The sequence below is a fragment of the Felis catus genome, chromosome C2 (genome assembly GCF_018350175.1).
Source record: "Felis catus isolate Fca126 chromosome C2, F.catus_Fca126_mat1.0, whole genome shotgun sequence".
NCBI classification, from domain to species: domain Eukaryota; kingdom Metazoa; phylum Chordata; class Mammalia; order Carnivora; family Felidae; genus Felis; species Felis catus.
The window spans coordinates 97552768-97696946 of NC_058376.1; the positions used below are offsets into that span (position 1 = coordinate 97552768).

Sequence of the window (144179 nt, forward strand, 5' to 3'; positions counted from 1 at the left end):
GTCTGGGAATGTTGAGACTCTAAATTCTGATTAGTCTTCTTTCCCAGTTGAAATAGCCTCCTCATTCCCAACGGTATTGGCCTCTCTAATTCCCCCTTACTCCTAATTGGAGAACATTAACTCTGCATTGCCTGAGGAAACTATAATGCTGCACAATACAAAGCTGATTCTCTTTGTAACCCACCTCTCCTACGCCTCTTTGATTCTAGACCTATCACTAGACCCAAATTCCAGAAGACCTCTAAGGGTGAGATACAAAATGTGATCTATGAGGAGGTGTGCCACATTCCAAAAGAACGATACGAGTTTTCAAATTTATGCAGACTAAAATCTGGAAAATATGTATGGGAATGGATACTGAGGCTATGAGATAATGATGGAAGAAGGAAAGTTGGATCAGGTCAATATTATTAATATGGGCTTACTGAGCAGAGATTCTCGATTTAACATTGTAGCTTGGGGAGTTGGAAAAGGTTCTCACGGTTTGTTAAGTTGATTGAATGAAACATGGACCAAAATGTGGCCCACTGTGAGCAAACTAGGAACACTAGATTTGCTTTGCTTTAATGTAGAGGAAGAGATTCAAAGGCTTAGGAAGTTTGGAATGTAGATTTATCAAATTAGTGGATTTGTCAGTTAAGACTTACTCACCCACACTGAGAGCACAGGTGATGCACTGGGAGACGTACCAGAGTCCACAAAACACCTTTCTCCACTACTCTGAGGGAAAAAGAAAAAAAAAAAAAAGTGAGTAGAGCCCTAGCATCCTCAAAGAGTCTGTAATCACTCCTTTCTGTAGGCCAGTCCCTATAGTGGGGACTACAGTCACTGAATCAGGAAACCTAAATGCAATGAGAGTAATTGGATCCTACGGTAGCAATGGCCACGTGGTAGCACTCAACCACCAATGGCAAGGTGGGCATGGCTGCCATGATGGATAGCAGTTAAGCTGCAGTCAGAATAGTCTGACTTGCACAAAACTGTGGCATTGGTTGGTTGATCATGGTGTTCCAAAAAGTGAGATAGATAGGAAGCCTGATAAATTTTTACTTAATCTGTCACAACAGAAGAGCTTTAGATCAAGTGGACAAAAGTTTGACCTGAGTCGTAAAAATAGAGTCATGGCTTCTCAACCAATTCCTAGACTTGAATCCATTTTTAGACCCAGAACAACTAGAATTGAGAAGACACTGAGTCCCCTTGAGACAGGGCCCCCATACACTGCCAAAAATGTATACTGTTTATCTTTCTCCAAGCCTTCACCAAAAGGATCTATAACCTTTTACCAGGGTAACTGCTCATTGAGGAAAGAATCCCTTTAGTGGCTACTAGGCACTGGCTCTGAACTGACACTAATTCTAGAAGACCTGAAATATCACTGTGATCTACCAGTCAGAGGAGGGGCTTACGGAGGTCAGGTAGTTTGGGGATCTTAGCTCAGGTCCTTCTTACAGTGGCTGGTGGGTCCTTGACCCATTCTGTGGCTATTTTCCCAGTTCTGGAATGCGTAATTGGAAGAGATATAATCAGCAGCAGGAGGAAACCCCAAATTGGCTCCTTGACCTATGGAGTGTGGGCTATTGTGGTGGGAAAGGCCTTGTGGGGGCTTCTAGAACTGCCTCTAACTAGGAAAACTATGTAACCAATGCAATATCGCATTCATGAATGTGCTGCCGAGATTTATGCCAATATCAAGGACTTAAGGATGCAGGGGTGGCCATTCCTATGCCATCCCTATTCAACTCACCTATTTGGCCTGTGCTGAAGATAGATAGATCTTGAAGCGTAACAGTTGATTTTGTAAGCCTTAACCAGGCGGTGACTAGCTACAGCTGCTCCACCCACTATGGTTTCATCGCTTGAACAAATCAACACGTTCCCTGACATCAGATGTGGCACTATTGATTTGGCAAATGCTTTTTCTCAATGCCTGTTAGTAAAGACCACCGGAAACTACCCATCAGGAACAGGATGTTATGTGACCCACCGAGCCAGGAAGGTAACATGCACAGCAGCACTCCACCAACAGATAGACGCGGTATATATGGCTTAAATTTACTGAGCCTCATTTATGTCTCAAAATGTGGTCCCTCTTGGTAAATGGTCCACAGGTACTTAAAAAAATGTGATTCTGTTGTTGAGTGGAATGTTCGATACATGTCAATTAGGTCTTGTTGGTTGATAATGCTGTTCAGGTCTTTTATATCCTTATAGATTTTCTGGCTGCTTCTTTTACTGAGTACTGGGAGAAAAGAGTAGAAGCCTCCAAATGTAGTTGTGGATTTGTCTATTTCTCCTTGTCCTATTAGTTTTTGTTTCATATATTTAGAAGGTCCACTATAGGCACATAATCATTAAGGATTACTAGGTCCTGTGGATAACATGACCCCTTTATGAAGTGATTGTCAGTACTCCTGATAATATAATTTTTTTCTCTAAAATCTTCCTCTAAAATTTTTTTGAAAATAAAACAAAATCTACATTCTCTATTATTGATATAGCCACTCCCTCTTTATTTTGATGAGTGTTCTCATGTTCTATTTTTTCCCCTTTTTGGAGTTTTAATACTTTTTATTTTGAAGTAATTTTAGACTAACAAAACAATTGCAAAAATAGTTCTTGTATACCCTTTACTAACTTCCCCTAACACAAAATGTCTCTTCAGTGTCCCGGGTCATCTTCTGTTAGGAAGATGGCCGCACTCCACCTGGGCTCCTCCTTCCATGTGTGCGACAGCATTCTTGCCAAACAGTAGTTAGAGCGGTCGTTAGGTTTACATCTTTGTTTCCTCGCTCTCTAGGATTACTCTTGCTTGATGTCTTATGTCTGAACCATTGTGTTCTGACAGGTTCTTATGTCTGAACCACATATTTTGTTCAAGTTTTTAGTTATTTCAGGCTATGGTGTAAATCTGGACCCCTGATATACTATTTTGAACCTTACCTTTTTTTGTGTATTTTTTTCCCTCACTTAGTGTTCATCATATCGTGGGGTATTCTTTACAAATACCAGTTTAGCAGATATGTCAGTGCCCCACTCATATTTGCTAGGATATCTTTGCCATTTTCTGGCACCCAGGCTTCTAGTGTGCTGTCACTCCTGTAACCAGCACCTGGGACTCAGGATGCTGTCGCCATTTTGCTGTTTGTACACAGAGGACAGGGAAATTCCTGGTACTTTATGCCCCTCCACCAAACCCTTAATGATTCCATGGAGCAGGAATATAAATAATGCCAGCTCCCTCGCTCCTTATGGGAACAATTCTGAGGTATGATCTATGCTTTTTCCAGAGCTCTTCTGAATGAGCAAAAGTTACTTTGGGACTGCTCATTTGGCATTCTCCCTGCTATATTGATTTTTCACGGGAATTCTGCCTAATAACCTTCTTCCACACAAAAACCTTTTTCAGTGTCCCTTTCTGAGGATCCCAAGCTAAACAACTAGTTTTACTGTCTGGTTAATATTTCTTTCAGGGATTCTGGATCCAATTCCAACATGGGGGTGTGTTCCTCCCCACTCACAACACCAAGCAATTCTTGAACACCAGCAGTGTGTCTGAGAATTCAACTCAATTCTGATCCTACCTACATGGAGATAACATCAGATTTCATAGGTTGAGGGCTGAGTCCTACAAGACTGCACCCCCCACCCCAACATCTTCAGACAACTAATCTCAAGCCTCAGGTTGTTACCTGTGCTTCTGAACAATGGGTTACAGATTGGAGGTTCCTCCCCCAATTCAATTAATTTGCTAGAGTGGCTCACAGAACTCAGGGAAACACTTACATTTACCAGTTTATTAAAGGATATGATAAAGGATACAAATCAGCAACTAGATGAAAAGGGCAAGGTACGAGGAAAGGGTGGGGAGCTTCTATGCCCTCTCCAGGCATGCCATTGTCCCCAAAGTTCTACCGGTTCACCAACCAGGAAGTTCTGTGATATAAAGGACTAAAAAATTGTCTTCTTAGGTTTTTCTGGAGGCTTCATTACATAGTCATAATTGCCTAAATCATTGCCCATTGGCTGATTCAGCATCCAGCCTCTCCCCCTGAGGTTGGGAGAAGGGACTGAGAGTGTGCATATATATATATATATATATATATATATATATATATATGTATATATATATATATATATATATATATATATACTTTTTTTTTTTTTTTTTACGAGAGAGAGTGTGAATGGGGCAGGGGCAGAGAAAAGGGGACAGAGGATCTGAAGTAGGATTTGTTCTGACAGCAGAGAGCCCAACATGGGGCTCAAACTCACAACTGTGAGATTATGACCCAATCCAAAGGCAGACACTTAACCGACTGAGCCACCCAGACACCATGGGAGGGAGAGTTTCAATCTTTTTTTTTTTTTTTTAATTTTTTTTTTCAACGTTTATTTATTTTTGGGACAGAGAGAGACAGAGCATGAACGGGGGAGGGGCAGAGAGAGAGGGAGACACAGAATCGGAAACAGGCTCCAGGCTCTGAGCCATCAGCCCAGAGCCCGACGCGGGGCTCGAACTCCCGGACTGCGAGATCGTGACCTGGCTGAAGTCGGACGCTTAACCGACTGCGCCACCCAGGCGCCCCATCAATCTTTTAATCACATGTTTGGTCCTCCTGGCAACCAGCCCCTAGCCCAGGGTGGGGTCCAAAAGTTACCTTCATTCATAACAGGACACCCATTTCACCTTTAGTGCTCTGAAGCATTTTCAGAAACTGTGGATGGAGACTAAATATGCCTGAGAAATATATTTTGGTCCTCTGAATGACTAAATGTATATTTCTTATAAATCATTATATTGTAATATTCTATTCTTTATATGCCATTTATATTGTAATTTATTTAACTATTTTCAATAGTCCAGCATTTAGGTAGGTTGTTTCTACTTTTTTTTTTCACAATTATTAATTTTATGATAATGATCTTTGCATGCAAAAATGTTTTCTTGAGTTCTAGACTACTTCCTATGAATAGATTCCTAGAAGAGAAATTACTGAATCAAAAGACATGAATATTTTATGGTGCCTGATCCAAATTGCCAATTTGCCTTCCAGAAAATGTATATCAATTCATAGTTCCCTTTGCAGCATATCTTTGCTTAAAATATTTTTGAGCAAATGAAGCCAATCTTAATGTTAACCTTAAAAAAACTTGCTATTTTTAGTAGTTATGAGATTATTAGTATTGTTTTCATTTCTCTGATTACTGAGATTGACTAATCTCTCACATACTTACTGGTTGCCTACCTGTTTATGAACTGTTTATGAACCACTTATGAACTATTATATGTTTATGAACTTTGCAATTTTTTCTTAGTGTTTTTAACTACATGCATACAATCATATAAAGTTGTTATATCTGTGTAATTCATGCAATCTATTTAATCTATGCAAATATTCTCTGTATGTGTTTGCTTTCAAATTGTTGTTTGAGATGTGACAATTTTGAGTTTTAAGTAATCTAATGTATTTATTTCTTTTCATTTCTGATTTATTCTAAGACTTCCCTACTTAGAAAGTTGCATTTCAAATTTTGAAAAAAAATTTTTAATGTTTCTTTATTTTTCAGAGAGAGAGAAAGAGAGAGAGGGAGTGGAAGAGGGGCAGAGAGCGAGGGAGACACAAAATCTGAAATGGGATCTAGGCTCTGAGCTGTCAGCACAGAGCCTGATGCAGGGTTCAAACTCATGAGCCCTGAGATCATGACCAGAGCCAAAGTCAGACACCCAACGAACTGAGCAATCCAGGTGCCCTGAAAGTTGCATTACATTTAAAATCAGATACATTTTATTTACATTTCCCCCCAGAGTTTTTTCTTCCTTTTCTTTCTCTTTAACTTGTAAATTCCCATTATTTATTTTGATCTTCAGCAGAGAACAAAAGTAGATTCCATTGTGTGCTAAGTTTATTCACTCACTCACAAATGTATTCAGTGTTTACCAAGGTACTAAGTGCGGTGCTAGACATCGTTGGTAAAGGCAAATGTTGAGAGGGACACTGAAGTCACATCTGAAGTTGATGTAGGCTGGCTGGGCCCAAGGACCCAGAGGGGTCCCAGAACCCACAGGGGGTCCCACAGAACCAGCCAAGAGGGTCCTTGGTTTCGCACAGTATAGAAATCCAATGTGAGCGGAGAGGAAGTGAGAGCAGAGTTTATTAAAGATACAGAGAATGTGTAGATACTGATAGAGCATCTGGGAGCTTCAGAAAGGAAAGAAGAGCGAGTCTTGTTTTTGCTTGGGATTTGGGGGTTTTATTGAGGATGTGGTCCAGTGCACAGTGTCTTCCTAAGCATCCAGGAACAAAGGCCAGTGTTAGGTGCTCCCTATAATTCACTTATGCCCTGGAACCAAGAATCTTGATGACTTAGTGGTCTTGGAAAACATTCTTGGCAACCCCACCTAATCACTCCTTAGACGTTATCTATTATGTTGGAAGACTCTTAAAAAAATCATTAAATCCTTGACCTTTACATAGAGGACAGACACTGTTTTATAAGGCACATGTAAGGTAGAAGTGTAGGTCCTTGCAAGAATAGAAGCAGGATAAGGAGCAAAAAAAAAGTAGTTTTCCATGGGGTCTCTTTAGGTTCCCTGTCTCAAAGTCACTCGGTAAGACAGTTCACTTAATTCATTACTGAGAGAGAGGGAGGACATGTGTGAAGTGGCCACCCAGGGCTGGGTATTTTGCCCTCCTTTTTCATTCCATATAGAAAAACAGATCTTATGATCAGAGATATGTTCAACAATGTTAAAACCAACAAATGGGTGGAAAGCGTCATTATCCTGAAGAGAATTGATTTTCATCAGTTATTGAAAATATCCACTTTTTTCCCCTCTTCATCTAATGACTTAAAAAGTAGCAATATAAAACATATTATTTTTTTCTATAAGTATTTTGACATGATTGCAATAATATTATCTATACAATTTGAGATTCTCTCTTTTGCATTTAATTGATATGAAACGTTTGGATATGCCATAAACTACTTAGTAAACATATCTACCAGTTATACATAAAAGGTTTTAAATGGGCCAATTACTCTTTTCAAAGCAGAGTTCAGTTTTCTTCTTAAATAAATAGATATTATTTTATAGATTCTCTATTTGGGATATTATCGTACAAACATGCCCATTTTAGGGGGTGTGCACATTTAATCAAAGTGAATTAATATAAGCACATACCACCTTGGGCCTTCAAACAAATTTCTTTTTCAATTAGTCAGGCAATCTTTCCGGTTTTCCTCCTCTTAGTAACTCCTAAGACCATTCATTCCATAATTTATTGAGCCTCTAAAATGGAAAATGAACTGTAATAGGGCACTGCTTTAAGAAATAACGTTCCATACATTCCAGTGTATTTAATGTAGCCCTTCAAATCCTTAACCTATCCCTCTCTACTAGCTCCTTTCCAGAAATTCCTGTGTATGCTAATCCAACAACAAAAGCCCTCACAGCAAACTTTCTTTCAATCTCATGATTTCCTCAAGCTCCATCCAATCTCTCTTCCTTTGCAGCCAAACTATCAAAAGTAAAGTTCACCCTACCACTCCTCTTCTTATCTTTCACCCATTTATTACCCATCCTACTATAATCTTCCGTTCCACCCCGAATCAGTTCCATCTATGGCCTTGTTGTAGGTTTTATCTCAACTTCCTCTCCATAGCTCTATCAACAACACTTAAAGTTCTCAATAACTTTGGCTTCCATGGTACTTCTGTCATATACGTTTTTTTTTCTTTTCTTTTCTTTTCTTTTCTTTTCTTTTCTTTTCTTTTCTTTTCTTTTTCTTTTCTTTTCTTCTCTTCTCTTCTCTCTTCTCTTTTTTCTTTTCTTTTCTATTCTTTTGTTTTGTTTTGTTTTGTTTTCTTTTAATGTTTATTTATTTTTCAGAGAGACAGAGGACAAGCAGGGGAGGGCAAAGAGAGAAGGAGACACAGAATCTGAATCAGGCTTCAGGCTCTGAGCTGTCAGCACACATCTCACATATGTTTTCTTGATTACCAATTTCTCCTTTTACCTCACTAGTCATTTTAATGTATAGTAGAAACCCTTAATTCTACTTAACCAGCTCCCTGGATGAGGGGAGGCTTTCCCCTCTGTCAGTCAGTCTCTCCCTGCACACCTCAGGGCTGAAGACTCCTGACACTTAAACCAGTCTCTACTTGATCTGTGTCTGCCTACTGAACTGAATGCCTCGTAGAGACTAACAGTTTGTTCTAGAAGCTGTTTATGCCATTGCACTTGTTATTTTAATTATGTAATGTAATCAACTATTATGTAAACTAATAAAATATAGAGTGGGGAAAAAAAAGGGGTTGTTTTTATAAAAATTAAGATGAGTGATTTGGAAAAGCTCCGTAATGGCTGGTACCTTGAAGAAAACTTGCAGTCAAGTTAGGTGAAAAACAAAACCAAGAAAAAACTCCTTCCAGTCTAGGCATATTTACATGGAATGACCCTACCATGAAAGTATCTTTAAGGTCTTACACCACACATCAAAGCTGAAACTGGAATCTGAATGATTGTCTACAGCTTAAGAGACTAAGCTGAGCTCCAACCAAAAACAGACATTGTTTTTGCAAAGCAAAGCAGAATGCCTCGCATCAAAAGAGAATGAAAGCAAAGTAACATTTATATGTTTTAAGGTCTCTATGCAACACTTCACTTTTTCCCATCTTGAACTAACTCTACTGATTAACCTATCCCATTGCCTGGTGTTACAGGCCTCCTTCTCTAGAAATGTCATGATTACATCATGAGGTCTCTTGTTCTCTTTCTCTGCTCTCTCCTTGAGTAATTTAGTTTCCAACCAGAGCTTTAATTTAGCCCTTATTGTTTTAAAAAATTTAAATGTTTATTTATTTATTTGGAGAGAAAGCTTGAGTATGAGCAGGGGAGGGGCAGAGAGAGAGAGAGAGAGAGAGAGAGAGAGAGAGACAATCCCAAGCATGGTCTGTGCTGTCAGCACAGAGCCCCATGCATCTCAGGAACCATGAGATCATGATCTGAGCTGAAATCAAGAGTTAGACACTTGGGACACCTGAGTGGCTCAGTTGGTTAAGTGTCTGACTCTTAATTTTAGCTCAGGTCATGATCTCACGGTGTGTAAATTCGAGCCCCTGCCTTGGGCTCTGTGCTGACAGCAAGGAGCCTGCTTGGGATTCTCTCTCCCTCTCTTTCTGCCCCTACCCTGCTGGCTCTTTCTCTCTCTCTCAAAATAAATAAATAAACATTAAAAAAAAAAAAAAGAGTCAAACGCTTAACTGACTGAGCTGTCCAAGTGCCCCTAATTTAGCCTTTAAATAAACAAGTACCATCTGGTGAACATGGGCCCTGCTTTGGGTAAACATGAGCCGCTTCTCCCTCTCTCTCTCTCTCTCTTTCTCTCTCCCTCCCTCCTTCCCTCCCTGTGCCCTTCCTGGGAAAACAAACAAAAAAACAAGTACCAAATCTGCAAGCCCTTCACAGAAAGAGTCCACATTCTCCACCTTCCACTTCCCTCCCTGTACTGTGCCATGTATGCTATAACTACCTAAGGAAATTGTTGAGATATAAATAAAGCATAATGAAAACATTAGTCCATAAATAATAACCCAAGAATGAGAATCTGGCTTGAATAAGTGTGCGAGGAAATTCCTTTGTTTTAAGGTCATAATTTTCCTCTTAACTATTAAAGGAAAGAAGTTCAATTAATAATTATGATTGAAAATTATCATTTTATTTATTTAAAAAAAATTAAATGTTTATTTATTTTTGAGACAGAGCACAAGCAGGGGAGGGGCAGAGAGAGAGGGAGACACAGAATCCGAAGCAGTCTCCAGGCTCTGAGCTGTCAGCACAGAGCCTGACTTGGGGCTCAAATTCCCGAACTGTGAGATCCTGACCTGAGCCGAAGTCGCCTGCTTAACCAGCTGAGCCACCCAGGTGCCCTGGAAAATTATCATTTTAAAGTGGGTAGCTGATGCTTTTTTTTTTTTTTTTTAATCAACTGTAGTTTTCCAGAAATGTACAAACAAACTTCGGTCAACAATGACAAGTATCACTACAACATTCAGTTTTATCTAAATGAAAGCCACAGTTTTTCTTCTGTCTTGAATCCTGTGGGCTCATTCTCTCTGAAGCTAGGCAGGGCAGATATGACTGTCCCTTGCATTTTACAGATGAGAGAATTAAGGTCCCAACAGTTACTGACTTACTGTTGATCTCACAGGTAGTTTGTAACCTAAATGGGATTTGTATCCTGGCAGTAGGCATCTTGAGTCACCTTTTGAATGTTCCCAAGTCCCTTTACAATTGGACAGGAGAATCAGGAAATAAGTGGGGAAAAATGAAACTCTTCTATCCATAATTATGACTCATCTGCTCACCAGCCTAAGATTATGTCATTGGAGTTCAGTCCTTTGTTTAACATATTTTCTCACAAAATTCTTGAGAGGAATAAGAAGTTAATAATTCATCCTTTAACATCTTCCTATTAATCGATATACCCAATTTGCTTCCCTTTAATTAAGTGGTTACTTGAAGGACTGTGATGGGCATTTTGAGAAAGATTGTTTTGGATTATTGTCCTTTGTCTTCAAGAAGGGAAGGACCATGTATATGTATGTGGGTGGGAGTGAAGGGCATAGTCATAGACAACATCTGGGAAATGAAAAGGGATGATAGGATGTTGGATGCCAGGATTTGAAGAGTTGCACCAGAGAACAGAATGAGAAGGAGCAGAGTGAGGAAAGACATGTGTTTTTATTTCACAGTTTTAATTTGAGAACTTAATGCTGAGGTAACTCAACTCTTAGAATTTTTTTTTTGAAAGTTTGTTCTACTTTATTTCTAAGTAAAACCATTGATAGTCCCTTTGTTTTGACTCAAAGCATTCCCAAAACTAGAGCATAAAAAATATTTATGGACTAGATTATGATTTCCTTTAGGAACGGTTCTGAAATTGTCAAATTTCTGACCCAGGACTTAGCATCGGATACATCATAAATATGATCAGCCATGTCCCATGATAATTAAAAAATACATACCCATCATATAACATTAAAATTTAAATACTGATTCTGTAAGATGGTCATGGATAAACCAAGTATGTCTTTAATATAAAGGAATCCAATAAACTATCCATTTTGGGGGAACATTAAAAATGTCATGTTTCATTGGCCACTGACCTTCCCACGGTCTGTTTGTCTGAAGTCTCTGGGTTACTAAAGACAGCTAGTGAAAAGCTTCTTGAAGAAGCCAATGAAGATTTGGGAAATTTGCTTCACTTGATTCTCACGTATGGTCCTTTTCCGTTTCTTCTAACATTCTATGAAATGAAACCTTTTTTTAAAGTAATATGCTAGCTATAATACACGTTAAGCAACAAATACAAAATAATTTCTTGTGCCACCTTAAAATTTGGAAGAGTTTATAGTATGCTAGATTGTCCTGTTTTAGAGGGATGTTAAAGGCATTTGAAATGATTTTTCTTGTTTCTTTAGTCTAAGCTACACACCTTTTGGCAAGGAGGGCCTCCTAAAGAACTTTCTCCATTATCAAAGTAGTCCATGTTCGAAAGGCATTTATTATTGGTGCTACAAGTAAGGTTTCTCGTATTGAAAATCATTTTATGGACGAGGGCTGACTTCCCCTTCACTCTCCTCTAACTCCTTAAATAGTTCAAAGCTACTAAGGTGGCAGCTTAGAGACAGAGCAAAGCAAGGCGCCAAGACCATTGATTCGGGTTCATTTGTTTTATCATGCTTTTAGCTACAGGCTTACTTCATACTTTCTTAATCTGCTAACAATTACCAACAGGTCATTAGCAAAATTTTATGGAAAGGAGTTTCAAAACATCTCTTACAGAATCCTCAAAACAAAACAAAACAAAACAAAACGAAACGAAACAAAACAAAACAGAATAGCTTGAATGTGGCTTCCTTTACCCCTTAAAAAAAAAAAGTATAGGAAAAACTGTCTTAATTAGGTGCTAGCAAAAAGTGAAGTGGCAAAAAGGAAGAGTGCAGTTTCCTATAGATGATAAAGGATAGCTGATTTCAGAAATATTTACATGAAAAGGTTACAACTGTGATTTATTAACACTGAAACGCCATTTAAATTTTTAGTTTTTTATGGATATAATTGACATATAACACATTAGTTTCAGGTGTATGAAATAGTGATCCAATATAAATATTTATTGCAAAATGATCACCAGAATAATTCTGGTTAATATCCATCACCACACACAGTCACAAAATTGTTTAAAAATTTATTTAACAGGGGCGCCTGGGTGGTGCAGTCGGTTAAGCGTCCGACTTCAGCCAGGTCACGATCTCACGGTCCGTGAGTTCGAGCCCCGCGTCAGCCTCTGGGCTGATGGCTCGGAGCCTGGAACCTGTTTCCGATTCTGTGTCTCCCTCTCTCTCTGCCCCTCCCCCGTTCATGCTATGTTTCTCTCTGTCCCAAAAATAAATAAAAAACGTTGAAAAAAAATTTTTTTAAATTTATTTAACATTCATCACCTTTTCTTAGGCATTGATGCCTCTTGCCAATTAAAAAAAAAAACTATTGAATTCAATTTGTAGTAAAGAGATTTAATCAAAAAATTTCACAGACAATGGAGGCTATTTACTCTGGGACTGATCATATAAATTTACAAATTATACACTGGCTGTATCCCTCAACTGTATTTTTCTTGCCTTCCCCTATTTTGAAAATAAACAAATTTTATTAATTTAGTAACACTGGAAAGAATGCTAAGGCTCCCAGATGTTACCTTAGCCTTTCTCAAATGCAAGACTTTGACTCTCTTAAGTTAATTACTTCCTGTCTTAGAAATAAAATATTAAGTTGACGAAATACCTCAGGATATATAATTTTTAAATTACAAATGTTAAATATATGGCATATAGAAATATCATATAATACTATTTTAAACATGATAAATAAAAATAAAACAGAACTAACAACAGACCTCACAAGACCAGCAAAAATAGCTCATCTATTACAAGTTCTACCCAAAGGCAATGTTATGTAAATTCAATTTATAGGCCCTGGATAGCTCCCCCAATGTTGGCCTCTCAAAAGCTTTATACTGATATTTTTAAGAAACTAGCAGCATACTTCACCTTGGAAAAGTAATTTTATAAAGACACTGCCATTAGTGATTTTATGTACTTCCATATACCCTTTCTGAATTTGAAATAATGGAGAAGTTCAGGTAATAATTTTTGTTCTCTTTCAAATTTTATGACTAAAATATTGAGCTGTGTTTTATGGCCTACATTTATTATATTCTGTAGAGTCTGTCAGCAGCTTTAGGCAAAGAATACCTTTCGAGTCTGGAATCAGATGCAAAAGAATCAGAGGTTGAAAATGAGAAATCATGTATTCCAGAAGCGTAAGAATTTTCCAGAGAGTCTGAAATTCAGCTAAATACTGCATATTGTGTAATATATGAATAATAATTTTCCAATCCTCTGTCCAATCTTTCTTTCTTTCTTTCTTTCTTTCTTTCTTTCTTTCTTTCTTTCTTTCTTTCTTTCTTTCTTTCGATAATTTTCTCTTCAAGAATGGGCCAGGATTATTGCTATAAAATGTCATTTCCTCCAGAGCAGTTTTGGGAGGTTTTTTGGAGGAAGAGTTTATTTAGCAAACTGTACACTGACAATGTTAAGGACTTTTTAGTTATAAGGAATTTTAACAAGGTTGCAGGAATTATCCAGTCTCATTTTCTAAGAGTAAAGCTGGGAGAAATTTAAACAGTGGTAGATTAAATAACAAGTCTATATTTTACACAACAGCACAAAATTTTGAAACTTCCTTAAATCGTTTTCTTTTTAAACTAGGTTCTCATTTTATTTTTTTTTTACTTTTTTTTAACGTTTATTTATTCTTGAGACAGAGACAGAGCATGAATGGTGGAGGGTCAGAGAGAGAGGGAGACACAGAATCCGAAACAGGCCCCAGGCTCTGAGCTGTCAGCACAGAGCCCGACGCGGGGCTCGAACTCACGACCAAAAAATATCATGACCTGAGTCGAAGTCTGACGCTTAACCGACTGAGCCACACAGGCCCCCCAAGGTTCTCATTTTAATGGACCAAATACAATTTGTTAATATCACTTGTTTAAAGAGAATGAGAACTGGGGAAACTGGGTGGCTCAGTCTGTTAAGCGTGGGACTCTTGATTTCTGGTCAGTGTCGCGTCATGATCTCATGGTTCCTGGGATTGAGCCTCTCCAGGCTCTGTGCTGACAGTGCGGAGCCTGCTTGGGATTCTCTCTCTCCTTCTGCCCCTCTCCCCATCTTGTGCTCTCTTTCTCTCTCTCAAAATTAATAAATAAACATTAAAAAAAAAAAGAATGAGAACTTGACTTCTACAAAAGAAAGTGATAAAAAGAGCAGGATTCTAACCTGGATCTAATTCTGCTGAACTCCTAACTCTCTGCATGTCCTAGGTCCTACAGCCATCTGTCACCTTGGTTTTTAATTTTAAAATTTTATTTAAATATAAATTAGTTAACAGCGTAGTATCGGTTTCAAGAGTAGAACTCAGTGATTCATCACTTACAACACCCAGTGCTCATTCCGACCAATGTCCTTTTTAATGCCCTTCTTAATCCCCCCACCCAACACACCTTCTCCAGGAACCCTGTTTGTTCTCTATATTTAAGAGTCTCTTAATGGCTTGCTTCCCTCTGTTTTTATCGTATTTTTCCTTCCCTTCCCCTTTGTTCATCTCTTTTGTTTCTTAAATTCCACATATGAGTGTAATCATATGATATTTCACTTTCTCTGACAGCTCTCAGTCACTTTAATAAACTTTGGTTTCTTTACCAAAATGTGAGGCTAACCCTTAATCTGGGTGTGGTAAGTGAGATAACAAATGAAAGTATTTTTGAAAAACATATTGTTCTATTGTAAGTTATTATTGATTAGGGAAAAACACATGCCAGGCAAACTTAGTTTTCATGGTAGTATAAGTGTCATAGGCTAACTAGGTAGTAATTGAGGCTTATTTTATGGTTTTAGCATTCTCTAGTCTCAGAGTCTACCCCAAAATGTTCAGCACCAGGGACTGTCTTTACGTTTAATTTGGCTAAGCACATCTACCTTCATTTTGAGCACTCACTGGCTACTATTGATAGTGATAACTAAAATCTGGTTAGAATATCATAAAAATCATGCAGTATAAAGTAAGTTCCATGACACTACTGAGGCATTTGAGAAATAATTTACTTTCTTAGAAGTCAGGTCAAGAGCAAAAACAAAATTATCAACCTCAATTTTTTCCCTCTCTAGTACATAGAAAGAACAAAAGCAGTGTTCTCTTTGAATTAGATTTCTTTTTTGAAGAGGTTTGTGGTTAAGTTTGTTTTACTCTGTTTTACATAGGGAACCTTTGTTGGCCTTTAAAGTGTAATTTACCGATGTCACTGATGTATTTCTGCCACCGATCAAACAAATACATGTGACGAAACTTATGCATACTTATTTCAGCCTCTGAGATTTATCTTTAAGTTATTCTGTTTGGAAGCTGGGGGGAAATATGAGGTCACTTCTTTCGCCTCTGCCAAAGGCAAGCTCATTGCCCCGATCCACACGGACAGTTGAGCAGTAAGTAGCGCGTTAGCGTACGTGAGTCCCCCAGACCGTGTCTTGCCATCAGCGGGCACACACGCATTCACCCTAGCCCCCGGGTTGGGGCCAGAGTCCATCCGCAAGGCTTCTCCAGTTCGGCTACGCAGATTATGCTGACGGTGTAGCTATCCCGGGTGTCTGCCGCATCTGCCCACTGGCTAGAGAAAGAAAGAACGGGTCGGTCGAGCGTAAGCAGCTGCTTTCACCCACTGCCCCCCTAACACGCACTGTACTCCTCTCCCCACGTGCGTTCACACACACACACACACACACACACACACACACACACACACACACTCTCTCTCACCTGCACACACACACGTGCGCACCGTACCTCGCCCAGCCGCAAGCCGGGACACGTCGCCCGCGCACCCCACCTCCCGGGCCCTGGCTCTGCGGCCTCTCCCCATCCACCCGCACTCCACGTGGGCGCACCCCGGCGCCAGGCGGCCGCTCTGCCCACGGAGCCCCTCGCCGGCCCCCGGGGTGGGAGGGAAGGCGCGGCCCCGGGGTCGGACGGACAAAGCGGGCGTCCAATCGAGCCCCGCACTGCCTCCCCGAAGGGAGGGAGCGGAGGCTCGGACGGGCCCAATGAGCGGGGAGCCCGAGTGGGACTTCCTCCCGGAATCCCGTTGGCCAGAATAGCGGGGCCGTGGGTGACACGTAAGTTGGGTGGGAGGCGGCGGCGGCCGAGGTTGGGCAGCCCGGTCAGTGACACCGGCCCGCCGTCCCCCCAAACCCAGAGGGGCCAGCCGGCCCCCGCCCATCCACCGACTCCGGCGGGCTGCGCGCGGAGGCGCCGCCTGGAGCCGCGTCCTTTTGTTGGGAGCGTACCCCCTCCTTTTGGTGGCAACAAAGTCGCGCAGCGGGAGCCGCCGCGAGGGGGCGGGGAGCGGCCGGGGCGGGACTCCGAGCGCCGCCGGGGGCAGCCGAGCCAAAAAGTGGGGAGGAGGAAAAAAGGCAGGCGGCGTCTGGGGACCGGCGCGGGCACGGTCCGCTTGGAAGTATGCGGAGGGCCCCTCGCCGGGCCCGGGCACTCGCGGAGAGCCAGCCTCGCAAAAGTTTGGCGGCCGCTGCCCAGGCGGCGTCGATGGCTGCGCGCCCCACGGCGCGCGGGGGCTGAGCGGGCGCCACTTCCCCTCGGGCCCCGCTTTTGTGTCTCGCGTCTCCTCCTCATGCTGCGTCCGGCCACCTCCTGCGGCGGCCGCTGCTGAGACGCTCGCTCCCGCAGAGGGGAGGAAGGGACGGCGGCGGCGGGGGCGGCCGCGGCGCGGGGTCCAGGCGGGACTATGGGAAACGGGATGTGCTCCCGAAAGCAAAAGCGGATTTTCCAGACGCTGCTGCTGCTGACCGTGGTGTTCGGCTTTCTCTACGGCGCGATGCTCTACTACGAGCTGCAGACGCAGCTGCGGAAAGCCGAGGCGGTGGCGCTCAAGTACCAGCAGCACCAGGAGTCCCTTTCTGCCCAGTTGCAAGGTACGGTTAACGGGACGCGCGCGGCCGGTGGCTAACTTCGCCCCGCGCCTCCCGCCCCGGCTGGAAAAGTGGCTTTGGGGAAACGTTGGCCCTGCGGGTGCCACCGCTGACCATCACGGACCTCAGAGTTGAGCCCTGCAGGGCCGCCCGGGTCCTCAAAGTGTCAAGGGAGATGACATTCCCATCGTCCCGCTTCCTCCGGCGGTTACGTTTGAAATTGGTCGCTCAGAGGCTGGTCCCGTTGGGCGTTGGATGGGCCGGCGCACACTGAGCGCTTTACCCCAGTCCTTGTCAGTGGCCCAGCTGGAGTCCGGGCAGACCGACCAATAGCCCTTCCTCCGTGTCTGCCAGCCCATCCCGGAGAGGCACGGTCCTGGTTTGTGGGTATTTGCTTTGCAGTTGCCCTTGTCAGTAGTCTAAGAGATGGAGTTTGGCGGTGATTTCCCAAACCATGTTGTTTTTTCAAGGGAAATTTAGCCATGACCTAGCAGCCCAACTAAAGGCCCAGTAGAATGGAACCTGGTGGTTTCTATTAATTTAATAGGGTGACTTTAGAGATGTTGGAGGTATTGGAAAAGTCCACACTGCCGCTGTTCACCATCCCCCAGATATGTTTTGGAGGGAAAAAGTTTGTCTTCCTGCGAAACTTTTAGTTTAATACAGAGATAGGTAGGCGTGTGTGTTGGGGGTGGGGGGGTGGGAGGTGGTACTTTACAGTTAGCCTTGAGAAGTCCAAGGAGAGAAATAGAATTTTTCAGTTTATCAGATACAGTAAACACAACTTGAGCAAGACCTGCAGAAAGATTTAAAGTTTCTACCCTTCTATTTTAGAATCTCCTTTAATGTAAATTTCAGAAACATAAATGATGCATGACTGCAAAGTAAGCGCGATGTGGCCTTAGAGCATAGTCATCCTGTATATACTTTTTGAAAGCTTTTGCTTGTACTTGTGTGTAGTTTTCAATACTTATGTGGTCCTCTCCCCAAGCAGAAAATAATAGTAGAAAGCTGTGAGCAGTGAAATGTTGACAGTCTTTGCTGATGATGCAAATATAGCTAATTTCGTATTACTGGGAAAATATAAGCTGGATGGATGTTTCTGTCAGTGTATGTGTATATAAATATGAAACAGATGCCTTTTCGTGGCTTCAGCTATTTTGAGTGTTTTCTAGTAAAAAAAAAATTGAAACGAGAGAAAAGGACATGCAGCTGATTGCTTGGTCTTATTTTCTCTTCCCAACTTAGAAGAAAAGGAATTATTTTTAGCTTACTGAAGCTGCATAGCCACAGGCAGTGAAAATATGTGAGCTGGGTTTGGCTCAAAAGGAAAACCTGTTTTGGTGCAGACTTGGGCTAAGAAAATTTTTCTTTAAACTTGTTGGTATTTACCCATGACTTATTGTTGGTGTATGAATTCTGGATATTTATGTATTTACTTAGAAGACATCAGTGGCTTCCTGTGAAGTTCAGCGCAGTTAGACAAAGGGAGAAATTTATGATCTAATACTACAAGGGCAGGACTGGATTTTCACACATGTGGCTGGAAGGGGCATGTGTGGTGGATTTTATGAGGTTGTTACCTTGGTCTCTTAGCTTAGGAGACCGATGTGAACATACACTGTCAAGTTAACCAGTACCTCCTCAGCACTGCACGGTGCCTGACGCTCATGAGGGGATCAATATATATTTATTCAGTCAACAAAGGAAATTATTCTGAACAGTAGTGAGAAAGTTAATCCCATGCATTTTTGTCTGCCCTCTCGGCCTTCACTTCCCTGTCTCTGCTTTTTGAAACAAAACAAAACAAAACAAAGTAACCAAACATTTCCCCCAAGCCCAAGGAGAGCATTTACCTTCGCAGCCAAAGCTGGAACTGATTGACTGAGGCCCTGATTTCTGAGTGGTGGCCTGTATTTGCAGTATTTAGTTTTGAAAATCAATCTCAATTTCTTTTCTCCTTTTATTGGCTGCCTTTTGGTGAAAGTTGTGGAGGAGAGTGGTGGTAAGTGGTGATACAAGGCCATTGAAATATACAACATTTGTTTTGCAGTAGGAGATGAAAAAATGTAGCTAGTTTGAGTAGCTTTAAAGTCTATTTCTTAATGTACCCTTTTGACATTTCCTCTTGAATTGTGGTGCTGGAACAATTACAATATGATCATCCCTGAAGCATTATTTCCCAGGCAGGCCACATGATTGACTCCTATAGCGTTTATTTTGGATTTCACATCTGCAGGTCATTTAATGAAGGTTTTCTGACGTTAGCATCTTTTGCTTCCCCAATGACAAATGACATTTCACTCAGCAGCGCTCTGTTGTACCACCTGCATAGATTTGTTTTGAGGGCGTTAGGCTCTCCATTCTCAGAACTTGTTTAGTTAAGTGAGATCTCTTGACCTGGAGTGGATTAAGATCAGAGTTAATTATGAGTGGCCTCTTTAAAAAAAAAAAATGACTCTTGAAATGTTTAAGTAGTTTGGCCCTATAATCTGAAGGTACACATTTGTTAAGTGAGAATATTTAGGTCATCTTCAGTTTAAGAATGGGTTGTACTCCAGAGATTATTTTGAAAGTAGGTTATGTCTAACTCTAAGTACATTTTGTAGTAGACCAGTTCCTTAAATAGGAGATGGTGAGGGGCGACCTGGGGAAAGTTCCAAGACTAGGCTACCTCCTCTCCGGTAAAAACAAATGTCCAAGTCTGCCGGCCTATGTATCTATTTGCTTATCTATCTCCCACTTACACCACACATCAATTACCTTGAGCAGTGGGGCAGAGGTTACATATTGGTGGCAGAGGCAGCAGTTAACAACCTTTGACCAGCACAATGTTTACTTAACCTCTTACATTTTTTTTTAAAAAAAAAACTGCTTTCAGGTGGGCCATGCTCCATTCTCCGTGTCCATACACAGTGGTTCTTAGCTCTGACTGCCCATTAGAATCACGTGGGCAGCTCTCAGACCAACTAAACCACAGTCTGTGGGAGTGAAACCCCTATGTCGTTCTCCCCAGGTGATTACAATATGCAGCCAGGGTTGGGAACCACAGCCCTATTATCTTTTTTTTTTTTTTTTAAGTTTATTTATCTTTGAGAGAGAGAAAGCGTGAGTGCCTGTGAGGCTGAATGGGGGAGAGGCAGAGAGGGAGGGAGAGAGAGAATCCCAAGCAGGCTCTACACTTAACAGTGCAGAGCCTAGTGCAGATACACCGTGAGATCATGACTTGAGCCGAAGTTGGACGCTCAACCAACTGAGCCACCCAGGTGCCCCCACATCCCTATAATCTTTAAAACTGAGCTGTATCACACATTACTTATCAAAACTTATAGGGATGAGCCAGCCACATCCCTATAATCTTAAAACTGAGCTGTATCACACATTACTTTACTTTTCTGGCCATAAAGTTTTGTTGTTGTTGCTTTTACCCAGAGCATGTGATTCAGATACTAACCCTGCAACTTTCTGTGTGAACATGGCCCTCATTTTTCTTATGCAGTGGAGATTAGAATGACCTACTTTATCGGGATAATGTGAGGATAAAGTAATGAATCCTGTTAAGCTCCTAGGACATACTTGGCACATAGTAGGTACTGCTCATTAAAGATGATCTGTTATCATCATCATGGTCCCTGTTTGAGGTAGGATATTTCATTTCTCCTCTCCAGGTTTGTCATGGGTAAAAGTGTTCAAATTGGCAAAATCTGTTTTTATAATTAACTACCTCCTTTTATTGTACCTGACTGGACATCAAAGGAAACCGGTAAACGAACACAAATCCAAGTACTTTCCTCTGGAGAAGGGACCTTCACTGACAATTTAAACTTAGGAAATTAAAGTAGGGTTACTGATTAACTCCCTTCTGTGTCATATCAGATAAGAAGAAGGTGTAACTCCTAGTGGTAGGCAATAACCTTGTGCAATAGGATCTGGGATAGAGATAGAACTATTTAACTTTTTTAAAAATAGGGGCAAATAGCCCTCATTCCCGAAACACTGTGTTACATTATTGCAGTGATGGCAGGAAATCATCAAGAAAAGGTTCATATAATGTTTCCTGTTCTCCTGTTCCAGATGAGTATATCACAACTATTTAAAGTAAAAATGTGGTGCTTCCAAGGCTCATATTTTTATTCAAGTTAGTTGTTTCTTGCATTGTGTTCTCTTAACACAGGATGGCTTGCTAGCCTGAGCGTCAACAGATCACATTGGAACTGGTAACTTCTTTGTTTTCAGCCTACCCTGAATCTGCTTAAAAAAGGATAAAAGTCTTCTTCAGCTCAGGCCCAGTCTTTATTTATTATTTCATCTCCAGTGCCTGGTGCCTGGCACTCAGAAGATAGTAGGTCTACACCTTTGTGGTGTTTCCTGTCTGCTTATGAGTGTGCTTATTATGTGGTGGGCAGTGAAGTCTGGTAGATACAGGTTGAGGAGTCACAGCACTTGGGTTTCAAGTCTTGCTATCTTTTTTTTTTTTTAACCAACAATTATTGAATGGTTCCCAGAACTCAATAATTTAGACCCACAAGTGTGGGTTGTGTGTAGTTAGGTATACTCATTTTTAAGTGCTAAGTCGGGTCTCATAAACATCAACGAGATACTGTTTATTAAATGAACATTTTCATTTAAAAAAATAGAGCAGAATGAAATACTCTTTAAGGTCAGTAGTTTTTATGTGTATGTAAAATCCTGCCTTAAAATGCATTCCCTGATGGGGCGCCTAGGTGACTCAGTCGGTTAAACATCCACCTCTTGATTTTGGCTCAGGTCCTGATCTCACAGTTCATGAGTTCGAGCTCAGTGTTGGGCTCTGTGCTGACATTGAGGCGCCTGCTTGGAATTTTCTCTCTCCCTCTCTTTCAGCCCTTCCCCTGCTCACTCTCAAAATAAAAATAAACATTAAAAAAAATGCATTTCCTGAATAAAAGATGAAAGCTTTTAGCTACTTTTTGAAATCTGTTTCAATTAAGCATGCTGTTATATATGTATATGATTTGCATAAGTTTGTATTGTATGAGTCTACACTTTATGTCTGCCTTAGTCATCCCTGCAAATTGGAACACGTCCATATTGGTTGACTATATAAGCAATTTCTCATTATTTGTGAGCCTTTAGTTTAAGTCCCATATAGATTGGAAGTTTTCCTTGACTTCTTTATTCTCTCCTGTCATACCAAGGATGGTTACTTCTAGGGCTGGAACACAAGACAGGTTTCAGAGACCTAAGGAATCAGTGACTTGGAGTTGGGGAATCGAAGTGCAGTGGGTTTGAGAGAAACTAGAAGAAGGCAGAGAGAAGAAAGGGGAGTGCTATCAGTTTATGACTTTTCAAAGCGTTGAGGAATATTCTTGCTCACATGTTTATGTCCTAAAAAGAAAGAAAGAGGGACTAGTGAAGGGCGATTGGTTTTGGCATCAGGTGCTGTTTGAATACAACTCTGGTGTTCACAGGTAGAGACCTTGAACAAGCAAGTGACGCCTCTGGACTTCAGTTTCGTCATGTTTAATTGGGAATAACAATGTCTAACTTGCACACTTGTGTAGATTATAAATAATACATCTGAAATGACTAGCAGGGATCCTGGAGCACATTACTATTGCATTTATTAGGTGGCTGGGACTACTGTTGCTGGATTAGCATTGAGCTGCTTTTTATTTTGCTCACTGTTTACATCTAGCAGGTAATAGCGTTATTAGTTATGGCCTAAATGTGGCTTTTGTCAGAGCTATTTGCCCAACTTGGCTGAAACTTTTACTTGACTTAAGACAGTCTCACTCTGTATTTTCTACTGTACTTTTTTTTTTTTTTTTTTTTTGGCGGGGGGTGGGGAAGAAAAGACCTGAGTATGCTTTACATGGTAACAACTAAGAATTGTTGTTTTTCGTTTTGACAAGTAAGTGTTTTTATTTTATTATTGAGGACAGAATGTTTTTTGCTACTTTTGCCAGTCAGTGCTTTGTGACTTTTGTAGCTTCGGAAGTCAAAGTTATATGTAATACAACTTTACTGGAAGAGAAAAGTGGCAAACTGTATCTTCCTTTTGAGCACTGTTATTTAAAGTGAATTTATTTTGGGGCGCCTGGATAGCTCAGTCAGTTAAGTGTCATCTGACTCTTGGTTTTAGCTCAGGTTGTGATCTCACAATTTGTGAGTTTGAGCCCTGCATCGAGCTCTGTGCTGACAGCGTGGAGCCTGTCTGGGATTCTCCCTCTCTCCCTCTCTGTGCCCCTCTCCCGCTTGCTTGCTCTCTCTCTCTCTCTCTCTCTCTCTCGCTCTCTCAATAAATAAATAAATAAATAAACTTTAAAAAAAAACCTTTAAAAATAAAGTGAATTTATTTTGATAGAATTTTGAAAATTTATTTGAAGAAATTAAAATTTTTAAAACTACATAACATTTGTGGAATGTCTACCTGTTCAGGTGCTGTGCTAAGCACGTTACATGCATTTTCTTATTTAACACTGACATGAGCACTTTAATGTAAGTGAGCAATCTGAGGCTCAAGGGGTTAGTTAACTTGCTAGTGTCAAGGTCAAATCTAATGAAACTGAGCTTTGAACCCTAACGCAACTTCCCAGCCGTGTTCTTTCCACAGTACTCCATTGCCCTCAAAATTATTTTAGTGTTTCTCATGACAATATTAATGGTTTTGAGAAAGTAGGTTAGGTGGGTTGTCACATGAAGAGTCAAGATAAAATTTAGAATCAGAAATACCAGTGTGATTATTTGATGTAGCATTTCCAGAGTGTAGGACATTTGCTGCTGTTACAGAAAGGAATTTTGGTTGATTTGGAGTTGATTTTAGGTAGTATCCAGATGCTGCATTAAATAATGTTGAATCATATAATAAAGACCTCAGATTCTTTTGAATTTGCTTTCAGTGTTTTCTTGACAAGTCAAGTAGAAACTCTCAGTTTCATGCTAGAATCTCTCTCATAGATATAGTTACCCATTTGTTTTTCTCAAAGAGAGCAGACTAGGACAACCAACAGTTTGATAGCTAGAATCTAATAATTGTTTTTTCATATTATTATGTTTAAATTTTACAGTCACTGTCCATTAATGCCATGTAAATCATATTTTTCATTTACAAGGTAGTAGTGTTGTTTTTTTTTTTTAGTAAGTTTGTTTTAGGGGAAAATGTGAAATTTGTCAACCCAAAGTGCCTATACAGGTTTTGCATACATAAAGTAAGAAGTCATGTTTGAGTACCTGAGTGTCTGTAGTTCAGGACTGCATTAACCGATTGACTCAGATACAGACATTGAATTTTACAGTTAAGAAAACAGTCTTGAAGCAGGTGAATCATTTATCATGTATCTCAAGCTAAGCCCACGTGTCCTGTGTTCTGACTTCCAGTACAACATAGCATTCCCCTACCGTGCTCTCCTGTCACTGGAGACCAGCACATTCTTCTCAGTTCCAGCAGAAATGGGCGTTGCTATTTTTAAACAATGCTATGTATTTCTGAATGGCATATTTGTGTTCTTTGTTTTTCTTGGCCAGTGGGTGCCTATCCAGAGGACATGCCAGTTATATTGGCTTTTGCTAATAAACCTCACTAATAGCCTGGAGGGATGTGGGCATGAAATAAATTGCTCTTTAAAATAGCATGACATTTTTTAAAATAATGCCTTAACTGTTTTTCATATATAAAATGTCACAATATGATAGACTGTGAATAGAAAAGTAAAAAACGGGCTGTCATTCTGAAGGATAAGGCATTATGGAACATTTGAATGACACTGTTTCTGTTGAGAGTGAGTTTAAGAAAAATATATAATCATTTTAGGAGAGCTGAACATTTCATTTCCCATTGCACATGCCATTTAAATCCCTTCTTTAAGTGGAACTTTGTTATAAACAACAACAAAAATGTGTAAATCAAGATATTTAAGAGAGCTTTGACATTGTATGGTCTCAACACCAGCTATGATGCTATGAAATAAATATTCTAAACAGATTAAAATTGGATAGCTGTTGCTTCTGTATTTGGTTAGCATTTATTTAGTTTTACATCAGTGAGATAAATCTATAACCTATTAATCTCTCAATCTATTAACACACATGAATTCTTAAAAGGCTTTTATATCCTTTTTAAAGGTTTGATGCTATAAAACATGTTAATTTGCACTGATGTCAGGCATCATTTTCATTAAAAGATGAAAAATAAATGGTCTTCACTGTATAGGTGAGCATCAGCTCTAAATCCAGAAGTCATCTACGTTTGACCTGGGTGTGAGTGGGGCTCCTCAGGTATAGTTCCTCAAATATAGTTCCTCGTCATCTGTAGATCTGTGAAACTATGGAGTCAGGATATCTGACCTCAACACAACCAACATACAGCAATGATGCAGGCATAAGATACCTGCATGTTCTTGGTCAAAAAAGAATAAGATTTGTGGTAGGTAAGAGTCACTGGTCCATAGCAGTTCTGAAATCCTGCTAAGCAGAAGTTTCTTGACGAAGTTTCCAGAGTTGGGGATAATTCTCCATGGCTCTTCATTCTACTCCTTGGGCTATTGGCTCCCCTCTCTGAGTCGTCTTTCCCTTCTTATGAAAGGTGGCACGTGTTTTGCAGCTGAAGTTTTTGTTTTTGTTTTTAATGTTTATTTTTGAGAGAGACCACAAGTGGGGGAGTGGCTGAGAGAAAGGGGAACAGAGGATCCGAAGTGGGCTCTGAGCTGACAGCAGTGAGCCCGATGTGGGTGTTGAATTCACTAACAAGTGAGATCATGACCTGAGCCGAAATTGGACAGTCAACCAGCTGAGCCACCCAGAAGCCTTGCAGTTGTTTTCTCAGCCTGCTTCCTGCCGGTAGGATTTGGGGGATTTATGGCGGTTTTTCATTTAGCACGGTCTGTTCCTTTCATTCTAAAATGGCAGAGTTTCTGCTGATAAAATCCTCTTAAAGCTTTTGTCAGTCCCCTTTGAAACTTGTTAGGGTTTACTCAGTTAGACAAAGATCATACCCCCGTATTTCTTAGAGATAAATCTTTCTCTACTTTGGGCTTCTGCTGAGACAAGGGATGGGCAGTGCCCTTTAACTTTCCAAAGGCCTGCTGAAAGGATCGCTGAGTCACGGTCTTAAGCTTTTAAGAGACCCTGTGGTACAACTGAAAAGCTCATTAGGAGGCTACATTTCCAAGGTCTTAACAGGAATTTCTGAAGCCACACTCTCTGTCTCATCTTTATTTTATTTTTATTTTTTAAATGTTTATTTTTGAGAGAGAGTGTGAGTAGGGGAGGGGCAGAGAGAGAGGATCTGTCAGAGGCAGAGGATCCGAAGTAGGCTCTGCACTATCAGCACAAAGCTTGATGTGGGGTTTGAACTCACGAACCTTGAGATCATGACCTGAGCTGAAGTCAGATGCTTAACCAACTGAGCCACTCAGGTGCCTCTCTGTCTCATCTTTAGACCATTTTTTTTTTCCTGGCAGTTCCTTGGAATTAATCTTTGTGTGGGAGCTGTTTCTTAGTGTTAGTATTGTTTGCTGTCCAGAGATGCTGAGAATTTTCAAAACCATCAAGTGGTTTGAAAACCATCAATTTTCAAAGCCTTCTTTTGGTTTAGTGGTCCTTCCCTCAATTTATCATCTCCCAGTTTAAGAAGAAACCAGGTAGCATCTCCAGCACTTTGCTGGGAAATCTCCACAGCTAAATTACCCAGTTCGTGCGGCACATTTTTTATTTCTCATACAACTGCAAGTGACCACATACAGATCATGTAACTATATATAAGTGTGGGTATTGTTACACCTTCCACCACTACATAATTTACAATTTCCAAGAAAATTTTCTCATTTTTATTTACACCCTTCCTAGCAATCTCTTCAAAGTCCATAATTCTGTGAATAGTATTTTTAAAGCACTTTACATGTTGACTCATGCTCTTAAGTCCCATCACACAGTTCTGAAGCTGTTCCCACCTTTCAGATTTTTGTTATTGCAGCACCCTACCTCCAAAATCTGTATCGGTTATCCTGTTGCATAGCAAATTATCCGCAAACTGAATTGGCTTAGAACAAAAAATGTTATCTCACAGTTACTATAGGAAAGGAATCTGGGCTTAGCTGGATGATTTTTTTTTAAGATATCTCATGATGTTGCAGTAAAGCTGCTGACCAGGGTTGTAGTCATCTCAGAAATTAACTGGGGTTGAAGGATCTGCTTCAGAATTCACTAATGTGATCATTGGCAGGCCTCAGAAGATCCACTTTTAATCTTGCTCATCTGGGCCTTTCCATAGGACTTTCTGCAGTTCCACTGTGGAACTTAAAAAAAAAAAAAAATGAAAGCTGGCTTCCCCCAGGACAAGAGATCCAAGGGAGAACTAAAGAGTGTGCAAGAACCTAAGATGAAAGTGAAAATATTTTAATAACCTCAACCTTGAAAGTGATAACCCATCACTTCTGCCATGTTCTGTTCATTAAACTTGAATCACTAAGTTCAGTCCATGTGCAAGGGAAGGGCTTATGAAGGCATGAATAACAGAAAGTGGGGGTCATTAGGGTCCCCTTAAGCAGCTGCCTACCAGGTGAGAATGTCATTGTTGTCATTGTTGGCAGTATCATTACCAATTCATCATAAACGAAAACTCACTGAGCACTTGCTATGTAGCAGGCACTGCTCTGAATTACTTTCTTGGATTATCCAACATAATACTTTTGTAAAAATGCATTACTACGTATTTAAATGTGATTTATTATTTAATTTGAAGTATATTAGCAGGAAGTGGCATTTGAAATCATGGCACTGTGGAGAGAAACTCTCGTGTTTAAACCATTTGACCTGTAATGATTGAAATTAAAAGAGTTGCAGGTGACTCTCTGAAATGTAAACCCAGCTAGTAAGCTGCTGAGGGAAATCGCAGAGTGGAAGGCTCATGTCCTTGAGGAGTTTCAAAATCCATTGACAATATGTGTAACGTTTCACTCCTACAATTGACTGTATTTCTTTGGCAGGTATGTAGGAAGGCAGTGCAGTGTGTTTGTTCATATATTTTTACTTCTGATTGTTCCTTCTGCTTTTATAGACTGCAGTCTTTGACGAAAACCTTGTTATTTGGTAATCAGAAGATAAATTTTTGAGGAGTGAGTTTTATGGTCTTAGAAAGATAAATACGTTTGATTTAAAGAAAGAACATTAACTGCATGATTAGTGATTTCAACTCGTTCGTTGGTCTCTACTTTGGAAGTCAAGTGTAAAGATTGAAATACAAGATTATTCTTCCGTAATATTAAAAAAATAACAATAGACTGTAGCATTTTATGAAAAAGTCATTAAATAATGTTTCCTGAGAGGCGCCTGGGTGGCGCAGTCGGTTGAGCGTCCGACTTCAGCCAGGTCACAATCTCGTGGTCCGTGGGTTCGAGCCCCGCGTTGGGCTCTGGGCTGATGGCTCAGAGCCTGGAGCCTGTTTCCGATTCTGTGTCTCCCTCTCTCTCTCTGCCCCTCCCTGTTCATGCTCTGTCTCTCTCTGTCCCAAAAATAAATAAACATTGAAAAAAAAATTTTTTTAATAAAAAAAAATAATGTTTCCTGAACAATCATTCCAAAATTCATAGTATGACCTCACCCTTCTTAACATATTTTAGCTATTAGACATACAAGATAAATATTTCTAGTTTCCATTTGCCTTCCGTTATATTCTCTAAGAGATTGGATTAGGAAGTGAGTAGAGAATGTCTTGTCAAAATATGAAGCCATGTTCCATTCAAGAATCAAGGACAGTTCTTTCTTGCCAGTGAAAAGTTGCTGTTGACTTTCTGTGGAATCCATGACTCTTCCTGCCCCATTGCTATCAATGTGGGCACTAGATTGCTGCCATGATACCCACTGTCAATTCTGGGTTGCCATGGACTTCTTTTCCTTTGTGATATTCACATGCATACTGTTAAGTCCTCATGATATGTGGTCTTTGTTCTATGTTCCAAAAACCAAAGTGTGAAAAATTCACTACGTATTCTACGATGTAGTACTAACATGTGCAGTGTGGTTCTTAGGGTTGCATATTGTTTTGTTTTGTTTTTCTCATATATCTTTTTCTCTGTTGGTTGATTAATATCCATTTAGATTAAGCTAGAGGGTGCACTCTGCTGTGAGACTGTCCAAGGAAGCAGTAGTTACTAACCTAGTTAGCTAGAATGATGCTTTTGTGTGTGCATGTCAGACTCCTTATTTAAACCCCAAGAAGTCTTCATCGAAGGATCCCATAGTAGCAATACTTGGAGTACAGGCTGAGCCTTTAAAGAAAGACTGTTTTGTTTTATTGTAGGCCTCCAGCTGTTTTCACAACTGCCTCCTACCCAGCAACAACTCATTCCTAAGGCCATATTTTGTGTCTCATCTGTGACCCTCTCTTTAAGGGTAGCATTTGCAATATGGGATCCATGGGGGTCCAGGAACTTTCTGAAAATATATGTCCATTCTGTATATGTGCCTTTTTCTAAGACAGAAGCCATAGCTTTTATCAGATCCTCAAAGCATCAGTGACCTAAAAAAGGTTAAGAACCACTGCTTTAGGGCAAATTCCTTCTTCTGAGGTCCTTTCAAGTCCATCTTGGAATTTGAGCTCCCTTGGTCCTACCCGATGAATCCTCTAGAAAATGGCTGAATTTGTAATGGGGTGGTCAGTGCTCACTGCTATTTCCCTAAAGCCCTAACCTACTCCACCCCTCTCAAATTTGAGATTCCTTATTAGGGATTTAAATGGTATTTAATAAATTGCATTCCTAGAATTCACTAGTAATTACTTAGTAAATAATAAAAAATGCCTTGCAATTACATGAGAAATTTATACCTTCCAAATTACTTTATATTCATGATACCATTTGGTCCTGGAGGAACCCAATGATATAGAGAAAAGCAATATTCCATGTTATTACCATTTTAAATGTGAGGAAACAGAAGTCACACAGCATGGCGATGACACGCTTGGGGTTAATGCTCAAATTGTTTGAATCCTAATTCAGGGCTTTTAGTTATCCTCGGTTTCCAAGGTTCCCTCACCCTGGAATTGAAATGAGATTCTAACAATATTCACAAAACAGTTTCTGACTTTACCTCCTTAGAGGGAACTCTGTCCTTTTTAGATGCTGCCAAAAAGTTCAGAATATTCCCAGATGATGACTCACCTGGACATGAGAACTAGTCTCCTTGGAGTCGACCTACCACCGTAACGGAAACAATGAAAGTTTGTCCAACTGATGCATGGCAAGCCAGTACAAACTGACACTGGGCTTTTGCAGTGAAGGAAGATAGGCTCTTTACTGGTGTGGCATCACTCAGGAGAATGGGGAGCTAATGCCCAGACAGAAGTTTGGAACTCACAGATTGCTTGGAAGTGAGGGTTTCTAAGGACAAAACTGGGGACAGAGATCTGAGGAGGTAGACACTGTTGATTGGAGGCCCGTGAGGTCATGTTAGCAGATGTTACTAAATAACTTATGACGCCACTTCATCTGGTCCCCTAGAGGTCTGTTCCATCTCCAGAGACTTGGAATCTGAGAAGTATTTTTGTTCTGTATGCAAGAGCTTTCATTAGTGCTGATTAACTACTTGTCCTACAGGTTCCTCTGAATGATAAGCAACCATTCCTATCCCTTGAGCCTAGGCTTTTGTGTTCCTAGATCATCTGGTGCTGCCTGGGGGTGACATAACCTCTAGTGTTCATTGTTAATCTGAACTGACAGGATAAATTCCAGCTTCACCACTCCCCACCTCTCCCCATCTTCTTGTCCACAGAAGGTACTGATAGCTGCTCAAGCCGCTGCTTCCTGCTTCACCCCTGCAGCTTTCTCCGTTGTCTTTGGCACATTACCTTTTTTGTTTTTGGACCTTACATACCCTGGAGGATCCAAGCAGGCTTCGTAGAGACTGGGTCCCACCCAGGGCAATAAGAGTGATAGTTATTGTGATATACTTGTCTTCGTTACCCTTTCTATCTCTGGCACATTGTCATTGATCCAAAATTAGGGTCTTAGGCTGACCCTTACCTTAGGATAATTCTTTTTTAGACTGTTCTGCATCCTGGGGTGTAGACTGAGCTTAAGCTCACACTGGGATTCTGCTTTCACCGGAGGCTGTCACCTCCTGATAGCATCTGTAGCTTCACCTTGACCTCACGGTGGGGGGAGGAGGGGGGTGCGGGGGCAGGGGTTTGAATCTCACCACTCAAATGACTCTCCAGCTGTGCTTTTTAGTTTCCAGATGTAGAAGTCAAATCACTCCTAAATAAATCATAGATCGGTAGAGCAAGAAAGAATGTTTATAGAACCCAGGTTGCAAAGAGTAGCATGTGGCCGTGTTTTGGTTTGGCCCACACAGTGCTCTGAAAAATTTCACAGTAGTTGTCTACCATGGAAAAAGAAAGATGTTGTTTTGCAAATATCCAGGTTTCTGACTTTGTTTAAGAAGTCCAAAGATCCCTTCACACAGGTCTGCATTCCTGCACAGTGAATGGCCCACATTTTGATTGGGGCATGTGGGCTTCAGTTGGCAAAAATTCCACTGGGAATTCTGTATCTCAAATAATAACTTGTTTAGTTTATCAGCAAAGAAAGTGAGCCTCCGAGACATGGAATGACCTGACAATGGCTCTGTCCAATATGGTAGCCACCAGTTGGTCGTGTGTGGCAGAAGCATTAAAATGCAGCTGCTGTGACTGAGGAACTGAATTTTAAACTTTAATTTAAATTTTAGAAGTTAAGACTAAAGCACGGTGAAATATTTTTCTGTAGAACGTGACTTCATTGTTTTGGTGGCACTACATTTCAATGAAGTGCTGTGTACATTAGGTATTATTGGTGTATTTCAGTGCATATATACTTCTTTTTAAAATGTGGCTACTAGAGGGGCGCCTGGGTGGCACAGTCGGTTAAGCGTCCAACTTCAGCCAGGTCACGATCTTGCGGTCCGTGAGTTCGAGCCCCGTGTCAGGCTCTGGGCTGATGGCTCAGAGCCTGGAGCCTGTTTCCGATTCTGTGTCTCCCTCTCTCTCTCTGCCCCTCCCCCGTTCGTGCTCTGTCTCTCTCTGTCCCAAAAATAAATAAACGTTGAAAAAAAAAATTAAATAAAAAAAAAAATAAAATGTGGCTACTAGAAATTCAAAAATTACAGATGTGATTCACAGTGTGTTTCTGTTGGACAGTGCTGATCTGACAGAGCTCACACAGCTTACTGGTGGGCAGGTCTGGAATTTGTCAGCAGATATCAATGGTCCTAACCATATTTTTTCTCCATTACTAAAGTAGTGTCCAATTTTTCTTCTAATTCTCAAAACTTTTTCTATAATAACATACAGTCTCACAAACTCCTATGGGAATTTTCCTAATTTGTACATGGTACATGATACAGAAGTGATTTTATGTAAAAGAAACTTAGCTCTGTATATTATCAACAATTTTATAATAAAGGTAACTTTAAAGATAACAAAATTAGGGGCGCCTGGGTGGCGCAGTCGGTTAAGCGTCCGACTTCAGCCAGGTCACGATCTTGCGGTCCGGAAGTTCGAGCCCTGCGTCGGGCTCTGGGCTGATGGCTCAGAGCCTGGAGCCTGTTTCCGATTCTGTGTCTCCCTCTCTCTCTGCTCCTCCCCCGTTCATGCTCTGTCTCTCTCTGTCCCAAAAATAAATAAACGTTGAAAAAAAAAATTAAAAAAAATAAAAAGATAACAAAATTAATATTCATGATATATAAAGACTTAAATTTTTTTTTTCTCAGTGACACTGACCACTTAATATTCTCTGAATTATTTGTGTAAGAAAATAATTTTTAATACATTGAAAACAACATTGTATTTCATTTAGGCACAGATGTATATTAAAATGTAGTCTAAAATCAGTTATGTATTGTAACTCTAAAGTTAGAATTACTTTTAGACTTACTGTATTGAGTTCTTATATTTGACATAGAAAGAAAGACTTTGTAGATAAAATATTAGCAAATAGCTCAGTGGAATCTAACGCCTCTTTATTTGACATTTTAGTTGTTGAACTGTGAATTGTAGCTTACATACATACATAAAAGTTCACAAATTGTAGGTCTCCAGCTTCATGAACTTTCACAAACATGTTTGTGTAGCCAGCAACTGAATCAAAACACATAACAATACCAGCAGCCCAAAGTTACCTGGAGCCCCTTCAAGTCACTGACTGCCCCTGATCCCCTATGGATAAAAACTGGATTAACTTGCTCTTTATTATTGTATATATAAGGGAAATCAAACAACATATACTCATATATACTCGTGTCCGGCTTCTTTTGTTTAATATTGTTTTGAGATTCCTCCACGCTGTTACATGTAGTTACAGATTATTCATTTCTGTTAGTATGCCATTCAAATTTATTCTTCTGTTGATGGACATTTGGGTAATATCAATTGCTGCTGCTATGAATGTTCTGGTTCTTTTACCGTTTTTAGGGCTAGCAGCTCCTTGATGTGCTCAATGACTGTTGTGAGTAAGATAATCCCAATTAAGGACTATTTTGAATGCATTTGCAGCATCATTATTATTGCCCCTCTACTAATGCTAATTTAATATTCCTATGCATTCTGTCTACAAGCACTGGTTTATTATCAGTAAAAATTAAAATTTTTTTTTTCTCAACGTTTATTTTTATTTTTGGGACAGAGAGAGACAGAGCACGAACGGGGAAGGGGCAGAGAGAGAGGGAGACACAGAATCGGAAACAGGCTCCAGGCTCTGAGCCATCAGCCCAGAGCCTGACGCGCGGGGCTCGAACACCCGGACCGCGAGATCGTGACCTGGCTGAAGTCGGATGCTTAACCGACTGCGCCACCCAGGCGCCCCTAAATTTTAAAATAGAACCCAAAGTAAAAACAACTATACCTTAAAGTTCAGGACACAAGCATTGGTATCATTGTTCAGCCAAGTATAAGCTGCCCATGGGACTGCCTGGATAGGAACTGGCTTGTTTGTTCCCATGTTAACCACCATTCATGCTCATTTGATCCATTCTTTTTCCATTTTTTAAGTAATTTATTTTAAAGCAGAAACTACAACAGGCTCAATTACTGCCTTTCACTAAATTAATTTCCTGAAACATATTGGCAATCCCGCTAGTTTGGAAACACCGCCTTGCTCTGGAAAGGTATAAAGTACAACAGCACTTTGGGGAAGTGTTACGGAGTTAACTCAGATAAGTGGTGGGTAGTTGAACTAGTCTTAAGATTCCTTCTGAGCTAAAATTTTGTGATTTTTAAATTCTGAGATGCTAGCTTAAGTGAACAGTAATGAAAATAAGAATCATCTGTAGCAATTCCTACTTATCAACTTAATACAGTTTTCACAGTACAGCTTTGCTTTAATATATATAAGCGGCAGAAAAAAGACAATGACATTCGTGAAATTGATCCATGAAAATCTCATCAGTATTACTTTTATGACTTGTGATAACTGAACTTGTGTTAGGTTGTACTTTATCTTCATTGAGATTATGACAGAAAAAATTAACTAATAAAATATCTGTAAACATGGGGTACCTGGGTGGCTTGGGTGGTTAAGGTCGGACTCTTGACTTCGGCTCAGGTCATGAACTCTCAAATGGTGAGTTCAAGCCTTGCATTGGACTCTGCGCTGACAGCTTGGGATTCTGTCTCCTTCTCTCTCTCTGTCCCTCCCCCGCTTGCTCTCTGTCTCTCTCAGATAAAAAGAAAATCCATAAACAAAATCTACCCCACTTTTTAAAACAACAGATTTTTGAATCAGGAACATGAAAAAATATCCTCCTAACCCAAGACATTAACAGGTGATTCCCATCTACTTTCAGACCGACCCTGAAAATACTAGTACTCAAAAGTAATAAAATTGCATGTGTTAAAACGTTTTTCGGCGCAGAGCCCAACATGGCGCTCGAACTCACAAACTGCAAGTTCATGACCTGAGCTGAAGTTGGATGCCTAACCAACTGCGCCACCCAGGCGCCCTTAAAACCTCTTTCAAGATTGTTGCTAATTCATACTGGCTTCTCCTCTAAACACTGGTTAGTTCACATCTGCGAGTTTTGGATGGGAAGCTATTCAGAAACTTCTCAACAAAGCAAAACAAAACAGAGAAAAAGATTCTAGAGTATATCAGACATTCAGGTGCTTTATGTTTGGTTCACTTGGAGGACTGGTAAATTATAGAAGCATCTGAGGTTACAAAATTATAACTTGGATTTCTTAAAATATAGTTTATTCAGTATATTATAGTTTATTGTAGAAATTACGCTTCAGTTACAGAGCAAATGTCTGTTTATGACAACCTTTTTTCTTAAAAAAAAAAAAACCTGTATTAAAATGATCTGATTTTTTTTTTTTTTCCCAAAATGGAAGATAGCCATAGCAAATGACGAGTAGTTTAGGGTAAGTAAATCAAGAAGGTGTGGTTTGATGCAGCTAATGTTACATGAGTAGCCATCTAAAGATACAGAGAGTCAATATACTACTTTTTGTTTTGTATCAATTTCAAAATCTCAGTGGCTTACAACAAACATAGTCATGTTCAAGTTCTGCAGTTTGGCTGTGGTTCTGTCATTGCAGACTGGGCTTGGCTGGGCCTGACTTGCCTGAGCCTAGATCTGGGCAACAGGTTTTTGGTGAGTTTCAAGGAGACTCTGAATGCCTCCTTTCCACAACCTGCTGCTAAAAGGATTGCATCTACCTGGAGGTTTCCCTCTCAGTGGATTTACAAGAGCACAAGAAGGTAGGTGTTAACATATAGTGCTTCTTAGAGCCTGGGCTTGGAGCTGCCAAGCTGTCATTTTTGTCCACTTCTCATTGGCCAAACAAGTCACATGACCAGTCCCAACTTTAGTAGGTTAGAGTGCAGAAGAATACTCTGCCCTCAGCAGTCAGCAGTACATGCATAGCAAAGTGTGGATATACTGGGGGAGTAAGGGGTGAGGGATTTAGAATAATGACTCCATCTACCCCATCCGTCAATTTCAAAATTGGTACAATGTGAGATAAAGGAAGAAAGCTGCTTTTGTTTGAAGAATCATTTTGCAGTGATTTGATGTAGACGTTTTAAAAGATTAACATGAAATCACATAATTTTAGTGATATTTTTGTATTTCCTGGAAAAGTGTTTAAGTTTATAACAAATGAGCACTTAGCATAAATCCTAAACAAAATGCAGTAGGTAAATATGTTCTCTTATGCAACAAACTTTTCCTGAAGCACCTACTGTCCACAGGCTTTCTTGAGGGATATAAATTTGATTATACAGGTGCCGCCTGCCATCAAGAGACAGAATGTAAATCAACTATCCAGTAAAGTTAAAGCCTTTTCTATTGGATTTTTATGATTCTGCTATTTCACTGACATAGAGTAAGTAGAACTTCTCTATGAAAGCATTTCAACATTTAATACAAGGATGTTAGCAGCAAAAAGCAGATATGATAAAACAGAGAATTACTTTTAGATACTAATTTATGTGGGTTAAAAAAAGCAATTTAGAACATGGACTCATTAATAGGATTGGGCATTTTAATTTTTTTGTATACATCTCATGAACATATGTAATACTTATTAGAAGCTTTTATTGCATATTCACTGAGATTCTTTGGTGAAAAAATTAAGTGAAAAAGTTATGCAATTAGTATTTATTTAAAGAGAGAGAGAGAGAGAGAGAGTATGAGCGAGGGGAGGGACAGAGAGAAAGAGAGGATTCTAAGCAGGCTCCACACTGTCAGTGCAGAGCCTGACATGGGGCTGGAACCCATGACCCATGAGATCATGACCTGAGCTGAAATTAAGAGGTAGACACTTAACCAGCTGAGCCACCCAGGTACCCCCAATTTGTTTAGATTTTTACTTTCTACAGCTTGATTCTTCATGTCTCAGCTTAAGAATATCAGAATTCTGTACTAAAAAAAGAGGAAGCTGAAGGCTGGTCCCTAGGTACACAAATATGGCTTTGATTTTGAAATGGATATTTCCTATGAGTCGTCCTGACATGCTTCTTGTGCACATAATGGAAGAAGCGGTAAGAAGAGGCAGGGTTTTTGTTTTTTTTTTTTCCTGACAAGTTCATTTATGTACTTTTTGTGAACAGTGCCTGCTCAGAAAATTTCAGAGTAGGAACATGTAGATTCTTGTTAAGCCCTAGGTAGTGAACTGCTAAAGCTCTATGAAACCAGAGAATACTCTGCAGGTTATTAGTGTAAGTATTCTCTAACTTAAAAAAATGCTTCTCGTTGTTAACTTTGTACCTTTGCAAATACGTTGATGTGGAAGGAAAATCTGGCTTTATTTTCCGTCTTCCTCATCTCTGTTTTGTTACTTAGGTTTTTTTTTTCTTTTTCTTTTTAAACTCACTAGTTGATTGCTTAAACAACTTTTTTTTTTTTTAACAGTCTGGTTGGCACCTATCAGAATAGACACTGAAAAGAACATTTCTATTGACTGCTTAGTTATTTTTACAAAGGGAAAAGTCTTTCTTTCCATTCCTCATTGAATTTTAACCAAAAGAGGTTATGGTTTTTAACTACCACATCTAAAATCATTTCTTGAATTTTGAGTTCTGTTTCAGTAGGTCGTATCTACTTTCCCCTCTTTCTAGGGCTGTTATGGTTTTATCTGGGTCACTCAAAAATCAGATCCTGTTGGCATGGTGTAATCTACATGGATGTTTTTCATATAGTTGTGTTGACTCTAAATATGTATCCTGAATTTTACCAGTCTAGAATATTTCTGACATCCTAGTCTGACCATCATCTCTTGACTTGACTTATTGCAGTAGGCTTCTACCTGGTTTTCTTACCTCCCACATAGGAGTCCATTTAGTTTATAAAGGTTATTATTTGTAAAATATAAATTAGGTAATATTATTTTCTATTTCTCTTTGAAGAAGAATCCACCTTGTCTCTTAACCACTTTATTGCACTTCACCAACAAGATTTCAGCCACACAGGCCTTTTAGCTATTTCAAGTGACCCTGCAAGCTCACACTCTTCTTAAGAGTCTTTCTACTTGCCATTTTCTCTGTCTGGAATATTCTTCCCTGAGATCTGTTCTTCACCAGTTCCTCTTCAGACTTCAACTCCTAGAGAGGTAGCTGTGTTAGTTATCTGTTGCTACATGACTAATTACCCACACGCTTAGCAGCTTCAAGCAACAAACATGTCATCATTAACTATGTGACACAGTTCCCTGAGGTCATGAATCTGGGAGCAGCTTAGCTGGATGGCTCTGGCTCAGGGTCTCTTTGGCGCCTGTAAGCAAGCTGTGGACTGGGCTGCAGTCACCTAAGACTCTGCCAGGGGAGGATCTACTTCCCAGCTCATTTGCATGGTGGTTCTTCACTGTGGAACACCCCTCCCTCCATCAGTTGCCTGAGTGACCTCATGACCTGGCAGCTGGCGTCTCTCAGAGTGAGGGATCTGGGAGAGGAAGCACCCAGCATGGAAGTCGACAGCCTCTCATAACCTAATCTTGGAAGTGAGATAACGTAGCTCGTGCTGGATGCTGTTAGTCACACAGACCAACTGACTCCAGTGGCAGAGGGAAGTGCACAAGGGTTTGAGTACCAGGAGGTGGGGATCACAGGGAACCGTCTGGGAGGCTGGCAACCTCTGCAGCCCTGCCACCCATTGACATTTCACTGGTTGCTTTCGCGAAGTCCATACCTTTCTTTTTTTTTTTAACCTCTAAACAATTGAACATAGAAACTTCTAAACATAGAAGTTCAACTATATCTCTTCCTTGATAGGAAGTAATATCCCATATAGTCAGAAAAATAGTAATGGTTCTTCTACCCAAGTACTCTGTCTCATTATCCTCCTATATTTTCTTCCTTGTACAGATGACCGTCTGAAATGTCGTATCTCCATGTTGTCTGTCTTCCTCTAGAAGATTATTGGATCTTGAGTTCAGAAAACTGGTTTCACATCCACTGTTGTAATCCTTGAGCTTAGAACAATGTCTACAATGTACTAGTTATTTGATAAATGAAAAATAGGTTTGCCTTTTCAAGCCCTAGAACTTTTATTCTAACTATTGTGTATGGGAATGTTTCTACATGCATCCCTGTATTCTAACGTTGAGTATATTGAGCATAAATTTCATTAGTTTAATATTTGCTGAGTTTACCTTATGTAGAAGGCACTGTACTAAATACTGTGAGGTTACAAACACAAATACGACCTGGTCCATGCCCCCACAAGAGTTTCTCTGGTAAGGAAGGGCAGAGTGTGGTGTGGGTCATTTGAGAACAAGTAAACTAGAGGAGAGGGGAAAACTCCAGAGCCAGGGGAACAATGGAAATTGGAGAAAACTACACAGTGGAATGTCCACCAGATGTCTCAGGGTCACTGCAGCTATTTTGTGCTGTAATACTGTGTTCTTTTTAGCATGCTCAGAATGTACGAAGGGAAGAGGGGTGCCTGGGTGGCTCAGTCGGTTGAGTGTCTCTTGATTTTGGCTCAGGTCTTGAGCCCGGGGTCCTGGGATCGAGCCCCGAGTCAGGCTCTACACTGAGCATGGCCCTGCTTAAGATTCTCTCTCTCCCTCTCCCTCCCTCTCTCCCTCTGTCTCCCTCCTTCTGCCCCTCTCCCCCACTCATGCTCCATCTGTCTCTTAAAAAAAAATCACCTTGCTGAAATGACTAAAAATATATGGAATTGTGTTTCATTACGTGTGACCATATGTAGATGTGGAACAGTTTGCCGGTACATTAAATAGCTGTAGGTCAGTGTATCTTTGGAATTCGTTTTCTGAGTAGTGATTATGTTTTATAGTGTCTTTCTCTGCTGTTAGCTCATTCCTGTAGTCCTTCTCTGTCCCACTTTTTATTAAAGTTGTTTCATGTAATTGCTGTGGACTTGAAAAGCCAGCAACCAAACTTGATAGAATTATGTGTAGTAAGAATAAATAAGCCTCCTACAGTTTTCTTTTCCGGTAATTGAGTTTTCAGGGAGGTTTTACTTATGGTCCAGCCGTTTGTGGCTCATTTTTACATCTTTCTGGTACTCAGCTATTTGAGTACAACTTCTCTTGATAGACAGGATGTTATTTTACCTGTTTGTGTTTATTCAATAGGTTTTCTATTGGACTTTGTGTCTAATGCAGTGTATCAGAGTTGTCAGACTGACTCATATGTTTGCCAAATTTTAGCTTTATATCCTTAAATAAGTGTTGGATCTGAGTCTCATAAACGGAAAAGAAAAGAAAAAAAGAAGTCAGGTGTTCCTCACAACGTGAGCGTGAAGAGTAAATGGCTATGACAGGGGCCGAGGATGTTACCTGGCAGTCTGTTTCCTGCTCTCCTCCTTTGCCAGTTATTCCCCACCAGGTAGAATAGGCTTCACAGCCACCGTGCATGTCACTCTGACAGGGATGTCCTGGCTTATCTCTGGCAGTGTGGGACTGGCCCAGAAAGACCAGTCCTGCGGGCAGCTTTATTTCCTAAGATGGGCAGCATAACTCGGGGAGTGATCCAAGGTCACGTTTCCCTCCAGAGTGGTTCCAGTGACTTGGCCCCATAGAAAATCCAGTTCGAGGCTGGCCATACGAGTAAACGTGCTTTTTAAGTCTCCATCAGAGGTTTGATACCCACACACAGGTTTAACTGCTGTGTGGTATTCTCACTCCCTACCTGGGATTTCACAACAGCGGAATTCAGAGGCATGTCAGCGTTTGAGAAGTCTAAGACAGTGGTGGGTTTTATGGGAGGATGAATCACTCACTGTGATACTTAAAGTTAACAAAACTTTCAGAGCAAGGAATTTTTTAATTAAAGAAAGTTCTACAACATCCGTGTAATTACTCACATTTTTCTACTCCCTCACATGTTTTCTCAGCTTACCCACCCTTGTGACTCATTCAGTGGCAAAATCAGTGAAATCAGCATTCTCTTCTAGTCATCAAGCAAAAGTGGGTCATCTCCCTGGCCTGCTGGATTGTCTGGTATGCCCTAGAGAATCTCATTTCAGTAGGGCTTCTTCTTGCCTCCACGTTGCCTTGCTTTCCCCCTTGGACTGGCTTCCACTGACCACCCGGAACTTCTCACCACATCCAGCCCCCTCACTCCAGGTTGTTCTTGCCTGAATGCTGCATTTTCTTGTATTCATTTACCTCTGTGCCCCGAGAAAACTACTAAGATTCAGCCTTTTTCTTGTTTTAAATTCAGCTGCAATTCATTGTGTGCCTATTATGTGCCACCCACTGAGTTAGACCCCGATACTCACATTATGGATCAGAAGAATGAGGTTCAGAAAGGTTACATGTCCAGAATGACAAAGGTAGTAAATGGTAGAAGGAATTTGAATGCAAATCTGCCAACTCCAAATTCAGTTTTCCTTCTAATTTGGCACTCCCCTTTCCTCAAGGCCAAGATGTGGGGAAACACTGATGATGTGAGCTGGAAGGCTTCATTAGGTCATGCTTGAGTTCGTGCCACTGACCGTCACCTCTTTTCCAGCTTGGGTGGCTGCTGTAAGCAGGTATGTGGCAGATGTGCAGGGGCTGCGTGTGTGGAATGGAGAGAAGGATCACTTCACCATTGATTTAAAAGAAGAAAAATTGGTCTTAAAAGTAGATTTAGCAATTCAGAATAGAAAACCTCCATTCATTAAGAAGAGTAAACTGGGGTGCCTGGGTGGCTCAGTGGGTTAAGTGTCTGACTTCTGCTCAGGTTATGATCTCACCGTTCCTGAGTTCAAGCCCTGCATTGGGCTCTGTGCTGACAGTTCGGAGCCTGGAGCCTACTTCAAATTCTGTGTCTCCCTCTCTCTCTGCCCCTCCCCTGCTCACGCTCGGTCTCAGTCTTTCAAGAATAAATAAACATTAAAAAAAAAAAGAGTAAACTTACTAAATGTGAAGAAGTTGGAGGAACTTCTTTGACTTCACTTTATTCAGAATGTGGATTTAATCTTTAATTGGAAGAGTGTTACCTGTTACATTGAGTAAGCGTTTCAAGCCTTATGTATCTGTTTAGACTGGTCACAGAAATTTTTTCTTTTTCCTTTTTGGCTTCTTGAAAAAACATTAATGAAAATGAAGGTGGTTTCTGTGAGTTGAAGAATAGGTAGTTATTGAGTAATTGCATTATTGGAGGGCAGTATTAAACATATTTCATTCTGGGTTTTGTAATGTCATTTTAGAGTTTACCTTAGAATCTATATTTGATGGTATAGATTATGTTGGAGACTTTAATGAAGCCGCATTGTGAACACCCAACTCAGGAAGATAAGGAAAGTATGCATTTTCCCCAAATTTGGAATGGATGTAGACCTGGGTTCAAATTTGGACTCTGTAATTAAATACTTGGATGACCTTCGGCAAGTTACCTAACCACTTAGCCTGTTTCATTGGGTATTCAGATAAGGACTACACTTGTTTTCTTTCTGGAGTTCGGAGTCTGATGAAAGCATCTATCTTGTGCCTGGTAAACGGTAGACATATTGCAAAGTCGACCATTTTAATTATTTGATTACAATTACAGTTTCTAGAAAAACAAAGTATTTCCCTCACTTGTGGTGGTTAGTAACTTCATCTTTCTGTGCAAAGTCTTTAGAGCTCAAAATTAGCTACATTATATCAAAGGTTTTATGTAACACTAACTTAGAAAGTGAAAATAGAGATGGCCTAAAGCTCTAATGACACCCTTTTAAGATTCCCATTAAGGAAAGTAAGTTTAACATATTATAAGACATGATGTTTTTAACAGGCATTTCTATTTTTCTCAGGAAGTATATTTTGGAATGATCTTTGAAAGGCTGCCGTTTCAATCGCTAATTCATTTTACTCAGAGACTTTGAACATCAAAGCGGCAAAACTCAATTAAATGAAGCAGTCAGGAAATAGAATATTCTGGTGAATTTAGTTGTCCGTGTTAAACAGAAAACTTACTACTTTCTCCGCCCATATGGCTTCTGATCTCTGTATTTAAATCATTCTATTGAATTTGAGTTTATATTGAAAGTTCTGTGCCAAGTTTTTGTTGCTGTTGTATTTTGCTTTATCTGGAAAAAGGAAGGGAAATCAATTAAAATCCTTTTGGTTTCAAGTTACATAACTGAAAAGCATTCCAAACTATACCGATTGCTTTACTTCATTGGTAAATACCAATTTTCTTCAAGTGCTGGAAATGTCGATTAGATAGGATGAAAAGTCAACTTAAATGGGCATAGCAGTGAGCTGACTTATCAATGGTTTTGATCTTTCCCTTCTAGGACTTGAATGAAAAAAATTCTATTCTCAGTTATGTTTAAATGAGCATCAGCATAATCAGCTGATAGGATAGAGGCTTGAAAGAGTAGTTTACATTTGTGTAGAAATTTGGAAAGTGTAGAAAATTTTTAAGAAGCAAAGGGAAAAGTCTTTCATAACATCAACAATGAGAGCAATCTTGTAAAACTTTAGTGTTTAGTCTTTATTTCCAGAATCAAAGGCAAATGGATGTGCAATTCTTTTTTTTTAACCTGTTTATGTTTTTTTTTTAACCTGCTTAAGTGGTTTTTCCTTTTTTTGTATTTTTATTTCCATTTTAAGTTTTATAGAAATTATAAGAAAATTGACTGAAAAGAGTAGAAATAATAAAGCTTTTCTTTATGCTTAAAAAAACTGTCCTTAGTTACCATTTTTATATTTTAATGGGTATACAGAAAAAGATTATTATTAAAAGGTTTTGCTCTACAAGAAGTCCATATGTAATTAGTAAATCACATGCCCTTTTCAAAATTTAGGAGAGGAAAAAGCTCTAAAAAATAAGACCATTCAGAAGCCAAATTTTAAGAGATTTTATTTTCTGCCTTATTTTTTTATGTAGAGTGTTGAATGAACAGTTTCATCACAATAATTTTTGTTGATTTACTTTCAAGTTTTTTTTTAAGTTTTTTTCATTAAAAAAATTTTTTTTAATGTTTTTATTTATTTTTGAAGGAGAGAAAGAGAGACAGAGCATGAGCGGAGGAGGAACAGAGAGAGAGGGAGACACAGAATCCAAAGCAGGCTCCAGGCTCTGAGCTGTCAGCACAGAGCCCGATGCGGGGCTCGAACTCACAAACTGTGAGATCATGACCTGAGTCGAAGTTGGACGCTTAACTGACTGAGCCACCCAGGAGCCCCAACAAGTTTTTTTTTAATGACAGTAGGAAATGTAAGCCTAACAGAAAAATGCATGCAGGAATTATCAGTATTTATCTTAAGATAGATTCATTCTTTTTTTTTTTTTAACATTTATTTTTGAGAGAGAGAGACAGAGCATGAGCAGGAGAGGGGCAGAGAGAAAGGGAGACAGAAGCCAAAGCAGGCTCTAGGCCCTGAGCTGTTAGCACAGAGCCTGATGCGGAGCTTGAACTCACAAACTATAAGATCATGACCCGAGCTGAAGTTGGACGCTTAACCAACTGAACTACCTAGGCGCCCCAAGATAGATTCATTCTTGATCACTGACTTTGTAAGGCAAATTTTGTGAAAGTTGTTTTAATTCCATAATGCAGTTTTATCAGGTATATATTTTCATCATATTGTATAAACTCATTTAAATTTAGAAGGCACCCCATAAAATTATTTTTATATATTCCTGGTGAGACAGCAGGCCAGAAGATATTAATATGCTCTGTTAGATTTCATTTGTGTTCTTTTCAGATTCATGAAACTCCTGAAGACAAGATGATGGAAATATTTTCTGTACCTCAGATAAATATCATGTATATTTCCATATTAATAATGTAGAATTGTCCTTTCTGCGTTAAAGGGATTTTTTTTTAATGAGTCCTGGCCTTTTTGTTATTTCTCAAATGGCTATGTTGTGCTCTTTGAGGCATTTAGTATAGGGATGATATACTGAATTCTGTCAGTATGTTGGCAACATGTTAAAGATCAGAGGTTGTTTTGATTTGGTTTTGGTTTTGCTATGTCACTTGTGTGTGTGTGTGTGTGTGTGTGTGTGTGTGTGTGTGTGTGTGTGTGTGTATGTGTGTGTGTGTGTGTGTGGTAGCCTTGGAAGAAAAGCTAATAAGCATTTAGTTCAATTTTTTTTGTTTGCCTACATATACTGCTAATTCTATATTTATTTAGGTAAGAACTCAATGTGTGTTCCTAGGTTTATTGTTTTGGATCAAGAGCTAGAATTCTTAATAAATTTGCAGTGCTAAAGGGATAGGCTACTTGTAAGTACTGTGTTTTTATTCTGCCGCTGAGTAAGAAATAAGGTAGGCACACAATTACCTTCATTAAAAGTAGCTCTCAAAAGTGGGTTATTTAAGATGTTAAACAAAAAATTTACCTAGTGTGTTCTCAAGATTCTAACGCAAAGATGAAAGAATGAAGCATGAATATTAACTAAAAATTGTCCTAATTTTTCTGACAATTTGTACTCAGCAGTAATTACAGAATTTTTTTTCTTTTATTTGCATACATCTATTCATGCAGGTTTACGGGGGGGGGGCTATGTTGTATAAATGATTTTAAGGTAAATTTAAAGATAAGTTTCTTGTCCTTGTCACAGTCTCTTGAGTGACACTCACAAAATTACCATAGTAAGTGGATTCCTTTTCTAATGAAGTAACTCTTAAAAAATTCAGAATAATGGAACAAAACCATACTAAATCACCAATAAGTTTAATGCTTTTTAAGTAAACGCATTTTTGAATACTATAAATGTAAGATACTAATGGCTAAAGAAAGGTCACTATATCTTCTAATGAATAGATGGGAGTAATTTCTAATTAGCACCTGTTCCCTCACAAATTACATGTGAATTGGATGTAAAAGCTTTTTGTATATAAACTGTAAAGGACTATACAAACATAATTTACCATGATTGCTATGAAAGTAGGTTTTAATGGACCTTTTCCCCCTGGATATATGAGCACTCGTTTACGAATATTTTAACCTCTCTGTGACAGGTTTATCTGCAAGATGATAAAGAATAGAACTGACATCTTTTAGTGAAATAGCTGTTTGCTCTTCCTGAGAAATTCTGATTTGCACTTTGTCAATGGAGAAATAACATGAAATCAGAGGTGCAGTGTCTAGTATGTGAATGAATCCTGTTTTAAGAGCTATGGTTATAATTAGTTTTGTTCTCTGTTACTCGAAGAAACTATGCAGTGTAATAGTAAATGCCAGTTTCTCAAGTCCAAATTACTATAAATATTGAATTGGTTGAATCTGGAACTAGTGAGGTTATTCTGTGCCTGAACTTCCTGTTTCCACCTACCTCCCAATTACTTGCAGCTGTCAAAATAATTTTAATCATTTTCAGATACTTTGCAAAAGAGAAGGGCCTTAAGCCCTTCAGCCAAAAAGGTGTTGCCCCTTCTCTTCTCATCTGCCTTTGTAGCCCTGCTGGGTCCTTCTTTTCCAGTCAGGCCGGCATTCTTTCTGAACATCACCGTTATGCCCTAAGATCTTGAACATTTATCCAGGTCATTCCACAGTTCTGATTCCACACCCTTGCCTGCTAAGCCACATCAGAGAATCAGAATTTTAGAGCTCGAGGGGGCCTTAGCAATCAGTTGGTAAGCCCTCCTGTTTTGCCAATGATGAAACATATGACATTAAATAAATAGTTTCACATTAAAAATTAGATCCAAATGTCTGGACTTCCAGCCTTCAGCCCCTTCCATTGTGACGTGTTGCCTCCAGATACATGCAAGTAGGTGTGGGCAGAGATCCGCTTCCTCCAAAGGAACTGCTAACTCTTGCATTCTCCCACCTCTGTGTCCAGGCTGTTCACCAAATATGCCTGCTGATGTCCTAGTATGAGTAAGAGTTATTACGGGGGTTAAGAAAAAGTTATTATGGGGAGAGCAAATTGAAAACTATATAAGGCAGGGGAAGAATGAGCGAGCACACTCCTTAGATCCATGTACAATTAGAATAGCAGTTGTATTTTCCGTACTTTGCTGCTTTTGTTAGTCAGTGTCAGAAAAGGATAACGTGCTTGTATTTTTCATGGCCATACCTATAGAATAGGAGAGTCCCACTTTAGGACACCTTAAGTGTGGCACAGGGTCTTAGCTTGTGTGTAAGCTCATGTATAATAGTTTTCAACTTTTTGACAATCATGGGAGACAGATAAACCTGAAATAGTATTCTTCTGTCAGAAGCCTTTTCCTAAAATCAGAGCCTTTCTCAGCATTCTGCTAAACAGTGTCCTTTGTCTCTTATTTAAATTTAAGATACTGAAACTACACAAAGCCAAGGTGAAATGATTTATGTATTGTTAGTGTCCCTACTCCTCTCCTTTACTGGAAATATGCATAGTTAGTTAGAATTTTAGCATTGGAAGGACCTTGGCCCCTCAACTGTCCAACTGCATTTTATTGCTGAGGAAACAGACTTAGAAAGAATGGTGAGGTTTCTTCATTGTGAGCACAGCACTGGTTAGTGTCAGGCCACGTGGAACTCGGGAATCTTGGCTCAGGCCAGGGCTCTTTTCCCTAAATTATTTGAAAAATCCTCTTTAAGTTATCTCTTGTCTCCATCTGATTCTATTTGTCAGCTTGTCTCTTTTTTCTTTCAGGAGAATTCACCTTAGTCCTATTTAAGTTATTTTCAGTGGGTTTAATCTGAATTCTAACTATGGTATGAGGTTGAAAAGGAAAATCGGAAGCCTAACTCTAATTAGGAGGCTGATACCATCAAAGGTTTTTTTTTTTTTCTTTTTTTCTTTTAGCATCTAGTCATGCTCCTTTCTACAGATCAGGACTGCTTATTGATTTTTCTGTGCTTTCAAAAGTCCCCATGTACTTTGTTAATTTCAACAATATAGATATATTGTCTCTACCTTTGATAGAGAAACTCTAGAGGTTGCGGGTGAATCCCCATGCTTCTTTTGGTGCAAGTCGGCTGTATCAAATTTAAAGTTTCTTAAAAGGGGACTCTTGGAAATCTGCCTTGATAGGTAACCACCAAAGCTTTACATACACACATTTTATAAAACAATTGATGTGACGAGTACGTTGGTAACATCACCTGCTGCCTTGGATTGGAACATTCGTCTGTCTGCATCAGTTCAGTCACTTAATAATAAACATTGAGCAGGTACCCACTTTGTACCAGACCAAGGCTAGTATGCAGACAGTAAAGAGACCAACGATCTCATAAGTAATCTAGAGTGCAGTCTGAGTAGCAAAGTGATATGTAAAGTGATAATAAGACTGTGTAGAGCTCTGCCTAGGCCCTCTGGGAAGCTAGAGGCGGGGTGGGGGTGGGGTTGGGGGGTGGGCATCCACACCTCCTGGGGGGGGCCTCCAGGGATCATGGTGAAGACAGATGCTGGAGTATTGGGTGTCATGTTGCCTGTGACCTTATTTACATGACTCAGGCCAGTATAACAGAAGTATCGCAAGGACTAGTCACCAGAATATGCTTTCACGAAACTGTCTGTATCCTTCTTGCATCATATCATCATTAAAAGTCTCTCACTGTCACCCTCAAGCCCACCTGCTAAGTAGCGTGGCCTTTCTTAAAGGATGAAGAAAGGGTAGTATTTTTATTTGACCTTGGAGGGTCTCACCCAGCCCTCTAGTTTAAGGAATTTTACATCATTTGCAGTGACTAGTGGTTAAAACATGACCCCCTGCCCCAAGTCAGGCCGTGCCCAATGTCTCCATGCAGAAGGTATTCCTGTTCAGAGCCGTATGTGTTCTGCTTAAGCCATTAGGAAAAGACTCATTTTCTGTAGCAAATTGGAGGAAAGAAAAGAATTATACTTAATTACATTTTTAACCCAAAGGAAAGCTTAAAAATGAATGTCCAAACGTGAAAAGAGAACTCAGGCTATCATCAAGAATTCCGGTGAACCTGAAGAAGTAGCTTGGAGACATCTAGCACTGACTTGGTTCCCACAGTCTCTTATTTGTTTAAGTTCCCTCATTCATAACCATAAGTAGGTAAGCAGTTTTTGGTGGTGAGACTGAAACGTGTCAGGAGGAGTAGGAGTGGCCTTGGGGGATATAGGCTGAGGTTTGCCTCAGTGGGGTTCCTTGTGTTGGTTTTAGACCTGTAAGCGATGGTGAAATAGCTCTTCACAGCAAGAACTTTGTAGCTGCCAGCAGCATGTGTTTCTTAGATTACTATTTACATTTCTCTGTGCTGTCCGGATATCCCTAGCAAAAATTAACCAGGCCCAGGGGTGTCAGTTAAGCATCTGACCCTTGATTTCAGCTGGAGTCATGATCTCACAGTTCGTGAGATTGCGCCCTGCATCGGGCTCCACACTGAGCAGGGAGCCTGCTTGGGATTCTGTCTCTCTCCCTGTCTCTCTCTCTCACTCTCTCTCTGTCTGCCCCTCTCTCCCCCAAAATAAACAGTTTTAACAGTTTAAAAATTAAGTCCAACATGGGATGCATGATTTGCCCCGCCCCCGGGCTCCTTGGGTCCTGATCCACCTTTCACATGGTAGCCTAAGTCGGAAATATTTGCATCATCCTTGGATCTGCTCTTGTGGTGCGCTTTGAATCAGTCACTCAGGCATTTTGATTTGATTTCCTTAAATATATTTTGCTTCTGTGCATTCCTTTCCCTCTGTCAATGATTATTGCATATGCTTGAATATTATAAGGCAAGATTCCCTTCATCCTGCAAAATTACCCCTCAGAAAAGAGGGAGTCTTGTTGTATTGGAGTCAGCACAAAGCCTCTGCTATTACTGGGTGCTTTCCCAACTGCTTTATTTTAAACAGCAGAGCACTGTGTGAGGAAGACACATTAGCCCAAAATGACCTCGTTTGATATGGTTAGACATTTATGGAAGGCACCTGACCAAATCTTTTTTTTTTTTTAATGAAATAGCACTTAAAATAGTGTGAGTATTTATTCCCAGGAATGTGTCCTCCAATTGTAAATGTAAAATGTTTTTATGAACAACTTTTTTACCACCAGCCCCCCCAAAAGCTCCCTCGTACATTTGAGTTAGCAATATAGAAAGCATGAATACGCATGCACCTACGGGGCAGATGAAACCATCAGCTCCTAATTTTATTAAGTATCTGCAGTTTAGGACATTTCTCGCGATAGCATCAGACAGCTTCCACAAATGCTGTATCTCCAGTGAAAATGGGCATGCTTCAGAAAACTCAGAGGACTAAAATTCGGACTTGTGGTGATGTTGACACGGAGGTCAGACACACGTGTGAAGAGTGTGAATCAAAGTGTTTGTAGAGATGCGGATAAAAAAAAAAGTAATTTACCTAAACAGGTTTTGTATTTCACCGTGTCACCAAAATTGGCAAATACCCCCCCCCCTTATCTAATGTAAACAAGTAGACATTCAGAAAAGTGTATGAATCGTAAGCATAGAGCTCAGTGGTTTTTCACCAAGCAGTGTAGGCAGCACACAGACTGAGGACCAGAACATCACCAGCACCAGAAATGCTCCCTCTTGCTCTCTCCCAGTCACTGCCGGCCCGCCTCCCACTGCCATCTGCACACTGCGAACAGCACCGCATCTCCTATCACCACGGATTAGCTTTGCTTGTTTTTCAACTGTTTTCATAAGTAGAATTATTCAGCAAGTACCACTTTGCTGCCTGGCTTCTTTCCTCAACGTTATGTTTTGTGAAATTCGTCTATGTTCTTACACGTTGTTTGTTCACATTGCTGAGTGATAACTTAATTTTTTTTTTTTTTTTGAACAACTGCAACATAGTCATTCTACTATAATAGATGTTTGTGTTGTTTCCAGTTTGGGACTATTATGAACAGTGCTGCTCTTCAGACTCTTTTATGTGACTTCTGGTTACTAAATTCAAATATTTGGTTGGGTACGTGCCTCAGCATGGGATTTACGGCCCACGAGGTCTGCCTTTGTCGGCTCTGGCAGACACTGTCGAACTGTTTTCTAAAATGGTTATACTGACTCATCCATCCGTCAGCCAAGCAGGGGAGCTGGTTCTCCCACAGTCTTGCCAACCCTTGGTATTTTCTGTTTTTTAAAAGCTTAGCCATTTTGATGGGAGAATAGTGGTGTTGCGTTATGATTTTAATTTGATTTCTCTGATGGTTAATTTAGTTTACTACATTTTCCCACATTTAATCACTGTTAGAATTTCTTCAAGTGTCTGTTGATATTCTTTTTCACTTCCTACTCCTTTTCACTGCTTTAAAATTTTGTAGGTTCCAGTTGGGAAAAAAAAATCAACTTTTTTTTTTTTTAAGTTTACTTAGAAAGAGAGAGGGAGCAGGGGAGGAGCAGAGAGAGAGGGCAAGAGAGTATCTCAAGCAGCCTCCATGCTGTCAGCACGGAGCCCCACATGGGGCTCGATCTCATGACTGTGGGATCATGACCTGAGCTGAAATCAAGAGTCAGACACTTAACTGACTGAGCCACCCAGGCGCCCCAAAATTCGACTTTCTTTTTTATTGGATTGTCTTATTGGCATAACTGGAGATCATCTTATATTTGGGCAATATGGTCAATTGTGATGACTCCTAACTAATCCATCAACCTTTATGCTCTCTTGGATTCTCTCTCTTGTGCACCATCCAGAAACGTATTTTTTGTAGCCATGCAGATCTGATCAAGTCAACTGCAACCCTCTCACTCATTCTCTCCCCACCCTGATTACCCACCTTCCTATCATCCCTATATGTTTACAGAACTACCCCTTTAAGAGCACTTGAGGGAGGAGGTAGAGTGCACTTGCTAAATGTTCAGATTATCAGGCGTCTTCCCTGGAAATTTTGAATCAGTAGATTAAAGATGGGCCCCAGGAACCTGTGATACTAACAGGGTTATTCTTATTTTCAGGAAAGTGTGAGGAATACCATAAGCAGATTTTTTTTTTTTTTTTTTTGGCCTCAGTGCTCTTGCACTGAGTTCTTTTCCACTGTCTGTATTTTTCTGTCTTTTCCTCCATCGTTATCTTTCAACATCCACACAGATGTTACCTGTGGGTGTCTATCTCGACTCCTGAAGGCTGAGTTAATCACTCTGTAGTCAATAAATGCTTATTCCAGATCTTCCACACAAACCTATTCCACTTGTGGCCTTCCCCATCTCAGACGATCACATGCATTGGTATTATCTTCAGTGTAAATGCAGAATCTGCCACAGCCTGCACATTGGTCCTCTTCTACTGTTACCTCATGCCTGGATTACTGAAGAACTGGTTTCCCTGCTTGCATCTTGACCCCATGTGGTCAGAGTGATCATTATTTTAAGATCTAAGCCATCGCTCTATGTTCCTGCCCAAACCCTCCAAAGGGTCCCCGCTTCTTTTGGAGTAATAGCCTGAGTTTTCACTAGGTCCTAGGAGGCCCATCCCAATCTGTCCCCTTCCCCACCTTCACACTTTGGTCTTCCAGCTCACACTCCTCACCTACAGTGACCTCCCTACTTTTCTTAGAACGGCCTGGGTATGCTTGCCCTGTAGGGCTTTCGCATTGCCCATCCCTTATGTCTGGAACATTTCCCCTGGATGTCTGTGGTAGTCATTCTTGCACTTTTTTCAAGTCTTGGCTCAGATATCTTCTCAGTGAGTCCTCAGATTCAGAAGTGTGACCCATCCTCCCCATGCCTCCAGTCTCTTTTACCATGGTCTTCCCTCTCCCCCCATGACACTTAGTAGCTCCTAACCACTTACTTATCTGCCAGAACATGAGCTCCCCAAAGGCAAATATTTTTTACTGTTGTGCTCATAACGTATTCCCTAATATCAGAACAAATGCCTGGCACATAGTAAGTATTCACTGAATACTTGTTTGATGTGTTGAATGAAGTATCCAGGATGCTATAGATATGCCAGCCTTAAATAGTATCTCTTGATAAGCAAGATTTTTATTGAACCCTCTTCCAAGATACATTGCATATTCTCACATCTTGAAGTGAAAACGTGACATTGGGAGTTTGGATAAAGAGGGTGTTGCTTATATACTGCTGTGCTGATTGGAAGGAGAAGCCAGTTGTAGGCTGGTGCATCCTGCCCTCCTTGTGGTTATTCTCTGGGATAAAGGCTAATACAAGATAAGAACCTCTTGGGGTTGATTCTTGAGTGCTGGATTTTAGGTTTGTTCCCTCTTTGCTGGAATTAGTGGAAGTGTCCATGGAGGCTGGTTCCGTGAAGAAATCAGATAACTTAGGAAAATGAAATGTCTTTTATGGTTGGTTCAAGCACATGAGTTTTGAAAAGTGTATGTGGGGCGCCTGCGTGGCTCAGTCGGTTGAGCGTCCGACTTCGGCTCAGGTCATGATCTCGCAATTCGTGAGTTTGAGCCCCACGTCGGGCTCTGTGCTGACAGCTCAGAGCCTGGAGCTTGCTTCGGATTCTGTCTGCTTCTCTCTCTGCCCCTTCCCCCCTCATGCTCTGTCTCTCTCTGTCTCTCAAAAATGAATAAATGTTAAAAAAAATTTTAGAAAAAAGTTTATGTATAACTGCATAGTCCTATTATAAAACCAGTGTGCTTTTGCATATTTTAGCCCATCTAAAGGGCATTCTTCTACATTGTTACATCAGTTTTGGGTGGCCAGAAGCCTCTGTCTCTCTTTTACTCATTCATTATTTCCTGAAACACTGTGATGCTGTCCTGCTAAAATCTGACTGCTTAGATGAGAAGAATATTACTGTATAGGGTGTATTTTTGTACATCCAAGTTTAGAATAGCTTTTGCTTCTATTACTGTGAGTCCTTAAGTTTCTAATATATATGCATATGTACTTCCACATGTAATTTTTGCTTTGTAGAGTGCAGCATTTTCATGGGACGGGAGGATATTTTTCCTCTCAGCTTACAAAGAGATTCTGTTTAAAAATCTGCTGGCTCAGCAGGTCACTATGCCAGCTCGCCTAACCTTTGGTGAGCTCTAATTGTCTCCTTGCTGTTTTACCTGTCCTTGCCTCTCTTCACAGCCCAAATTTATTGATTATAAGCTTTTTATAAGAGTCAGTTCTACACTTTTGTGTTTCCCAAGGTGCCTGGCATACTGCTGGGCTATAATATAGTAGCTCAGAGTAGCTAAGAGAAGTATCCTTTCATGAGGAGTGAAAAGATCTCATCTAATAATAAGAATGATTATTAGAAGCTCACTACTTGAAAGAAGACCTGTATGAAGAAATATATCTTAAGTCAGCTACTTGTTTGAAAAAGCCAAATCTCAGATAGTGTCATAAGGGAAAGCCTGGGTATAGTTTTATCCAAAATAGAAAAGGCAGTTAAGCACCATTCAAATCATGGTGAAAATTTTCATTTAAACGACTTCATAAACTGTATGCATTAGCAAACTTAAAAATAGACAGTTGTGTGAGCTATTATAGGAACTGTATTGTGCAGTAAAAAAAGATACTTCAATTGCCATGCAGCAGAAAAATACCTAATCAGACTGTCCTTTTTTCTCTCAGCGCTCTGAAAGTGTCTCTATTCCAGCCTCTATTAGGGCTGTGATTTAACTAATGCTAATCTTGTGAGCCTGCACATCAACAGATAAATTTATATTTAATCTCTGTTCTGTTACCTTTCTCTTCTGTGCGATATGCAAGTACTAATGAGCCAACAAATGTGGAAATTTAGTTTAAAAGTGCCAGGACATAAAGGATGGCAGGCAAATGAGCAAAAGTATGAAATATCTTCTAAAGGCACGCATTCATTGAACAACCACTGAATACCACTAGCTATTAGGAACCGGGGTATTGGGACTGAAGTGGTAATGAGAGTTTCAGATATAGAACAGGAGGACTGAGGAGATAGCCAATCCCAGCCTTCAAAGCACATAGAGTTCTTTTTTTGTCGTTCATTTATTCATTCACTCATGCGTGCATTCATTGTCCACTGAATGTTGACAATTCAGCGCACCCGGGGTACAATAGTGGAACAGAGCAAACCAGAAATTCTTGTCCCGACTAAACTTGTATTCTAGTGGGATAGAAAGGCAATCACTAAGGTAAATAAGTAAAGAAATACTGTAGGGTGTTATGTGCTAAGGAGAAAAATAAAACAGGAATGAAGGCTGGAAGCGTCGAGGGTGGGAAGCAGGTTGCAGTTTTATTTTTTTTTTTAATTTTTTTTCAATGTTTTTTATTTATTTTTGGGACAGAGAGAGACAGAGCATGAACGGGGGAGGGGCAGAGAGAGAGGGAGACACAGAATTGGAAACAGGCTCCAGGCTCTGAGCCATCAGCCCAGAGCCTGATGCGGGGCTCGAACTCCCAGACCGCGAGATCGTGACCTGGCTGAAGTCGGACGCTTAACCGACTGTGCCACCCAGGCGCCCCAGGTTGCAGTTTTAGATGGGTTGTCCAGGAAAGGACTTGGCGAGAGGTGTCTTGTTAGTAAAGATCTGCTGGAAATGCAGGAGTCAGTGGTGCAGAGAAGGAGGAGTGGAGGCAACGAGGAAGAGGCCGTACAAGGTGCTGAGGTGAAAGGGTGTCTGGCCTGTTGGAGGAATGAATGACGGAGTGGAGCAGGAGGAACAATCTGGGCCTTGAGGGGGGCGGGGTCGAGTTCCACTCCTAGTGTGATGGGAAGCCACTGAAGGTTTTGCCCCCAGGCCTGGAGTGTGAACGTGTAATTTAGTAAAGGGAGCTAGCCATAGGAAAAGGTTAATTAACAGCTGAATTCAGCTATAAATTGTCAGGCCGACTGGAAAGGTTAAATTGTACTGGAAGATGTAAAACTGGGGTGAGTGAGAAGCGAAAGGTGGACTTAACTGTTCAGGAGTTACGTGTGAGAGATCATAATGGAGTTTCGGAAATGGTGCAGAAGTCGGGAGACTTTGCCGAAAGAGCCAGGCTGAGACACTGAACGCAGCCACAGGCCTTAGGGGCGGCCTTACCTACTCCAGGGAGCTGGAGGGAGGATCCAGTGAGATCTTCAAAATGCCACCTTCTTTGTTCTTTTACTTAGTTGTTTTATGTGGGTTGTTTTCTAAGGGGAGCTCCTCTGTTCTTTCTCAGACTCCTTATGAGGTAAAATTCTGAGAGAAGGAAGGACAGATCATTGGAAAACTGTATCTGAAATGTTGTCTTCACGTTAATTACCAAGTCATTGTTCTCCAGAAGAGAGGGTGGCAAGTGGCTGGCCTCCGCCCCACATCTGGTGAGTTAGAACCACAACCGAAAACTGTTCTTAAAGGCTGTGATAAACATCTGCTATTTTAGGCCTAAAAACAAAGACAAAACAAATCTCCGAAAGGACTATGTTCTGGGAACTATGGTGATTTCAGTTCATCTTCCTTTTTGTCTCCTCTTGCTATCCTACTTAAAAATCTTCAGCCACAATTCTCAAAGGCCCAGGTTTGTTCATTTTCATTTTTATAGTCTGCAAAATGAAAAAGGTACTTGCAATTCTTTTTTTAAATTTTTTTTTTCAACGTTTATTTATTTTTGGGACAGAGAGAGACAGAGCATGAACGGCGGAGGGGCAGAGAGAGAGGGAGGGAGACACAGAATCGGAAACAGGCTCCAGGCTCCGAGCCATCAGCCCAGAGCCTGACGCGGGGCTCGAACTCACAGACCGCGAGATCGTGACCTGGCTGAAGTCGGACGCTTAACCGACTGCGCCACCCAGGCGCCCCGGTACTTGCAATTCTTAATGGTTTCACAGGTTGAGTTCTATGACTTTCTTACAGAGCCTCAAGTGTTTTTTTGTTGTTTTTTTTTAATAAAGACAAAACCTTATGTTACGGGCAAGACTGAAAGCAAAATTCTATGAGCTGTTGCTTCTGCCAAAGAAACATTGCCCTCTCTTGGCTTAAGGTGCTAAAAGACTCAGCGATGCTTTCTAATTTTGGAGTGTTGCCTTTTAATTCTGAATTGGCGCTGGTTGCCCTGAAATGTCATAGATAGGTATTTTGCCCACAAGTGGATGTGCAACAGCTAATTTCTCTTGTGACTTTCAGAGGAAGTCAGAGTAAAAATGGAAAATTGCTGCAGGAAGCTGGCATGATTATAAACTCTTGAGTGCTTGAAAGAGGAATAAAACCTCTTTCCATTCTCCACTGCATGGAAAATATTAAACTCCTTTTCAGGAAGCAGGGGAGATGATGAGTATTATGCGTTTTCATCCTTTCCTCATGGGTTCTTGTGATTCAAATCCTATCCCGGTTGTAGTGCTGTTCTGCCTTAAAAATCTTGAATGCCAAGATTGAATCATTATTTGTATCCTTATTTTTCCTTAAATTTGTCTGGTGCTTTGAGAATACTCATTATGCACCTTTTTTGTCGTGGAGGTTCTGGCAGTATTAGTTCATCTTGACTGATGCCCTTGACTTCAGAGTATAAATAGGAAAATAGAGATAGGTGACAAGGATTGATTAGTGATCCTCCTTCTAAGTGAAACAGTAAACCCATCTAGATAAATCACTAGCTCCAAAGCCTGGAGAATGCATGTTAAAAGAATTAAGGGTAGTGTGGGGTGTATGTGTGTGTCTGTTTAGTTGATAGGGAAATTTTCTAGAGAGCTGCAAGGACGCAAAGATTCTGTTTTACTTTTGGGTTTTTATTTAAAAAAAAAAGTCTTCTGAGTTTTGGAGCTGTTGGACTGATTACTTACTTTCTGTTTTTTTTTAAGGGAAAAATTTTTTTTAAGTAAAAGGGAACTGAGATTAATATTTTATTGCCTTTTCGAGTCCCCCGCCCCCCCACTGCTGTCTCCGTGTGTGTGTGTGTGTAAGTACTTCACATTACTAGACTTTAATTGTAGGGTTGAAAGGGCTCAGGGAATCATCTGATTCTTTGGCAATTTTAAGCCGTCACAGATAGGTGAAAAAATATTTTGAAATTTTCTAGCTTTTACTCTGTGCCGGGCAGTGTTCTAAGCACTTGACACAATTTAACTAAGCACTTGACACAATTTAACTTCTTTAACCCTGACATTCACCCAAAAGAGATAGGTGATACCATTATTCCCATACACCGTGTGAGGGTAACTGAAGTACAAAGTTCAGCCACTTGCCCCATAAGGAATAGATCTGGGATTTGAATCTAGACACCGGAGTCTGTGCTCTCAACCATTACATTACCATCTGCTTCTTTCCCTCTCCCTTTCTTTCTAGAATTTGCAGTTTCAAGGGTTAATTTTCACTCTCATTTTCCCTTACATAATGTGGTTTCCTCAGCATACAGTTTAAGATGCCTTTTGGCTTTGTTTTCCTTTTTCTTTGAACTTGATTAAGAAACAGCACTTCTCCAGCCCCTATCAGTCACTGCCGCTCCCTTCTCTCACCTCCTCCTTGTTGATATTCTCCAACGCTTAAACCATTTCTGCATTCTTAAGTTGTTTTACGTCAGGACCAGAAACTGGTGCTATAATAATGGCTTGACCAGTTCTGAGTAAGATAATATTAATAGTACAGTTACCTCATGGTTTGTACATATATTCTCTTTCCTTATTTACCACATCTTTTTTTTTTTACTGCATTTGCAAAACCACATTCTTTATGCGTTAGATCTTGCTAATAGTGATGCCATTTTATTCAATCATGTACATCTCAGATTTCTGAAGACCTTTGACCTTTGATTGGAATCCACAAACACGTTGGGCTCTTTGCAGACATTTCGTAGCATCTGTTGAGGTTATTTATGAAAGTTTATAACTGTGTATCCTCAGATTTTCTGGTTCTTGAGACAACATTGCTATTAATATGTTGAACGTGTAAATTCCCATTGAGCGTAAAACTGTCAAAGACAGTTGTGTGATTCAGTATGATAAATGGGTACTTCGGACTGGCTGTTGGCACGTTATCTTCCTGATTGCATTGCAGAGAAGAGACTAAAGAATGGAGCATTGTCTCCCACCCTCTCATCCCATCCCCTACACTCCCTGTCTACTTGGTATAATGTAGTGGACCCTCCACTCTTACTGAAGATGAAATAATGCTGATGAGTTTTCTGCTTCCCAGTGCAAAGACAATCATTACCCAGTTACCCAGTTCCATATAAGACTGAGTTTGCAAGAGTAAGTTTATGGTGATTGCTGCTATATATGAAGTAAAGAATTTCACAGGATTGTAAGTTGTAAATGCAGCTTCCTCCTCTATCATTACCCTTCCATAATAATGTTTAGTATATGGAGTCTGAGAGCCGGAGATAGGTGGTGAGCAGCCCTCTCCTGTATGTCTTGTTTACTGTGCTGCTCTGTCTCTTAAGATCATGGGTGTTTCTAGGCTGGAATTGTTCGCCTCTACTAGTCCCGACCTCCTCAGGAGCCCCCTATACCCAGGACCTCCCACTCACCCCTGCTGCCACTTAAGTTTCACTGGAACAAGATCTTGACTGCTTTTCCTGTTCCTTTCTTTGAAAGTGACACACATACTTGCTGAAATCATCTATAATATGTCCAATTAGTACACCAAAATTCCGTTTTAACTGGCATGTGTATGTTCCTGTGACTCTCTCTACCCAGGACCTGGGAACTTTGGCCGGTGGGTTAGAGGAAAGGAGTGCACTTCCTTCCAGCCGGGGAGCTTAGGTGTTCCTGTGGCATCCTGTTTTTGCCTCTGTGATATCGTGATAGCATTGTAATGTACCTGCGTCCCTGTAAGTTTTTCCCACCTGACTGAGCATGCAGTTTATTTAGGGCCTGGCTTAGTGAGGCCCTATAGTGCTAACCTTTTTTTACCCTGCCTTGTTCTAAACATCATTCCACATGATACTGTTGGTACCAATCCAAGACACTTCTTGGTTTTAATAGGCTTTTTAGAAGCTGGCAGAGGGACTTATATACCATACAGATTTGTTTGAAAAAAAAAAGTAATTTCTCAACAGTGGACTTGTAGCCAAGCTTTTTTTTTTCTTAAGATTATTTATTTTGAGAGAGAGAGAGAGAGAGAGAGAGAGAACAGGGGAGGGGCAGAGAGAGAGAGGGAGGAGAGAATCTCAAGCAGTCTCCACACTATCAGCACAGAGCCCAGTGCGGGGCTCGAACTCACGAACCATGTGTGAGATTGTGACCTGAGCTGAAATCAGTAATCAGATGGTTAACTGACTGAGCCACCCAGGTGTCCCAAGATTTTTTTTAAGTTATTTTTATTTATCTTTGAGAAAGAGAGAGAGAGAGAGAGAGAGAGAGAGAGAGAGAGAGAGAGGATGTGTGCATGCAAATGGGGGAGGGGCAGAGAGGGGTAGAGAAGGACTCTCAAGTAGGTTCCATGCTGTCAGTGCAGAGCCTGATGTGGGGCTCAGTCTCACAAACCCTGAGATTGTGACCTGGTCCAAGGTCAAGAGTGAGACATTTAACTGACCGAGCTACCCACGTGTCCTGCAACCAAGCTTTTTGGAGTACAGCTTCCTTTACCCCAAGTTCATGCCCCTGTGCTTTTGTCCCTGTGATGTCTTCCAGAAGTGCCTTTCTCCCTCGGGGTCCTTTTCTGTCAAACTGCTCTTCATTCTCAAAGCCAGCCAAGAGGTCACCTCTTCTCACCTCTGAGAAGTCTTCTCTTACCTTTCTCGCATCCAGAGCTCATCCTTGTCTTTCCTTGGGCTTCCATATATTTTTATTGCGCTAAATGTATTTAGCTCCGTTTTTAAATTTTTATTTATTTATTTATTTTTGAGCGAGCGAAAAAGAGTGTGAGCAGGGGAAGGGGCAGAGAGAGAGGGAGACACAGAATCCGAAGCAGGCTCCAGGCTCCGAGCTGTCAGCACAGAGCCTGAGGCAGGGCTCGAACTCACGAACCACGAGATCATGACCTATAGCTCTAATTATTTAAAAATTACTGTCTACTAACCTGTCTACTGTGTTAGACTTGAGCTGCTTGTAGCCAGGCCTATGTCTGTCTATTCATCTTTCATTTCTACTCATGATGTGGTTCCAGTTACATGGTAGGGGCTCAATGGATGCAGAGCTGTATTGGATTCCTTTATAAGAATAGCACTGGGGTGGGCGAGGAAGGGTCATCTGGCAAGGAATAGAACTCCAGGCAGAGGAAAAGACTGGAGCAGGGATAGTTGCTATGACTTGTGTGAGGCTGAGGCTGAGGGGCAAGTTGAGATTGGGGCATACACGCTGCCAGGGCATGACGTGATGCCAGTTTGGATGGTGGCAGGAATTCTAGGAGCAGTGCACAGAGATGGCAGCAGACGTGTGAGTAGAGGTCGGGGCTGTGGTGGTTGCAGAGGGAGAGAAACTTCCTTGGAAGTGGAAGGTTTATATGGGATGACAAGATGAGAGATGCAGTGTGGGGAGGCGGTGGAGGACCTAGGAGGCGATGGGCAAGTTGGAGGGAGGACAGCAGGAGCTGCCAACTGGCAGCCGTGACACCGGGGAAAGGGCGGGAGGGACAGGGCATTCACTTCAAGCGCAAGGGGTTATTATGTCAGGTGTGGGGGAGGGGAGTTGCTGTGACCGCAGCCCTTTTGGATGTGTCCAGTAGTGTCGGGCAGTTGTATGCACTGTACATGGTGAGTCCGTGATTGATGGTGAAATTGTATCTTAGGCAGCCAAGGGAAGCTAGGGACTGGCACGGGAACCAAATAACAGGTTTGGCTTTCCTTGGCAAGGAATGAGATCACATGGGACCATAATGCTGCACGAATAGGATGCAAAGTGTATGTCAGAAATTCAGGTTTTGCCCTTTCCCCCCTTCTTTGCCTGTACAAACCACTCTGCGAGGCTGGGCTTTCTGTCCCAGAAGGAAATCTTAACACAAACTTGGATACTTCTCAACTTCTCTCAGATTAAAAGAAAAAAAAATTTTTTTTTAGTAACTTTTATCTGGAAACACAGTCTTGGTCTACTAAGTATTATGTCTGGCCTAGTCCATCTGCATACATTTTATTGTATAAATAAAATATCGACGTTATCATCTTATTCATTCAAAGGTAAAGCTCCTCCCATTCTTCCCGTTTGATGTAGAAGTGAAGCCTGAGGTGGGAAAGAGAGAGTCCTGATGGGCCTCTCCTCCCTCTTTTCCCCTACCACATCTGTTCTTCCTCTCTACTCACCAGGGGGAATACGCCTTCTCTTTTAGGCCAGTGGGGTGCTGAGGTTTCCTTACTGGTCTGGACAGCCTTAGCTCACATTCAGCTCACGTGGACTTGCCAGTATTTATGGGATATGTAGGTGGAGAAACCTGAAGTCTTTGGAAGATGCTGTGCTAATACCTAAGAGAGAGGCAGGAGCTAGAAATATATATACATGTGGGGCTAACAGCTGTGCAAATGGTGGTGAAAGTCAGGAGAGTGGACACCTCTGGCCTGCAAGAGACATGGAACCTCAGAGATTCTCGTATTTGAGAAGCAGGAGAAGGAGCTGGCAAAGAAGGTGGATAGAAGCCTCTCTCAGAGTATTGTTTCTATAAAGGGGCAGGCTGTGCAGAAGTCAGCTCAGAATTATGTGTATTATTGTGTCTGTTTTTTACCCAGAATGTGGAACTTATAAATGCAGTCATTTTATGTTAATTGTGAAGACCTTAAATTGTTTCCTGCCCCCCCATTTTGAAAATTGATGTTAATTTTATTTTAGAAGTTCTAATTCTTTGCAGATAAATTTTAACTTTTTTTTTCAGTTGTGTATGAACACAGATCAAGATTAGAGAAATCCTTGCAAAAGGAAAGACTTGAACATAAGAAAGCAAAGGAAGGTAAATATAAAATGCAATTTCTGTTCTGTATTTTTATCAAACTCCTCGTTGTCATATCATGTACTTGCTTTACTATCTTTTTGCTAAGAAATTTCTCAGCTAAACCCTAAGTCAGTTTTATGGGTAGACTGAGAAAGTCCAGCAATATGTAATGCATTGTGCAGTTCAATAATTTCTGCTTAAGATTAGGTTCAGAATCTTTCATTCAGTTTATGCCACTTTGAGGTAGTTCATATTATTAGTTATACATCAGAAATAAACAGCTTTTCATGTGAATATTACACATATGTTACTTATACCAGAAACTTCTGTCCATAGATGTACAAGGAGTAACAGCTTGTGTTGTCCAGAATATGACAAATTTTATACATTCGTATACACATACATACATACATTTAGACATATACATACATTTATAACATAATAAATTGATCTCATTGCATGATGTCTCTTTGTGTGTGGTGTCTTCTATGTTATGCACATATTTTATTTTAGGCTTTTATTGGCACAGCTGATGGGTTCAATTTGAGAAATTAGCATTTAGGAGGCATTAGGCAATGCTATTGATTTTTATCAGATTTTTTTCTAGAAAACATAGGCTTTATACAGCTTGTGGTTTGAATTTATCCCCATTCTTCTTTTTATTTGTTTCCTTATGTTTTGTGAAATCTTATGAGGAAATATAAGTTAGGTATTCTGTCTGATTATGTTGGTATGGAGTAGAGGGAGGGAGAATGGGAGGGCAGTATGGGGTAGGATGTTTTACTGACCCTTGGATTAAGCCTGTTGGAAGAATACAAGTTTAACATCATTAAACTGCTTTGATAGGATTTGGATTCTCCTTGTCTTTAAATGCAGAGTGATTTTATAGAGCCATCTAGTGGATAATAAAGCTTTAAGAGCATAAAAGGTGGTTTCCAAGGCTTGATTTCTCTTTTCAAGTCCTGAATGGTTTTAGCATGCCATCTAGTGGATAGCAATAAATCATCTCTTGTCTTTAGGTGTGCCTCATTTTTTTCTTTCTTCTTAATTTCAAGGAGAGTTCATCGCAGAATGCACAATCTAAGATCACTTCTAATTAATTGGTTATCATGTATATTTTGTTTATTCAAGATATATAGCATTAAAATAAAGATGAAAATTATATGATAGTTATTTTCAATTCTCTCTAAAGCATTAAGAGGCAAAATAAACTGCGTTACTAAGCATGATTGTTTTTAAACCTAAAATATTTTTCACAAGTCTGAGTAAAGTTTGCCTTTGTTTAAAAATTCCATAATGAATTAACTTACACCCTATTTTCTCCATTTTTTATTTTCTAGATTTTCTCGTTTATAAATTAGAAGCACAAGAAACACTAAATAAAGGAAGGGTATGTTTTGGGTTTTTTTCTTAATTATTTTATGAAACTTAAGGAGAGGGAAATATAGCAACAAAATCTTTTACAGTGTTGATCATTAGGACAGTAAGGCTGAAATATATATCTACGTATATATATACATAATATATGCAAATATATATATACACGTAGATATATACGTGTATATATATGTAGATATATATGAAGTATATATCTACATATATCTACATATAGTATGTATATAAATATATAAATATATTTAAATATAAATGTATAAATATAATTATATAAACATATAAATATATTTTTGATAAAGTGGGAGTAGCCTTAATGTTCAACAATAAATAAAAGATTATTCATTCATTTGTTCATTTGTAGTCCTTTTCTAAGAGAATACATATGTGATGTATATTTTGCTTTGCCTTTGTACAGTGTTACTGTAACTTGCACAGATGTTATGTGTAACATCTGGCCTAGGGTCAGCATTCAAATACATCTGTGGAAGGAAGGAAGGAAGGAAGGAAGGAATGATAGTGGCGTTTAAAATTTTTTTTTTAGTACAAATTCACTGGAGAAAAGTAAGCTTTTCTCTTACTCTAAGAAAAACATATAACATTAGTTGAATGAAACATCAGCATTCTGGGGTACTAAAACTGAGAAGAGTCAGGAGGCTGTCAGCTTTCAACAGGCCTTTTAAAAGGCCCAGCTAAGATTGCGTACTTTCTGTTGTGCATTTCAAAAGAGTTACTCTTACTTTACAAAGAAAGTTCGTTATGAAATAAAGCAATAGAGTAAACTTTAACTTTACAAAGAAAGTACGTTATGAAATGAAGCAATAAAATAAAGCAATAAAGTTTACTCTTTGACTTTACAAAGAAACTGCGTTATGAAATAAAGCAATAAAGTGAAGTGATAGAGGAAAAATGCAGTTCATTTTGGAAATTGTAAAAAAAAAAAAGAAAGAAAACCAGAAATGGCTGGGAGTGTACTTGTGCCGGAGATGGGGTGCAGCACGTCAGATAGAACAGCACCGGGAGGGAGAATTGTCAGGTATCTTGTGCCCTGACTGCTTGTGGCTGTCCAGGACTGTGGAAATGTGTGAGGCCCGTGTGTAAAGATGTTCCCCTGGGACACAAATTGTACACTGCTGCAACATGGCTTGGGCTCAGGTTTCAGTCCTGGCTCTGCTACTAAACAAGTGTTTGCCCTCAGCTTGGAGTCCTTATCCTTTCTCGGTTTCTCACTTGTGAAGTGGGTAAAGTGACACATGGAGAATTCCTTACCCGCAGAAGCCCAGGGAAGGAAAGCACCTTTTCTCTTCCCTTTCTTAAGCCTTGCAGAGACTGTGAGGCCTGGTGCAAGTTGGTTCATCCCCCCATCCCCTCAGAGCACCTGGCGTAGTGTATCAGCCACGCGCCATGCATAGTGACTGTGTCTCAGGGCAAGGACCTTGTGCGTCTGAGCCTCGGTTCGTCTCAACTGGAGAGGGGAAGGGAAGTAAATCATTTCCAGGGGCCCTGCCAGGGTGCTGTTTTATGACTTCATGTCTTACTGTTTCTTTACTAAAACGTAGCAAACTTTGAGGAACATTGAAACTTCTTCCTGCCGTTAAATAAAGAGATGGCCTGAAACTTCTTCCTGCCGTTAAATAAAGAGATGGCCCCAGAGAAATCCTGGTTAGAGCATAGAATTCATTGTGGCTTATATAAGTGAAATAGATGGAATTGTTCTGTTAAGTGCTTTAAGCCATGTTTAGCAAGAGAGCCAGATTCGTTATCTCTGTGTTAACCATTTTCTTTTCAATTTACAGCAAGATTCCAATAGTAGATACAGTGCGTTGAATGTGCAACATCAGATGTTGAAAGTGAGTAATTTAAAGTTGTTCTTCATGCGTGGATGAAAGAACTAAGTAACTTACAAGATCAAGGAAAGCTTATGGAAGGTTGATTTGTGTGGTAATACAGCACATTGTCATTTTTCACTAAAAATGATGTAGAATTGTAATGTCCCCTCATCTTATCACCCAGTTATAAACACACACACACACACACACACACACAAAACCATTCAGCTTATTACACATTTTTTTTTGGTGAAACAGTGTCTGGTCACCTGATTTTTAATTCTGTTCTTCTCTTTATCCTTTAAGGCTTTTTGTTTGTTTAATTTCTCACAGTGGTCTACCTTAGATATTTGCTTTCATCTTAGGCACGTTGGAGGCAGTAGAATTAAATGCCTCATTCATGTTACTAATGTTTAATGTGTCCTTTTACTTGCTACAGGAACACAATTTATATTTAAAGCTTTTCCTTCCTTGATTCTTGGGTAAAACTATTGTGGGTCAAGACGACTTAAGAAAGAGAGAGAGAGGGAGAGAGGGAGGGGGTGGGGCGGGGGGAAGATTCATTATTTCTGTGAAGCTAGAAGAGAAGACTGGATCTCATGAAGCCTTCTGCACAGCAGGAAAACCCTGTCAGGGTCTCCACCCCTTCCTTCAACCTCCCTCCCTCCCTCCCTCCCTCCCTGCCTGGCTTTTTATTTGGTATTGTCTTTCCTCCTGTGTCAGTAGAGTGAGTGCTTTTCATCGAAACCAGAACCTTTCCTGGATCAAGAAAGCAGTGCATGGATTAAAGCAGACCATCCTTTCATTAAGCATATGGAGATTGTAGCATTTACCTAGATTATGATTACAGTGTAGTATTATAACTAGGAGTAAGGTAAATAAGATTTATTACTTCCCCCAAAGGGAAAAATACCACTTTTTTCCCTTTTTCTTTAAACTCGGTTGCCAGGAAGGCTGAAAAGTAAGGAAGGGAAATAAAAAATGTTGCTGAGAAAACATTAGATTGAAAGAGAAAGTCTGGAATATCTGTGGAGGGATAATTTTTCCATTATCTTTACCTTGTCTCTGCAGCAATTTGAACCCCTGGGAATTTCCCCAAATCCTTCCCCCCCACCCCTTTCCATCTCCCATTGCTGACTTCTGACTTCTTGTTGTTTTACCGATGTTAAAAATTAAAGAGAAAATTATGTTTGGCCATAATCCCAAGCCACTGATCTGAAATGTAAGGGAAATGGAGGGGAACTGCCCAAATTAAAAGCAACCTGAGGAAGACAGAACCTGCTACTTCACCTGTTCTTTCTCCAGAGAGAAAGGCTATAGACTCTGGGATAATTTAGGGAATACACATCTCTGCTCAAGTTCTCATCTTTGCAGAGTCAACACGAGGAGCTGAAGAAACAGCACAGCGACTTGGAGGAGGAACATCGCAAGCAAGGAGAAGACTTCAGTAGGACGTTTAATGACCATAAGCAGAAATACCTGCAGCTGCAGCAAGAGAAAGAGCAAGAACTTTCTAAGCTAAAAGGTATTTGAAAGTCTAATTAGCCAGTTTATGTGGACATAACTGCTCATATTAATGTTTCTGTAAAACAATATAATTTTGTTTGTTGTTTTACATGGCGACTGATTCACACTTACCTGTGGTTACTTCTTTTTTTTTTTTTTTCTTTTTAAGTTTATTTATTTTGAGAGAAAGAGAAAGAGTGTGAGCCGGGAAGGGGCAGAGAGAGAGGGAGAGAGCATCCCAGTCAGGCTCTGTGCTGTCAGTGCAGAGCCTGAAGCAGGGCTCAGTCTCATGAACTGTGACATCATAACCTGGGCCGGGATCAAGAGTTGGACGCTGAGCCACCCAGGCGCCCCCACATGTGGTTACTTCTTTGTAATGTTTCACATTTATCTTCATCTCTTTGTGTTTAATGTTTAGGGAAACAGAATAGAATGGTGACTCTTAATTGTTTTTTTAACGTTTATTTATTTTTGAGAGACAGAGACAGAGTGTGAGTGGGGGAGGGACAGAGAGAGAGAGAGAGAGAGAGAGAGAGAGAGAGAGAGAGAGACAGACAGAATCCGAAGCAGGCTCCAGGCTCTGGGCTCTCAGCACAGAGCCCGATGCGGGACTCACACTCATGAGCTGTGAGATCATGACCTGAGTTGAAGTTGGACGCTCAACCGACTGAGCCACCCAGGCGCCCTAGAATACTTAGTGGTTCTTGGTGGGGTGCATTGGTCTCATTGGGTAAGATAGTTCTCTTTGTATGTGTATTGCAAGATATTTAGCATCTCTGACCCCTATCCACAAAATGCCAGCAATGCTGCATGGTCATTGTGATGATCAGAATTGCCCCGTGCATTTCCTAGTCTCCAAGGGGCCAAAGAGATTACCTGTTGATTGCTAGCAGTAGCTCTGAAAAGCTCAGGCCCCAGAGTCAGAGTGCCCTGCTGAATTTTGGCCTCTTCAGTTACTAGTTACATGACCATGGGCAGGCTGTATAATCACCACACACCTCATTGCCGTTGTCTGTAGAATTGGGGTATTCATAACAAGTTACCAACCTCCTAGGGTTCGTGTGAGGATTAAATGATTTATGTACAGCACCTAGAACAGTTACTGACACACAATCAGCATCAGCATGAGGCATTTTCATACTAATGTGAAGCAATATGTATCACTTCTCTGAGTACATGTAAATTCTTAAAAGGGGAAATATTCTACAATCAGCTCTTCAGATGCTAAATAAGTTTGAAGTGCGAGAGTTGGTGTAAAAAGGCACATAATGCTTGCAAAAACAATGGTGAAATCCAAGGAAGGCCTGTGGCCCAGTTAATTATACTGTACCAAACAATATTTTGATTTTGTATAGGATATCATCATGGAAGCTGAGTGATGGGTACTTTGGACCTCTGTGTACTTTTTTTGCAATGTTTTGTCTGTAAGTACTTCAAAATAATAAGTTACAGCGAAAAGGCACATGGGAATTAGGTAGCCATAGAAGCCATTTACAAGGAGTTCAGGTGGTCTTGAGAGAGGGGCCAGGTGTCAGCAGATGATACCCAAAAGGTGTAGACTGGCAGGGGTGTTGGCTTGTTGGTGATATGGCAGATGGTGGGGGTCATTAAGATAACAGAGAAAAGTCTTCACAGAGGTAATATAAATCATGTTTTCTTGTGTCTACTCTGTATTCCTTTCTTTGAAATAAAGCTCATGTAGAGTTTTAACAGATTAAATACAGAAGTGATAAATCAGAACCATGGCAAAGAGAAGGACACATGTATGTGAATTCTGTGTACTAAGATAACGCAAGCCTTGTAACCTGGTCTCAACTTGCTGGCAGCCAGGACAGAAAAGGAAATGCAGTAAGTGATAGGGTTCTCATCATCAGAAAGAGAGAATATACCTACACTGTGTGTTGAGCAAGGGAGGGAGAAACAGAGAGTAAGAGAAGGAGGTGAGAGAGAATGGTACGTATTTGTGGTATCAATTTTTGGAAGAAATTTCACAGAGGCCTTAAACAGTCGGGTGTGAAGATGCCTTTGATGACACTTTTATGAGCAGTTTTTGCATCAGTGTTTTTGTGTGATTATGATTCCTGGATAAAAGCTTTAGATAGTAAGTTAAAGCATACTGTGATAGATGCAGATTAGTGGCAACTAAGGTGAATAATCCAGGCAGTCTGTGGTAGTTTAATGTGATACCAGAAGGGAATTTAGGATCCTGGGGAGATGAGCTGGGAGCATATAAGTTTAAGTAAGTATTCTTTTTGTTATTGTTAAAATAATAGCTAGCACTCAGCAAATGTTTACCATGTGCCAGTACCAGGTGAAACTCTTCATGCGATTATTTTTATTTAATTCTCATAACAACCTGTAAGTTAGGCATTGTGTTTAGCCTAATTTAACAAATGAAGGCACTGAGGCTTAATAAAATTAAATAAGTCAATACAGTTAAAGTACAGAGGCAACTGCCTTAAGTTTATAATCCAAAACTCCTTTATATGCTAGTGGGTTGGGTGTTGTGTGTGTGCATGCATGTAGGCATGTATATGCATGTTTGCATGTGCATGTGTGTATGCGTGTGTGTCTACTGAAGCCCCCATCCAGCCAACGACGCATTTAGGGTGTCCTTGGATTGCCAGTGGTGTCCTGTTTTGACCTTTGAGTCGAAATCCTTCCCACCCTGTTCTTGATCTCTCCCCTAAACCCAATCACCAGTCCAAAGCTCAGGGGGTTAGGCAGGGACTATATAGGAGTAAAAGTGGACAGAAAATATGGTGAGAGGTGGTGATGGGCACTTTCTTCAGTGCTGGGTGCCACGTTGCAGAGTTAGGGTTTTGTCTGCCACTCGGGTGGTTTGCCCAGCACTGTGCAGACTTAACAGCTGCTGTCTCAGCATTGTTATTAACAGCATCCCCTTTCACTTTCAAAGGTACCTCCCATTGAAAAATGAATTATATTGTCATCCTGCCACCATTCAACTTCTGCTGAGCATTGTCACGTGAGATTTAGCCTCGTGTTGCCAAATATTCGTAGACCCAGATTCTTGATTTTTAAGTGGTGACAACTGTTCAAATGTGGAACACTCTGCATAGGTCAACACTGCAAGGGCCAAAAAAAAAAAAAAGAGAGAAAAAAAACAGAAAAAACTCATGTGAGTTAGATTCAGCCCTGGAGCTAACAGTTCATAGCATCTAATGCCCAGATATAGTGAACGTGAGAAAATCACCAGGAGGGTAAGAGAGCTGGGCCTGGAATCTTTAAGTCACTGAAGCTGTTCCCTGAACAGTAGGCTTGAGATTGGAGAGATTATAGGACTTTATTTGGACAGCCACGGTCTCACATTATAGCCCTGGAGAAAACTGTCCTTTCGTTATTGGTGGGAGAATTTGCATCAGTCAAGAACTCAATGGTAGGGGAAAGAAAATATATGTACAATTTTTCAACAGGTAAGTGGGATTTTTCTCTGTCTCTTATTTCTTGAGTTGCCTTTGTAATTGAAATACCCTTTGGGGTCTGTGGAAATTATTCATGCTATAGAAGGAGGATTTGTACTTTTTGATAACTTCTTTTTAAGTTGTGGAGAGACTCAAATCTTATACCGTTCCTGCCCATTACATTTTATTCCTAAGGACTTGCCTATTAACAGAAATACGTCTTTTTTTTAACTACTGAGTAATTACAACTCCTTAACTTCTACACTGTGTAGCTTCTTTAAAAGTATTTAAACTATCAAACCAGATTGTTTTGGAATGTCCGGCTGAACCCATGCCACATCCCCAAATGATATAATTTTGGTTGATTTGGCCTATTATACTATCAAAGTTAAAAACAAATCCTAAAAATAGTTATGTGAAGTTGCAGATATGAAACTAATGGAATCAAAAGCCAGAAAAATCTCAAGGCTTTAGGCACTATTTTCTTTTTCAAAAATAGAAACCGTGTACAATTTGAGAGAAGAGAATAGACAACTAAGGAAAGCGCACCAAGACATGCACACACAGCTTCAAGACGTCAAGGTAAAACAGAACTGAGCATTTGACTGTTTACTATTGGCCTGCTTTACTTTGCAGAATGTCTTTAGATGTTATTCCCTAATTGACCTGCATTACAAATCCACATTGTTGTTTTGGGCTTTGCGTAAACTGGAGCGTGCCCAGTACTTTTTCCACTTCTGCATCGTGAGCTAAAGGATGGTCTGAAAATGCATTTTCGTTCGTACTGAAATGATTCTTTTGCTAGATGGTTGCATTTTAATAAGCTTTGTGTTTCCCAAGTTTTATTAATAATGAGATGTTCCTTTGATTTTGATTTCATCGTGATTATGATATTGATACTACACTTGATCTTAGCCAAAAGGCCGAGAAGCGATTAGTGATTATGACGTTGAGGTAGCACATTGTCGGTTGCAGAATACTACATTCATAGAATCTTCTCTCTACGATGATTTTTGAACTTAGCAAATGCTATGAGAACAACAAACAGCCAGGCAGGCAAGCTGCGTGTGGGTGCCCATTCCGCTGTCAGCCAAAGCAGAAGTCGTCTTAGAATGTTAAATGTCAACATGTAAAATTCTTTTTTGTGTAGCAACAGCATAAGAATTTACTCTCCGAGCACGAACAACTTGTAGTGACTTTGGAAGACCACAAGAGTGCACTAGCTGCTGCGCAGGTTAGCAGGGTAGCAGCCTCTATTGGTTCTTGTTACAGTCTGCTTAACCTTTCCAGATTCCTTATGCATGTAGTCTCTCACAAGCCAATCTTCAGTAAGTTCCTTAGGACAGAGCTCTCCTGATCCTGAGGATCCTGCATGCTTTCAGAATTCAATCAAGAGAATATTAAATAAGCCTTTGATGATGATGATGATGATGATGATGATGATGATGATTTTTTGCACTGGTAGTGTGGTACCTATGACTGTCTCTACTCTCCAGCAGCCCCTACATGCAGTGGTCTAATACTTGTTTAAACTACAGAAATCTCCCTTGTATCTGGTCTCTGCCTCTCTCCGCCCTTTTGATGACTCTTCCTGTCGGCTCTATAGGATTTTATGATGCTAGCTACCTAAATAAATAATGGTCAGACTTTTTCTTCCATCCTTCCCTCCCTCACTTCTGCTTTCCAGCCTACAGACACTCCTTTTAGGACTAGGCTTATGAACTGTTGGTCAAATTAACAGGAAATAAGAGATCTCATGTCAGTGGAGAAGGAAAACAAGAGTCGTAAGGTCCATTTGTTCAAAGCCTCGAACAGTCCCGGGCACAAAGTGGGCCTGTAGTGGCTATTTCCTGAATGAACAAACGAACAAATACAAGTGTCGGAGAGCTTTCTAAGGCAGTACCGTACTGTGATTTACAGCTTTCTAGGAGAAGCAAACCAATAGAAATGGCTAGCTTAGTCACTGGGTCTGCACTTTTTTTTCTGTTGGAAGAATTAAGAGGAACACCAACTATCTGTCCAATTCAGGAGACTATGCGTTACTTCTTGTCTTTATAAAATTATAAGAAAGGTAATATGCTGGGCCCTGGCCCGTCTTAGAGACTATAGCATCTGCATTTGTGGGACTCCTTTTCAAGGTAGTCATTGAGCATCTCCCTCTGAAACTGTAGCTGTGTGGTAATTTTTCACGTGTGTACAAATCAAATTGACTTTGGGAGATTATTTCATTCAAAACCTTCTTTATAAAATTTTTACCAGGAATTTATTTGAGGCTGTTTTTCATGCTGAAAAACGTGACAAACCAATTTGAGTATTCTGTGTGCTATCATGGCCACAGACATTAGGCTAAGCAACAATTTGAAAATCCAGAGAAATGTAAGTAAAAAATGCGTTTTACAAATGACCAAAACCAAATTGCGTAGTAAGCTTGCTGGGAGTGTTATGGACAGGATTTTGTAGTCGAAAAAAATATTTTTATGTAACTTACGTATCATATTCTATTTCTTTAAAAATCTTTTCTGCTCCTTTGATGGGGAGCTGAAGTTCTCCTGCCCACCCGCCCCACCCCCACCCCCTAAATCATTATGCCAGAACTAGGTGCAGCACTTAGAGTCCCCCCTCTGATCCCCATAGTAGTACTTTCCCTGGCTCTCCTTAGAAAATAAATACTGCTGCAGGCACCTACATTTCTTACGTAAATTATCTTACCAGACCGGGTCTTGACAACCAGATTTTTAAATGTAGTTGAGTGCAGAGAAAGCAAGAATAGAATAGAATTTGAGTTTACAGTTTGCCAGGGATCTTCATAAGAACTTTTATACAGGATTTTATTTAATATTTACAGTCTACTGAGTTATTACATTGTGTCCTTTTTATAGCTAAATAAAGTGAGGTCAAAGAGAAATGAAATAGCCGGCCCAAGATCAGTGACCAGACCAGATCTGAGCTTCAAGTTTAGGGCCTGCGGACGTCACGGTCACGTGTAACTTGTAAGCAGGCATTTTTGGAGACTTTCCCTCTTCACAGTTCCACGGGCCTTGCCCCACGCCCCGTCGAGTCATAATTTCTAGACTGGGGGCTCAGGAGACTGCATTTTTAACATGATCCTTCCATTATTCTCAGTGCACACTAATATTTGACAGCTGCAGCATTACTGCTTTCAAATATGTATCTAGGAGGAGGAGAAAGGAGAAACATTTATTAAAAGTTTCACTATGTGGATGTCTTTTTTTTTTTTTTTCCTTTGACCTCCAAAGTTGGTTTGCAAATGTTTTGATAGATTTCTGGGATAAGGGCCATCATTAGCCATATGGCATACCTTTGTACAAATTATAAGGAAGCGCTCCCCTGAGATAGATTTAGTGAGAAAACTTCTTCACCTTTGTGTGAATTGGAAAAAAAAAAAACAAAACTCAAAAGGCCCCTCTTCGTTGGGGTGAAAGAGCACTACGCCAGGGTGCACGGCTGGGGCAGTGGGGTGCCGGCTGGACTCCCACCTCCACTCACCTGCTCTACTGTGCACACTGGCTGGGAAACTTGTTCAGGAAAGATCGCTGTGTTCTGTCTGTGTTTACGTGGGTGTGTGTTTACACACACAGCATCTCTGTTTTGGGATAACAGTGCTGGTGTATGTGATGAGCTAAGTATGAGCAGTGTCTCTTGATTTTCTTAGTTAAGGTATTTGATTTTTCTTCTGCCTTTCTAGTTCCTTGTGTTAAAAATATTGCACATGCACACACACATACAGACCACCACCACATATACACAGACACAGCTATAAGAGTATATTGTAGTTTAATACTTACAGTAGTGCCTTTATCACCTTAGAAGAAAGGTTCACAGCTGAGGAATGAAAATCTAGGCTCATTTCATGCCTATGCTATTCCTTTTCTAAATCTTCAGAGCACAATACCGCAAGCATTCTGGAAAGTAAGGGACTGTATTTGAGCACAGGCTGATGGGCAGAAGGGTGTGGTCTGAGTGATTATATATATATACATATATATGCTAATGTTTTTATATGTATATCTATATAGTTGCTTATTTTAAGCTTATGATTCCTTTCCACTGAAAAACATTACTTAGACCATATTGGTAAAAGATATCTGCACTTGTATTTATATAATTATGTGAATTTTTAAACAGATTTTTTAATGCTGTAAAACTGATTGCAAACTGTCTTTTAATAATGATATTTATATGAGGAAGTTATTTATAAAAATTCTGACTGTTTAACATAGCATGAGAAACTAACATCTGTCTTAGATATTTTTTCTCTGCTCCCTTTATGTCTAATTCTCATTTGCATGTGCTTAAAAATGGTTAAGCTTGTCCAAGTAAGAATAGCTAATGCATGGAAATAATCTGCATATTTTTCCTAATTTGTACTTCGGTATAATATTTTAGTCTAGTCTTCCAGTGAACCCTAATGTCCATCCATGAACAATGTATCTCTTTCCCTCCTCAAATTGTACAATTTGCATCCAATTGTGCAATTTATACACAGACACAAGTTGCGGAGTATAAACAATTGAAAGATACTTTGAATCGGATCCCAAGCCTTCGCAAACCAGAACAAACAGAGCAGCAGAATGTTACCCAGGTGACACATTCTCCACACAGGGACAGCACAGCGAGGGAGAAGGCAGCTGGAGAGCCGCGGGAGGTAAGAGGCGTGAACGGGTATTCTGTGGTGGGGTCACTTTCCCCATCAAGCTGTCATCAGGTGAACTGCTCGAAATATTGCCGACCCTTCCTTCAGAACAGTGGTTCTCAAATTTTAGCATAGATCAGAGTCCCCGGCAGGGCTGTTAAAACACAAATAGTTGGGCCCCATCCCAGAATTTCCAGTTCAGTTATTTTGGGATGAGGCCTGCATTTCTAACTGATTCAGCTGGTCTGGGGAGTACACTTTGAGAACTGCTGTAATATTTTCTGGGAAAGACTCTACCAACTTTGTTTATTCATGTGGGTTTATTTTTTTTAAGGAGCTGTTGTGCTGAGTTTTTTATTTATTTTTTCTGTTCATGTCATTTGGGTTGTTAGGGGGCAGAGTAAGAAGATTAAATGATCATAAGGATATTATGTGATAGTCCACTCAAGTATTAGGGTTGATAGTATAGTTCTGGGTCCACAGAGAACAAGCCAAAAATTGTATTTAAGAGGTCTCTATAAAACTACCAAATGTATGAGTGCTAGTTTCTTAATCCACTTTTTTTTTTTTGTATTCCTGTTCTTCGTAAAAGTTGAGCCTTGCTTAAAAAATATCTCCTAAGCGAGACATCAAAAGTAGGGTTATCCTTATCCTTAACTCTTACAAAGTTGTTTTAATTACATGTATAATAAATACAGCACATATGACTATCTTTCCCCCTGAAAAAGTTGGTTTTAACAGCAAATGTTCAAGAAGATGTGCCCTGAGTTACCATCTTATGGGAATATTTAAGTTGCTAGGAGCAGACTTCATGGAAATCTTCAGTCATGCAGAGCATTCCTGTATAGACAGGACCCTCTGTGTCTTCTGTGGTTACTTTTAACATAAGAAAACATGACCAGATCTCTGGCCTGGGGATCGGTTCTATTCTTTATCCTAGTCTGGCTACCAGTTTCCTGGGTTAATCTTGTAATGACTCACACCTTTAGTTTTCTCATCTGTGAGGTGGAGAGAGTAGTTATCTGCTGGAAGCTTTCTCACAGAAGTGCTATGGAGATAAATGGCACATGTTTGAAAGCACTTTAAAGAAATACTTCATGTAAAGCTAGGGGCAGTATTATGTCAAACACACCAGGTACGTGAGGACATTGGTAAGACATACATCTCCAAAAGTTGCCTTCAGATGTCTGAGAGAGGACTTTCTTCCTCCTTTTGTTTATTTTATTCTTTTTTCAGATTTTTCTTTAAATTCTAGTTAGTTAACATACAGAACATATAGTGCAGTATTGGTTTCAGGAGTAGAATTTAGTGATTCATCACTTACCTACAACACTGAGGGCTCATTCCAACAAGTGCCCTCCTCAATGCCCAGCACTATCTAGCCCATCCCCCATCCATTTCCCTCCATCAACCCTCAGTTTGTTCTCTATCATTAAGAGTCTCTTATGGTCTGCTTCCTTCTGTCTTTTTTTTCCCCCCTTTCCATATGTTCATCTGTTTTATTTCTTAAATTCCACATGAGTGAAATCATGTGGTATTTGTCTTTGACTTACTTTGCTTAGTGTAATACACTCTAGCTTCATTTACATGATTGCAAGGCAAGATTTCATTCTTTTTGATGGCCGAGTAATATTCCATTACACACACACACACACACACACACACACACCACATCCCCTTTATCCATTCATCAGTTGATGGACATTTGGGCCCTTTGCATAGTTTGGATGTTGTTGATAATGCAGCTGTAAACATCGGGGTGCATGTACCCCTTCAAAACTGTATTTTTATATCCTTTGGGTATACCTAGTAGTGCAATTGTGGGTCATAGGGTAGTTCTGTTTTTAATTCTGAGGAACCTCCATGCTGTTGTCCACTTTCCACCAACAATGTGAGAAGGTTCCCCTTTCTCCACATCCTCACCGACATCTGTTGTTTCCTGTGTTGTTAATTTCAGCCATTCTGACAGGTGTGAAGTGATATCTCCTCATGGTTTTGATTTGCATTTCCCTGATTATGTGTGATGTGGAGCATCTCTTCGTGTGTCTATTAGCCATCTGGATGTCTTCTTTGGAAAAGTGTCTATTCTTGTCTTCCCATTCTTCACTGGATTATTTGTTTTTTTGGGTGTTAAGTATGATAAATTCTTTTTTTTTAATTTTTATTTTCTAAATGCTTTTATTTATTTTTGAGAGAGAGAGAGCACACGTGTAAGAGGGGGAGGGGTAAAGAGAGGGGGAGGACAGAGGATCCCAAACAGGCTCTGCACTGACAGCAGAGAGCCTGATGTGGGTCTTGAACTCATGAACCGTGACATCATGACCCGAGCCAAAGTCAAACACTTAACCTACTGAGCCACCTGGCCACCCCCAGTTTGATAAATTCTGTATAGATTTAGGATACTAACTCCTTATAAGATATCTCATGTGTAAATACCTTATTCCATTCCATAGGCTGCCTTTTAGTTTTGTTGATTGTTTCCTTCACTGTGCAGAAATATTTATTTATTTATTTATACAGTTCAGTTTCTCAGTTATAGTCCTGCCAATTTAAGAAGATGGCTTCACATTTATTTCAGTTTGAAAGAACAATCTGACCAAAGTAGTCATTTTTTCTGATAAAGAAGGTGGGAAGGGGGAAAGGAGTGATTCGTTTTCTTACGATATTTTATCATTTCTTTTTTGCCCCTCCTTTCTAAGTAATGAAGATCAAATGGAAATCTCTGAAACTTTCAATCTGGGAAAACCAATTTAAATCAACCAATTTTTGAAGAGGAATTTTCTGTAAAAAAAAAAAAACACAAAACATGTCTTTTTTGTTGTTCAGAGTTTTCTATATTAACACTACAAAATATTTACAAAATATTTCCTCGGATTTATGAAGAGATGCTACTTTAATATGTTAAAAATGTTTTATTGTATGGTTTAATGGGCACTATTTTTAGTTAACATGGATGTCTATTAGTAATGGCATCTTTTTTTTTATTAGTTAATAAAAATAAACCCAACTCATCCTCAATATCATCTTATCCTTCTCTTTTCTTAAATTAAAAAAAAATTGTTTATTTTTAAGAGAGAAAGAGACAGAGCACTAGTGGGGGGGGGAGTGGCAAAGAGAGAGGGAGACACAGACTCTGAAGGAGCCTCCAGGCCACAAGCTGTCAGCATAGACCCGATGTGGGGCTCGAACTCACGGATCTCAAGATCATGACCTGAGCTAAAGTTGGATACTTAACTGACTGAGCCACCCAGAAGCCCCTGTCCTTCTCTTTTCAAATCATTATTATTTTTTTTTAAGATTTATTTAAGTAATCTCTACACCCCACATGGGGCTTGAACTCATGACCCTGAGATCAAAAGTTGCATGCTCTTCGTACTGAGCCACTAAGGCACCCCACTTTTCAAATATTATTGAAAACAAAGTTTACATTGAAGAAAATCATGTAAGCACTTCATCACTTGAAGTCTGAGAGGTTTTTTTTTTCCTTGTTCTAAAGGAAAACAGGAGTTAGATTGCTTTTGAGGGAAGTTAGATTGCAATGTGGTCATGTATAGGCTTTACTCTTAGGTTACTATTTGTATGCTTCCTACGATGAGATTTTACTTATGTTATCTCTATTTTATAGGTGAGATGACACAGTGAGAAGAGTTAAGTGACTCCATTGCAGCCATACTTTTCAGTCAGGACTGTGTATTTCTAGATTCCCAAGATTTTGCTTATGTTGTAACCCCATAGACATGGTAATAAACAGGTTGTATCACTGCTTTCAAAGTAGAAGAGGGTCATTTCCAGTGATGTGCTTGGCCTAGGTGTCTCGGAATAATGATGTGTGGCAGACACATGAAGCTGTTCCTAGAAGAACAGAAGAAACAAAACTTTACCCTCCCACCCAGAAAGAGGCAGAATTTCAGGCTCCAGCAGAGCTGAACCAGCAGGACGCGGAACCCAGAGAGCCGGAGGAGCGTCAGGTGGAAGAGGAGCACAGGAAGGCCCTGGAAGAGGAGGCCATGGAACAGGTCGGGCAGGCTGAACATCTGGAGGAGGAACACGACCCATCGCCAGAGGAACAGGATCGGGAATGGAAGGAACAGCGTGACCCGAGGGAAGAAGCCAACCTTCTGGGAGGGCACGCTCACGCCGAGGTACGAGGTCCTTCACCTCCACTGGGATTCTGTTTCGTCAGCCAGGATAGGGAGCATGGCTTTGTTTTTAAACATTGAAAAAGCCTCCCCATATACAACAATCTCTAAAATAAAATTCGAGCGATTTCACTAAATGTTACATGCACGTATGTTTTTTAGATGCACATGTTTAAATTTTTTCGTGTAATGTTAATGGCATAGCTGCTCCCATCCCTCAGAAAGCTGACCCGAAGGAAACAGAAAGCTGTTGGTGTATTTTCTTTGTCAGTAGTGCGTAACAAGGCAGCCTCATGCTCACTCAGGTCCCTTGAGCAGAAGGAGGACAGATAAGCGCCTGATGGGGCACCTCCGGGGAACGTGTTCAAGTTCCAAGGGCAACTTGAGGCCCAGAAAGGTCTCATTTTCTATGATCAAAAGTCTCCTTCTCCCTGTTCATTTACTATCAAATGGTAGGTTGGCTTCTGCACATTCATCTTCAAGGTGGTTATTAAGTTGTCAAAAGGCTGATCTTATCACTTAAGGATGCCCACTGGGTGAGTATGTTTAACCAATCTCTGCTCAGTCTCCCCCTACCGGAGCACTCCCCTCTCACATAAATAAGACTTTTTCTCTTTGAAAAATCCATTATTATTAGAAAACCGAATTTAAAAGAACTTGAAGCAACACCGAGTGCAGAGAGTTATCTTTCTTCCTCTGTCTCTAAGCTGATCCTAACACTGGGCTACCTGCCTTTACATACATGCCAGTCACTTTGTATTTATGCCTCTGAGGTTTTGTTCGGCTTTGAGCTTTCTAAGACTTCAAGCTGCCTGAGGCTTTAGGCTGAGTAGATGTAACAGCCTCTGTTGTTGGACTCCTTGTTGCAAACTTAGCACGGAGAAGCTTCTCCCAGTCTTGTGTCCCTCATACGGCCTTTTTCAAAAGTAATTCCCCTTTGGGTTTAATTCCCCTTAACCCTGCACCTTCTTTTCTTTGGTGAATATTGGGTGTGCTTGTGTTGGTTGGGAGAGGGGGTGATGATGGAGGAGTGAGTTGTGGGTAGCTCAGTGGGAAGCAGAGTTTAAGAATTCGTGGAGCAGTTTTTCCTTTCATCAGAAGGTACTGCCTTCTCACCCATTCTCTTTTTCCTTGAAGGAATTTGTTCTCTGCCCCTCTGCCCTTACCTGAAATTTGGCTTTTTTGGCTGTGGTCAGCCTGAGATTGGTTCTGCATTCCTAGAATTAATTGGCATCGCTGGATCTTACACTCTTACAGCTTCAGCTTACAAATTGCTACAATTAATGTGAGGTTACTACGTGCCCGCTTAGAGCAGCACCTTTTGAACATCCGTTCGGTTAGGGTTCAGAAGGGATTTGCCCTTCTGTTTTGCCCTCTCCCGTGTGAGAGGGAGCACATTGAAAATCTGCCAAAATGCCAGCAAATCGGGAAGATGGGTTGCTAAAAGAAGCCAAGGCTGACTCAGAGAGTTGGGAAAGAGGGGTTCTGGCTCAGGGTGACCTTGGACCTGAGGTGTAATCCCAGTTCACCTGACAGATGGGTGGGTGTTAATTAGGTAAACCAGGCCCGCCGCCAGGGTGTGTCAGGGGAAACCAAGGAAGGGGTGACCGGAGGTGCGGCCTGTCACTCCTCAGCAGCGCCACCTTTCCCGCCAGGTGTATCCCTCCGCTGGGCCGGCCACCAAATTGCGATCGCCCTACGAGGAGCAGCTGGAGCAGCAGCGGCTGGCAGCGAGGCGGGCTGAGGAGGCGCAGAGGCTGAGAGAGCAGCAGGACGCCCTGCACCAGCAGCGGCTGCAGGGACACTTGCTGAGGCAGCGGCAGCAGCTCCTCGCCAGAGAGGTGGCCCGGCAGAGGCAGGCCGGCCCCGAGGAGGGGCGGCCGCAGCCCCCGGAGCAGCTACGGTAGCCTTCTCCCGATGGTGCACGCAGCCCTCCTCTCGTTCTTCTGAGCAGGGCACACAGCTCGGGGTGCCTGTTCCCTGTGAGCTTGGTGGGGGGTGGGGGGGGGGGGGCTCCTGTAGCCGGGGCGGAACAACAACTGGAGACCTGAATTTCCAAATATTTCATTCTAAAACAATCAACCTTTTTTTTTTCTAATTAAAAACGTTAGATCTTCAAGCTTACTTTATTTAAAAAAAATTTTTTTTAATGTTTATTTATTTTTGAGACAGAGAGAGACATAGCATGAACGGGGGAGGGTCAGAGAGAGAGGAGACCCAGAATCCAAAACAGACTCCAGGCTCCGAGCTGTCGGCACAGAGCCCACGTGGGGCTTGAACTCACAGACCGTGAGATCATGACCTGAGCCGAAGTCGGATGTTGAACCGACTGAGCCACCCAGGCGCCTCTCCAAGCTTACTTTGGAGAGAGAGAACCTAGCAGGTTCTGTGCTAACTTTATCTTACTTTACCACGTGAAAGGTGTTTTATGTTTTTTAAGGTATGCTTTGAAATTGTAGCTGGAATCTTTATTAAACCCAATAGCATAAGTTTAAAAAAAAAAAAAAGAAGAAAGAACCTCTTGATGACTTTTTAAAAACCGTTGAAAAATTCGTTTATGACTACCTTTAAATGTAAATGACTTCTGTGAAATTGTGCCACCGAATTTGTCACTGAATTGTTAACATTTGTGTCTCTTGCAGGCAGCAAGGTCATTATGACACTGTGGATCATGATATTGTTCAGGGAGCAGAGGACCAGGGCGTCCAAGAAGAGGAAGGAGGTGGTGAGACTTCTCAGATTGTCAATACGTTAATGAAATTACTTGGTCACATGGAACATCGACTCAGAGTTGCGTGCACATCTGAGTACATACAAGCGAGACTTGTGTACCACATGCCTTTTGTCACTGCTGTTGTTATGTCGCTGGTAATCCTTCCAAACAGTGCACGTTGGTGGCCACACCTGCCCAAGATCATCTGTTTCCTTCCTAATATTTTTTCCTACAGTTTAAGCTTTTTGTGTACTGAATTGTTCTTTGTGACACATTATCATAGGACTGTTATACTCTGGGAAATGGCACCTTTTCTCCTTACCTTGGAAACCTTTGGATCATTGCCTTGAAAGTTTTTCAGATTAAGGCACTAGTAGTTTTCACTTGTGGCAGGCGTCTCGTATGCAATTTATCAAATATCCCTTCCTGTATAATAGAACTACAAGGTAACATTTTCTCTGGCAACTCTAACACTCAGATATGTATCCTCTTTAAAAGAGGCTAAAAGAAGGTGATTATCCAAACTCCCTCTATAGCCTGTTCTGATATTTTATAGCCCTCATAGTCAAGAAATTGTTTTCCTTATGTCCCCCTGTGCAGCACTTTCAGCTTTTTTTGTTCCATTATCAGTAAGACTAGAGAACAGTTTGTTCTCTTATTTATTTAATGAATCCCTTGGTGCACTTGAAACCTGATGGTAAGTTACCTTGCATCTCTATTTTTTATAAGCTAAATACTCTCCATATACTTAACCTTTCCTCTTATATCTTACTTAAAAAGTTGTTTGTTCTTCTCTTTGTATGCTCTTACCTAAATTTCCTTTATGGAATTTTATTTTTCTGAAAGCAGCCAATATCTGTGTGAGTTGAACTGTGAGATGTATCCTTGTGGTGGCATCCCTCATCACTGCCGTGTGATGAGGTGTTCTTTTTTCCATTTCCTGAGACGTTACCAGTTCTTCTTTTGGTACCTTGCTATTTCCTTTGATATTCCCAAAAATTAGCTGACAATTTTATCAGTGTCCAGTTGACTGGGCATGCTTTTGTTGAGAAAGTTTTATTATTGTTTTTCATATAGCAAGGGGGAGAATGAAGCTCTTATAAACATTTGCTTTAGAAGATTAGCATGTGTCACTCACCCATGCTATCTCCTTAGACACATGGTCTAGGAAAAGGACCTAGTTCTATTCAGAAGAGCTGAGGTGTATGCCTTCTGTTGAATTAACTTCTTTCTCTTTGGAGGAGAGATTGGGTGAAATAGTCTGTAGGAAAGCCCACTGGTGGCTTTTCTTTGAGTGAAAGGGTAGAGTCCTGTCTGATTCATCTGCACTGATATTGGTTCCTTTGATCTGCTAGCCTATGAGAGAGATAACCAGCACCAAGATGAGGCAGAAGATGACCCAGAGAATGGACGTGAGCCTCAAGATCAGGGTCCCCACGAAGCTGATCCAGACTCCGAGGCAGATGTAAGTGTCCTCTCTTTCGGTCATGACACTTGGAAACTCACAACGCAGAAAGGAAACTTGAAGGTTTACCATGCCTTTGGCTCTAGATATGTCTGTTATTTCATCAGTGCAGAAGGAAGGTGGCTTGCGTAATTATATAAGCAATGTTGTTAACTGTAAACTGAGGGTGTGTTGGGGGAGACTGGCTCAGAAGCTGCTCTAGAAAAACATAGGAGTTTCCCTCTGACAACTTCTAGATCAGGAAAAGCAATGGTGAGAACCACTGAAATATGCAGTAATTCTGAAAAATGAAAAAAAAAAGTGTGGGAGTTAGAGAAGCAGAGAAAAGAAATGAGCCATTCTGGAGCATGTTGAATAGTCTGCTAGGGTGTTATGTAGGTCATGTGACTGTCATCTCCCAGCAGTAAGCAACCATTTTAATCAGTACATGAAGTAAGGACGTGGGGCTTGAGAAATGGGGGAAAAAAAATGCTCAGGTACCATAATGCTGTAGAAAATTTAGAATATGAATCAGTAGAGACCTGATAACCAAGAATGTCCTTTGTGTTTACCAAGAAAGGACCTAGACTCCCAGTTCACCTGTGTAGCCGGGGGGCCTGAGGCGAGCAAGCGTCAAGTGAGTGCGTTCTCGCGCTTGTGTGTAGATGAATTTTACAACTTGCTTTAGCTCTCCTGTCATCTTTTGCTAGTAAAACCACCGCTATGTTTATCTAGTCTATGCTACCGTATGGGTCTTGTTTATATTGAAAGGAAGATCCATATATCTTTCCTTGATACTCATTGAGAAAGTCTCCCTGATGATAGCTGCTTAAAGTCCCCTGGATGGAAATAGCTTTAAATTTTTTTTTAATTTCTTTTTAATTTTTTTACTTTTTTTTTTTTTTAATGTGTGGAAATGGCTTTTGTACTTAACTTGAGCGGAGCTGTAACAAAGCACTTTTGCCTGTGGCTCCTGGGTTAGCACTTGTGCAAGTGTGCTCAGGAAAGGGTGGGAGCTCTGGAGAGTAGGGGAGTAGAGCTGGTGACTGTGGAGGGACAAGGGAGTATCTTACAAGAGCAGCAAGAAAGTGGATGTGCCTGAGCGGATGCAGGGCCGGTGAGAGGGTGCCTGTCCCAGTCTCCGCCCTCTGGGAGGTGCTGCGTGCTTTGAGGATGACCATCTAACCCTCTCTCTCCAGTCAGCACTCCACTTGGTCTGGAGGACACTGCTCTCTTCCTCCCATTCCTTCTTTTAATTAGAAATCGTTAGCCAGCTTGTCTTTGTCTCATCTAAGTTTTTTTAATTAAAGAAATTTTTTCCAGTTTTATTGAGGTATGTTTGATCATCTGTTTATTTGTTTTTAAAATTTTTTTTTAACGTTTATTTATTTTTGAGACAGAGAGAGACAGAGCATGAACGGGGGAGGGTCAGAGAGAGAGGGAGACACAGAATCTGAAACAGGCTCCAGGCTCTGAGCGGTCAGCACAGAGCCCGACGCGGGGCTCGAACTCACGAACCGCGAGATCGTGACCTGAGCCGAAGTCGGACGCTGAACCGACTAAGCCACCCAGGCGCCCCTATCATCTGTTTATTTGAAGGTAACAACTGTGCCTGTTACACTTCACCTATTACTTGCGTCGTGTTGGACCCTGTGTGTACATTTCTGTGGGCTTTTGCAAAAGCCCTTTGGTACTTTGTTTTTGAAGAGACTGTGTTATATTTTTCCTGTGTTTCTACACGTATTATTGATAATGCCCAGAAAGAAATCTATATATAGAGATTGTGGAGTAATTGGCGTCTGGAGTAAAGGTGATGACTTGTCACTCTGTATTCCCAAGAAAAGTGTCATCTGCTCTTAAATGAAGCGTGTAGCCGGGGATGTGCAAGTAATAAGTCAACTGAGACTGGTGAGCTCTTGACTATGTTCAAGGCTCCAAAGTGAATTGAAGTGGAATCTTGTTGCCTGGAGAACACTGATACAGATCAAATCTTGCTCTGAGGCCTCATCTCTGGGAGGCATTTGCTGCTTCAGCTAAGTGTCCTGTTGGTGACCCTGGAGTGATCGGGAAGCTCCTGCAAGCATTATCATCCCTGCCCAGCTCAGCCTTTAAAATCTGAATCTTGGGGCGCCTGGGTGGTGCAGTCGGTTGAGCGTCCGACTTCAGCCAGGTCACGATCTCGCGGTCCGGGAGTTTGAGCCCCGTGTCGGGCTCTGGGCTGATGGCTCAGAGCCTGGAGCCTGTTTCCGATTCTGTGTCTCCCTCTCTCTCTGCCCCTTGCCCGTTCATGCTCTGTCTCTCTCTGTCCCAAAAATGAATAAACGTTGAAAAAAAAAATTTAAAATCTGAATCTTTATGAGGACATGTATTTGTGAAAGGTGCTTTGGGAGTTTAAGTGGAAAATGGAGATAATTCTCAAGTCGATCATGTGAAGGGCATTTGTTGAACACCATAACTGAGAGCTGCTGGAGGGAGGGTTGGGGGAGAGATTTTTCAAGATCTGTTGCCAAAGACTGGGTTCGCTCAGTTCTTTTTCTCTTGTCCTTTGCCAGTGCAACATTTCTCTTTCGTGGTAGTGATCGTTCTATAGAAATTGGTTCCATGCTAGATACTGACTGTTTACTTTTGGATTAGCCCCTTCAAGCACACCCTTTCTTGAGTCCTTTCTGAGACTTCTCACTCTTCAATGGCTGCTCACCCCCTTAACGTGTAAAAAATTGCTCGCAGGGGAAAGCTTGTCTGTATGAAAATCAGCATACTCAGGAAAGATGTTCCTCCTTGCCCATCTAAATCCCCCATTTTAGTGATTTCTTTTACATGTTCTGTTCACGTCGATGAACTCTTTTTCTGGTCTCTTTAGTTCCACTCCCATTTCTCGTGCTAGAGTTTGGAGGACTGTCTTGGAATCGCTTGCCGAAAACAAGTGCTGTCTGTACTTCACTCTGATCCATCAGCCGCTGACAAATAAAGCAGGAGTTTTGTCTTTTGACTGTGGGATGTGTACTTGTGAGTCTTGGCAAGGAGAGAGTCGAGCAGTCTGGTGAAGGACGATTTCATTTTCTGCCAGTGTGTGGCCTTTCCAGTGAAATTAAATTTGATCCTGGATTTTGAGGTAGTGGTTGCTTTTTATTAAAATTTTGCAGAGGGCGGCTGTAGAGGATATAAACCCAGCAGATGACCCCAATAATCAAGGCGAAGATGAGTTTGAGGAAGCCGAGCAAGTGAGAGAAGAAAATTTGCCAGATGAAAATGAGGAGCCAAAACAAAGTAATCCAAAGCAAGAGAATGCAGAAATGGAAGAACATTTGGTGGTAAGCAGACGCTACTTCAGAGGGTGGTTTTAACCTGGGCATCTTAATAAACTGCCTGATTAATGTAGAGGGTTAGTCCTAAGGCACACTGACAGAAGGTTTGCCGCTTTGGTTGGTTTGTAGGCCACGATGTGAAATGATATGGCCACACTCAGAGAGAGCGAGAGCGAGAGAAACATACATCCTAGGTTTTGTGTTGGGAAGGATTATTCATCATTTCCTGGCCACCGATGCACTGAAAGTACATGTGTTATGGCTGCAAGCTTGCTCTTTGTCCCAGAGAACTGTAAAATGCATCTCCCGCCTTCAGTAACCCAAGCCTCCCCTTTTGTTTCAACAGATGGCAGGAAACCCAGACCAGCAGGAAGATAATGTTGACGAGCAGTACCAGGAAGAGGGAGAAGAAGAGGTAGGGAGGTGGGCTGCAGGAAACTGGTCAAACTGCTTGGTGCGTCACACTAACCTTAAGGGGCAGCGTGGGCTTTGACGTGCCTTCCATAGACACGTTCAGAAAGACATAGTCGGGATGAGAAAGGGTGGTTAGAGAGGAAATGGACTGTGGAAAAAGGTGACATGTGGTTAGAAAGTAATAAAAAACAGGGTAGTAGAATCCTTCTTTCTGGGTCTCAACTAGAAATTTTGAACTAAAAGAAGTCATCCAGCCCTCCCGGAATGGTGGACTTAGGGCTATGTGGTATTTGTAAGAATATTTTCTCTCGTTTCTTCCCCTCATAAGAGAGGGAAGAACAAAGCTTTGCATGTCAGGTCTGGGGGTCGGGATGAACCCCGTAACTTGTTCTGCAGACGTTGCCACAGTGCTGCCTCACGGGTGCCTCAAGTGTCCACTGGAAAACACTTAACACCCTCCAAAAACATTTTTAGGGTCTCTACTTTTTGCCTTTTCTCTCCTAAGAACTTAGTGTGATAATGAGATTTAATGATAAAGAAAAGGAAAAATACATGAGGAGGTCAGTTGAATAAAATGCATTTAGGTGGAATTTCGTAAATTTCATTTTAGTCTCCTTGTTATTGTAAACTTCTAACAGATTATCGCTAACTAGCTTTGAGGAGCAGCCCTGTCCTGGCGGCACATCATGTAAGTGCTGGGTGAGTGCCATTGCTGGTACCTGGTTAGTCTCCGCTCCCCACCGAACGGACCACTGAAGCCCCGAGCCTGGGGAAATGATACGAAGGAGGCCAAGGCCCCGTGTTTGGTCTCTCTCTGGCCCAGGAAATGGTCCGCTAAATCAAAGCTCTGGTGCGGAGGTGTTCCTCAGCCAGGTTTCTTGCCCATGTGGGCTTTAGCCCTAACGGGAACTGTGTGAATGGATGGACAGATGGCAGCCTGAGCCGACACCCCCACCACTGGGGATCCTGCTCAAAATACACGAGCTACCCCTTTGGCCAGTGCAGTTCCCTCGACGAGCCCTGCTTTCTCATTGTTGTTGCATTTGTTGTCCACTTCTCAGAGCTCATGTGAAAGGGTGTGCTTATACCGGGAAAACAGAAAGGGATGTTGCTCTTTACAGCCACTGGCCACGTACATCTCTAGTCACATGTACATTCACTGGCTTGATCTTTTTATCCTTTCTCTTTTCTCATCCTGCCGTTCATCCTGGTCGAGATCCTGAGCTCTGTTATCACAAGAGAACATTAGAAGAACTAGCAGCCTTGAATATTAAGATATTTGGCAAGAAAAAGATACTCATCTGGACTTCTCTTGTAACAGGATGTCTGAACGAATATTACTCTGTCTCATTATGTCAGATGCCAGGAATCTTTGAGGGATTAAAGGAGAAGAGATTCACCTTGGCTTCTTTTTAAAAATGCAGAAGGGTAAACATAAAATTTTAATCAGTATTTACTGATTATTTTTCACCTTTATATTATGTCAGTCAAGGTGGAGAGAGCAGTCCTGTGATCCAAGACGGATCAAGGATAGGAAAAAGAGAGAGACAGGAGGGGAAGCGAGGGGTGGCGGGCAGAGGTGAGGGCTGCAGGCGGGCTGAGCTGACCAGAGCCCTGTTCTGTCCCTGCAGCGGGCCCCCAGTCCTGCTTCTCTTTCTCTGGTTCCCTGCTCTGAAGTCCTGTCTGGTGCCTCTGCCCCACGTTCTGACCCTGTCTTGTGTAGGTTGCACAGCCTCCCATGTGGGACTGCTCTCAGCGTGCCTTTCTCTCTCTCCGGGTGACTTCCGTCTCTGCCCCCCGGCGTCCCTTGCACAGGCTGTGTTGCATTCCTTGGGCAGTTCCTGAGATGGTTAGTTATGGGACCTTTCCACCTTCTTCCACTGTTCCAGTCCTTCCCTTGAGGAGGGAGAAGACTGGTCCCCAAATACAATTTAAGGACTAGTAATAGAGACGAAGTTCTCAGCATACTGCAGCAAAATGAGAAAAGGAGGTCTACAATATGTGAGAACGCATAGCGTGTTGTTTATAGGTGCTGTGTGTGAGACATCTGTGGAATGGTCTGGAAACCATGCAGGGCCCTGTAATGTGCATTGTTCTTATCTGCACCGAGCCCCAGGGTCGTCCAGCTGTCCCCACTGACCACAGGGATGTACGGCTCATTGCTGCCATCGGTTCCCCTCCCTTCTATCCCAGGTCACCTGACTTCTGTCAGAGCTGTCCCTGCTCAGAGCTACAGCCCATCAGACTTGTGACTTGAGGGGCATCTGGGTGACTCAGTTGGCTAAGCGTCCAACTCTTAATTTTGGCTCTGGTCAGGCTCATGGTTCATGAGACCGAGCCTGGCGTCAGGCTCTGTGCTGACAGAGCAGAGCCTGCTTGAGATTCTCTCCCTCTCTTTCTCTCACCTCCCCTGCCAAATAAATAAATTAAAAAAAAAAAAAAAGAAAAAAAAAAAAAGACTTGTGACTTGAGCTCAGAGAGTAGGACCCAAAATAAGTGTGCTTTTTGGAAATTTGCACCATCCCTGCCTTCTTTTATCTTAGTGTAATAGCATTACCCTTCTAAGGCAGAAAAGTGATGGTTATGAACAAGTGTTCATGGCTTATTGTTTGGGACATTCACGTGGGGATCCCATCCTTGTGTCGCTTACTGTCCAGATTGTTTTATCTACTTATGAGCAAACGAGACAAATTATGGCTTTGCCAAAAAGTGCTATGTGTGCCTAAAAATTATTTAAATGTTCAGAAAAACCCCAGAAGTTAAATGACTGAAAAATCTGAGTGCTCATTTTCTCCAGCGTAACTGAAAACAGATTGGTCTGAACACTCGTGGGAGAGCGCACACAGGGATATTTGGTCAGCTTTAGTGGCACCGCCAGCCTGTGAGTCGCCTTGTGCAGGCGGCACAGCCTCCCCTGTTAAACATCACCCAGCAAACGGTGGTGTCCGTCACTGTGGCTGATGTTGCTGAAGCCTCTCCTGTGTCACATGCCATCCACCTCTTTGCATCCCAGCCTATTGGACTGCGTAAGGCTCGGCCTTCCGGCTCCTGTCTCATCCCGTGACGTCTTTGATCTGTGAAGCCAAAGCCGACCTTAGACCCAGTAGATCTGTCTTATTTTGGCTATTAAACTTTGCTGCATCACATAGGGACTGTTTCTAAAAGTGGCTGAAACGTTAGATTTCAGTGAGTAAAAATGAGTAAAGAGGAGCAGCGTTGGGAAGTTTTTGACAAAATGTTCGCGTCAGCTTCAGCAGGTTACCGAAGAGGGTTGAACGTGGAAGACGTGATTGGTGTGTCTCCATTATAAAGGAGAAACATCAGTCTGAACACGTGTGAAAATTAGAAACTTCCGCATCATTTGTTCCTTTTCAGTAATGCCTTTTAAGATGAGTTTGAATTGCTTTTGTTCCCAATACAAAGAATATACTACCAGAATAATAGTGTATACATATATATATTTGAAAATTATAAAATTTTTATTTGTAGGTTCCCTAAATTAATTTACCTCAGATTTGGCAACTGATAAATAACCCGAATTTTCCACAGTAGGTCTCCAGAGAAGAAAGACCTCATGCAAGCATGTTTCTCTCTCTGGCCAGAGACATTCTTAACCCAGCACTCCCCGTCATTGAAACTAGTGGCTCTGAGTCTTTGCTGTGGCTAAGACTCACCTTGGAGAGTGTGTGAAAAGTACAAATTCCTGGATTGGACTTCACCCTTGGAGGTTTTGATCTTACCTGTGCTGGAGCCTAGTAATCAGAGTTCCAGGAACACGCTGTTTGGAGAAGCATGCCTAGGACAGGTGGCCACGGGCGGACTTGGGGAAGTCTGAACCTCCTGAACCTTCTGTGTAAAGTGACATATATCTGTGTCTCTTTGCATACATTTGCATTTCTTCTCAAAGTTGTAAAAGGGTTCGTGACTCCCCCCGACACACAAACACACAGAAAAATTTTAAATCACTGATTTTCATCCAGCCCTTTTATTTTACAGATGAGAAATTTGAGCTTCAGAGAGGTCGGCTAAGTTTTGGAAGGTCACACAGCTTGTTATTGTTGGACCCGTGATTAGACCCCAGCCAGGTTTGATTTTAGAGGCTACTGTAATTAAGGCTGTAGCAAGTACGGTAACTAAACAGTGGATAGGGACGAGTTCTTCTTTATAGAAGTTAGTGAATGCAGAGGGAATGGTGGAATTAGAGAGTCGCCATTTTTGTAACCTCTAATTAAACGGGTGACTTAAGAGCAAGTCATCAATGGGTGATCTTGCTACATGAGTGGAGGTCAGGGAGTTGTATCATGGAGGGGTCAGGCTTCTTAGCTCCTTGACCAACTTGAGCCTCATTAAAAGTACCAGGGACACGTTTTATATGCCTCCTGATGCGGTGAAGATATAAAATATGCAGTATTACCTTTGAAAAACTCTTGCTTTCTAAATCGAATCCATTTAAGTCTTAAACTTCCTTTTATAAGAAATGTGGGGGCCAAAGGAAATAAGTGATACCTTAAAGAAGCAAACAAATGCAGCATGTGGGTCATTCTACAGGAAAATGAGCTAATAGCATTAAGGAAAAAAGGGGAGCAGAACGGATGTTAGGTGTGGCCTTTGTTGGGATAATTAGACCAAACCTGTAAATAGACGTTTTGAAGATAATCAGGAAAATGTTAAGCATGAAGTAGACATTAGATGAGACTGTGGGATTACTTATCAGATGTGATAATGGCTCTATGGGTATGTAAGAAAAATCCACAGTTTTTAGAGATAACATACTGAAATGGATAGGGACGAAATTACGGTGATGTAAAATGTGATAAAATGATGATGAATAATGAGGTCTAGAAATTTTAAGAACCCTTCATCAACAAAAATAAAGAACAGCGATAGGTGATGCAAGGGCAGCAACGTTGAGATAACTTTTGGACCTTGGTGATGGCGGTAAGGAGTTCTTTGAATTATGTTTTATTTGTGTGTGCTTGCGAATTTTCATAGTAAAAACAAGTGACCTTATTTTTATGCAGCCAGCACTTTGGAGCCAGTTTTAATGAAGGTTTTAATCCAGGTCTGTCTGACTCCGCAGCCTAAGTTAGGGTTTGGCAAACTACAGGCCTCAGTCTGTTTCGTAAGTCAAGTCATACTGGAACACGTCCATTCCTTTTTGTTCACGTACTGTGCAAAGCTGCTTCGGCACCACAGGGGTGGAGTTGAGGAGCCGCTCCAGAGACTTTATGGCCGAGAAAGCCTGAATATGTACTGTATCTGGCCCTTTACAAAAAAAAAGTTTGTCGACCTTGATTTATATGTTCTTTCCACCATGTTGCAGTTTCAAGGCAGTTCCTTCTCAATCCCAGCTAAACCAAATTTAGTGTTCACTAGTATGTTTTCCTTGATAATGCTCTAAAAGACGTGTCTTTGTTTCCTGAAATTGATCGGGACACTTTGGCAGTTTAATGATGTTTCAATGAGTGAGACCGTAGTATAATGTAGTGTCAAATAAGTGGTTCGGTGGTTCCATCCCAGCACCCTGGGGAATGTCGTCACGAGACTCTGTGACTAAGGGCAGAGGAGATGTCATGGACCACTGATAGAGCTTCCAGGTGAAGCTAGGGTGTTTTCTCTTTAGCTCGCGCCACCGGAACATGTGAATACAAAAACCCTGCTCTATGCCTCTGTGTCCAGAATGTACTTATTTGGTGCCATCGTACTTTAGGGCCTGTGAGTCCGGCCGATGTTGGGCTGATTAGAAGAGATTCACGAAAGCTGGGCTCTTTCTCGGGCATCTTTGAAGGGTCATGTTTGTAGGCTCTTAAGCCAGGTTCCCTTCAAAGCTTGTGGGGTGGGTTGTGACTCATCCCTGTCATACCTCAGATGGACACTTAAGAGGCAGCCCTTAATTTGTTCCTCTTTAATTGTAACGCCTGCATACTTGCCCTCCTTTGCGCATTTGTGGGATTTTTAACTCCCCCGGCCCCCAAAACCTGGTAATTCTGTGTGTGATTCCGGAGGACTTAACTCTTATACCACTGTCCTAAGACAAGGCAGGTTTGCTTTTCGTCCCAGTACATGATACTTAACTGATGGTCAGCAATTTTTTGATACTCAGCTGACTTAAATCTTTTGGCATACATAAGGTTGTCAAAATACTTAAGTTAGAAAATGTTTTACCTTGTAATTTTTGTGCAATGTAATCATTAAATGGAGATTATTTAGCAAAGATGTTTGGATACTTTCTTTGATTTGCATTTTGAAAAAAATAATTGGGATCAATGACACATACTAGGAATAGTGCACATGACAGAAAACTACTTAAAACAGACATGTGATGTTAGAACATCGAAGAGATGTAGGGATTTGAGGCAGTTTAGTAACTATTTCATGAAGAAATGGAAATGATTGTGTTCTGAGCTCTAGATATTTTAGCCAGAGAACTTTTTCTTAATTAAGAATTGTACATACACATTTTCTCTGTTTTCTACTACATTGTATACAGGTAATGGTGTCTCTTCTCTGTGCCTTTACAGAGCAGGCATTTGCTGCTTTGATTCTCTTATTCATTGACTCATTCACTCACCAGTATTTATTAAGCAATTGCTGTGTGCCAGGTATACATCTTGGTATTGAAGACAGTTGAGTAAGACATGGTGTCTGTCTTCGTAGAGGTTACATTCCGTCAGAGCCTTCAGACTTCTGCAGTTCTCCCATTTGGAAAAGGGGAACTTTTAATTTCATAAGCTGAATTTCTTCAAGTGTTAATCTTGGAGGTTTAATGCTTATTCAGAGAAATTGGAAATTCACACACAAAAGTCCTAGGCTCTGAATCAATCGTGTTGATTTCTTTGTAGGACGTGTGTTGTACAACTTCATAGCTAATAGACAAGTCAGGCCTTTGGCTTCTGTCCTTTTTCAAATTCATCTTTAGCTTGATTTTGTTTCTACTACTTTAAATGAACTTTTTGGAAATCAAACTATTGAAATTATAAAAAGTGTCACCTAGTATCTCTGGTTTCTCTCAGGTTCAGGAAGATTTGACTGAAGAGAAAAAGAGGGAATTAGAGCATAACGCTGAAGAGACCTATGGTGAAAACGATGAAAACGTGAGTGTGGGACATACATTTCGGCCGCGTGCATGTGCGTGTACGTAGGAGATGTGAATGGCTGCTTGTGTAGATACCACTGTGTACGTCTGAAAGTCTGTGATGGTATGAGGATTAGGGAAGACCGCACTGTTGCCTGTTGGACCATTTTTATTCACTCTTTTCTCTAAAAGTGAATAACTTCATGCCTTTTTTTTCTTTAAAGAGGGAATTATTTATATCACTAACTCTATGCCCTCTTACTTTTCCCTTTCTCTTTTACCTTTAAGGCCGATGAAAAAAACAATGATGGTGAAGAGCAAGAAGTTCGAGACGACAACCACCCCAAAGGCCGAGAGGAACCCTATGAGGAGGAGGAAGAAGAGGAAGAGGACGGGGCTGCTGTTGCAGAGAAATCCCGGCGAAGAGCTGAAATGTAATGGTGCCCGACCTCACCGACAGTGCTCAGCCAACGGATTCTTTTCAAGCTGCTCAGACATAAATCTGCCTACTGAACTCTAGGATATTTAATTACAAAAATTAAGAATTTAGACTTTTTTTTAACTTTTGTATTAGAAATGCTCATACATTTATATGAATATATTTTGATAACCTAGGTTAGAGCTTCTTTTATATTCAAGCTAAACATGGGCAAGAAGAGAAAGAATAAAGCAGACCTTGGCCTTTGAATCTCATTTTTCATAGATTAGGTGATGTTGGAAAGGGCACCGATTTTGTATATTTCAGCTTGTTACTTTTCTGTCTTCTAGTTTCCAGCTGTTCTGTTGTTTGCCTTTAATAAAATACAGGATTTCAAATAGGCAATACTGCAGAAGGCTGCAGATCCTTTAAGGAGAATGGCCAGTTTATTAACTGCTGCCTTTCTGAGGTTCTTGTGAGGTATAGTTCTGATGGAATTTTTACCCATCTGTCTGTCTCTGCAAGAAGATCCATGTACAGAGTGACATACGATTGGAAAGGCATTTTGGCTATAAAGACATTGTTTTTCAGAATTTTTGTATCTGTTAGAAAAATGTTTGGCTTTACTTAAAATCACAGCTCTTCTTGAAAGGAATTAGGTTTTTAAATGAGATGGTACTAAAACCCACACGACAGTATTCTGGACTTGGACACTCCAGTATTCAAACAAGGTAGGGCACCTCAGTGCATTAACCTTCCTGAAGGACTGACACCTTGTTTACTAACTAGTGTGTGTGGCTGGTGTTTTCTATGTGAGCACCCATTCAGTTCTTTTTTTCTGAAGTCACCTAGTGATATCCTTGTTTCAATATCCAGTTCTCTACAGTACTATATATTTCCCCTGTAAGCTCTGTTTCTCAGTATGTAATCACTTTGATAACAGGAATGAACATGAAGGCATTCCAAATTATACAGTTGAATTAGGGTTATTCTTCGAAAAGTATTCAGTGAAATACACATGGTAATATGATAGACCCTCATGATTTTTCCATTTGCTGGGATTGGGCTATGAATTACAAAAGTCCTTAAAATAAAAATTTAAAAATCAAAAATATCTTTCGGGGTAGAGACATATTTGTCTCTCTATATAAAGATTTTTTAAATATATAGAATTAGGTTATAATACCCATATGTGTGTGGTTTTATAATACTCTCAAATTAATAAAGGCAAATTTCAATTTCTACCATTGTTGTATGAATGCGATGTTATTTTTTAATAACCGCACTCATGTATGGTTCTGATTATCCCAGCGGAGTGATTGTGTATGTATGCATAGGAATGTTTTGTTCAAATGTATTTTGGATTTTCAATAATCATAGATCAAATTTTACCTTTATGTATAAAAACCCTTTATGTAATGTAAAATGTATAATATTGTACATAATATTCAGAATACAATTATTTTGGTAAATTAGTTTGTATTTTTAATGTCCCAGTTGCAGTATTTAATTATTTGAACCATATTGAAACTTGGTAATAGTCAATAAAGCTATGAAAAGCAAGTGGTAAATCTTTTAAAAGTCTGTGATTTCTTATTAGTTTCTGATCTTATTCTTCAGCTCCTTTTTGTAAAAGGAAAAATTTTAGGAGGTCGCCAGTATATATTAATGAATTCTAAAATGCCTTTCCAACCTTTACCTACTTTCTTTATCTCTTTCTCTAATTGGATTGGTACTTGATTTTTTTCTCCCCTTTCCTAAAGGAAGAGCTAAGAATTGTTATTTTATTTGAGCTAGTTTTGGTGAAGAAAAAATAAATAGGTACAGAAACCTAAGATGTTGTCATGTGAGCACACGCAAAACAAAAAACCTATTAAATCTTCCCTCCGCCCCCCACCCCAGAAGCAACCATCACAAACCATTCTCCTCCATATGGCACCAAGTTGTAGTCATTCTGACTAGTGGTTGGAAGAGAACTAATCAGCCAGAATTGATCTACATCAATGAGATGAACAGAAATACAGGGTCACTTGTATTTATCTTGCCAATTATTCTGTGACTTTTGGCGCAACCAAAAAATCAAAGGATTTGGTCTCAGTGACATAATCAGAAGGGTGGGGGAAGGCACCTTTATTAGGGACAAGTACAGTGGAACACAAAAAAGCTACATTAGTACAAGTGTAATGACTACATACTTGTAAGAATGATCTTAAAAGATCCTGGAATAAGAGTATAATGTGAACCACAGGTAGGTCACAGCGACTCACTTTCATAAAGGAAAATTATTGACATGTATTGAATGCCTTCATAATACAGGAAGTATGTGAATAGGTTCCACGTTATCCCCACAGTGATCCTTTAAGTTTCATGGAATCCCCTTCTCACAACTGAAGAACTTTGTCCTCCTGGAGCATTTGACACTGTTTAACTGAGTCCTCAGTTATAAACCTTCCTGAAGGACTTCCTCATAACCTTCCTGAAGGACTGACCCCTTGTTTACTAACTATGTGTGTGGCTGGTGTTTTCTATGTGAGCACCCATTCAGTTCTTTTTTTCTGAAGTCACCTACTGATATCCTTGTTTCAATATCTAGTTCTCTACAGTACTATATATTTCCCCTGTAAGCTCTGTTTCTCAGTATGTAATCACTTTGATAACAGTGAGTTCTCAGTTCTCTTATTACATTGTGGTACATCCATGCTAGGGCGTGTAAAAAATTTAAAACAAGTCATTTTCTATACTTGAATCCTCTTTTGTCTTCTGTTGTACTATCTCTTCCTAGGTTTTTTTTTTTTTTCCTTACCATCCTGGCTACTTTTTCTCAATCTTTGCAGGATTCTCTTCTCATCCTGCCTTTAAATATTCGTGTTCTTCAGCTTTTGTCCTGGAGGTCTTTCCTCTATAGCCCTCTCTCTGCCCATGCCTTGGACACGTGTCTCCTGATCCATTTCTTCGGCCTCACTTTCTATGACCCGTTCTACCTCAAATTTATAATTCTCAAAGCTAAATTTGTCTTTTTCTCTCCCCTCCTAACACCTACTTTTAATTTCAATATCTCCACCAAGCTTCTCAAAACAGAAACAAAGTTTGTCCTTGATTCTGTCTTCACTCCCTACAGAGGCTACCAAAATATCTTTAAATTTGCCCATTTTTTTCCCCATTCCTACTATCCTGGTTCAGGCCACTGTTCCCTTTTACCTGGACTATTACAACAGTCCTTTAACTTCTCTCATTTGCTCTCCCCCACCAATCCCTAAAATCTGTGACAGTGTGATCTTTCAAAAGATAACATTAACACTCCCCCACTATAAAATTATTCAACAAATTGCTATTCCACACAGAGAAAATTCCAAACTCTTAAGTATAACCTACATCATCATAATCTGGCCCCATCTTACCTCTCCAACTTTATAATTTACATTCTAATACTGAATCATGATAAATGTGGCTCCTCCTTGTCAAGCACATTCCTCTCCTAATGTCTTAGTAACCCCTCCACCAATGCCAAAGCTACTGTGTCCTTAATTCAGGATAGCTGGTGTCCATTTTCTCAGTTGTACGGAGAAAATAGTCTGCAGAAGTAGAGAACAAACATAACTCACAAAAGTAAGCAAACAGCTTCTGCACAGGCGGAAGTGAAGAGAGTTGTGGCAATTTTGCAGTCCTTATATCTTGCCATTCCTGATGCCAGCCAAGTCTACCCCGGGGGTTGATTAATGAGCAAATAAATCTTACTTTTTTCATTTGAGCTAGTTGAAAATGGATTTCTGTCACTTGTCATCTGAATATTCTTGACTAATACTTAATATTCAGTTCCTTTAAATCATCATGCTCTCTTGCATCATGGTACATTTACTACCTACTCTCCCCAGAACCACTGTCCAATCCCTCTTTACTCTCTTCTCCTTTGCCTGGCTCATTGATTTAGGTATCCCCTTAGATACCAATTCCCCTGGGAAGGGTCTACCTCCCACTCACCCCCTGCCCTGCTAGATCGTATACCTTTCCATGTCCTTCTATAACATCCTGCATTCCATATCCGAGTATTTAACACAGCCTATGGAAACAGACATGGGAATAAGCTTGGCTATACTCTTCTTGGCATAAATGTTCTATGAGGGTGGAGACCTTATTTTTCTTGTTTATTGTCACAACCCAAACACTGATACTTCCAGTAAATATTTACTAGATGAATATCTTCCAGTCCTCATCTGAGAATATTGACTACTTCAAGATCATACAATGAATAGGTGGCAGAACTAGGAATTCTTCCCAGATGAATCTGATTCCAATGTTAATTGCAAATACAGCCAGAGTTGGATGGATTACTATCTAGTGCCACATTCTGGGTTTCACATATTAAGAAGGTGTGTTTTACATTTTGCAAAAACAATTCTGGTGGGAGTCAAAAATTTTTTTAAATGACCAGCCATAGGGTCTTGAGGAGGAACCAAGCCATAGGGTCTTGAGGAGGAACCAGGAGACTAGAATTATTTGACCAGGGAAAGACATAAGGTCAAAGGAAGATGTAATGTTTTATGTCTATCTGCTTAGAAGCATCAACTGTAGCATAAGGAGTAAAGAATTTCTTGAGAAATGGGTTGGTGGAGTTATGACATCTAGAGAGGTTTTTAAGTCAGAATACACTAATCAGTTATGGTTTATAAGAGCCCTACCTAAGCCAAAGAAAAATGCAGTATTATCTTAGAATGTCCCTGGGTCTTGTGACTGACTGCTGGGGGAGGGCCAGTCGGTGTGGTGCAGTGGACCATGTGTTTGTCCACTGGTTGTCCTTTTGTCTGCACACCATTTCTCTTCTGCCCTTCATTTGTAGAAAGGCCTACTCCTGTAACCACAGAATTGGGCCCCAAACCAACCATTGTGCTCCATCTTCTGGGATTTCTGTATGAGGCCAGATCAGAGAACTGCTCTCTGGCTGCTCTGAAGTGTACATCTGGAGCTTCCAGGGGTCATACTCCCTGTGACGTGGAGAATACCCAGTTGCAGCAGAGAAAAATGAAGCCAATACAGAAAGAGGGACAGAACTGGGAATATAAGAGAGGAAGAAGAAAAGTGAGGAAGGAAGAGAGATAGATACAGAATGGTAAAGTGAATGGTGTTCAAATTCCCAGGTTCTGACTTCCTTTGATTTCCCTCCCACCCCATGCCCCCCCCCCTTTTTTTTTTACTTCAGCAGGTTTGAGGTTCTTTTCAATCACAACCTAAAGAATACTGACTTAAGCATTATATATATATATTTTTTATGGGGAAGAACAAGATTAGGATGAGAGGAGATACTTGGCATTCACTTTTAGTCACATTGCCCTAAGGTGGCAAGTTTTAATAAATAATGACACGCTTTTTGCCAATCTCTTGATCGTCCTGTTTTCTCTTGGGTCTGTCTTTAAGGCCCAGAGAATCTGTGTTGAAAGCTTTGGGATTATTTTAATGAAGTTAAGAATACTCATATATCCTCTTTCTTTAGTCTATACCAAAGATCGGCAAAAGGGCCAGATAGTAAATCTTTTAGTCCTTGTGGGCCATAGAGCCTCTTTCGAAACTATTCACCTCTGCCATTGTGCTACAAAAGTAGCCAGAGACAATACATAAAGGAATGACTATAGCTGTGTTCCAATAAAACTTTATTTACATAAACAGAAAGCATGCCAGAATTGGCCTGCAAATTGTAGACACCTGTTCTATATGATCTGAAGGCCTGCTGTAAAAACAATGATTTCAACCGAAAATAGAGCATTTTGAGATCTTCGGGTATCACAAGGCTTTCTATTTCTTTCCTATAATCCCTTCTATTTGAAGTTGGCAAGCACTCAACATTATCTCAGCTGCTTCATTTGTGCACTATTTTAAGTAATTGGAAATGAAATACTTTTGTCCTTGACTATCTTGGCTGACCTTGTTCTTACCATTCCCTATATGCTACTAATGGAGCTTGAAATTAAATGCCATTTCTGTTTGTCTGTTAACACATACACAGAATTCCCTATAAGGTACATGCCTTTTAAAGAACTGAGCCATTGGAAAACATGGGTTTGAGCAAGATGAGATGACTTCTTTTGGTCTGGTGTGTTCTTTCTCCTTTGAAGACCTAAGGAATTAAAACCAATTACCATTAATACATTAATGGCAATCAAATTTGTGATCTCAACTCCAAGAGTTTTGGGGGGTTCTGCAGGTGATCTGATTCCTGTTAAGTTTGTGCATCCTAGTGGAATTAGACTTTTTTTCCACAAAGTCAATTCAAGCACATTTTATATTCCCATAGCCCTGGCCAATTACCTCCTGTGGTGGTTTTAAAATTTATCCACAAAATCTTTAATCCATTTAAGAGGTGGAATCTAGTCCCCCTTCCCTTGAGCATGGGCTAGACATAGTCACCGGCTTCTAACAAATAAAATTGAAGTGAAATGATAGTGTGCGACACAGAGATTAAGTCACAAAGACAATGCAGCGCCCTCCATATTCTCTCTTGGAAGCCAGCTACCATGTCATGAGGATGTCGGAACAGCTTAATGTTGAGACCTACATCTGTATGGCAAGAAATTGAGGCTTCTAGCCAGCCAGCAGCCAATGAGTAAGTGAGGCCTCCTGCCCCCAGCTACTGGAGGGAGTTTGGAAGAGACCCTCCAGCCTCATTCTGGCCATCAGACTACAAGTTGATTGTAACCTCATTAGAAACCCTGAACCAGAACCACCCAGACAAGTCACTCCCCGATCTCTGGCCCCACAAACTTGAGATAATAAATGTTTACTTACTTTTAGATTTTGTTGCACAGCGGTAGATAACTAATGCATCTTCCAAGGAGTGTTTATGACTCAAAGTGGGGAGGCCAATGGTGAAGACGATGTGCAGCTGCATGGTGAGACTGGGCATCTAGCCAGTTGCTTTGCTGGAAGCCAAGTCTAGATGCATTGGTGACAGAAGAGAAAGATCTACTTAATGAGTAAAATAAATTTAACTCAATTAATTTGTTCAAATTATTAGGCTTTTTTTGGCAGATATTAGTAGCCTCTAACATAGTATTACTCAACTTGGATTCATACCTGAAGAATTTCTTTTTTTTTCTTTTTTTTTTAATTTGTTGTCAAGTTAGCTAATATACAGCATAGTCTTGGCTTCAGGGTTAGATTCCCGTGATTCATCACTTACGTAAACACCTAGTACTCTCATCCCAACAAGTGCCCTTCTCAATGCCCATCACCCATTTTTACCACCTCCCAACCCCCACTTCCATCAACCCTTAGTTTGTTCTCTGCATTTAAGAGTCCCTTATAGTTTACCTCCCTCTCTATTTGTATCTTATTTTTCCTTCCCTTTCCCTATGGTCATTTGTTAAGTTTCTCAAATTCCACATATGAGTGAAATAATATAATATCTGTCTTTCTCTGACTTATTTTTCTTAGCATAATACCCTCCAGTTCCATCCATGTTTTTGCAAATGGCAAGATTTCATTCTTTTTCATTGCCAAGTAGTATTCCATTATGTATATATATACCACATCTTCTATATCCATTCATCAGTTGATGGACATTTGGGCTCTTTCCATAATTTGGCTATTGTTGAAAGCCCTGCTATAAACATTGGGAAGAATTTCTAAAGTAGTGATACCTGGGCTCCATTTCCAGAGATTCTGAAATACCTGCACCAGGTTGGAGTCTGGGCACCAGGATTTTAAAATTCCCTGGTGTTTAAATTTCCAGGTGTTTCTAAAGTATAGCTAAGATTAAGATTAAGCTAAAAGTAGGAAAGAGTAATGCTCCTTCCCCAACATCTCCCTACCAGATGATAAATTACAATATAACCAGTCTCAGAGCAAATCTGCAAAGCAAATATTTATGGGCAAGCAGAAAGAGACATTAAGCTTTCCTGAAGTCTCCATAAAGACACAGATCCCTATCCTTTAAAGCATTCTAGACAGGCATAGGGCGTGAAAGATTTGCTCAGGACAGATCCTATAATTTCAGAGGCACAGCATTCAGCTAAGTTTCCAACCAGATCCTGTACCTGACAGTTTTCCCTTAAGAGTCCCATGTCTTCCTCCATGTCTTTGGGCGGCAGGAGGGTCAGTACCTGTACAAGACTTCCCCCAGCTCACCCACCTGTTCTGAATAGCATTCATTCACTTCTAGAATGAAAAAAAAAATGTGTTTAATATCCACAGTACTATCTAACATAACAGTGTTGATTTGAGTGAAGAGAGTAAAAGATCGTGTGACAGTGGCCTCTGGAGTGTAGACCCTAATGAGATCACCTATTTCTCAGCCCTGGATGCATATTAGAGCCACCAAAGAAACTTAAAAAAAAAGAGTCCCGCCCTGACCTCAGTCTAATGAAACCAGAAACTCTGAGGGCAGAGCCTGGGCATTGGTCTTTTCAAAAACTTCTTAACAAGCCCGGATTATCAGGGGATAGGGTGGCCGGGAGATACAACCCTAAAGGGGTAGTCTGGGTGGTGAAACTCTTCTATATTCTGACTGTGAGAGTGTTATGCAAATCTGCACAGGTATGAATATTGTGCAAAAGAAAAGGTCAATCTTACTGTTTCATTTTAAAAATAAGGGGCGCCTGGGTGGCTCAGTCAGTTAAGCATCCAACTTTGGCTCAGGTCATGATCTCGCGGTTTGTGAGTTCAAGCCCCACATCGGGCTCTGTGCTGACAGCTCAGAGCCTGGAGCCTACTTCAGATTCTGTGTCTCCTTCTCTCTCTGCCCCTCCCCCACTTGTGCTCTGTCTCTCTCTGTCTCTCAAAAATGAATAAATGCAAAAAAAAATTTTTATTACATCCATATCATAACTATTAAATTCTTTTTAAAAGCCTCAGATGGGGGTGCTTGGGTGGCACAGTTGGTTGGTTAAGCATCCGACTCTTGATTTCAGCTCAGGTCATGATCTCACGGTTACGATATCGATATCTGTGCTAGGCATGGAGCCTGCTTAGGATTCTCTCTCTCCCTTTCCCTCTGCCCTGCCCCCAGTTGTGCTCTCTCTCTCTCTCTCAAATAAATGAATGAATGAATGAATGAATAAATAAATAAATAAATAAATGCCTAAGATGATTCTAATGTACAGCCAGCCTTGGAAGTCACTGGATTAGATTCCTTCAAGGGATGGTCTACCAACTTTGGGACATGTATTCACTGTTAGGCCACCACCAGTGTGAACTTCCTACATTAACCAGCCTCCCTTACACCCCGTATGCACATATCCACTTATATGAGCACACCACATTGTCTATGCTGAAGTATTTTAAAGTAAATTAAAAATACTATAATAGTGAGATATAGCTGTCTTTCCCAGATTCACACTGGGGAATTTCAGAACATTGCAGTAGGGGAACTGCATGAGTCAATAGTTCTATTAATCTCTGCTCTTGGAGAAAAACTTCATAATGCAATTGCTTTGTCTCAAAAGCCTGTGTCTCAAACCCATAAACTGTGGTTTTTATGGAATAACAAAGAATCCCAAAAGGAGAGTAGTTTGGCAGTTTAATTAGTTTCATTTCTGAGTAGGATCATAGGAAGAAATAAATACATTTTATATCACAAAACAGTGTGCATGGATATGTGTGTTATACCAATGAAATAAAAGTTTCAAGAAACAGCTCATGCCTTTTCTATCTTATGCTATTTCATGGCAGTGTTAGTCACGACTCAGTGTCTTGCTGGCATGATGCATTAACGGTGAGAAAATCGCAGCTAAAATACTCTGGGAGAATATAACCATGTGTCTGCGCTTCTGCCTGCCATGTGGGAGGGAAGCAGATGGGAATGTGACCCCTGGCTGCACCACTCTCTGGCTTTCTGAAGTCAGGCAGGTTTCTTGACCTTCGTGCACCTCCACTTGCCCACTTGTAAAATGGGAAGAATTGCAGCCTTCAGGTTGAGGTTGGGACCACTAATCCTCATCTGCGCACCCGATTGCTAAGTTTCTCCTCCCTTCCTTTACATTTAAGAGTCACTGAGAAAGAGACTGGGCATGGAAGCCCTGACCTATTTCTTAGCTTGGAGGCCAGAAGACTAAACCTAAATTTATGGTCATTGTTTTATATTGAAAATCAATTTTTTTTGTCTTGTGTTTTAAATTCTTTTTTATTATTTTTACTTTAATTCCACTATAGTTAACATAGTGCTATATTGGCTTCAGGTGTACAATATGGTGATTCCACCATTCCCTACATTACCCAGTGCTTGTCATGATAAGTGTCCTCTCTAGTCCCCATCACCTGTTGCACCCATCTCCCACCTCCCTCCCTCTGGTAGAGGGAACAAACCATCCGCGTGTTCTCTATAATTAAGAGTCTCTTTTTTGGTTTGGTTCTTTTTTTCTTCGTTCATTTATTTAGTTTACTTCTACACATAAGTGAAAACAGGGGCTCCTGGGTGGCTCAATTGGTTAAGCATCTGACTTCGGCTCAGGTCGTGGTCTCACAGTTCACGAGTTCAAGCCCCGCATTGGGCTCTGTACTCATAGCTCAAGCCTGCTTCAGATCCTCTGTCTCCCTCTCTCTTTGCCCTTCTCTCTCTCTCTCAAAAATAAAAAGAGAACATTCAAAAAATTAGAAGTGTTGAGATATAATGATTTGTTTAAAAAAAAAAGTGAAATCCTGTGGTATTTGTCTTTATCTGACCGTGTTGTTGTTTCTCTTTAATCATGATATGTGGTAACTAGGACTTATCAGAGCTTTCAATATATAAAATATTCAAAAATCTTAAAAACAGTATACATTCTTTAATCTCCAATGATTCAGGACACTCTGGCTGGAAGCAGAAAACTAAGTTAAGTTAACCAGTTGTTCTGGCCAGAGAGGATTGAGTAGTTAATAGGAACTGATCTGCCCCGTCCACATCCTTACTTTAAAGTAACCAGGAAATGGGGCACCTGGGTGGCTTAATCAGTGAAGCATCTGACTTCAGCTCAGGTCATGATCTTGCCATTCATGAGTTCAAGCCCCACATCAGGCTCTCTGCCGTCAGCACAGAGCCCATTTCGGATTCTCTGTCTCCAGCCAGCCCCCCTTTCCATCTCCCCCTCATTCTCTCTCTCTCTCTCTCTCTCTCTCTCTCTCAAAATAAATAAACTAAAATAACCAGGAATGAGGTGCTTGGGTATCTCAGTTGGTTAAACATCCCACTCTTGGTCTCGGCTCAGGTCATTATCTCAAGGTTCATGGGTTTGAGCCCCTCATCGTGCTCCTTGCACGTGCTGCAAGACGTGCTGTCTCCCCCTTTCTCTGCCTCTCCCCCATTTGTGCTCTCTCTCTCAAAAATAAATAAACATTTTTAAAAAATAATGAAAATAGACAAAAATAAAATAACCAGGAACGTCTCACTTTTATGGATTTGCCTTATGGAAAACTAGTAGTATATGAGGGAAAATGAGATGATTATCCTAGCTAAGGCAAAAGTTGTGCAGAGTCTCAGTAGAAGGGAATGGCCAAACAGCCTGGTTGAATTCCTCACCATTGACTCGCTTCCAAGGCACCCCAGGGCATTTGAGGACCCAGGAAACTAAGCAAAGTATATTCAAATATTCACTACGGCACTTCCTAAAACTTTAGAGATTGGAAACATACACCATATGTACAGACCTAGAAATCGTGCAAAACGCAAGTACCGGGGAGTAAATCAAAGGCAAAGAAGCTCCTTGGTTCAGCCTCTGGTTTCTGCTATTTGGGGCAGGGGGCAGGGAAGGGGTGTTGTGTCATAGAAGCCAGCCCTGCTATTTGTTCACAATGTGGACAGCTGTTCTAATTTATGAGTGTGTGCTGTTTAGCCCAGGGTCTATTCAAGCCAAGACCAGAAACTTTTCTAAGACATAGAGGAAAACGTAATGACCTTGCAAACTTCATGGTACAGTTAGGGTAGTTCAGTATATTTAAAAAATCTCCAACCTGGCTTTTAGATTGCAAAAGCTATTGAAAAGCCTGCTGATCCTGAGAGAAAATCAGGTGTTGGTTGGCAACCTTGGGAGTTCCCCCAGAGAAATTTGAAACTGGCCCCCTTATGGGGAGGGCTGGGAGAGATGGAAGAAGGGGCAGGCCATGTTGGCAGGTGGCAGGTTTGATAAGCATGGGAACTTACACAGGAGGCTTGTCTTAGGCGCTGCCGGGAGGAGAAAGCCTCCACACCTAACCGCCAAGTTTAAAAGGTGTTTGTAGAAGCCTTAACTGGGCTCAGTGATTCACACCATCCAGGTGTGCTCAACAACACATCACTATCTCCATGCGGCGTTCTTGCAAACGGTTCCGGCTGCGGGAACTGTGGGCAGAAGGAACATTCCAAGGGCAGGAGCAGGGTGAGGAGCCTCTGACTGCCTGGGTCCAGCTGGAGGGTCAACTGTGGTCACAGCCTCTCGATGACTGCCTCCAACAGCAGGTGAAATATGGTATTTGAAGTGCAACAAAATGACTAAGGTGGCTAAAGAGAACAATACGTGTTAATAAGAATGAAGCTGGATGGCGAGGAAAATCAGCCATGACATACACTTGGAAAGGGAAGAAACATCAGTGTGGAACCTGAAAATGATAGATTTAATCTGCCTGGAGGCGCGCAGGAGGGAACTGCAAAGTGAAACCTTGGCTTCTCACTTTGAAAATGCATTTGAATTCAACGTGTACCTACACAGTAAAGTTGTGACTTTTGCCTACGACCATCCGGTTCCACCACAGGACAGCCTCGGGCAGGGGCATCTCTAGGTGAACGTCCTGGGAACAAACCTCTTCCTGACCTCCCTGAGTCTTATGTGTACAACATCTCACAGGGGTGCTGTAACTTCAGTGAGCCACACCAGGTACTCCCTCGTTGTTCTTCTTCCTTCTTGTTGTGGCTTTCTCCTTTTTGCGCTAACCAGCTTACTAATACTTGAAATGCCTTAACACCAGGACTTGAAGACTTAGGAGTTCTCAAAGAGAAATGAATGGTTTGGCAGAGGATTCTGGATGAAGAAGCTTATCCACCTGCACAGAATCTCAGGTAACTAAAATGTGCATCACTGAATCCTGGGGGTTTGGGTTTTTGGGATGCTGCTGGATGATGAATCAGATGTTCAGAGGATGTTGGCGGCCTTGAGACTGGGGGAAGAGAGCACCATTCGCCAAGAGCCTGCCCACCTTGTTTGTCTTCAGCTGTGAGTAAAGTAATGAAAATATTCTGCATTACAGTTCAAAGATTATGACCCTTTGCAAACTCTAGGAGTAGTTACTTTCATCCCAGTGGATTGCTAACTCTGACTTCTTAAATGGTTTAGTGATTCTATTCTGTACCTCTGCTTTGGAATGAGTTTTTGTTTGTTTTTTTTGTTTGTTTGTTTTTATTTATTTATTTTTTTATTTTTTTTATTTTTGGGACAGAGAGAGACAGAGCATGAACGGGGGAGGGGCAGAGAGAGAGGGAGACACAGAATCGGAAACAGGCTCCAGGCTCTGAGCCATCAGCCCAGAGCCCGACGCGGGGCTCGAACTCACGGACCGCGAGATCGTGACCTGGCTGAAGTCGGAGGCTTAACCGACTGCGCCACCCAGGCGCCCCTGGAATGAGTTTTAAGAGCCCCTGGGAGCCTCTTCTGTCTTCTATCTTCATAGCATCTTGGCTTCCATTATCTCAGAGCTATAGGAGGGCACACAGGTACGATCAAGGCTAATGGGGTAGAGACCATGATTCCAATTTTTTTTCTCTGCTTTTCCCTCTTTCGGCTCCACATCTATAAATACTCTTGGTTTTTGAGGGCTGACAGCTGAATTAATAAATACTGTGCCTATGCATATAGCACTACAGAGACATATGTGGGCTTTAATCCTTTTGGCATTTCCCTGTGGTCTGTTCTCAGCTCTTGAATCCATGTGTGCTCTCTGTAAAAGGGGGAACACACCATCCACCATATATTCTTCTTTCACTAGCAGTGTGATAAAGCCAAGGTTTTGTGAGTCAAGATTCACTGCAAAGGACCAGCTGGCCCCTGGCCCACATCCCCATGGTTTTCTGGCCTACTTTTTTTTTGGTTTTGTTTTAATTTTATATCCTAAGAGTAACAAACAAGACAGTTGACACTACGCCGGGAACTGGCTTCTAGAAGGAGTCTTAATGTTATACCTTTTCTTTTTAGATAGCTTAGGAAAGCAATGGCTAGATATCAGTATGGATTTTTATATACTGTGTATGTTCTATAGAGTGTATTCATTTAATATAAAACACTCGGCCACTTCAGATAGCCAGTTCAGATAGACAGTAATTATAATTAAATATATTTTATGAAAGCCTCAAAATACAGCATTAATTTTATGTGTATCGGAGAGCCCAATATAAGCATCCAATTTGTTTTAATGAAGAGGTAACTCAGGAGCCTCATCCACGTGTAGAACTGATGAATTAAGAGGGAATACAACATTGTATGTGCTACCCAGCCCACAATTTGAGGGGGGATCATTCAATTATTAAACTGCTTCTCCAATACTTTTTTCCACTTAGAAATTATAATCATGCCTTTGCCTTCATATGAAAAATTAATGAAGTGTCATTTATATTTCGATGGCTAGAATAAAGAACTAAGTCAGCACCTTCGACTCACACTCTTCTCTTGTATCTTTCTGTTATTTCTCCCAGGATATAGTTCCACTATAGCTTTAAATCTACAGGTGATGCCGAAAGCAAGTAAGCCTTCCAGTGATGCAAACACACTTAAGCCCCAAATGTAAAAGTTGAAAACAAAATTCCAACTGTAAATATGACTTTTGTGCCAGTTGAAAATGGTATATTTCTCCCTGTTGCTTGGAAATGCACTTAGCCTCCAAAGTGGTATTTCTTAGAAGGCGAGGACATTGATTTAAAAAAAATTAGTTGTTCTAGGTTCCCATCAATGTTGTCATTGTTTTTAAGTATATTTGAGTTGTGTTTTCAGCATTTTAATATACTTGCCAAGTGATATCGGAAGCAAAATCTAAATGAATAGTGTTTCTTCATCCCTCTTATTTCAAACTGAAAATATTCTTGGGGTAAAAAGGGAGGGATGTATGTGAGCAAATAAAACAAATGGTTCAAGTGTTTTTGTATAATTATGAATGGCTTCATAGAGTTAGAACTGACTTCAGCAATTTTTTTTCTTTTGCCAACTTAATAAAATAATTGCCAAATTTATTCAGTAATTTAACATGTAATTAATGTGTAGATTAATGGTAGCTTTTGAAATTATTTTCAAAGCGATTGTATTTTTTTATGAACAACCAAGAAGGAAAGGTCATCATTTCAAAAAGGCCATGGGAGAAGGTCTGACTTGTCTTTCACTAAACGTTCTATCAAATTAATTGTACCATATGAGAAGCCTCATACATTATCTGTATGGTCTATTGTTACGTAAATGGAGAAAATAGAGTATTGGTTTCACCTCTCCATGTAGCAACAAATAATTAACTGGCTGAGGTTAAGTTTATTCAGAAACTTATATATTTACATATTGCTTTGAAAATTGATCATTTTATAAACTAAGACCATGTATGTTTACAACAGAAAGGAGTGATATTATAAAAATAGTTTTTCTTGCTAATGTCAAAAGAATTGAGGCATCGGCAAATTTCTGCCTACCAGGGAACCACGACCAAAATTTGATATTAATATCTAGATTCCTAGAGCTGCATCACAAATCACCACAAACTGGGTGGCTTAACACTGTAGAAGTCTATCCTTTCGCACTTGTGGAGGCTAGAAGTCCAAAATCAAGGTATGGCAGGGTTGGCTCTTCTGTGCTGAGGGACATTTTGAGGGATGGTCCGTTCCAGGCCTTTCCCCTGGCTTGTGGCGGTTTCCAGCAATCCTTGGTGATTCTTAGTCTGTGGCTGCTCGCCTTCACGTCTATCTCTGTCATCCCCTGGTGTTTTCCCTGTAAGTCTCTGCCTCTGTGTTTTCACGTCGCCTTCTTATAAAGACATACGCTGTTGGATTTAAGACCCAGTCTAATCTAGTACAACTTTGTCTTAACTAATTACTCCTGCAAAGACCTTCTTTCCAAATAAGGTCATGTTTTGAGCATCTGAGTGGACGGCAAGTTTGGAGGGGACACTGTTCAACCGAATAGTGTGCCTTACCCATTGCAAGGAAAAAATGAATAGTTTAAAAAAGTGGCTCAGGCTATGTTTTTGGTATTCATGTGCTTAACCTGACAGTTAAACAATTTTACTTGGGAAGTATGTTGTTAAATTTTCATTGAGTTTTATCAGAGCAAAGAATTAGGAAATAATCTAATAATACTATTTGTAGGAAATGTTGGGTTCATGTTCACACACTGTATCGGAAAGAATCGATAAATATTTACTGAACATTTACTATGTCCCCAGCACCTCTTCATAGCATATTGGTCTTTCGTTTATCTGAAACATAACTACTATTGACTAAAATAGTTATCATCTCTACTCTTGATTACTTGCAATACATGAAGTAGGGCATGGCTTGTTGGAAAAAAGAAAACAAGAAAGACATAGTACTTTTCCTTAAAAGCTTTCAAATAAGGACATACTCTACTGTAAAGAAAGGTGCAGTTTGGAAGTGAGGGCACGATAGACTGCTGCCTACTAGCGACGTAATCACGGGTAGGGCAGTAAACTTCTTTGCATCACACTTTCTTTATCTGTAAATGGAGGCAGTAATATTTATATCTGTTAGGAGGATTAAATGAGTACATCCCTGAAAAGTGTTCAGAACCATGCACAGACACCGGAAGCTTTGTAGAGGTGTTAGCTACTATTAGAAAAACAAAGAAAAACAAAACTGGTGCCTATAAACATTTAAGAATGATGTGAGACAATATTGTAAAGTCTTTTGGGGACCTAAATACTCGTCAGAAAATGGTTTCCAGAGAACACTGGATAACTTGGATAGTTATAAACAATTTATTTGAGATGGCAATTGATTTTCTTATTCAGCAGGAGTCATTTGTCTGGTTTAATGTAATGAGTGGATTTTCCTGGGATAGCGTAATCATTCTGGAGCTGAACTTGCTGTTGAAAGTGAATCAGGTGGAAAACTTAAACTACTTGAACAATCTGAATTCTATTGGTGTGTTTTTGATATATGTGGGTTTGAATGTTTCCTGCTGAGATGTCCTGGGACAATGGTTGTGACAGAGGTCTGTACTTGCCCTCTTTCATCCCACAAAAAGAAACATTGGTCCAAGCAAAACAGTACAGTCACCTTGAGCACATCTAGGTCATGGGTTCCTATCTCCAAAGAGGAATCTTCTGCTGCCATTCATCTCTCAGACCAAATACACTTCCTGGGATATGTACTGCCACAGACAAAAATATACCACACTAGAACAGTTAAATTACCCTGCTTCTGATGTTTTCTTTCCCCAGCCTAGCTAAGACTAGTAGGCAAATCGAATGGAGACTGGGTGACCACAAATCTTGTGTGAGTGCAATTCTACCATTGACTATTTGGCAGTGTTTTTAGTTTTTGTTTTTGTTTCTTTTTTTGTTTTTGTTTTGTTTTGTTTTGTTTTTTGCATTGACCAGTGTTATTCAAGAGAGTTTACAGATGGTAAGTGGTAGGAGGAAGTGAATTTAGGTGATTAAGATAGGGGTATACAAAATCTATAGGTTGCTGCTGTAATCTCCCCATTGTATTTGTTAAGGTGCAACTGAGTTGAGAAATCTGTGATAGACCTGGTTCCATGATTCACTGGAGCCTGGTAGACCAGATGTCCCATTTTGCAATGTCCATAACCTAGAAAAGAAGTTGCATGTTGCATCCTTCTCCTGTATGTTTAAATGCATCTACAGTTTCTTCTATCATGCCTATTTCCTGCGAATGATTTGTTTTTAAGTTTTTATCCATTTATGAGAGAGCACAAGCAGGGGAGGGGCAGAGAGAAAGGGACAGAGGATCTGAAGTGGACTCTGCACTGACAGCAGGGAACCTGATGTGGGGTTTGAACTCACGAGCTGCAAGAATCATGACCTGAGCTGAAGTTGGACGCTCAACCGACTGAGCCACCCAGGTGCCCTGTGCAAATGATTTTTATGGTTCCTATGAAAAGACGCTAAGAGCACATTTTTACAAAATTAAACTAATGTCAGATACTGTCGTAAGTATTAATTAGGAAAGCTGTAAAATATCATTTCCTAGGAGATTGACAAATGTTAAACAGCTTCCATGGTAAAGTTAGTTTGTGAAACAGGTTAAACCGTTTTAAACTAAAATTGTTAGGGTACCCATATAATTTATTGTCCAAACTAAGACACTTCTGAGAGAGAAAGGGAGTGCTGTTGACATGTATGTCAGGACAAAGGCTTAAACCAGGATTTTCCCAGGCAAAAATTGATGTATGACCACCCAACTTATTGTACATCATTTCGGAACCTTTAGAGTAGTAGTAAACGTTTGCTTAGGAAGAAACTAATATAGGGGACTTCCAAAAAACACGTATGGAACATGTTGAGGGTCTGGGTAGAACAATGTTTTCGAAATGTCAGTTTTAAATGGGTACTTGGAGGGGCGCCTGGGTAGCTCAGTGGGTTGAGCATCTGACTTCAGCTCAGGTCATGATCTTATGGCTCGTGAGTTCAAGCCCCGCGTCAGGCTCTGTGCTGACAGCTCGGGGCCTGGAGCCTGCTTCAGATTCTGTGCCTCCCTCTCTCTCTGCCCCTAACCCACTCACATCCTGTCTCTGTCTCTCTCAAAAATAAATAAATATTAAATGTGTACTTGCAAATCATGGATTCTACATCCCCATCCTCATTTCAAGTTTAAAAAGAAACTATGTAAAAACCAAAGGAGGGAATTACCATTTCTATATAAATTTAAATGTCTGTGGATGATGTTAAATTCTTTAATGAGGACTTTAATTGTGTAATATAAATCCTTGGGATTAAAGGTTTCTAAGGATGGCTGATATCCTATTAACTTTTTAATAATGTTATAATACCCCAGGAGGAAATTAGGTCTGTCCCTAAAGAGCATTAGAACAGTCTGCCTATTTCGCCTACATTTTTATCCTGGTGACTTTTGATTCTAGGAGTCTTTTACAGTTGTTTCAGGAAAATGTTTTATTGTAAGTCCCATTCATTTATGGGCATAAGGTCATTTAAGCGCAGATTTCCTTGTTGCTGGAACTATCCCTCTTATAATTCTAGCAAATGTTTCCAACTTTATAAAATGATAACGAGAGTTTAATGGTTTTCTTCACCCTCCAGGAAAAATGGTTTCTAGCACATTAAAGATATAGGACTTTGCTTTGTCTGGAAAGACAAAAAACAAAATTGACCCCAGTTCTCAAGTTTTAATTCTCCAATGGTTAATTGGATATTATTCTTAGCATGTTTCAATCTGTTTTCAAGTGGCCCCAAACTCACTGATTAAAAACTAGCAAGCGGAAGGAAAGAGAGAGAAATCATGGCCTGAAGCATGAAGAAAGTAGGACATTGTAGTTCAAAAGAAAATTAACAGTCTTTCAAACAATGGAACAGCGTGAATAGACTTGTGCTGTTGACTACACCTAGAGCAATGGCTTGAACCAAAGAAGGCAAAGGGAGGCCACCAAGGTGTTGTGAGACAGGAACGTGAGAAAAGCTACAGGTTGCCGGGGCAGAGTAGAAGTTACAGGGAAAACTCAGCCTGCTTTAGATTAACAGCTAGAACATTGCAGGCACTCAACAAACTTGTCAATATTCAGTATTTGTTGAATGAACGAACAGCTAACAGTAATCAGATCTCCCCTCAGTGTTTTGCTAATGTTAACACATTGATTAGGAAATGCTGTTTGAAAACAGAGATAAAATGATAGTTTAAAACTGTTATTCTGATTTTCTTAAGATCATAAAACAGAGAAGATAAAATGCGTATACCCTTCTTTTTCCCTTGAACAAATGATTGAGAGCCAGATTCTTCTCAATTTTAGAAATGATCATATTTGCTGCATCTTCCTCACCTGTTTGTTTGAGGATCAAATGAGACAGTTGTAACAATGTACTATGAAAGCTATTGGATCTGTACTCTGAGGGAATATCAATGATTTCCTTTAAAAAAAATTTTTCTCATCCAGCAAGTGATCAGATCTTTGCTACGGAGAAGATGGCAATGTAGAGACATGTGGTCGCTCTATGTGTATTGGCTGCATTAATAGAGCAGCGTGAATCAGTGATTTTGAACTTTTCAGCATGCATTAGATTCACCTGGACAGCTTTTACAGCATACTCTGTTTGTGTCTTGCTCCAAGTGATTCTGATCTAATTAGTCTGAATAGGACCCAGGAACTGGTCTGTTTCTAAAGCTCCCTAGATAATTCTGTATGTAAGTAGAGTTGAGAACTGCTGTTTTACACCAAAGTTGGGCATGGAGAGAGACAGAAAGGTGAGAGAAATAGAACCTATTGTTTTTTCCTGTTTTACTTGAGCAAAAATTTACTGAATATTTATTATGTGCCAGACATTATTCTAGGCACTGGGCATATATTGATGATTAACGTAAACAAAATCCCTGCCTTCCTCTTGAGTTTATATTCTGGTTGGAAAAGACAGACAAGAAATACATATTTCATTGATTTTTAAGACCCATCTGTTTTCCATAATTTAATATCTAAAATTATTATGCAGTTTAAAGCAAATGTGATAAAAAAGCATTGCAACATGAAGTTATTAGACAATTTTTTTCTTAGTGGCCCATCTTATGATTTTTGAGATGTTAGGTTCAGTGGAATATAATGATAGAGTAAAGTTTCAGGTAGAGTCAAGGAAATGGCCTTTCTATAATCAATAAAACGTTGTCATATAATTGAAAAGTTAAAAATCTTAATTAACATACATAAATAATCTTCATTAACAAAGCAGTCACTAGCAAATTACCTAAAAAAAAAACCAACCTGTGATCCCTTCAACAAGGGTTCACTTCTCTGGATAAGCACTATAATGCTTTTATAAATCTTACGTATTTTACTGAACAAATATTGTGAACTTTTTCAATGTATGTTAGCAGTTTGGGGACACAATTATCCATGAGTTTCTCATGTTTCTGCACATCTTGAGAAGTTAAGCACTGACTGCCTCTTGTTGCAACTATCTTTTAAAGAATGTTTGTACTGGGACCCTGGATGGCTCAGTCGATGGAGCATCTGACTTCAGCTCAGGTCATGATCTCATGGTTCATGAGTTTGAGCCCCACGTCAGGCTCTGTGCTGACAGCTCAGAGCCTGGAGCCTGCTTCAGATTTTGTGTCTTCCTCTCTTTCTGCCCCTCTTCTGCTCACACTCTGTCTGTCTCTGTCTCTATCAAAATAAAAAAAGAATAAATGTTAAAAATTAAAAAAAAAAGAATGTTTGTATAGCAAACAGCCTTAGAAGATAAAAGGAGTGGTCCTCTCCAAAGCAAAGGACAGGATGCTTACTGTGTAGTGTAATACAGATAATGTCTCTCTCTAAAACAAAGAATAATTATTTTCTTTTCCATTGTAAAATATTCAAGTTCCCCAAGCTCAGAGTTCATCTCCTACAGCACACCCTGCTGCATGTTCAGACTTCATCTTACCCCCTTTGCATTCCATTTTGGGAAACGGGGCTTAGGGAACCAGCACAAAAGACGCTTATACTCTGGCTACTACTACTATTGCTATGGATAGTAAACCATTCGGTGTCTCTGACCAAGATGTCTTATATCTTCAGTAGACATTCATGAAATTGTGGTTGGCTGACTTGTTAGCATGCAAGGAAGGTAAAATCGCAGACTTTTCCTAGTTCTTGTCAATTCGTATCCCTTTCAAATAGCCTTTTTGAATTTTGTTAATTTAGGATGTAGAGATGATTAATAGAGTATAGTATCCTAAGGGGCAAGACAGAAGCAGCCAACATACATATTGGTAAATGTACATAGTCAAGAGAAATCAAAGATAGGAGCCTGAGGTCAGTTTCCCTAATAAAAATTCACAATCTCTTGTCCAGTTTCCAGAAATGAACCAGTTTTCAAACCCAGAACCCACTTAGTGAACTGGAGATTGAGTTCCCAGGAGAAAGGGTACCGAAAGACACATGGTAACAATTCCCCAGTATTTCCCCAAAGGGACCCACGAAGTAGCAACATACAATTTCCCTGTTACAGTTGGGGTCATTGGGAGTCAGACAATAAATGGAATCTTGGCCCAGGTCTTATTCATAATAGTCCATAGAACCACTAGTGGTCATTTTCCCATTCCTAAATGAATAATTATAATAGGCATACTCTGCTGTTGGAAGAGCCTCCATATTAATTGCTTGGTCTGTGGAATAAGAGTTGTCACAAGGGAGAAGGCCAACTGGAACACCCCTATACTCTACCAGAATAGAAAATCACAGTTATTTTAAGTTTCATGGGGAATGGCAGAGATTATTGCTGCCTTTAAACTAAAGAATGCAGCATTGATTGTCCCTATCATATTCTATTTAAGCCAGAAAAATCCTGAAGGATGAGAGTAAACTGTGCCATATGGGTGGGATCTTTTGCCAAAGCAGAATAACTGGCCTAAGGTACATAATGTTCAGCCTTTGATATGATGAGTTCATCTTTTTCCAATCCTATTAGGAGCAGGATCAGAAATAGTTTGCATTCACTTGGGGTGGATAAGAGTGTAAGTTTATGATCTTGTTCCAGAGTATATTAAAATTCCTCTTCTGTCATAATATAGTCAAAAGGACCTGGGCTTTTGAGATGATCTGCAGACCATCACATTAGTTCATTATATCAATTGTACGTTATTGTGACCAGATAAGCAAGAATTGGCGAATACATTAAAAGCCAGAAAGGGAGGGGAAAAAGCCCTTCACAGATTTGTCCTCATCAGTGCAGGTTATAAAACTCCCACGTGCTGGGACATGGTGGGATATCCTCTCAGAAGTAAAGAACAGGGGCACGTGGGTGGCTCAGTCGGTTGAGCGTCTGGCTTTGGCTCAGGTCATGATCTTGCGGTTTGTGAGTTCGAGCCCCGTGTCAGGCTCTGTGCTGACAGCCTAGAGCCTGGAGCCTGTTTCGGATTCTGTGTCTCCCTCTCTCTCTCTGCTCCTCCCCCACTCATGCTCTGTCTCTCTCCCTCCCTCCCTCTCTCTCTCTCTCTCTCTCTCTCTCTCTCTCTCAAAAATAAATAAACATTAAAAAAAGTTTTTAAAAAGGAAGTAAAGAACAGATTGTTGTACCTCCTACCATTTAGAAAGAATCACAGTGCCTGGTAGGCCATTTTAGGTCTAGAGACAGTATATTCCAGGATATGAAAATGAGTCTAACTTAGCTACCAAGTGACATCAAAGCTGGGACAATTAAGGCTGGCCGAAAGGAAGGGAAGAAAGGGAAAGGAGGGGACAGAAGGAAGGGAAGGAAAGAGAAGGAGACGGGAGGTAAGGAGGAAGAGAAAGACCCAGAGGAGGAGAGAATCTTACATTTAGACATTTCCCACAATGTATTTGTTTCTCTCAAAGTGTCCAAGCACTCTCCCCCTCACCATGACTTTGCCAAGGCTATCCTTTTACAAATTAAAACTCACAAGATCAGTCAAATATGGTCACATGACAACATTTCCAGAGAGGCAAGCTTCTTGGCCCTCAGACATAAATAGTATGTCTGATGTAAATATGGTTGAGAGTAGGAAAGAAGTGTTACCGTGGTTTTATTAAATAGCCTTTTATGAGATGTATTACAGAGTCATTTCTCACAATATTATTTTCATTATAAAAAATTAAAAATAGCTTAAATGCCAAGGAAAGGAGAATGGCTAAGCAGATTGCTGCATATCCAGACTTTGGGATACTATGTAGTAATTAACAGTAGTATTTAAGAAAAATGCTTACATTATAATAAATCTCTCTCCATATATATATATATATATATATATATATATATATATATGCACATATATATAGCATGCCATGTATACAGAAGATACACAATAAATCATCAACAGCATCAACATATCAAAATAGCAAAAATACCAACCATTTATTGATTCTAAAAATAGTTTATCAAGAGCACGAATTGTCAATAAGATATCCACGTAAGCAGGGATTTTTCTTTTTTATTTCCATAATCCCCAAACCTAGAATAGTCCCTGGTACATCTTTAGGAGCTCAATAAATATTTGTTAAGTGATTTTGTTGAAAATTTATGACAGTATATGACAGTGTTAAGTGTTCATAATCCCTTTAAAATACTTTGCCATGGGGGAGCCTGGGTGGCTCAGTCGGTTGAGCATCCGACTTCGGCTCAGGTCACGATCTCAGGGTAGAGTTCGAGCCCCGCATCGGGCTCTGGGCTGATGGCTCAGAGCCTGGAGCCTGCTTCCAGTTCTGTCTCTCTCTCTCTCTCTCTCTGCCCCTCCCCTGTTCATGCTCTGTCTCTCTCTGTCTCAAAAATAAATAAAAAACGTTAAAAAAAATTAAAAAAAAAATTAAAAAAAAATACTTTGCCATGGACAATGGGGTATATATGAGTATGTATCAGTCTTTATTTATAACCCACAGACATTTGGCCAATAATTTGAGTATTCTAATACACATTCCAGAGGCAATTGGTAGTATTTGAAAGACATTGATCCACACGCCAGGAATATCTACACTAGCATTGCAGATGTCACTGTGTGACTTTTTTTTTTTTATTAGAGTTCATTATTTAGCATAAGGGATGCTAGAGGTACTTTCTCATTGGTGGAATGAGTGATGTTCCAACTATGTTGATCAAATAGAAATACTTGATGGACACATGCAAATTTGCCAGAATGGTGCTTTGGATTTTTAGAGCCCTGCAGCCTAACGTCGCTGGAGGAGGGCTTTAAACTTCATCATCTATCCTAACTAGAAAGATGGCTGCTCCTCACCTCAGAATAGGGTGAATATCTCTACCTTAGAGTGACACTACCAAAAGGACTGTTATGAGGTTTCCTCGAGATGGAGAACTGGTGTTCCTGACAGGAACTGTTTGCACGTCTGGCAGAAATCACAGAGCCTTGCTCTCATCGTTACATATCCCCTGACAGCAAGGAAGCCTGAGAGGAGTTCTGATTACTGTAGATAGAGTTCACCAGTTTTCACCAAAAAGGACCTGGCAATTGTGAGAACACACATTTGCTTGGGTTAGATCACAACAGGCAAACGTCAGCACTATCCCCATTTCATAGATGAGGAAGCTAAGGCCTAGAGAAGGAAGTGATCTGTCAAGGTGACGATAGCTTGTCAGAGGGAGAGGTAGGATGGGAATTTGAGTTATTATTCTAATATCCCTTTCGTTGTACTTAAAGCTGGTGGGAAAAAGATACCATATTTTTCTTACCGTGGGAGAAAAATAACACCAAACCAAAACGTATGCATTAAAAACAAAACCAAAAATCAGGAAAACAAAACAAACAAAAAACCTAAAAGAGGGGGTGCCTGGGTGGCTCAATCAGTTAAGCATTCGACTCTGGATTTCGGCTGAGGTCATGATCTCCTGGTTCGTGAGTTCGACCCCACACCAGGCTCCATCTGACAATGCGGAGCCTGTTTGGGATTTTTTCTCTTCCCCTCTCTCTACCCATCCCCAGCTCAATCCCGTGCTGTCTCTCAAAATGAATAAACATAAAAAAAATTTTTTAAAGAGAAATTAGAACAAAAATGTTTCTAATAGTGGGGTAATGGGCAATTGTTTTTCCTTCTGCTTTTCTATATTATATGAAATTTCTGCAGCATTTTTACATTTATAAGGAGAAAGAAAACCTAAACTTTATTTGATTTCATTTGAAGACATTTTTGGCTGATGCACACTGTTCTATCAATGCTCCTCAAAATAGAATATGTAGAGATAAAAATGTATTTATAGGCCAAATAAAGTTCTTGTGTCATAGCCCCAAAATATATTTATGCTGTTGACAGAATTTTTGAAATACACAGAATTCCAGCCAATGTATTACTTTTTCTATTAGTAGAGTGTTTTTTAATTTTCTATAATTCATTTCTTAAAAGCAGAATATTGGTTTTATTGACTAAAATATAGTGTTACTCATTATTTTAGAGCCACATCACACGAAATGTTGAAAAGGAGTAGAAATAAATCACACTTCTATGCTTTGCTCTAAGTTGTCTCCTACATTGTTTATGTGAAGATAATAATAAAATGCATTGCAAATCTTGCTAAGGATATCCCGGATGAAGGGACGTTATATTTATGTTTCCTGTTGTTAATAATGGGAGAGCTGTAGTATGTTTCACTGATAGGCTGGCTGGGTGTTTTAAGCTGATAAATTGGAACATTATAAATATGTATGTGACTGATACCACAGACGAGTAACTTCAGTACAGTGACAATCGTTATCCAAAATTTTCATTAGAGCGATTGCTCACTAAGGTTTGTATTGTTACTTTTCAATGCACAAGGCATTTTGAAATGCATGCTTCAATAATACTAAGAACAAAAATGTAAGCCATTATAGTAGTGGGATTTTGTCTGTAAAGTAAGGAGGGGATGGAATGATACCCTCTGATTCTCTCTCCATTTCTATGTGTGCGGCATCGTTTTGGTTTACACATGTGTGCTTGAACCACACTTTTATATTATTTTGATTTATCTCCGTGAACATACTATCTAATGGTTTGAGACACACTCTGATTTTGGCAACAAAGTCAACAACAAAAACGTTCTAATACCAATGAGTAGTAGTATGTTCCTACATAGTGTCGTCTGGACCATTTCTATTACTTGTATACAAAAGTAAATTAATTCATTGATTATGTTAGTAACTTAATATATCAACAGGTGTACAAAGGCCTATTTTTTTTTTTTTTGGTGGTGATGGTTATATAATATGGACATAGCTCACATGAGACTGAGAGAGAAGTGAGTAAAATTGCCAGTTAGCACTGCTAGGGAGGAAGATGTTAGCTTCAGTATTGGTCTCACTGACTGATGAGGAACGTAGCCCTAGCCTGGATGGGCCACTGAAGTCTCCGCCATATCTTAGATTCCAAAGATTTCAAAGCCACCTGTTCTACAGTCTGGGAATATAAACCAGGGAAAAGGCAGTCTTAGCTTGTTACGGTCAAAAGTATGTACTGGATTGCCAGGGATGCTTGTCACCATTTCACTGGGGCGTTTCCCTTTTAAAGTTCTTCCATATAAAGCAAACATTATCTTGTAAATATTGCCATGGAGCACTTGGAGTTTAGTAAAATGCTGTATAGTACTTATCCAACCTAAAAAAGCAAACCAGGGGCACCTGGGTGGCTCAGTCGGTTGAGCATCCAACTTGGGCTCAGGTCATGATCTCGCGGTTTGTGGGTTTGAGCCCCACGTCGGGCTCTGTGCTGACAGCTCAGAGCCTGGAGACTGTTTCGGATTCTGTGTCTCCTTCTCTCTCTTCCCCTCCCCCACTTGTGCTCTGTCTCTCTCTGTCTCTCAAAAATAAATGAATGTAAAAAAAAAAAAGCAAACCAAAAAAAAATGAAACGTTATGCTATAAATGAAAGGATAATTTTTGCTTAAATAACCATAGAAGAAAGTCTTTCTTTTTTTTTAAGTTTATTTATTTATTTTGAGAGAAATAGAATAAGCTGGGGAGGGGCAGAGAGAGAGGGGAAAAGAAGATTCGAAGTAGGCTCCATGCTGACATCAGAGAGCCTGATGGGGGGCTCAAACTTACAAGTCATGAGATCATGACCTGAGCCTAAGTCGGATGCTTAGTCAACTGAGCCACCCAGGTGCCACTCTTTATCTTCTACATATAAACTTAACTGATTAGTTTTTGAAACAACAATAACAATGGACTTGTTTTCTGATTTATTAAAGTTGGAAGAACTTGCAGATTATAACTAATTTGTATCTTGGGTTCTCTGTTAGTAAAGCTAATAATATTTTTTAAATGTTATGTTTTGTTTGTTTTTAGTTTGTTTTTAAGACAGCTTGTGTGTGTGTGTGTGTGTGTGTGTGTGTGTGTGTGTATTGCATTATTTGTTTCAAATGAAGATTAATCTCTAGTTCCCCAGGCATTTCTTAGACTATGTTGTGTCATAATTACTTTTTGCATATATCTTTCTGAGTAGATTGCAAATTCCTTGAGGAGAGAGACTGTGCTTGATTTTTTTTAATCTTCTAAAATGCCAGGGATGGAGTTCTATAGATAGCTGGGCTTCCACACACAGTGGCTAAATTGAATTGAATTTGCACATTTAAAAGAAAGGAAGGAAGTGAGTGAGAAGGAGGAGGGGGAGAAGTGGAAGGAAGAAAAGGAGGAGGAAGAAAAGAAGATGAGAAAGAGAAATAGGAGAGAAAGGAGAAGGGAGAGGGGAAAGCAAAAGGGATTGAGAGAAAGAGAAAAGTTGGAGAGAGGTAGAGAAAAGCAACCAAGATACTGAATAGTGGGGAGAATGCCTTTTTAGAAAAGATTGAAGGAACTGGCATTATTCTGCATGTTAAAGAAAGAAATTCGGTATAGGCTTCACCTGTAAAAAAAAAAAAATGTCAGCTTCTAGGGTAACAGGCAAAATTGACCTGAGATAATGAAGAATGTCTGGGCCAGAAAAAATGTTACAATGATGGCACAAAATAAATAAAATGTCAGTGATCTCTGCCCCCTTGACCTCCATTAGCATTTAGCAGAAAAAAAAAAAAACCCAAACAGATGCAAGGGAGAATACTTCCAATATAGGAAGAGGAGAGAACAAGAGACTTGAAGAATATTACAGCTTGGGCCCTCAAAGAAAGGAAAGTAGAAAGTGCTGAAGGCAGAAGGTTCAGTATGAGCAAAAGCCCAGGACAGTGGCGATGGTGGCAGTGACCGGAAGGGTGTTGAATCGGGAACAGCTGATACATAGGACAACCAAGAGCTAAACCCAGGTCTGGATTTGCACCCAGGGTAGTTAGACAACTCTTCATTCTCTTCTGGAACTTCAACTCTTGCTCTTAAATGCTCAGAACTCCTCAGCTGTGAGATATTTTCTCTGAGTCTTGCAGTATCAGAATATAAGGGGGTGAATAGAGACTTCCCTGTATGGAATTTATAAACTAAGAGAAGGAATAGAGTGGGAAAGTTGGGTGGTGGAAACTTCCAGGGTTTCAGTGTTTTCAGAGACCATATGGTTTTCCTCTTTCCTTTAAAAGTCTTGCCATTAGGGGCACCTGGGTGGCTCAGTCAGTTGAGCGTCCAACTTTGGCTCAGGTCATGATCTCACGGTTCATGAGTTCGAGCCCTTCATCAGGCTCTGTGCTGGAAGTTCAGAGCCTGGAGCCTGCTTTGGATTCTGTGTCTCCCTCTCTCTCTGCGCCTCCCCTGCTCACACTCTGTCTCTCTCTCAAAAATAAATAAACCTAAAAAAATTTTAGAGTGTTGCCATTAAAGTTCCGAGAGGTTAGACAACTTGGCAGGCCAATTAATGGCAGAGCTGAGCCCAGGTCCTGGTGGCCTGCCATGTGCTTCAGGGATCATTCTTTAGGGGCACAGTGGTGTCATGGGAAGAGCCCAGGTTGTAGAAGGCAGATGGGGCTGGATTCAAACCCTGTCTCCATGACTCCAGGGAATTCCACTGAGCTACTGTCAGCTCTTTAAAGCCGGGGAAAAACTTGTTTGCTTCATGGGTTTGCTTCGGTGATGAAAGACTACATTATAGTGGTTAAGAACATAATAAAGTTCTTAAACATTCTGTGCCTTGACACCTGCTACAGATTGAATGTTTGTGCTATAGCCTGGACGTTCCTGTCCCGCCAACCCCCTACACCACCACGTGAGGACACAGAGAAAAGACAGCCATCTACGAACCGGAAAGTGGGCTCTCACCAGACACCAAATCTGTCAATGCATTGATCTTGGCCTTCCCAGCCTCCCAAACTCTGAGAAATAAATTTCTGTTGTTTATAAGCCACTCAGTCTATGGCTTCCTATGATAGTTGCCAGAGCAGATGAAGACAATGAAGGTTCCCCTCATGTTGGAGCCTAATTCCCAGTGTGATTTGGAAAAGAAGCCTTGGGAGATAGGTCAGGAGGATGGAGCCCTCACGACTGGAACTGGTGCCCTTGTAAGGAGAGGCCAGAGAGGTAACTAGCTCTCTCTTTCTCCTCACCTTGTTGAGAATATACTGAGAAGATGCCGTGTGCAAACCAGGAAGAAGGTTCTAACCAGGAACGAAATCTGTTGGCACCTTGATCTTGGATTTTCCAGGCTCTGGGACTATGATAAATAAATGCTTGTTGTTAAAGCCACCCAGAATATGGTGGTCTGTCATAGCAGCTGGAACTAGGAAAATACCCTTATATGTCATGGGAGGATCACAATACCTATTCATAGAATTTTTGTGAGGATTAAACTGGTCAATCGCTCAAAAATTAGTTAATCCATGGAAGTGTTTAGGACAGTGCCTGACACACAATTACTGCTCAGTAGATATTAGTTATTATAATAGATATTAGTTATTATCATCACCATTATTGGAGCAGAATCTAGGGTTTGAATCTTCCTTCCATAACTTCTTACCTGTGTGACCTTGGTGAACTTCTCTTTGCCTCAATTTCCTCACCTGTGAAATGATAATAAAGGTACCTGCTTAATAGAATTATTTTGATGATCAAACAAATATATCAAAGAACTTAGAGCATGCTTCATATATACTGAGCAGTCCATAAAACTGCTGGCTGCTTTCATAAGATTGTTTTATGGTTGTAATTTTATATCTAAGTGATACAGTTTTTGGAACCTACAGAAACTATAGAACGATGGCTTAGAATCTGGAGTCTTAATGTAAATATTGAAATAAGCCAAGGAGAAACACTTAACACACAAAGGTCTGAATAAAAAATGTTGCAAATCCCAACTATTGACCTTATGTACAGAGATGGCATTTTTTAAAACGCTAAACTGATATCGTTAATGACATAGTTACCAGTAATTGCTTATTCTGAGGAGCTAATAATTGCTTCTCTGTGCCCCAAGCCTCTTCTTTCATTAAAACTGAAGCAATTGTAGCTTCTGGGGAGGGAAGGTATTCCAAAGAACAAACAAGTAATTGCTCAACTTGGAGCAATTTCTAAAATATAATTATACAGTTTTTATGAGTACATATTTTTAGGGGAAAGGGTAGGTTTTAAAAAATTGAACAAGGATATTTTTTGAATTATTTGAAGTTTTACTACTTTTTACTTTTTCAAAAGGAGTATCTTTCAGGTCTTGGACTTACAGATCTATGATAGTTTATTTTTTTATTTTATTTAAATTTTATTTAGTTAATATACAGTGCAATATTAGTTTCAGGAGTAGAATTCAGTGATTTATCACTTACAACACTCAGTGCTCATCACAACAAATGCCTTCCTTGGTACCCATCACCCATCTAACCCATCCCCCCCCCCCCACCTGCCTCCGTCAACCCTGTTAGTTCTCCATCATTAAGAGTCTCTTGTGGTTTGTTTCCCTCTCTCCTCTTCTTTCCAGTCTCATGTTTACCTGTTTCGTTTCTTAAATTCCACATATTAGTGAAATCATATGGTATTTGTCTTTCTCTGATTGATTTCTGTCACTTAGAATAATACATAATACATGACACACTTTATCCATTCATCAGTTGGTAGACATTTGGGCTCTCTCCATAGTTTGTCTATAGTTGATAATGCTGCTATAAACATTGGGGTGCATGTATCCCTTTGAATCTGTAGTTTTCAGTTAAAATAGATTTATAGGTGTTCACAAATTTGGTGATCACATGGTTTAGAATTCAGAAGAATAAAAGAATATCTGGTGAAAATTCTTCCTTCCTCTCCTGAACTTTACCCAGTGCCTTTCTGCTCAATCACTATTACTGATTTTAACCATCCAGATATATTGTGGAGATCTTACAGATCAGCACATAAAGAGCCACTTCATTTTTTATGTCTTCATAATATTCCACTGTTTGAATTTATCATAATTTTTTTAAAAAATATTTAAATTCAAGTTAGTTAACATACAGTATAGTATTGGTTTCAGGAGTACAACCCAGTGATTCATCATATATAATGCCCAGAACCCATCCCAAAAAGTGCCCTCCTTAATGCCCATCACCCATTTAGCCCATCTCCCCACCCACCTCCCCTCCAGCAACCCTCAGTTTGTTCTCTGTATTTAACAGTCTCTTTTGGTTTGCCTCCCTGTTTTTATCTTATTTTTCTTTCCTATTCCCTATGTTCATCTGTTGTGTTTCTTAAATTCATATGAGTGAAATAATATATTTGTCTTTCTCTGACTTTTTTCACTTAGTACAATACATTCTAGTTCCATCCACGTTATTGCAAATGGCAAGATTTCATTCTTTTTGATCACCGAGTAGTATTCCATTGTGTGTATATATGTACCACATCTTCTTTATCTATTCATTAGCCAATGGACACTTGAGCTCTTTCCATACTTTGGCTATTGTTGACTGCACTGCTATAAACATTAGAATACATGTGCCCTTTCGAATCAGCACCCCTGTTGTATATTAATCATTTATTCGATATGTCATTTGCAAATATCTTCTCCCATTCTGTTGGTTGCCTTTTAGTTGTGTTGTTTCCTTCATTGTACGGAAGTTTTTATCTTGAGGATGTCCCAATGGTTCATTTTTGCTTTTGTTTCCCTTGCCTCCAGAGACATGTCAAGTAAGAAGTTGCTGTGGCCGAGGTTGCTGCCTGTTTTCTCCTCCAGGATTCTCATGGTTTCCTATCTCACGTTTAGGTCTCGCATCCATTTTGAATTTATTTTTGTGTATGGTATAAGAAAATGGTTCAGGTTTATTCTTCTGCATGTTGCTGTCCAGTTTTCCCAACACCATTTGCTGAAGAGACTGTCTTTTTTCCATTGGATACTCTTTCCTGCTTTGTTGAAGATGAGTTGACCATACATTTGTGGGTCCGTTTTTGGGTTCTCTATTCTGTTCTATTAATCTATGTGTCTGTTTTTGTGCCAGTACCATACTGTCTTGATTATTACAGCTTTGTGATATAGCTTAAAGTCCAGAATTGTAATGCCTCCAGCTTTGGTTTTCTTTTTTAACATTATTTTGGCTATTAGGGGTCTTTTCTGATTTCATACAAATTTTAGGATTGTTTCCTCTAGCTCTATGAAGAATGCTGGTGTTATTTTGATAGATTGCATTGAATGTGTAGATTGCTTTAGGTGTTATTGAACATTTTAACCATATTTGTTCTTCTAATCCATGAGCATGGAATTCATTTCCATTTCTTTGTGTCCTCTTAAATTTCTTTCGTAAGATTTCTATAGTTTTCAGCATACAGCTGATTAGGTTTATTCCTAGGTATCTTATGGTTTTTGGTACAATTATAAATGGGATAACGTCCTTGGTTTCTCCTTCTGATGCTTCATTATTGAATTTACCATAATTTTTATTTAACCAGTTTCATATTGATGGACATGTAGGTTTCCAATCTTCCACTATTACAAATAATCCCATATGAATAACCTCATTAAAAAGCCATTCTGTGAGAGCACAATTATATCTGCAGTATAAATTCCTGAAGGCAGAATTGCTATTCAAGTCCATGTGTATTTAAAAGTTGCTAAAGGGGCGCCTGGGTGGCGCAGTCGGTTAAGCGTCCGACTTCAGCCAGGTCACGATCTCACGGTTCGTGAGTTCGAGCCCCGCGTCGGGCTCTGGGCTGATGGCTCAGAGCCTGGAGCCTGTTTCCGATTCTGTGTCTCCCTCTCTTTCTGCCCCTCCCCCGTTCATGCTCTGTCTCTCTCTGTCCCAAAAAATAAATAAATGTTGAAAAAAAAATTTAAAAAAAAAATAAAAGTTGCTAAATAATGTCAAATTATCCTCCATAGAGATAGTACTAAATTACATACCACCTGGAAATATATGAGAATTCTTCAAACTAGACATCTTAAGGTCTACACCAAACATCATGTGTTTGGCTTTCTCAACTTGAGTTGAAATTCTGGAAAGGGAAGGGGTGGGGAAAATGGAATTTTCACTCGAACAGAATATCCAGTTTGATGTGATTAATCACCAGAGAGTTCCCAGTTTGATGTGACTCTGCACTCCACCAGGGCATGGCTTAGCAAGGACAGGGAGACATTCCAGGGCTGTGGGTCTGACAGCACCTGTGAAAGTACCCTCTCACACCAGTGAAGCATGGAAAAAATACCTGAGAGTTTCTGGGTCCACACACGGCATGAGAATGCTGAGGGAAGCAGTGGAAGAGAAGAGGACTGGGTTTGGGATGAGCAAGCTACAGAGAACAGAGACCTTGTAATCCACGGTGAAGGCCAGGTCTGCTGTTATCAGTAACAAGAGACACCCAAAAGACCAGATGGGACCTGATGGATAGCTATGTAGAACGTCTTCTCCTGGGCCACACAAGGGGCACAGAGAACATAGCAAGAGGAAACACCAGCCCGAAACCAAGTGGGACCAGACACTCATCACCTCCTTAATGACAGGATAGTATTTAAACTTGAATCCCATCTGGGAGTAGGGCAAGGACCCCATACTCTGCTGTTTCACCTCCACTACTTGGATATTTCTTTCTCAATTTGCCCAATGCCTCTACCCAGGAACTCTTATTTCACTGTTTCCTTAGGTAGTTTACTTTGAGTTGCAGACCATAAAATCTGCTCTAACTAATTCAAACATAAAGAGACTAATGAACTATTATTGGGAAACTCACAGGAACTCCAGGGTCCTGGGAATAAGGCTGAGATATAAAACCAACAACAAAGAAGCCCAGAAGAAAGCTCAGTAGAAAGCTCACAGTCACCACTGCTCGTCACTCGGATTCCATGATGCTGGGGAAGCAATGCTAGAAACTCAGCTACAGCTATCCCAGAAGTCCCAGAAACCTCCGTCACCATGCCTACCTGTCTGAAAACGACCTCTTCTCCTGACAGTTGTCCCCTGATGCTCACTGTTACATCAAAAATGCACAAAGATTTGTTGGAACCTGATCACGAGTGGAGCCCTAGTCAGGAGGGGACCTGGGACATACTTTGTTAGCGTTCCTGGTCTAGAGTACGAGAAGAAAGGTCAGGTGTCTATCAGAATGGGTGTGCAGCAACCCAACCAGAGCATCTGTCTCACTCCACATTTCAGCTCTGACCTTTGTGTTGAAGAGTTCCAGCTATGCACATACCTAAGCCTCAGGTCTGCATTTTTGATTTCCTAGTAGACAGAGAAAATGACTTGTTTAAGCAAAACTTCTTTTTAGATAACACAGTTTTTTTTTTGGTGACTCTTCCCCCCAAAACTAGCCTTGCCTTTCTCTATGAAGCAATTTTAGAAGAGGTCTCTAGAGACACGTTTCACCACCCTTTTTCTGGATTTTTATTTTGAACAGGTGCCCCTGAGGTGTACTCTTTCTGCTGAATGCCAATGTCATGGTTATCTTGTCAGCTAGACCTGATTGAAAGAATGAACAATTGTTTTGTAAAGACAAGATATTTTGATTGTGAACCAATATACTAAACACAAGGTGGTTGACCATTTAATGTTCTCCTCTGCTAAAAACAGACTTCACCATTTCTTGTGGTTTTTCTGCATAGGATAATTTACCGCCTAGAGGTCCCTTCATAACACATGCAGCAGCCATTCCCACTGGGTCTAACCACTTTTTAGAGTATCCTGTTCATAGCCCTTCCCTACCAGTCATTTCCTGGTTTACCATGCAGCTTTGCTTTTTTTTCTGTTTCTTTTTTCTCATTCCTTTCTCGTCATCCACACATATTCCAATATTTCTTCTATCCAGTGATTGCTGTTATGCTATTTATTGGGAAGACAAGAGTACCTGCCTAACCCCATGTGTATGTGTCTTACAACAACAAACGTTCATTTCTCATTCATGGCACATGTCCCATATTGGTTGGTGAAGTCCTCTGTTCCACTTAATCTCCTGGGGACCCAGGCTTTGGGATTTGCCATGGCAGGGAGACAACTAGAGGGCCATTAGTGGGTTCTTTCAAACTTTATCCTAGAAATGACACAGAGTTGCTCACAGCTAGTTGGTCAGATCAAGTCATGTGGCTCCACCTTAGTGCAAAAGGGCTGGGATGTGTGGAAGAATATTTGGGGAGTAACACTATTTATACCTCAGGTCGTGTCAGAGGGGATGGAGGAAAGAGCCTTCCTGGTAATTCCTTTCAGCCCCGTCTTCCTTCCTTACACACCTGTACAAGCATAGCATCAGTGACTCATAGGTATCAGATCTAGACAGCCCCTCAATTTACAAATGGGGAAACTGAAGCCCGGAGAGGATTCGTGATGGGCTCAGGTGCACAAGCAGCCTCCGGCTAGGCTGCCTCTACCAGCAACTTTCCAGCATAGCAATGACCCTGGAGCACTGTTCTTCTTGGTCCCTGCTGATTTGTTCACTGGCTCTTTCTCCTTTGTAATTTTTATTTCATTATTCTGCCTCACCACATACTTTGGCTATGCCCTTTATGTTGAAGACTTCCTGTGTGTGTGTGTGTGTGTGTGTGTGTGTGTGTGTGTGTGTGTGTGTGTGTATCTGAGCCTCAGATGTGTATTTTCAACTTCCTGCTTCTGAACTTCTCTTGGGGTTCAGTTGCTCCAAATTAGTTCTTTTTAAATACACTTTTATATGTGGAAAGCAGGAAGTGAACACACATTGCAATAAAAGGAATCTTGTAAGATTCATGTGTAAAGGGAGCTTTGCCCAGTGGGGCGGAACCATACATTTCTAGTCAATGTGCCAAACAACATGATTATGTGAACCAACAGAAGGTATGAATGTAAACAAATATGGAAGTGCCTTCAGGTACTTCCTGAAGAAATACAGCAGCTTATATTAGCAAATGCTATGAATATCTTTGTCTCCTTTTTCATTTTATTATTATTTTTTCTTCCCCCTCCTTTTTTGTTTTAATAGAGATATACATTCAAAGCCCCAATTGTAGTTGAGTTAGAGGCTTAGGGGACACAACCTAGAAGCTAGTGGTGGTTATGAGATGTTGACTTTCCCCTCTTTGCATTTCGCCTTATTTCCATTTAAAGAAAATGTTGTGTATCTTTTCTTTGGTTTCCTGCCTGCAGCCTTTGAGAAACTTATTCTAACAACTCCGCTGGCATTTTGCCTGCCTGAAGCCTTCAAGTGAAATAATACTTTATGCAATGTAGCTCTCTCTCTCTCTGTCTTATTTTTCTTGGCTAACATGTACTTTAGTCTTGACTATTTAGTAAACTTTGTGAAGAATTATTTAAGGCGTTTGGGCTTTAGGAATGGTGCATTAATTATTTCATTTTTCAAGAAACAAGTCCTTTAAAAGAGTGGAACATGAGTAATTTTAACTTCTCATTATTCTTTTAAAGCTCCTCTAGAAAATGCCCCTTTTTCTCCTTAGGCATAGAAACTGGTTGTTTAAAGCTACAAGGGTGAATGATTTTATTTTCACTATGGGATTGCTCCTGCAAAAACCAGATATTGATTCTTTTGTTAGATGTACAGTAAAGCCATTTTTAAAAACTTGGTCCTTCTTTTTCTTTAAAGATGAGCATTTTAAATGCATGTTCCTGCTTTTTCTGATAAATCACTGCCTAACTTAAGTTCTCTACATCATTTCATACTTTTTTCTGTGTGTGGCAATAATGAGATAGAAAAGGAATTTGGAGAAGTGAATACATAAAAGATTTCTCTTGTGTCAAATCTTATGAATTTTTTTCCCTAAGGGTTTGAGTGAAGCCATTTTGCACAAAACATTCCTAGTGAGAATAGAGAATTTGCAGAAGAGATTTTTGGTCGAAGAAAGCTTTTCACTTAATGAAACAATAGTATCCCGTACCTGTCCCATTGATTGAAGAATGATAGAAAGCAGTATTTTTAACAGAAAACAACAACTTTATATTGACTATATGATAAGGTGCTTATGCATCTAATTATAAATGTTTTCTTCATGTACCACTGATAGAAGTGCAAACAGGAATATTTATGGAACATGAGTTGGTATTCTCTATCAAAATTTAAAATACACATGCCTTCTCTCTCTCTATAAATAAATAAATAAGTAAATAATCAATCACATATAAAATATGGTCACCTGGGTGGCTAACTCGACTGAACATGACTCTTGATTCAGGCTCAGATCATGATTTCAGGGTTGTGGGATCAAACCCCGGGTATGGCTCTGTGCTGGACGTGAAGCCTTCTTAATATTCTCTCTCTGCATCTGCCTCCCTACCCCTGCTTGCATACTCACTCTCTCTCTCTTTCTTTCAAAAAAACAATAAAACAAATACACATGCCTTTAAATGCAACAATTCCCTTTGAAGAATTTATTCTGCAGGTACATTTGCACATGTGGGAAATGACCAGTGTAAAGGTTGATCACTGAGCACCTCTCCTAAGTTGGAAAACAATGTACATGCTCACAATCGGGTTAAATAAAAATTATGGCACATCTGTAGAATGGATTACTTTGCACAAAAAAATTGAATGAGGAGGAAATGCTGTATGCACCACTATGAAATGAACTCCAAGGTATTTTGTTAAGTGAAAAATCAAGGGGCAGAACAGCATGTGTGAAATGTTACCATTTGGGTCACAAGGGGAGAAATAACTAAATATGTATAGTTGTTACATTTTTTAATGTTTATTTACTTTTTCATTTTTATTTTTTATTAATATAATTTATTGTCAAATTATTGACATACAATACATACAATGCTTACATACAATACCCAGTGCTCATCCCAACAAGTGCCCTCCTCAATGCCCATCATCAATTTTCCCCTCTTGAGAGAGCACAAGCAATGGAGGGACAGAGGAGAGGGAGACAGAGAATCTGAAGCAGGCTCCAGGCTCTGAGCTCTCAGCACAGAGCCTGATGCAGGGCTTGAACTTGTGAATCATGAGACCATGACCTGAGCCGAAGTTGAATGCTTAACTGAGCCACCCAGATGCCCCTGTATTTGCTATATGTAATATCCTGCTGACATACACCAAAAATATATTTTGAAAGACATTTCAATAATCCTAAATAATGTTAGCTGCAAGTGGGGAGCATAATTAGGCTGGGTAGAAGATTGAGGGTGGGGGAAAAACTTTTACCAGTGGTATTATGGTAAATGTGCAACAACTCGGTAGGGGTGGAGGAGGTACTTGATTTGTAGTATTTGTCAATTTTCACGGTGTAAATATTCCCAACACATTTCAGGATTTCAAGATACCAGGGTGGTGTTAGTGAACACAGAGTTGGGAAGAGATGTGTACAATGGCCCTTATGAGCCAGGGAGAGCCATCTCCAGTACAACCTTACCTTTCACCATTTACCCTGTTGCAGCTTTTGAATTTTGAACTATATGAACTTACTGCCAATTCAAAAAAAACAAGTAAAATTTAAAAATCTAAGGGTTCTTGTTGAACCATTTTTCTTCTAGTAACTGGATATTTTAAACACATAACCAAGGCTTTGTCATAGTAAGAATAAGAATAATGGACCTAAGAAGAATTATGTCTCTCTTCACCAAATTTCAAATATCACTATTAGTGCTGAAAAAAAAAAAGTAAATCTAAGCAGAACTTGAGAAAGATTGTGAGATTTATGGTTTGAAAATATTTAGCATTATCTTTATTAAATTATTTCATTATTCATCAGTGTTTGACATGTAAACAATGTGCCCAAATGGAGGGAATCATCTTGGTGGGTAACCAATAAGGGGCCCTTTCTTGTGCATCTCCAATTCCATTTCTAGAACTTAAGATTGACACTTAATGACACCTGATTACAGTTTCCCCTTTCCAAAGTTATTCTCAGCCCCACATGGAAGGGAGAAACAGATTTAGAGGGCCTGTCTTGCACCCCACCCACAACCAACTCCTCTCCAACCCATACTTCACAAGCACTCTTCAGGGTACAAATATGGTCATGACCTTTATTTTTTAATTTTATTTTAATGAAATCATCTGAATCCCTCATATAATAGACTTTGAAAGGCTTTACTATCCCTTTTTGTTCCCCAAATGAATCAAGATCAAGGGCTCACTTGATCCAAGGAAGCTAGCTTTGCTTCCAAATGTCTCAAGGAGAGATGACCATAGAAACTGGTCAATCCAGTTGGCTCCAGTTTGGGGATGCTATTGTCCTTGGTGTTGCACCCACTGTGTTAAAGTAAGTTGAAACAAATTCTTCACAATATAATGCATCCTTATTCATTCCTGCAACAATGCTCATGTTAATCAGACCCATGTCTACCCCAGAGTTGTATCATTTGGAGGCTTCCAAGATGACAGCTCTTTCATTTACACCTTGTAGTAGAAGCTCTTGGTGTCCCATGTACCCTTTGCAAGGCTATTGTACTCATCCCACAGCTGTTACGAGTTTTGACTGCTAAGAGCTCACAACTGCAGCTTTCTGTAAATACTGACCTTGGAGAAACAGGAGCATATCGTCTGGGAGGTAACCCTGGTGCCTTCCAATCCTGGGGTAACCCATAGCTAATCACTGACTAATTGTGAAATAAGAAGGCCAGCCCCCTTGCCTCAAGATGGACTGACTCTGGAGCTAGCACAAAGCCTAGAATGTGGTTCAGCAGCAGAGGTTCAACAAATATATGTTGATGAATGAATAAGGAGATACTGGAATATACCCTGCAGAATATACAAAGCAAGCATTTAATGAAGACAATGAATGAAAAATTTTTCCTTGGTTTCTAAGTTCCAAATCAGGGTGGGAAAGATGTTCCCATTGAAAGCTTAATGAAAGGTTTTGCTCATGTGGTTCCTTTCAAGTGCTTTTTGAGATTCCTTTTTTTGACAACCAGTGCACGCTTGAGTTTTTCACTGTTGTGGCTGACTCAGGTCATTATACTACCATAGCTTTATTTTTAAGCTATTGTGTCCTCCAAATTTGAAGCCAGCTTGAGCACAACTAAAACTGAGAACACTTTTTCTTTCCTGGAGGCAGAGTGGGGAAGTGGTGGGTGGGTGAGTGGGCACTGACCTATGTTGCCTTGTATCAGGGACTCCTACAGAGGAGGATGAGCAAAGATCAACTGAAGCCCAACACTATCCCACATTTGAAAGGTGGAGAAGGCCAAAGTAGGAACTTTTCAGGTAGCAAGAATAGCATTATATAGACTCCGATTTGGGAGAAGTGCAATAAATGTTTGAGAAGCCAAAAGAAGGCCAGAGCTGTGATGAGAAGAGATGATAAGAGGCTACAGATGAAACTTGTAAGACAAGCAGGCTGAATTCCAAAAGTGACATGGCAGCATTATTTACAATAGCCAAGGCATGGACACAACCTAAGTGTCCATCAGGGGATAAATGGATAAAGGAGATGTGGTGTGTACAGGTGATAGAATATTATTCAGCTATTAAAAGAAGGATGTGCTGCCATTTGTGACAACATGGGTCCATTCATGTTGGGCATTATGCTAAGTCAAATAAGTCAGACAGAGAAAGACAACCACTGTATATAATATCACTTATATGTGGAACCTAAAATGCCAGACTTACAGAGAACAGATTGGTGGTTTCACGGGCGTGGGGGGAATGGGTGAAGGTGGTTGAAGGGTGCAAACATCCAGTTATAAGATGAGTAAGTCCTGAGGATGTATTGTACAGCATGGTATCTCTAGTAAATAGTACTGCATATTTGAAAGTTGCCCAGAAAGTAGATTTTAAAAGTTCTCAACACATACACACACACACACACACACACACACACACACACACACACACACAACTGTAACCATGTGAGGTGGTAGATGTGTTAATTAGCCCTATTGTGGTAATCATTTTGCAATATATACGTATATCTAATCATCTGAAACTTACACTGTGTTATATGTGAACTATATCTCAGGAAAGCTGGGAGGGGGAAGTAACATGGACCTATTTGAAGTTCGCCAATGATCTAGCTGCTTTGTAAAGAATCAACTGGAGTAAGAAGAAGTAAAAGCCTGAACCAGGGAAATTGTGGTGGGAATTGAGGATAAAGGAAGAGCTACATAGCCAGAAAAGAGAGTAAAAGGTAACCAAATCCTGAGCCTGAGTTGGTTGTAAAAGAATGAGGAAGGGAGGACAGTGTGAAAGGAAAGTGGGCGCGTCTGCTAGGGCGCATGATGTTTGGGGGCCTGTGGAATATCTAGGTAATTTGGAACATGTGTCTGCAATTCAGAAGACAGGATAAAAGGAAAGACAGGAACTTGGGAGCCATCTATGTAGATATTAACCTGCGGTAGCACTGAGGTGGGAGGAATTCTCCCAGACAGAATGAATATAGAGGAGAGAAAAGGCCTCAGACATGTTCTTGGGGATCTTGAATATGCAACTACAAATTGGAGTATATGTGCCTTGTTTTTAGTATGAGTAACTGATAACGTCTGAATATTTTCCAGCTTTCCAATTTAAACAGAAAGGAGAAATAATTATTTTAGGGTTCTTACAGCCTGCAACATGATTAGAAATGAATAGTATATTTATGAGATATGGATGCTTTGGAGAAACCCAGAAAGCAGGTCAGACAGTAAATATTGCTATAAATAAGCACATACAGTAGGCAACCCCAAAGCATACTGATTTCGGAAATCAAGATATCAACCATCTAATACTTTTGGCCAGAAGATAGAGGCTAAGCCCAATTGAGAATTGTAAAGAACACTAGGTGTCCCCAGGTGACAAATATTTAACATGAACCATAGCAGATATTTTTCAACAGATTGAAAAACCTTAACGACCTAAAATTTCAACTTTCCCTAACTTAAAGAAAAGAACACCCATCTCTTCAGCCTCCTCAGGCAGTTTGTTGTGATAGTTAAGCACTTGAAGATAAAATATCGATCTGAGCTATATTGACAAGGTAGGAGTGGGCTACAGGGCAGAGGTCACCAGATTTTTTTCTGTTCCTGGGCCCTCAATGTCTCTGTTTTTGTATTTTTTGTTTTTTCCTTTGGCCTTTTCCACAGCATTCTTAGGACAAAAGAAATACCTGATAGTTCAGTGTGTTAAGTAGTTAGATACAAACGATTTCATAAGTATTTATGTCCTAACAAGTCGGTAGCCATTTGAAAAATAATACACATAAATTAAAAAATATTTCATATAATGCTTGAAATTGGATGATACCACTACCCTCACTTCCTGTTCCACATAAATTTTTGTACAGTACTTGCTTTTTATCAGAGCAACTACAGGAAACACAGCTTCTAAAAGATATGATGTCATTCAAAGGAGTGTTATCCTGTAATGCAGTCTGAAAATTAACTCAGACTTGTAATTCACGAGCCACCTGATAGACACAATCAATGTGTTTCCCTTAAAAAATAGAAAATATCCACAGCTCCCCTATGAATGTTCTGCCTTACCTTGAGGTGACCTGACACAAAGTTGGGGACTTGCAGCTCTGGGGAATTTGGAGGTAATCAGAAATGAAAATGGGATCAGAGAACAGAACATTTAAGGAGATCATCTCTTTGGATGACCAAGTGGTTTCTTCACTGTGCAAAACTAAGATTCATCGAGTTGATAAGATGCCTCATAATTTGTTCCTTGTTACACATCAACATGAGTTTGCCTAACTCTCTTTCTAAAGAATATAATGAGTTTTCAAGATCAAGCACTAATGTCTTATCTTGAGATCCTATCAGAATTCTTGAGTAAAAAAAGGTCAAACTATGTTACTACTTTGGTTGGCAGAATCCAAAAACCATGTGGGTCTGACAAGGTGTGATTTGTTCTCCTCGTGGAGAGTAGACTAAGCTGTTACTCCGGCACTTTGTTAAAGGACAGTGTCAGAGCTATTATCTATTAGAGGGGCCAGGAAATGACTCTGCATCTAATCATTACCAAGCCTGGAGATATTTTTTTAGATGAATGAAATATTAGTCTCCTACATCACCTTAATTGTGTTCCAAATTGGATCCCAAAATTAAATGCTTATTTCCTGTCTCATATTGCTTAACTTGCTTTTTTTTAATTTAATTTTTTTTTACCGCTATGACAACATATTCATTTTGTGTTATAATTTATCAACTGTCTAATGTAATCATTAGGCAGAACAAGATTATCTCTAGCTCCTAGGACAATTATGAAGAACAATCATTTCCCTTCCCCCATTTTCCTCAGAATTAACATGATTCTAGAATGTGTCATCTGTGAAAGGAGGAAGAAAAGGAAACGATTACTTATTATTTCTTTTTAGTGCCGATTTTGTCCTATGCACTTTAGATACCTTAGTGAATGTAGAACTCCTAAAAACTCTTGAAGTATGTGGAACAGTCTCTTTTTTACTGGTGAGGAAAATCCTCCTCAGAATTAGTAAGTGCTAGAACCCACTCTAGCAAGAAAGGTAAGAAAAAACTGATACCCAACTTTGAAGGCAGTTGGGAGGAATTCTGTCTAATTCAGGGGCAGGACAGCCTGTCTGTTCTATTCAGGGCTTCCACTGATTGGATGAGCACCGGCCTCTCACCCCCCATCCCCCCACCCCCATTAGAAATAGCAATCTGCTTTACTCAGTCTATCAATTTTTTTTTGATGTTTATTTATTTTTGAGACAGAGAGAGACAGAGCATCAATGGGGGAGGGGCAGAGAGAGAGGGACACACAGAATCGGAAGCAGGCTCTAGGCTCTGAGCCATCAGCCCAGAGCCTGACGCGGGGCTCGAACTCACCAACCGTGAGATCGTGACCTGAGCTGAAGTCGGACGCTCAACCGGCTGAGCCACTCAGGCGCCCCAGTCTATCAATTTAAATAGTAATCTCATCCAAAACCACCTTCATAGACAAATCCAGAATGTCTGACTAAATATTGGATACCCAGAGGCCTACTTAGGTTGACACATGAAATTAATCATCACATGTGAACAATTTTTAAATTTTCGATTCATATTTCTGAGTTGGGCTCTGGAGACTCTGTCCTAATTCAGAAGGCACATGTCCCTGTCCTCCATCCTTGGCACACTAGTCTTGTCATTCTTTTGAAATCTTTGTCAATATACTATTGGTTCTTATTATTCAGGAACTCTGAATTTGCAAATTTGGTTACTCGTTAAACTTTATTTGTAAACCCAAAGTCAAACAGCACTTTCCTGGTCGTTTGTGGACATGTGCAGAGTAGTGAAAAACGATTTCCAGTTGAGGTCAAACAATGCAATCCTCAGCATTCTTGTTTCAACTCTCAAGCCTCTTTTTCATGCTCACTTTAGTGCTACAATTTTTACATTTTGGGGCTTGTCTTGGTGGTTTTGTTACTCAAAATGCCTCCTCCCCAAGCATTGTGCTCAAGTGCTGTCTACTTTTTTGTTTTTGTTTTTGTTTTTGTTTTTGTTTTTTTTGTGTGTGGAAGGAAACTGTGATGTGCCTCCTGGAGAATATACCTCTGTTAGATTAATTTCATTCAAGCATGAGTTATAGTGCTACTAGCTGTGATTTCCATGTTAATGAAACAATATGGTCTATCCAGAAAGAAGGAAGAGGAAATACACTGATCTGTACATGAGGCTACTCTGGAAAGTGCTAAAGCAACATCTGTAGCTTATGATAAAGTTATGGAATGGATGGAAAGTGGATTCATGAGATGATGGCTGATTAAAAAAAAAAAAAGCATGGTTGATAGCATTGTTGCAAGGCTGTAAGCCAAAGAAATTTATGTTCATGTTACCCAGGGTGAGGATCACAGTAAACCCTTCTCAAGTAGTGTTTTATTATACAGAAATGCTGCATATAATTAAACAAAGTTATAAATTTGTCAGTTGAAGAAAATGTTGTGACCAAATGCTTTCAGGAATCTATTCTTACATTTCCCCTTGGAGCAATGGCTCAGTATTCACTAATTCAGTGTTCACAGCTACTTTATAGAATGTAACTGCTGCAAATAACAAGAATCATCTGAGAACCGTGATTTCCTCTTGTTTATTTATTTATTTTTTTAAATTTTTTATTTATTTTTAAGACAGAGAGAGCCAGAGAATGAGTGGGGATGGGGCAGAGAGAGAGGAAGACACAGAATCTGAAGCAGGTTCCAGGCTCTGAGCTGTCAGCACAGAGCCCGACGCAGGACTCAAACTCACATACTATGAGATCGTGACCCAAGCCGAAGTCAGACACTTAAGCAACTGAACCACCCAGGCACCCCTTTTTGATTTCTTCTTATTTTAATTTACATATCTTTTATTGTAATTGAAAGTGGTCTTTTGATATTTAATAACCATATATATTTCTCCTTTGTCAAAGGCAAGATAGTGTAGTAGTCGCAAATGTGTATACTGTCTGGAATAATATTCTGGCTCAGCACTTGATACAAAAAAATCTGCCTTCTAAAATGTTTTCTTCCATTCATATGTAAATTTATTCATATTGCTTTTACTTTCTGAGCTTTTCTTTTCATTTATAAAATGAGGGCATACATTTTCCAATTCTAGGATTTTTGGTTTTATAATCTGTAAACTGAGGATGTTATATCCTACCTCAACTCTGAATTTATTACCATAATGTACATTTTAGGAATCAATGCCTATTGTAATCTGCGTCCTCACTGGAGGCAGAGTATAACTGATGACATGGTATTCTTAGATGTCTGCATTCTGTGATTCTGTCTTGAAGGGCTAAGGTGTCTGAAGAATTTTAAAGTGATAACATTCTTGGGAGTTGTCATATATGTATAATTTTGGATTGCTGGGCTAGTATAATTTCCTGGCATTATGTTGACTCAGATTAGTAAATAAAATCTGGACTTTTATTTCATCAAATAACAATTTCAATTCTCATTCTGTAATATTATAACATTGTTATCTATGGCATTCTTTATGTCTTCTTCTGTCTCCAGTTATTCATAGATTGCCCTGGAGACAAATCAACATGTTTACTTCTTAACATACTTGTACCTGACTATCACATAATTGCTGCTAATTAGTGAAGAAATTTACGATAATTTTAGCTAAAGAAAAATACAGTTACCAAAATGTCTACTTAAGATGCTCAAATTCCAACCAAAGTGAAAATAATTTTCATTGCATACTACGTAGAAGAGGTAAAGTTAACAGTAGAAAGAACTGGGATAGAATTTGTAACTTTTCTCCAAGATACTGAATTTTTCACCCAGTCTTACGTACCTTTCCATATAACCAAATGTTTCCCAACTGTTTGTTCACACTTGCTTTCTCATAATCAGGCCTAGAATATATACTCATATCCTCTGTGTAAACTGTGCGCAGCTATATCTAGCTCACTATCGTCTCTCATGACATAATAAATTCCCAGAGGTTGCCAATCTAGAATTATAACATCTTCTTAGCATTTTTAAAAAATTACCAATGATGCTTGCATTTAAGTGGTTAAATATTAATTGTGGAAAGCATACATTCTAGGAAAGGAATTGATTTATCTATATGTAGCAAACATTTGCCATTTTTAGCTACCTGGTATCTTTTGTATAACTTCTCTATGTATTGATAATTTCCCACACTTTGAAGTTTGCCTCTTTAAAGGAGAATCCAGAAAACTCACTTTTCTAGACCCCTTTGCCTGTAGGCTGAAAGCATGAAGTCTAGATTCTGTTATTCACACTCTGTAAAACTGATCCAAAAGTAAGCAACCTGAATAGCATCCATTCTTCTAGAATGCAAGGTAGCTGGGATATGCAGCTTTGGCCTTAGGAATGACTCGATTGAGTGAAATCTCTGTGCGTTGCTGGGTACACAGCCTCTACCCTGTTTCACTAACCCGTTTAATGACTATGAGTTCTCTAGTATCCTTTAACAAATTCTTTCTCTGCTTAGATTAGGCAGAATGTTTTTGTTATTTGCAAATTTAAGATATTCAAATATAATTTAAAATATGCAAAGATTTTTGTCAAACACGATACACAGAGGTTTTCAAAGTAAAAAGGTTATAATAAACATCAGATACCTCTCTCTATCTTTCTTCCTTTCTAGTCCCATTACCCAGACACATTCACTTTTAACAACTTTAGTTGATTTATCTGGTATTTCTCCCTCCTCCATCTACAAATTATATGTGTATATAACTTTAGCACATGTAGATATTACCTATTGGCTACACATTTTTATTTTTTTAAAGTTCATTTATTTATTTTGAGAGAGAGAGTATGTAGGAGGGGCAGAGAGAGAGAGAGAGAATGAGAGCATCTCAAGCAGGCTCTGCACCATCAGAGCAGAGTCTGATGTGGGACTTGAACTCATGAACTGTGAGATTATGACCTGAGCAGAAACCAAGAGTCAGATGCTTAACAGACTGAGCCCCCTAAGTGCCCCTAAATATATATATTTACATTCACCTCTCTTCCTTTCCTTTATCGTCCCAATATCTTTGTAAAACATTTGCTTAAATCATTGGTCAGTGTTTACCGTGAAGTTATCGCTTACTAAACCAAGTAGTATATTATTATTATATTTTACCTTTTTTCAGCCTTTCGCTTACCTAGAGTTAATTGCTTTGCTCCCCCCTTGTCTTGTTTGATTTTCAATATACCCTTTCAAATTCTCTGTCAGATCACTAAAATACTCATTACTACTATCTTTTCAAATGTTCCAATAAATCTGATCATTTGTAGATTTCTCCCCTCTGCCTATTTCAGTCTATTCTGCATGCTTTCTAGCCTAAGGCATGGCTGTCTTCCTGTGTCTCCACTTTTTGACTTTCTTGTTCTGGATCCCCTATTTTAGGCACCAGTCTCCCTCCACCACATTTCACTGAGCACATCGTATCGTAGCTTCCTGAAAATGGACACATAGGATTCAGAATCCTGGCACTTTTGCACATTCTCTATTTGCTCCTCACACATCGACATTTGGGTATGATATTGAGTATTTTTCTACAAGCAGCATTTCTCTTTTTAATATGAAATAATCAATTTTCTCTTGTGTTTTATTTCATCTGATGCAAATTAATTAACTCACAACCATCACGAAAGTGAATATAGCTGGCATGTGCGTTTTTAGGTGGGCGTTTTCATATCGGAATGTATTTTGCCACCGCTAAAAGAAAATAAATATGCTGCAGTATGAAATTTGTGAAGTATCTTATATATCATCAAAATAATGTGACCGATGTTTATTTACAGCTCTTGGGTTATATTCTTCAAGACCCATGAATATTTAGTGAACTATAAAGAATAATTGGACTCATGACTTGATATCTATTGCCAGTTGGAAGAATTAAAACTCTGCTTTGCATATTATCATTTCTAACACAATCTACGAGATAGTTGCTGAGATTCACAGGTGTATGACAACTTTTTTGTGCTACCATTTGCTGCCAGAAAGCCTGGATTCTCACATTAATACAAGAACCTTTTGAAACGAAAGTCCCAAAACATGAACTTCAAGATTTTAAGACTAAAAATGATGCAAAAATTGTTAAGTAAAATATAACAAGTAGTTTTTATGAAAGTAA

At 40.2% G+C, this 144179-nt stretch overlaps 1 protein-coding gene, 1 long non-coding RNA gene and 1 pseudogene across 5 annotated transcripts; 2 read left to right on the forward strand and 1 right to left on the reverse strand.

Moving 5' to 3' along the window:
* Nucleotides 1–16581: 16581 nt before the first annotated feature.
* Nucleotides 16582–96441, forward strand: GOLIM4 (golgi integral membrane protein 4). 4 transcript variants are annotated; one of them, XM_006936274.5, is made up of 16 exons: nt 16582–17106; nt 62503–62577; nt 63900–63949; nt 65748–65801; nt 67155–67305; nt 71208–71290; nt 71859–71942; nt 75216–75374; nt 79172–79504; nt 81157–81404; nt 82144–82226; nt 83570–83679; nt 86802–86969; nt 87310–87378; nt 94391–94471; nt 94741–96441. In XM_006936274.5, exons 1-16 carry the CDS (start codon nt 16920–16922, stop codon nt 94888–94890), a joined length of 2085 nt encoding a protein of 694 aa, XP_006936336.1. In that variant the 5' UTR covers nt 16582–16919; the 3' UTR covers nt 94891–96441. The 4 variants fall into 4 exon arrangements, with proteins under 4 accessions (XP_006936336.1, XP_003991982.1, XP_006936337.1 ...); XM_003991933.6 differs by having other exon boundaries at nt 82144–82223; XM_006936275.5 differs by lacking the exon at nt 71859–71942.
* LOC111556485 lies at nt 71563–71643 on the reverse strand (annotated as a pseudogene).
* A 10689-nt stretch (nt 96442–107130) lies between the features above and the next one.
* On the forward strand, nt 107131–107861 carry LOC123379806. The gene is made up of 2 exons (XR_006584676.1): nt 107131–107679; nt 107771–107861. It is a non-coding gene; the product is annotated as an uncharacterized LOC123379806 (long non-coding RNA).
* The last annotated feature ends 36318 nt before the right edge of the window (nt 107862–144179 follow it).

Bases quoted from the DNA above. Each gene is read 5' to 3' on its own strand.
- GOLIM4 (XM_006936274.5), top strand. From the start codon at position 16,920: ATGGGAAACGGGATGTGCTCCCGAAAGCAAAAGCGGATTTTCCAGACG. The intron at 62,578-63,899 runs GTAAATATAAAA...TTTATTTTCTAG, and splicing joins ACATAAGAAAGCAAAGGAAG to ATTTTCTCGTTTATAAATTA. The intron at 71,943-75,215 runs GTTAGCAGGGTA...ATTTATACACAG, and splicing joins GTGCACTAGCTGCTGCGCAG to ACACAAGTTGCGGAGTATAA.